Source organism: Bubalus bubalis, chromosome 11 (assembly GCF_019923935.1).
Source record: "Bubalus bubalis isolate 160015118507 breed Murrah chromosome 11, NDDB_SH_1, whole genome shotgun sequence".
Lineage (NCBI taxonomy): Eukaryota > Metazoa > Chordata > Mammalia > Artiodactyla > Bovidae > Bubalus > Bubalus bubalis.
Genome location: NC_059167.1, coordinates 85,695,667 through 85,839,397, shown reverse-complemented (window position 1 = coordinate 85,839,397; position 143,731 = coordinate 85,695,667). Strand labels below are relative to the sequence as shown.

The window sequence follows — 143,731 nt, the reverse complement described above, 5'->3', positions numbered from 1 at the left end:
AATGGTCTTTCCCTAAAATGGAAACTAGGAAAATAAAGAGGCTATTATGAATTATCTTCAATGAATTGACAAGCTTCATGCGTATAATGTTTTGTTTGAATTAATAAAATAACATGAAACATCATTCATTCCACAAAAGAGGAACTCTTGTTTCCATTTACAAATAAGAAAACAGGCTCAGAGGGGTTATAGGATTTGCCTAAAGTCACACAGCAGAAAGAATAGCCAAGATCCACCTCCAAGTCTTCCGGACTCCAAAACCTTTGCTTTCTGTATGTCGGGTGAGAGCCATGACTTCCCATGTCCTGAGGAAAGGGCTACAACATAGCCGGTTGCTGGAATCTTCTCATCCAGGGGTGGAGGCAGTCCTTCTCCCCATCCTCCCTGTCCTGTCTGCCCTTCTCTCGCCTGCAATGGTGCAGGACCCAGATTTGTGGGCAATATCACTTCGCTGAGATCACCGTGAACCGCAGCCTCCCCGCAGCACCCGCTCCCCTCCTCACATCAGAGCTCTGGGGGTAGGCAGAGGGCTCTGCTCGCTCAAAATAGCTCTGTGTTATTAGCTGCATTTAATTGAAGGTGTTTCGAGGGCAGCCTCCACCAGGCCCAAACCAAATGGAAAATGACACACTGTCAAATTAATGTCCCCAGACCATGATAAATGGCCGGGGTGGTGAGTAATGCTTCCATTCCTTGTTTTAAAGGAGAAGGATGCAGCCGGGCTCCGTGCGTCTGTCCCTGTTGCGCAGGGAAAGGTCAGGGCCATCCTCGGGATAAATAGCCCTTCTCGGCTAGCCCGCCCATCGGGATGGGCTGCTCCGGCTTCTGCTGAGCTGTGATTCCCTCCCTTCCTGTCTCTGGAGGCTGGCGAGGTTGCCGAACAGCTTGCAAGTCTCCAGGCCAATGTCCAGGGAGGAAGGAGCAGGAGATAAGACTAATCCTTCACCATCCGCCTGTACTTTATACCTTCCAGAAAGCAGCCACCTCAGTTATCTCATTTGATTAGTTGGCATTCAAAGCGTGCTCCTGACCTCCGGCTGTATGCTCCCCGCTCTGTCCTTGGTTTCAGCCATGCTAAGTCCTCAAACCTGCCCTGCTGTGCGCCTAACCTCTCGTAGGATCAGGACACAATTCCTGGGTGCCAGGCACTGGGCTCGGTGCTGGAGAGGCAGGAAAGGAAAGGGCAAGAGACGGGCCCTTCCCTGGAGGAGGCAGATAGCCCCTGAGAGCCAGAGCTGCCTGGCACCCCAGCCCGACTGCCCTTCTCCCCTGCAGAACATAAACAATTTCCCAGAATATAAACATCAGACAAGGCCATGAGCAAGACAAAAACAAGACCACTCCATAATCGTGTCTGAACACAGACAAAAACAAGAACATTTTCCAAACCACAAAAATCACTAAGCATTCCCCTACTCTGGCTAATATCAAGGACTACTGCTTTTTAAGCAATTACAGCCTTTGCTGTGCTCTCTTCTTCCCTCCAAGATAAGATTCATTAAGTTACTCAGGCATAGAATTACTGCCTGCCCCCCTGCTCACTTCCTGACGGCATTCAAACCAGAACAGGACTCTGCTTCCTCAAATTCCTCCAAATTGTACATCATCAGCCCCAGTTGTAGAACTCATTTCTTGTACCCTCTCATTGATAACCCGCCATACCCCACGGTTCAGCCTGTTGCAACAGGTAACACATCCACTTTTGTTCAAATACAGGTGTGTTCTTTGTGATCTTTGGCTGGATAGCGATAGCACCATTGACCTTGGACACAGGGCAGGTAGAATTGTGGAAGGGCTAAAATGTCCTGTAAATAATTTGTCACAGGAACGAGGGTGCTGGGACCATTCATTCTGGATGAGGAGGCTTCTTGGAGGAAGTGGCATAGCTGGTTATTAGAGGAGGAGAAACGTGAGCAAGTGGGGCGCAGGACAAAGGGTCACAAGGTCCTGAGCAGAGGCCCAGAGGTGGGAACTAGCCCAGGGCAGCGCAGCAATTCCTTCCCGCTCCTGTTGCCTGTCCACATGGGAAATTCTGCACATCCTCCAAGGGCACATGTCACCTCCTCCAAGGAGCCTGCCTAGGAGTCCCTTCACCACTCTGGGCTTCACTTTCCCTGCTAGTAGAATGAGAGGATTGGACTAAACCTGTGCTTTTCAGTTTTCTTTTTAAAGGAATGCAGCCTTTTGCTCAAAGGTGATCTTAAACAGAAGACCAACAACAAAGAAAAGGCATGAGGAGATATAAGTGGAGCTGTAAAGGAGTGGGAGCCAGAGGCCTGGTCCTCACTTTGGCAACTCGCGGGCAAAGGGGCGCTCCTGGAGACTCTAGGGCAGGCATGAGAGGGGAGGGCATCTGTGGTCCCCTCTGACCTCTTCACTTGGCCTCCCCCACTCTTTTGGGGCTCCCCAAGGCCTAGAGCCATGTCTTAGTTGGCTCCCTTTCTGCACGTGGAGGAGAACGAGTCCTTGTGGGCCTCGCATCAGCCCTGCCAGGTTCACGCTCTCCCATTCTTCCGAAGTGGCTGGTGAGGCCCCAAGGACCCCACGTGAGGCAGGGGCAGTGCCTCGGGCAGTGTGGCTTCTGAATGGTCTGCCTGAGATGCCCTGATCACTCTCCTGCATCCGGCACATCCCTCGCTGTGTAGAATCCAAGGCTCCAGGCACGCCTTGTCTGTCCATCTGTCCATCTGCCTCTGTGGGCCCAGGCTCCTTTCCTTCCCCATGACAGCCTGAGACAATATTGAGAGCACAGCATGGCTCTCTCGGCTCCATTATCGCCAACTCCCCTGCTGCGCGAATGGACCATCAGTCCCTGATGATACATCGCAGAAAATTGGTTGTCAGGCCAATAAATGTATCCGATTGGATTTTTGACATCCGGGTGAACCCATTCGTAAGGCATTTGATTAAAGTGCTAAAAGGCAGTGCAGCAATAGCTGGGCAGAGCTGCCCTCCGTCTGGCCTAAATAGGGTGCTGTCTTCCCCCTGGGCACGATGCTCCCTCCTTCCCTGGCTGCTCCTTCTCCTCCTTCCCCATTTTCATCCTTCACTGCTCTGAAAGTGCCACGCTCAATCAGCGCTTCCTGGGGGTGGGAGGGACAGCCTGGCTGAGCGGGAGAGGGATTGCCTTCTCTTGGCTGCCCGTTCACGAGGCTCGGGCCTCCGGGAGCTGGCTGACATCCCGGCTGGAGCCCCACGGGCGCCTGCCCTTCCTCTGGGGCTGTCAGCAGGTATCAGTCATTGAGTCATCCTAGCCGCTCCTCTTCCTGGGAGTTGGGGAGTCTGTAAAATGGGGACGATGAACACAGATGCAGTTTCACGGGCACATTCCAATAGCTTGAGGTGGAAGCGGCACAGCCCTTCCATTAGGGGACATGATGCTTGTTACTGGACTTGCTATCAGTTGCACCTCCCACACAGGACACATGCTGTTCCTTACTTTTGGCTCGCAATCACAGCCTGCAGGTTTGGCTATAGGACATTGTAATTATTGGAATCACTGCAGAGAAAATGACTTTGTGAGTCCCTTTTGTTCATCCTGCAATCTCTCCTTTCCTATCGACCCACATGATGTTTCTTAGGAAGCTGGTTGTCCCATGGTGTCGGCAGTTGAGAAGATGAGACGAGATGTAGAATGAGACTTAGTAGGTCCAGTGTTCAGCCCAGGATGGATGTTCAAAGAGTCCTTTTCCCCATCCACCCCTCCCTCTTACATCCTTTTCTTTCCAGCCTCAGAACCACCACTCTTGTTCAAGCTCTCATTACCCTTCTAGGGTACGCACAACAGCCTCCCAACTAGTCACTTTGCCCTGTTTTCTCTTGCCCCCAAATCTATGTTACAAGTGGTCCCTAAATTAATCTTCCTGGAATCCAGCCCAATATTGTCATCCCCAAGTTCCAAGACTGGGGGGGTTCCCGGGACCCTAGAATACATGATTCCAGCCTTATCTTCTGAAGCCAGTCTCTCTACATAAACCTCCTTCCAGTTGTCCCCATGCCCCCAGAATGCTTTCTTGCCCACGTCATTGTCCCCTGATCTCCGCCCTCCAGGCCAAACTTTCTACGTCTCACAGTTTCTACTCAGTCTATAGCCCCCGACCACTGAAGCAATGTCCCAGGCCTGTCTTTCCCCACACCGTCCCTTTCAGAGCCAGGCCAAAGCACTCAGTAAACTAGCTGACTAGCCAAGGCCTCACCGCCAATGGTCTGGAGTGAGAACGGTCTTATGTATTCACTGAGGTATTCCCAAGACCCCAGATCTGAAGGCATGCTTGGCAAGAACTCTGATGATATAACATGTCCTGAAGTGGGGCAGATCTGCCAAACCTGGACTCTGGGGCCCGTGCTCGGGCTGGGAAGGAAAGATGGTGATCCTGGACTGTGTTTGAGCTGCACTGGGAGGTTCTGCCATGTCTCCTGATGCTGCTTCTGAATCCTGATTCACTCTGCCCTTCTTTCTCTGTCCTTAGGTGCAGAAGAAATTGGTTTGATTGTCCTCAATTCCTTTCAGACATGGCCATTCCAACTAATGGAGTTGTATTGTTGTTCAGTTGCCCAGTCGTCTGCAGCACACCAGGCCTCCCTGTTCCTCACCATCTCCTGGAGTTTGTCCAAGTTCATGTTTGTTGCACTGGTGATTCTGTCCAGCCATTTCATCCTCTGACTCCCTCTTTTCCTTCTGTCCTCAGTCTTTCCCAACATCAGGGACTTTTCCAATGAGTCATCTGTTTGCATCAGATGACCAAAATACTGGAGCTTCAGCTTTAGCATCAGTCCTTCCAGTGAATATTCAGGGTTGATCTCCCTTAAGCTTGACTGGTTTGATCTCCTTGCTGTCCAAGGGACTTTCAGGAGTCTTCTCCAGGACCACAGTTTGAAGGCATCAGTTCCTTGGCATTCTGCCTTCTTTATGGTCCAGCTCTCACAACTATACATAGCCACTGGGAAGACCATAGCCTTGACTGTACAGACCTTTGTTGGTAGAGTAATGTCTCTGCTTTTCAGCACACTGTTTGGGTTTGTCGTTGCTTTACTGCCAAGAAGCATTTATCTTCTGATTTCTGGCTGCAGTCACAGTCTGCAGTGATTTTGAAGCCCAAGAAGAGGAAGTCTGTAACTACTTTCACATTTTCCTCTTCCATCTGACATGAAGTGATGGGATTGGATGCCATGATCTTAGTTTTTTTAATATTGAGTTTTAAACTGGCTTTTTCAAGCTCTTCTTTCACCCTCATCAAGAGGCTCTTTAGTTCCTCTTCACTTTCTGCCATTAAAGTGGTATCATCCATATATCTGAGGTTGCTGTATTTCTCCCAGCAATCTTGATTCCAGCTTGTAATTCATCCAGTCTGGAATTTTGCATAATGAACTCTGCATATAAGTTAAATAAACAGGATGACAATAAACAGCCTTGTCATACTCCTTTGTCAATCTTGAACCAGTCAGTTGTTCCATACAAGGTTCTACCTGTTGCTTCTTGCCCTGCATACAGGCTTCTCAGGAGGCAGGTGAGAGGGTCTGGTACTCCCGTCTCTCTAAGAGCTCCCCACGGTTTGTCATGATCCATGCAAAGGCTTCAGCATAGTTGATGAAACAGAAATAGATGCTTTTCTGAAATTTCCTTGCTTTCTCTACATTCCAGCAGATGTTGGCAATTTGATCTCTAGTTCCTCTTCCTTTTCTAAACCTAACTTGGACATCTGGAAGTTTTTGATTCACATAATGCTGAAGCCTAGCATGCAAGATTTTAAGCATGACCTTACTAGCATGGGAGATGAGTGCAATTGTCTGAGAGTTCATTCTTTGGTACTACCCTTCTTGAGAATTGGGATGAGGAGTTACCTTTTCCCATCCTGTGGGCATGGCTGGGTCTTCCAGATTTGCTGACATAATGAATGCAAAACCTTGATGGCATCATCCTTTAGGGATTTAGGGAATAGTTCTGCTGGAATTTCATCTCATCCACTAGCTTTATTAACAACAATGCTTCTTAAGGCCCACTTGACTCCAGAATGTCTGGCTCTGGGTGACTAACCACACTATTGAAGTAATCTGGTTCATTAAGATCTTTTTTATACAGTTCTTCCATGTATTCTTTCCATCTCTTTTTGATCTCTTCAGCATCTACTAGGTCTCTACCATTTTCCTTCTTTATTGTTCCCATCTTTGGGTGGAATGCTCCTTTGATGTTTCCAAGTTGTATTAGCCTGCTCATTTGTCTCTGAGCTGGAAGACAGGCTTGCAGGAGCTACTGTCTCCCAGAGCTGGAGCCACCTTTGCAGAAAAACCTCCCTCCCTCCTGGGAGTATCTCTGCCCTCAGCCTTCTGCCTCAGGGTGGGCCAAGCAGGCAGGCAGGAAGCAGGTTGCCCCTCACTTAGGACTCCACATCCAGCTGAGCTGAGCTGCCAGAGCCTCTTAGATGCCTAGAGCCAGTGATTATGGAGCCAAGATCCTGCTAGAGTGGGTTGGATGGTGCCCCTTGCCCCCAAAGAGATATTTACAGCCTAATTTCCAGAAACTGGGGATTTCCTTATATGGTAAAAAAAGGTCTTTGCAAATGTTATAAAGGATTTTGAGATGAAGAGGTTAATTGGGTGGGCCCTAAATTCACTGACTAGTATCCTTACAAGAGAGGAGAAAGCCACTGAAGCCTAGAGGCAGGGATCAGAGTGAGGACAAAATACTTTGGCCAACTGATGCAAAGAGCCAACTCACTGGAAAAGACCCTGATGCTGGGAAAGATCGAAGGCAGGAAGAGAAGGGAACAACAGAAGATGAAATGGTTGGATGGCATTATCAACTCAATGCCCATGAATCTGAGAAAACTCTGGGAGTTAGTGAAGGACAGGGAAGTCTGGAGTACTGAGGTCCTTGGGGTTGGAAAGAGTTGGACATGACTGAATGACTGAACAATAACAAAGAAACACAAGGGATCCCCCTGGTCATGGGAAGGAGGCCCGGAGCGATCAAGAACCCCAGCCCCTGGCACCAGGCCCTATAGGGATTCAGAGGGTCAGGGCCTGGTCGCCAGGGGGCCAGTCCCTGTTCTTTTGCACCTCATTCTCTATCCTAGTCCCTGCAGGGCCTTCCATTGACCTCGCTTCCTGAAGAAATGTCTAAGTTCTGTGCATTCCAAAACATACATCCCTTCCTGATGCTGGAGTTTCTTCCCCTATTCCTGAGCTGGAACACTGCTCAGGGTCTCTGGTTTCCTGTGAGACCAAGTGCACAGAGCTATGAGGATACTCCCACCTTGTGACTATGGCCTGGACTACTCAGACTCGGGGGAGGAGGGGGCGGGGAGGGGGCCTCTGTCTAAAGCCAAAGGCAGACAGGGAGTAGGTGCAGGTAGGCACCGTCCTCTCTTTGTCACTGTGCGACATGTAGGAAGTTCCACACCCTCTCTGGGCTTTGCCTTTCCCATCTGCAAAAGGGGCAGGGGTTAAATTGTTACCTGCCTCAATTGAAAGATTGAAAGTGAAAGTCTCTCAGACGTGTCCACCTCCTTGCAACCCCGTGGACTGTAGCTTGCCAGGCTCCTCTCTCTGCCCATGGAATTCTCCAGGCCAGAATACTGGAGTGGGTAGCCTATCCCTTCTCCAGGGATCTTCCCAGCCCAGGGATTGAACCTAGGTCTCCTGCATTGCAGGTAGATTCTTTACCAGCTGAGCTGCCAGGGAAACCCAACCTGCCTCAAGGTCAGTAAGAAATGAGGAATTAGGGGCTTGAACCAGAGCAGGTCTCTAAGGTCCCTCAGGCCCTCAGCATTCCATGTGATTAGGAGTCACTTGATAACAGCAATGCATGCCTGCACCCTCAGTCATGTCTGACTCTTTGCAACCCCATGGACTGTAGCCCTCCAGGCTCCTTTGTCCATGGGATTCTCCAGGTAAGAATACTGGAGTGGGTTGCCATTTCCTGCACCAGGGGGTCTTCCCAATCCAGGGACTGAAACCTCCCCCCTTCTGTCTCCTACATTGGCAGGTGGATTCTTCACAACTGAGCCATCAGGGGAGCCCCAGGCGGGAAAGGCAGGAAATGTTTAAATAGCTAATGCATGTGTAATAGGGCCCCTAAACCATGTGATCTCAAAGCCCTGGGCGAATGAGAGTTAATCTCTCCAGCCCTTATTTTCCTTATCTGCAAAATGGAGATACTAGCATTGCAGCCCAGGGTCACCGTGAGGACTGAATAGAAGAATAGAAGTGAAGCTCAGAGCACAGAGGTCTGAGTGGATTAAGTGCCTCAAGGATTAATCCCAAGGGGATTCACAGAGCCTAGCTCCTGGTATATAGTAGTAACAAACGCTTAAATCCCCTAGTGAGAGCCGTAGGCTAGGGCTGACTCATCCTGAAGTCTCCAGCGTTTAGTGGAAGGTCAGGCCTGAAGGTCACACAAAGGAATGAAGGAGGACATGTAGCCAGAGGATCATCCAGAAATTGGGAAGAGGGTATGTTTCTAACAGCCACCGTGGAGTGGAAAGGGTTTGGAATCATGCAGACCTGGGTTTAAATCCTAGCTTTGCCAGGCACGAGCTGTGTGACCCCAAGGAAGTTACTTAGCCTCTCTGAGAGTCAATTTTTCCTCTGTATGGAATGAGTAATGCCTACCCCTCAGGAGGTCTGAGAGAAATCAGATGTGCTGAAGGCACCTGCCACAGAGACCTTTCAACATGCAAGAGTAACATCGTGTCCTCTTCTGCTTTCCTGTCTACAAAACCGAGACTGAAGGGCCACTGGCAGATTGCAAGAACCAGGGAAATCTCCCTGGAGGAGGTGGGCTTGCTCAGGCTCTGACGAGGCCAGGAGAAGCTGAGTGTTGGATGGCAAAACTCCTGTCCTTCTCCAGAGGGCATCTCCGTGTCATCGTGCACGGGGACAGACGGCTGCCCCATCAGGGTGCCTCTAAAAATAACCTCCCATCTTGCTCCCAGCGTTGGCACAGGCTCAGGGCTTCCTCCTGGCACTGGCCGTGCCCTGGCTGGGTTCTGCTTATGGCTCAGTCTCCATGCAGGGCTTCTGCACACCAGGACCAGCAGGACGAGAGGCCTTGGGGGAGAAGGAGTGCTTCTCAGAGCAGTGAGCCCCTGGGCATTGAGGGCACAGTGGGATCTGGACCAAGCCCAAGGGTCTTCTGCTGATTGAATTCCAACCTTAGACCTGAGTATCAGGGAGGACTATAGGGGAAGACTCCTTAGTGGTCTCACGAGGGGTCTGCCAGCAACCTCTCTGGCCTCTCTGCCCACCCAGGCCTCTCTGTCTGGCTGAGCAGAGGCAGGTCTGCGGGAGGAGAGATTAGCATTTACTGGTGCTTCCCACCCTCCATCTCCCATGGCCCTTGACACCTGCCCAGTCACCTGGGAGAGGGGGGCTGTGCCTTAAAGTGTCTTTCTAAGGTGCTGACACACGACAGGTACTCAGGGAAGACACGTGCTGAGTGAGGGGATGAACACAGGTTTCATTTTAGGGAGGGCTAGTTCAAATTCAGACCCAAACGCTTACCAGCCTTGGGACATTTAGGTAAGTGACTTCATCTCTCTGAAATCTATTTTCCTCATTAAAAAATGGACACAGTCCAAGTCCCCACTTCTAGGTGAAACCCTTTCTACCCCTACCTCTATTTAGGCTCATTTGGGAGGCTCAAGTTGGCAGGAAAAGGCAGAGCAACCCCTAAGGAGTCCCAGGCACAGACTGAAAAAGTAAAAGTGTTAGTTGATTAGTCATATCAGACTCTTTGTAACCCTGTGGGCTGTAGCTCGCCAGGCTCCTCTGTCCATGGGATTCTCTAGGTGAGAGTACTAGAATGGGTTGCCATTCCCTTCTCCAGAGGATCTTCCTGACCCAGGGATTGAACCTGGGTCCTCTGCACTGGAGGCAGATTCTTTACTGTCTGAGCCATCAGGGAAGCCCAGCACAGACTGGGCACCCCCAAATATTTGCTGGCCCCTTCCTCCTGCAGCTCCAAGGCCCTACCTGGCTTGTTAGCTTTGTTTTGAAGACAAGTAAATTGTCCAAGGTCACTCAGCCACAGGTGAGTGGAAATTGACATTGGACCTTGAACCTCTAGAACTGGGCTGTGCCCTCTCCCTTTCTGGGTGAGGAGGAGGAAAGCTGAGAAAGAGGGGAAGGGAGTGTCGTGGTGAGGGAAGAAGGTGAAGGTGGGAAGAGGTGAGGGAGGGGGGGTGAGAGAGCGAGTCTGCTGCGCAGGCTCCGGCTGGGGCTTGACCAGAGACACATGCATTTCACAGACAGCGCTCAATGGTCAAGATGTAACTGGACTCTCAGCAGCATGCCACAAGGCTCAGATGGGCAATGAGTGGCCAGGAAGTAGGGAGAGCTAGATGGGCCAGGCTGGTGTGTTGGAAGCTTTGGGGAGAGTGGGTCGGGAGGTGGGAAGGAACAGCTGCCTGAATGGGTTGCATTTGAAGGGGCATTAACACCAGTGGGGTCCTGGCCAGGTGAGAGCCACACTCAGAAACAGAAGCAGCTCCAGGCAGCCAACTCTTGTCTCTGACACGTGTGAGATGTCACATCCACCTCTGAATCTTCGTATTCTCTACATGACCTAGAGCATCATGCTTAAGAGCATCAACTCAGGGGCCAAAGGAACCTGGGCATGGCTCCTGGCACAACCACCTATCATCTGGGTTGTTGTTGTCATTTAGTTGCTAAGTCGTGTTCAACTGTTTGTGACCCCATGGGCTGTAGCCCACCAGACTCCTCTGTCCATGGGATTCTCCAGGCAAGAATAATGGAGTGGGTTGTCAGTTCCTTCTCTGAGGTGTCTTCCCAATCCAGGGTTCGAACCTGCATCTCCTGCAGTGACAGGTAGATTCTTTACCACTGAGCCACCAGGGAAGAGGTCACTTAACTCCAGGGGGCACCTGTTGCTGTGTGAAGTTGGGACAACACGGTGGGAGTGGGGGACTCCAGAGGGCTGTCTCAGGGGGTCATGAGAACAGGAAGTGAGACCACACTCCGAGAGCATTCGGCACAGTCGGGGCACATAGTGATGATGCTGCCTCTGTGAATGCAGCAGGGATGCTGTGAGCTACAGATGTGAACATCCGAGCGCAGAAACCAGCACCTAGGTGTGCTCGATTTATTAGTCCAACAGATTTGTATTGAGAAGCACTGATTGAGCCACACGGGAAGCCCTTGCCCTCCTGGAGGGGGCCGTGAGTGGGCCCTGCAGGCCTGTTCTCCGCAGCCCCTCCTCCCTCACCAGCTCTGAGGCGCAGCCCTGCTCTGCAGGCTGAGTCTGGAGCACTTGATGAGGGCATCGGAAACATCTAAGGAGGGAAAGGAAAAAGTGAAGCCAGTAATTAGCTGCTGAGAAGGCTGGGAACATCTCTTCCCTAGCTCCTCCAGGGGCTCAAGCTGATGCGGAACCAGCCCTGGGGGCCCAGCCTGGCTCACTCTCTCCTTTCATTAATGCAGTTTCCACTTGGTGTTTCCACCCCGGGGTTTCTGTGCTGGGCCGCCAGCTTCCCCTGAGGGAGACCAGGTGGTGCGATGGAAATGGCGTGACTTGGAGGGCAGAGGGTCTGGATTCAAATTCCACTTCTAACATCGACCAAAGGTGTCTTCTTGGGCAAGTCACTTAGCCCCTTGGGGCCCTTGCTACCTCATTTGTGACAGGGGAGTAGCCACACATCCTTTGTGGGGTTGTTGTGTCAATCAAAAGGGGAATGTTTACATCTTTAAACGTTAAAGTCCATGAAATTCTCCAGGCCAGAATACTGGAGTGGATAGCCATTCTCTTCTCCAGGGGATCTTCCTAATCCAGGGATCGAACCCTGGTCTCCCACACTGCAGGCAGATTCTTTACCAGCTGAACCACAGGGTAGCTCAGTTGGTAAAGAATCTGCCTGCAATGCAGGAGACCCCTGTTCGATTCCTGGGTTAGAAAGATCCGAAGGGATAGGCTACCCACTCCAGTATTCTTGGGCTTCCCTTGTGGCTCAGCTGGTAAAGAATCCTCCTGCAATGCGGGAGCCCTGGGTTCGATCCCTGGGTTGGGAAGATCCCCTGGAGAAGGGAGTGGTTACCCACTCCGGTATTCTGGCCTGGAGAATTCCATGGACTGTATAGTCCATGGGGTCACAGAGTCAGACACAACTGAGCGACTTTCACTTCACTTTATATTGTACCAGGCACCTGTTGGAAAATCTCAGGTTTGTTTCCTGTCTGCCTGGTGCTCAGCCTATTGGGAAAGGAAAGAAGGAGGGTTATCCTTGAGGAGATGGAAAGAGAGGGGATGCTGGCCAAAGAGGAACAAAGGACCAAGGAAAGAGAAAGATGAAAGAGAGAGAAACTAGAAGATGGCGGAAGAGCTCCGTTATAAGATGAGCCTTGGGACTCCGCCATTGCTGGCATCTGGCCCACCCTCCTTCCTGTGTGTTTCTGGTTGCAGGAGACCTCAGAGAGGGGCTGGCCTTGCCACCATCATCCCTCCCACCTTATCCCAAAGAAGGCTGGCTAACTGAACCCTGGGGTCTGCTCTGCCCCACTGTTGAGGCTGGGGAATGGCTCCAAGGAGGACAGCCATTGCTGCATCAGCACCAGGACAGAAAGATCAGGCGGGCTTGAGGGACAGGCCTGGACTAGGAATTGGGAGACTGGATAAGGGCTAGTTCTTTCTCTAGGTCTTGCTTTCTTCATCTGGTAAAAGTAGATCCAATGGCATCTATTTCCAGGGCCGCCATGTAAGCATACACATTATACAATTCTGAGGGGTCCTCCCCCTGGATGTTCTTTCTGGGGCATGTGTTTCAGCTCTTTCCTCTGAGCGACTGAGGATGTGAGAGGCAGAAGATGGGCAGATTTCTGCCACAGTCCTCAGGAGCCCTGACTGGGTGAGTGACCATGAGCCTGGGAATTTCCTTTCTTTAGGGAGAACAGAAGCAAACCCTCTGTGCCAGACACTACTCTAGGCACTGTACATGTATTTCTAGTAACTCAAGTGTCATAGAATCAAACAAGGAAATTATGTTATTACTATCACCCCCATTTCACAGAGGGAGAAACTGAGGCACAAAGAGCTGAAGTGACTTGTCTGAGGTCACATAGCTAGGAAAGGGTAGAGCTGGGATTTGAAGCCAGGCTGTCTGCCTCCAGAGACCACACTCTTATCCACTGCTCTGGATTGCCTCTTGTGAGGTACACCAAGAATACTCAGAGTGTAGCTCTGGAGTAAGATTGTGTATCAGTCAGCTATTACTGCATAACAAGCGCCTCTAAAAATGAAGTGGCTTTTTTCTCCCACTTCTTCTGGGCTTATACACTCAGTTTCATTTTGCTGGAGCATCGGCTGAAGGATCTGCAGTTCCAGAAGGTTCACCACAGCCTTCTTCACATGTCTGATGCAGGCTGTTTGCTGGAGTGCCTTGGTTCTCCTTCACATGTCCTTCATCCTCCAGTAGGATAATTCAGCAGTCTCTGAGCAGCATTCCAAAGGGCAAGAGTAGAAGCCATAAGGTCTTCTGAAGCCCAGGCTACAGAACTTGTATAGTATCTCTTCTGCCACATTCTTTTTTTTTTTTTTTGAGTACGTATTACCTTTATTTTAATTAATTTCTTTGCCTATATATTATAAATAAATTTAATTTTAATAATGGATATGTTTAATAACGTACTCAATCGGCAAAATTCCTGAAAATTTATCAGTTGCCTTCTGCCACATTCTACTGGTCACACCGAGTCCAGATTCGAGATCCCATCACTTATTTATTTATTTGTGAGTGTGCTGGGTCTTCACTGATGCCTGCGGGCTTTCTAGAGTGAGCAGTGAGCAGTGTGCAGGGGCGCAATTTCTGCAGTGAGCAGGGGCTATTCTTAGTGAGTGTGGTTCTCTTTATGGTGACTTCTCCTGTTGTGGAGCACAGGCTCTAGGCACTTGTGAAGGGGTTCAGTTCTTGTGGGTCTCGAGCTCTAGAGCGTGGGCTCTGTAGTTGTGGTGCATGGGCTTAGTTGCCACGCAGCATATGGGAGCTTCCCAGATCAGGATCAAACCCATGTCCCCGGCATTGGCAGGTGGATTCTTAACCACTGGACCACCAGGGAAGTCTCAAGACCCCATCTCTTGATGGGAAGAGCCTCAAAGACTTTATGGACATTTAATCTGTCAGACTATACCTGGGTTCTACCATTTGGACACTTACTAGTTATAAAGATGGGTTTTGTTTTTTTTTTTTAACATTTGTCTGAATCTTCATTTCCTTCCCCATAAAATGGGACAGTGGTAATCCCTTCTTGTCAAGTATTATGATAACTATGTGAGAAAATGCCCTGGAGGGTTTGTGCAGTGCCTAATATAAAAGATTGTGCTCTTCCTTGAACTTGGAGCAGGAAAGGACTTTGAGGAAACTCTGGGAGCCCTGGTGTCCTGCCCAAGGGAACTGATGACAGAGCCATGACATTCATCTGGGTCTCCTGACTCCCAGTCCAGTGCTCTTTCCATCACACAAGCTGCAGCTCTTAGACTAAAGCAGAGAAGATACAGATTCCAGTCCAAGGACGGCAAATTGCTTTTCTCACACTTCCTGGGTAGGGTTGATTGGTAGCGGCTGCCTTGAGTCCTGCACCAAGAAAGCCTGTTAAGGCTGGGCCCTGCTCAGTGGCCAGGAAAGCCAGAATCACCAGTGCCGATGGCCCCAGGCGAGGGATGGGGAGTAGCTGCCCATGTCAATTACTTGTCACCCCTCTCTGGCCTTAGGTTTGGCTTCATCGTCCCGGACACTGAGAACAAAGTGAATCATGTGCTCTGGGTCTTTCATTTCACAGAGGTGGACACAAGGTCCAGAGTGGTCAAGAAACTAACCCGAGGTCACACAGCAGGACCATTCTCTCCTTAGTGACTCGCCTGCGTTTCCCTTCTTCCCACATCCTTGGGAAGTCTGGACAGGTTTGTGTCTGGCTCTTTCTGCCTGAGTTTTCAATCTCCAACCCAGAGAGGATGTGATCCAGGGCTTCCTGCTCAGACCTCAGGGGTCCCGCCAGATGCAAGGCAGGCTGCGTCAGGCAGAAGGCTTCTCGGCTCTTTGTTTGGATTCAGATAAGGGCATTTTCAAGTTTCTTGAGATCACCTCGGAGGCCAGCCAATTCTATTTTCGCCCTAGGATCCATCATCTCTTTCTCTGGTCTTGTGCACACGTCAGCTGGCGTGGACTCAGACGGAGCAGGCACACAATTAGGAGTGGTGGAGGGGGGGCATTGGTGATTTAGGCGCTGAGGGCCAGCAGGTTTAGAACTCCCTTTCTGAGGCAAAGACGTGACACAAATCTTCCCACCGCTGGGCCAACTCCTTCTCGTGGATCTGCCGGGGGTGATACTCAGACAACGTCTGCACGCGGGGCCCAGCCATTAAGGAATTCATTAATCAGGATCCTGTTTACAGCTCTCTGGCAAGCGATCATAATTTACTGGCTCACGCCAGACCCTGGGCCTTCCTGCAAACTGCTGTGACATTTGGTGAAAATATCAGCCAGGGACGGGGCAGGCCGGGAGGTGTGTGTGCAATTCAGGCTGACTTGTGAAATGCAGGCATGATGTGGGTCACAGGCACTGGGGAGGGCTAGAAGACAGCCTGTCACTGGCTCGAGGTGTCACCGTGGACCAGTCACTTCTCTGTCATCTCACAGCTGCTTCCTGAGAGGTTTGGAGTCATCAAATGGCAAAATCTGTCGGCCCACACACATGTCCGTGTGGCCTGCACAGAATGAGCCCGCATTGTATTAAAAAAAAAAAAAAAAAATCCCTTGCCAACATTTACAAACTACAGATTCTCAAAACCAGATTTCTAGTATGACAGTGGGCAAGCACCCCTCCCCGGCGATGATGACCTGGGAGAGCTGAGTAGTCCCTGATATCTCCACATGGGTCTGAGGTTTGTGGTTTGCCAAGGTTAACACCAATCCCTGATACTGCGCATGGGCCCAGGACCTCCAAGCAAAGCTGTACAGGTTGTCTACCGCACAAAGCACCCTGCTGTGAGGCTAGATGGGGACCGCATTTCTAGAATAGGCTTGCCGTGCCACGGGTGCTGGTGTGGGGCTCTGTTTGGCTGGAGGAAAGGATACTTTTATATAATTCTCACCAAGAATTGTATTCTATTGTTTGGGCCAGTATTTGCATTCTATAAAGATTGAGGGTGGGGCTTCCTCAGCGGCGGGGTCAGGGCATAGGCTGTCAGGCAGGATAACTGCTTGTGACCTGAAGGAAGTCGCTTCCTGTCTCCGCGCCACAGTTTCCTCTTTTGAAAAATGAAAGGATTAACTAGGTGATCTTGAAGGCTCTTTGGCTATGGCAGAATGTGGCACACAGAAGCGAAAGAAGCCGCAGATGCAGCCAGGGGAAGGGTGGACTGGGTTGAGCACCTTAGCACCGGGGAAGAGGCTGGGGAGGCCAGGAGGGGTGGGGGAAGGGAGGGCTGAGGACGCAGCACAGATTTGGCGCAGATCTGTCTCCAGCTTCATCTTATGATACTCCACGAGGCGAACTCTGGCTTATGGGGAGGCCCTGGGGCTACAGCTACCTCTGCATCCCCAGACTTATATAAGGTCACATATCAAGGTCTCAGCAGAGGTGGACCTAGAACCGAGTCCCCTGTAGGCTCTAGGATTGTGCTTCTACCACACACTTCCCATCCAGGCACCCTGAAAGTGGGTGTGTTTCCCTTTGTGAAAGTGTTAGTCCCTCAGTCGTGTCTGACTCTTTGCGACCCCATGGACTGTAGCCTGCCAGGCTCCTCTGTCCATGGAATTCTCCAGGCAAGAATCCTGGAGTGGGTTTCCATGTCTTCCTTCAAGGGATCTTCCTGACCCAGAGATCGAACCCAGGTCTCCTTCATTGCAGGTGGATTCTTTACTGTCTGAGCCACTAGGGAAGCCAGGCACCCTAACCTGAGCCCTATACTTGTCAAGGCTGTGGATGGAATGGGAGAGACCCTAGGAGTTGAAATGTGGAAACCAGGCTGGAAGAAAGGGGAGGCGTTCTAGGCTGAGAGATGACTGGAGCTCAGTCACCAGCATTGTGGAGGGGGAGCCCACTGGTTCTTTTCGCCTCCTCCATCATCTTTCCCTGGGCACAGAACCTTTTCCATTATCCCCCCTCTGTTGGCCTGTTTCTGTCTGTTCTCACTACCACTTCCCTTGTTCTGGCTCTGACATTCTCTAGATCAGGAGTTGGCAATCTAGAGCTCCCAGGCCGATGACTGCTTATTTTTGTAAAGTTTTATTAGAAAACAGTCACACTTGTCTGAGTACATGTTGGCCATGGCTGTTTTTGTGCTACAAGAGCAGAATCAAGTGGGCCCAACAGAGATTATAAGTATGGCCCCCAATATTGAAAAAATTTACTATCTAGCCTTTCACAGAAAAAGTTTGCCAATCCCTACCCTAGATCTATCAGTGCCTGTAAAACTGGAGTCCTGATAAAATGATCAGCTTATTTTCCTTATTTTATAAATGAGGCACAGAGAGATTAAGCAACTGGCCCAACATCACACAGCTAAATGAGAAACAGAGCCAGCCTTTGAACACAGAGGGGCTGACTCAAGAGTCAGTGCGCCCTTCCTGAGGAAGGTCACTCTGCCAAGGCGACAAACAAACCAATGCCTGGCATACGGATCAGAAGGTGGACATTTTATGGCCTCTGCATTGACCATTTTCTTCCAAGCCACTTCTTTTCCCAGAATATAATGGACTACATATTTTGGGTTGAACTGTTGGAAAAAGGCTTGTATAGGAGTGCCTATATAATTAATTTCTTTTTCTAAACCTTAGAAGTAGAACCATGAGATAGTACTTGTCTGCTCGGCTTATCTAGAATGTGGTCAGTTGCACATGGTGGAACCAATGTTTGCAGTTGCTCTAACCAAGGATAGAAAGGCTTGCTAAGTGACTGTCCGGGGTGTGAGATCGCAGGAGGAGTATTTAGCCATCTTGGGAGACTGAATGGGATACGAGCATTTCTGAAACAATCGCCCCACAGTGCAGGTCCTTATAGAGTAGCCTTTGTTTTGTGTTGACAGATGAACCGATTTCATTTCCTTAAAACCCCAAATCTATTCTTTGAGACGAGTGCATAAGGAATACCTTAAAAATTTGTATATACTGGGTTTCCCAGTGGTTAAAGAATCCACCTGCCAATGCAAGGCACATGAATTCGATCCCTGATCTAGGAAGATGCCACACGCCTTGGAGCAGTTAAGCCTGGGCAGCACAACTACAAAAGGCTGCACACGCTAGAGCCCGTGCTCCCCAACAAGAGAGGCCACTGTAGTGAGAAGCCCTTGCATCACGACCAGAGAGTAGACCCACGCTCTGCAATTAGAGAAAGCTCTGGAGCAGCAACGAAGACCCAGCACAGCCAAAAATAAATAATAAATCTTAAAAATATGCACATACCTAATGATTTTTTAATTTTTATGTAATATAAATTTTTTACTTAATACTATGTAACCTTCTTACCATCAGGTTTTTTTCAGAATACTTTCATTGTTCATGTAAAACAGGTTGATGTACTGGATTGTTCTAAGCCTGTTTTATATATAATGAATGTATTACTCCTCTTGAATGCTAGGGCTCCCTCATCCTGAACAATATAGAAACATGTCTGAAGAAAGAAAATACCCTGAAGAGCAGTTAATACCACACACCCAGCTGACCTTTAAAATCAGCACCAGATACCTGAGTAAATGCCGCACCTTTTCCAGGAAGTTGCTCTTTTTGACTGTGATGACTAAAGGCATGCCCATAAATCAGTGGCACCAACAGGGAAAACCCAGCACTGTCTGGAACAATCACTTTTGTTTTCTTACTGAACCAAACAGGTTCATGTCATTGACAATAGATTTAATTACTGTCAAATAGCAAGATGAATATCAGTCAAGGCATAGACTGGAAATATAAAAGCAAACTTGTAATTTGATAATCTTTGGGTGTTCTGGAATCATCCTGAAAAATCTGGCTCTCTGCACAATTGTTTGTTTCTGGTTTACCCAGAACTTACTCATATGTTATGGCACAAAATGCACTAACCAAGTGTGGTGGCCACAACCATCCCCACTTCACAGCTGAAGAAACTGAGGTCTGGGGAGTTAGGTGACTTCACACTGCTGTGCTGTGCACAAGTGGCTCATTTAGCTCCTCAAGTCTGCTCTTTAGATTGTGCCATCTCTTTGCCTGAACTTAATAATTGTGCTTTTTAAATTTTTTGGAGTATAGTTGCTTTAAAATGGTGTGTTAGTTTCTAGTGTACAGCGAAGTGAATCAGTTATATATATATATATATATATACACACACACACACACACACACACATAAACATATATCCCCTCTTTTTCAGATCGCCCTCCCATTTAGGTCACCACAGAGCACTGAGGAGCTCCCTGTGCTCTACAGCAGGTTCTCATTAGTTATCTATTCTATATATAGTAGTACACATTTGTGCCTATATGTCAATCCCAATCTCCCAATTCATCCCACCACCCCGCTTCCCCTCTTGGTATCCATACATTTTTTTCTCTACCTCTGTGTCTCTACTTCTGCTTTGCAAATCGGTTCATCTGTACTTCTTTTTGTTTTGTCTCCAGTTGTCATTCCCTCCAATAGAGTCGAATGAATACACAGCCCATGGACAGTATGCCACATGGGCCCTTTTCAGGGGGTGGGCTGGTGGCGGGGGGTGCAGGGAGGGCCCTCCTCAGGAAGGCATCAGAGAGGATGAAGAACGATGAGGGGGTTGGGAGCCAGAATGAGAATCTTAATCCAAATCCTAGCTCTGCCCCTGGCTAACCAGGTAATCTTGTGCGTTATAGACTTTCTCTGTGCATATAGTACGGATATACCCATCCCATCACTAAACTGGGGACTATAGCTCTTGGAAAGTTGAAATGACAAAATATACATAAGGCTCCTGCCACTTAAGCCACTTAAGGACAGTGATTACTATGATCTAGGCCGGTTCATTTGCTCCTTTGCCCCCCAGAACAGAATCACACACCCGGTCCTTCACTTAATGACTAGAATTTGTTCCTGAAAACTCTGCTGCTAAATGAAAAGCCGTTAAATGAAAAACCCATTCCATAAATTTTAATGGGAAAAATTATGATGCCTTCTATCCCAAAGCACTGTTTCAAGGCTGCCCCTTGGAGCAGCCTCTCCAAGGAAATGATCAGGGACTTTATGCCTCTCCAGGGCTCCACAGGTGATACTAATGCAGATCCAGGCCTGAGAACTCCTTCTCACCCCTTCTTTTCACTGCAGAAGAGCCCGAATCTCCCTCTCTGTCCCCACCCCCCACCACCATTGCTGGGAATGGGCTCTAGTCAGAGGGTTACACTGAATTAGAGCTTTACCATCACGCACACTAGCTTTCTGAGCCCCATTTTACAGACGGAGAAATTCAGCAGGAGACCCACTCAAGGCCCCCCAGGGAGTGAATGGCAACACTTTCTGCTAAATTCCAGGCCCATCCTTCCTGAGGCTCTGAGCTCTCCGGCCTGACATGGAGGAGCGTGGCCTCGCTAGCACAGACTTTCCTGGAGTTAGACCCTGGGGTCTCAGATAACCATCTGCCAAGGATTAGAGGCTCCTAGCAGGGCCTGACCTTGCTGCTTCTCCCACTTACACAGCCCAGCTCCCCAAGCATGTTGACATGGGGTCCATCCCGCATGTGGGATCTCCTGGTTAGTAAGTCCCAGGCTTTCTTGGTGTAAATGGGGAGACAGTGGGTGCCCCAGGAGCACTGGTTTGGTGGGGGGGGGGGTGATTCAGGGCAGCTGGGTAGAAGCAGGGGTCTCTCCTCCCCAGACAGCAGGCACCTGCCAGGACATCAGAGGCAATGGGAGCTTATAACTTTGCTCCTGCTCAGAGGAGCTGTGCTGGTCTTGTGTATCAAAGAAGTGAGGGAGACCTCTGTCCCCAAAGGGCCTTCGGTCTCCCTGGGGAGACTAGAACATGAGCTGGAAATGGGATGGAGGAGGGTTGTGTGTATGGGTGCAGAAAGTGCCTGTGTGAGCCCAGCTGTGAGACAGGAGGGGAAAGACTAGGGAGAAAGAGATGGAGGGGGAAGGGGAGAGGAGGCAAAACATGCAGGGAGCCGGAGCTGGCGGCATCTCCTGTCTTTATTCTCTGGTTTCCCCGGTGGCTAGATGCAGGGTCAGGAATATTCATCCAGGCCAGCGGTCATAGAGGCAGCAGAGCCCAGAGGGGCCCAGCAGGTGTGCCAGAGCCAGGTGTGCCAGCTGCCAAGTCAGAGAGGAATCTGGTTCCCTAGAGAGGTTTTTTCCCAAGGTCTGGGCTTCCACGTAGCTCCAGCTAATCACTGCCAAGTGGAATGAGGGCTCCATGAGGCCAGATTTCCCAATTTTCCAGTCCAGAGCTGGATTTCTGTAAATATTTCCATTTTTTAAAGCCTCACTCAGGCCAAATGACGTGTACCCCTGGGCCACATTCAGCTCGGTCAGTGTCTGACCTGCTCAGTTTGCTCCGAAAAGAGTATGACCTTTGGGGTCAGGTGAACTGAGTTTGCATCTCAGCTGCCTGGAGGGTCCAGGACAAGTGATTTAATCTCTGAGCCTGTTTTCTTATCTTCAAGATGTGGATCAGAATGGTGGTGGTGGGATTAAAGATAGCCCTTGCTAGAATCTTCCTCCAGGGAACCAGCACACAGCAAGTGATCAACCATTATCAGGCCCTTTTATCTGCCGCCTGCTCTCTCCAGGCCAGATTTCTTAGACTCACCCTCTTTGACATCTTTCTTCTTAGAAACCGTCGCCTGGGTTTGGGATGAAGACGTGGATAGTCTATTGACTCTGGGATTGACTGGATTGGAGCTTACTGGCCTGCTGGGCTTGAGGACAAGGCTTTCTTCCCCAAAGGGAAGGAAAAAAGTATGAGACACATCATGCAAGTATCCTACCTCCCCACTCAGTCTGAAACTGATGCTCAGAGAAAGGAAGGGGCTTGCCAAGGCCACCTGGCAAGTTAGTGGCAGAACTAAGTTTAGATGAGCAGTTTCACAGCTTCCAGCCCCATGTGCTCAGTACCCCTTCTCTCAGCTGTGGAGGTGTCTCCAGAATTAGGGGGAGTTCAGGGAGGGTCCAGTTTCTCTCCCAGAGGAGGCTGTTAGGTGGCACCTTGGTGAGCTGGAGCGTGGGAAGCTAACTCCTTTCATGTGGATTTGGGAGACTCTCAGGCAAGCCGGGGGCTTTCCTGGTGGCTCAGTGGTAAAGAATCTGCTGCAATGCAGGAGTCCTGGGTTCAATCCCTGGGTTGGGAAGATCCCCTGGAGAAGGGAATGGCAATCCACTCCAGTATGTTTGCCTGGAGAATTCCATGGACAGAGGAGCCTGATGGGTCCTCTGGGTCCATGGGGTCACAAAGAGTCTGACACGACTGAACGACTTACACACACAGGCAAGCCGGAGCTGGGCAGGACAGCGCATGGGCAGAGTCCAGCCTGAGTCACTGCTGGCCTCTGCCCTCCCCGCCTTGCCTGTTTCCATCCTGACATTTTGCATCATCACCTCTCCAGGCACATTCTTTCCCTCCATCTCCTCAGCTGGAGTGTACACTAGTTCAGAGCGAGGACCTTGCCTTAATTAGCCAGCTCAGTTCTTCCTGGGACAAACCAAGCACCTGAGACTTAGTGGATATGCCTTGAAAGCCGGCTGAGGAACTTCCCTGGTGGTCCGGTGGATAAGAATACACCTGTCAATGTAGGGGACACAGATTCCATCCTTGCTTCGGGAAGATTTCTACATGCCAGGGGCAACTAAAGCTGTGAGCTGAAATTACTGAAACCCATGCACCCTAGGGCTTGTGCTCTGCAACAGAGAAGCCGGGGCAGCCCTACTACAGAGTAGACCCTGCTTGCTGCAATAGAGAAGGCCTGTACATAGCAATGAAGACGCAGCACAGCCACAAATAAATTAATGAATTAAATAAGTTAAAAAAAAAAAAAAAAAGAGAGCTGGCTGAATGGAATCAAGTTGGAGAAAGAGGAACTGACCTTCTCTCTACCAAACTAGCTAAAACAATTTTAAAACAATACCACTAAGTGCTGGAAAGACAGCGGTGAGAATGATACACTCAACCATGGTGGGTAGCATCACTATTTCTTATTTTTAGGAAGCAATTGCACAATACGTAAGATATACTTTACAAGTGCTTATGCCTCTTGACCTAGTAATTCTGCTTCTGGGAACATGCAGATGACTTCTGTTTCCTTTTCTCTCTCTGGCTCCACTTTTTGAAGAACCTTTTCCTTTGTTTCTCCCTCTGTGAATAAGAAGAGAGAATTCTTGAAGCACTTTTGCTGTTCTTGTCCAAGCTTCTTTTAAAGGAACATAACTTATGAGCAAGTCGGCGACTTTTAAGCCCGTTAACATTGGAAACACATGACCGCAGCTCTGTGGTCCTAGAAGCCACGCTGGGCCAGCAGGGCTGTTGTTGCTGTTCTGGGCCTGCCCTTGTGCTCATGGAGGGGTCAGCCACGTTTGCCTATGTCACCCCCCTGCCACCCCCTCTCTCTACCCTCCCTTCTGTCTTCTGAAATCTCCTAGCCGATGAGAGCCTTGAAGGCATCAGCGGAAAGTGGCTCAAGATGGATTCACTCCTTAGGGAACTGGTCTCCAGGGATGGTTGTCTGGGGATGTAGAGAGGTAGACTGTGTAAGTATCAGGGACCCTGCAGGAGGCAGGTATAGCTAGAAGGACCTGAAGTATATTTGCAAATGGTTCCAAAGGGATCCGGAATAAAGCCTGCCCTGAAACAGAGTTGCCGAGCCAGATAAGAACCCAGTGTGAGATCCAGAGAGTAGTTTAAAAGATTTCTGTCTGGCATCATATTGTCATCTGAGATCCTCTCGTGGAGCCCAGGACAGCTTCTGATCAGACTGTGTCTTGCAAACAAACAAACAAACATGCTTCTTAAACCCAAAGGAATGTTTTTGTGGTGCCAGATTTTACACTGAGGCAGTCTGGGGTCTCTCCAGTTTCACATCTTATGCATGATGGAAGCCTATCTCCTCTCTCCACAAGGACACTGCTCAGATGCATTTACATACAGGGGTACTTATTTCTTTCTGCTTCTTACTTATCATAAAATGGTATTTCTTTTTCTAAGTACATCTAGTGCTTGCTTCTGATTGCTACAGTCTTCTAAAATATACACCGATCACATTCTCCTTAATTTTCTCAAAGGTTAAGGTGACCTACGCATCCCATACTAGAGACATTGCTGTGAATGGATGTCCTTGGATGTGTACCTTTATGGATTCCTTGTTCAGCTACCACAGAGACCCAGAATCTCTGCCCTCCCTGAGAAATTTACCCATTTGCATGTTGGTACTGGACAGAACCTCACAGATGGCTTCCAGGTGAGAAGTCTAGGGTGTGAGAATGGAAGTGACTTGCCTCTAGTTATCTACCCAATTGATAGCAGAACCAGAGTTACAGCCTTGGTGTACCTGCTCTTCCTTTCAAGTTTGGAAAATTATAGAAGTGGCAACCAGGTGAACGGGGAAGGCAGGGTATGCACGGATTCCAGGGCAAGACAGGATCTCAGCTGGATGGCAGGAGGGGGCACACGTGAAAGTCATTTTCCATCCAGCTTCCACTGTCTTATGAAGAAAACGGGAATCTGGCTGATGTTGCCTGTTTGTTGAAGGTAAGGAAGGGTGTATATGGTTTCTGTCTTTCTTTCTGAAAAGACAGTAGTGGCAGCAGCAATGTTGTCTCTACAGAAAAGAGCAAAAAGCATGGAGCAGGGGCAGAAGGAAGACAGCGAGGAACAGTCAAGCAAAGCTAGCTGTCCTCCAAGCAGGGAACATGGTTTCCGATCCATGTGCTGCAGCCCCACCTTGAAGCCAGAATTGATCACTGTGAGCGAGGCTCAGAAGGGTGTCTCCTAGACTCTTGTGTCACCAGGAGAGTTATAGTGAAAATAATCACACAAACCATAGAGGACTCTGGGCTTGTCCAAGGGCCTTATCTCTTATCACTTGCTTTCAGGCCAGGGTGTAATCCTACATGCTTTAAAAAAATCATAAAGAGATTATGTGCTTATAGTTAAAAATCTGAAAAACAGGCACAATGATAAATATAATAATCCACAGTCCTTAAAGTATTTGTTTTGCACTAAATATTAGAATATTTGAATCCTGCTGCTGCTGCTGCTACGTCGCTTAAGTCGTGTCCGACTCTGTGTGACCCCATAGACGCCAGCCCACCAGGCTCCCTCGTCCCTGGGATTCTCCAGGCAAGAACACTGGAGTGGGTTGCCATTTCCTTCTCCAACAACAAATGTATTTTTTCACCTAATGCTTCATTGTCACATTTCCTTTTTACAACTTTGTGGCTCTCCTTTTTATGTTTTATGTTTGAAGCCTTTACAAGTGAAGATCTGAATTTATTTAATTTTCTAAGTAGTTAATCAATTGCCCAGCACCAATGAGTAATTTTTCCTTTCTCTATTGATAGGACTTATCACTGGATCATCTACTGACTATTTATGTACCTAGCATATTTATTGGAGAAGGCAATGGCACCCCACTCCAGTATTCTTGCCTGGAAAATCCCATGGACAGAGGAGCCTGGTAGGCTGCAGTCCATGGGGTCGCTAAGAGTTGGACACGACTGAGCGACTTCACTTTCACTTTTCGCTTTCATGCACTGGAGAAGGAAATGGCAACCCACTCCAGTGTTCTTGCCTGGAGAATCCCAGGGACGGGGGAGCCTTGTGGGCCGCTGTCTATGGGGTCACAGAGTCAGACACGACTGAAGTGACTTAGCAGCAGCCGCAGCAGCAGCATATTTATGTACCTAGCATGTTTATATCCTGAGGTCTGCTTTTAAGGATCCACTGGCCTATTTGGTGCTATTCTGAGATGATGACCATACCATTTTATAGTGATTACAAATTTGAATTATATTACAATTTTTATAGGGAAAGTTTCCCTTCTTTATACTTAATTCTCAAAATCTTCTGGACTAAACTTACCTTTTCATTTTCTCAGATGAAACTGAAAATAGTTAGAAATTTAGAATAACTTGATTAAGGCCTAGATTCCATAGTTGTTTTCTTTTTTAATTGCATTAAACATACATCATTTGGGGGAAGAATGAGCATCATTACAGCGGTTGTCTTCTTCTCTGGAAACACGCTGTGTGAGAGCATTTAGTCAAGTTTTTATATCTCTGACATGTTTTCTCTATTTCTTCATGTTGTCCTGCACTTTTATGGCTTCCCTGGTAGCACAGCTGGTAAAGAATCTGCCCGCAGTGCTGGGGACCTAGGTTCAATCCCTAGATTGGGAAGATTCCCCTGGGGAAGGGAACGGCTGCCCACTCCAGCATTCTGGCCTGGAGCATTCCGTGGACTGTATAGTTCATGGGGTCGCAATGAGCGGCTTTCACTTGCAATTCACATTTACAATATTTTCAGCTGTTGTGAATGGGATCTTGCTTTCCAAATGTAATAAATAGTCCTGCTAGTTCTTGTTGGTACATATAGGATGTGACTTTATATATGCATCTATATTTATTTTGCGTTTAGTTGTTTATTCCTAGTTCTGATAGATTTTACATTTGTTTATTTGTTTTGGTTGCCCTGGGTCTTTGCTGCTCTCGGGCTTTATCTAGTTGCACTGCGCTGTAGCTCTTCTTCGCTGCAGTGTTCTGGCTTCTCACTGCGATGCTTCTCTTGCTGCAGAGCACGGGGTCTAGGCAGGCAGGCTTCAGCAGTTGCGGTGTGTGGGATCAGTAGTTGTGGCTCGTGGGCTTAGTTGCTCATCTGCCTGTGGGATCTTCCTGAACCAGGGATTGAATCAGTGTCCCCTCGCTCAGCAGGCAGATTCTCATCCAGCGCACCACCAGGGAAGTCCCTAACAGGATTCTAGTTTTTTTTCTTGGAGGAGTTTTTTAGGGAGGCAATTGTGTCATCTAATAATTGCATCTGCTCCTTTCCAATAGCTACACCTCATATCTTTTCCTGTCTTACCGTATCTGTGAAGTCTCACCGACAGTGTTAGCAATGGGAGTGTTTCAGGAATAATTGTCTTTATCCTATTTTTTTCTTTGCTGTGCATGTGACATGCAGGGGTGGGGGGTGGGGTGCTTCCCAAGTGGCACTAGTGATAAAGAACCTGCTGCCGATGCAGGAGATGTGAGAGATGTGAGATCGATCCCTGGGTTGAGAAGATCCCCTGGAGGAGGGCATGGCAACTCATTCCAGGATCCTTGCCTGGAGAATCCCCACGGACAGAGGAGCCTGGACCAGTCCATGGGATTGCAAGGTTGGACACGATTTAGCAACTGAACCACCATATCTTCGTTTAACAGAATAGGAAACTGAGATTCAGAAAAGCTAAATCACTTGCTCAGAGTCACACAGTTGGTAAATTGCTAAAGGTGTTCAGATGCTCAGTCGTATCTGACTCTTTGCGATTCCATGGACCGTAGCCCTCCAGGCTCCTCTGTCCATGGGATCTCCCAGGCAAGAATACTAGACTGGGTGGCCATTTCCTTCTCCAGGGGATCTTTCCAACCCAGGGATCAGACCTGTGTTTCCTGCATTGGCAGGTGGGAAGCCCAAATTGCTAAGGAGATACACTTTTACCTCTTTAAATTATAGGATAGTGTGGTCCTATCTCTCATAATTGAGATCCATTCACAGTTCCTCAAGTGGCCAAGCTGTTTGATATCTCCCTGCCATTTATATGCAATTCCTTTTGTTCTGAAGAATCTTTTTTTTTTTTTTTTTATGAAAAACTTCGTGTTTTCCAAAACCCAGAGCAAATATCTGCTCCCCTGTGAGGCCTTACAGTACTTCCTCCTTTACGTTATTGTCACACCTAATATTTATATTACTGTATTCTCATTTCATTTTGCAGTGGCGTCATTTCCCCATGTCCCAGCTGCTTCCCAGTGAGGCTTCACCCCAGTCTGTTTGTGAACCCCAAGTAAGAAGCAGTGTGGCCTGGCAGAAAGGGCCACACTTTGGAGATGACTGGAGCCTAAATCTTAGCTCTGCCAAAACTGGCAACTTGTCTTTCTTCCGTGAGCCTCTCTTTCCTTTACTGTAAATCGGAATAACATCCCCACCCTCACAAATCTGTTGGGAAAATTACATGAGGGTGCAGCCGTTTACCCAGGACTCAACACATAGTAAGTGCTCAATAAACATTGCTTTCCCTTCTCTGCTCCTCTCCTCTGATGCCCTCTTACCTGAGCATGGACAGGCCAGGGGGATTTCTCATACCTGTCTCTCCCCACTAGCACCAAGCACCAGCCAGACTAGCCTGAGTCTCCCTACAACCCTGTAGGCGAGGCAGGGATTTGTGTGTACTCACTTTATAGACGGAGAAACTAAGACCCTGGGGAGGAAATGGCCTGCCAAAGATCAGAGAGCTCAGTAGCTACAGAACTAGCCCCAGAACCCAAATTCCTTGATCTGATTTCAATTCTATGATGTGGTTTCTCTGGTCTCACAGCGGAGGAATGCCAAAACGGCATTCCTCAACCTGCTCCCTCTTGGAACCATGTCAATATGGAGAATTTGAAAGGAAGTTCTGAGGTTAAAAACTCTTCCTTCATTTTGGTGTTTAATTATGTTACCCTTACATAGCATGAGGGGTTCAGTAGCAGGGGTCTCATGTTAGCCAGTTGCGGGATTGAACCTGGTTCTGCCACTAGCTAGGGGATGAATATACAGTAATAAGTGAAGAGTCAGGAGTTTTCCAAACTTAGAAATATAATCAGTAAGAACAAGAACAGCCACAGCAATACCAATAGCAGTACTGGTCTAAGATCTTAACAAGAAGTATTAGGTTCAAAAGTTCCTTTGAGCTTTTCTGTAGCATCTTACACCCAAAAGGACCCAAATTTTATTTTTTTATTTCTGGCTGTGCTGGGTCTTTGTTGCTGCACGTGAAATTTCTCTAGTTACAGAGAGCAGGGGCTACTCTCCAGTTGCGGTGTGCAGGCTTCGCACTGCAATGTCTTCTCTTATTGCAGAGCCTGGGCTCTCGGGCGTGTGGGCTTCAGTAGTTGTGGTGCATGGGCTTAGCTGCTCCTCAGCAGGCAGGATCTTCCCTGAGCAGGGATCGAACCCGCATCCCCTGCATTGGCAGGCAGTTTCTTAACCACTGGACCACCAAATGAACTTTTTGGCCAACCCAATGTTTTTATGCCCATTTTACAGGCGAGGAAACCAAAGTACAAAGACAACAGGTAAGCTGCCCCGATTTACAGCTATGGAAAATGCAGGCTGCCGGATGCAGAAGCTGCTTTGGTTTTTTTGAAGGGAGGGCTAGAGTTCAGAGGAAGAGTCAAACCAGTGCCATTCCCAGCCCAGGAGGTCAGTCTCCCCACTCTGGCCTGTACTTCTGTGAGAACAGAAGAGGTACCGCATGAGTATTTCTGTACACACATGCGTGAACCATCTCAGCTTCCCCGAAGCAGAGACAAGGGCTCCAACGGCAGTGCTTCATTTGGGCAATGGGAGTAGAGAAGTCAGACGGGGAGGGGAGGTGCCCCACACAGGCAGGGTCTGTTACCTCAGGGACCCCATGACCGTGAGCATGCGGAATGGAGTGTGAAACCCCATCTCAGCCACACATCTGAGGCTTTAGGGGGCTGGGACGCAGCACCAGTTCCTGTCAGCCATTGAGTGACTGCTGCTTCCCTGGGACACTAATTGTTGACAGTCCCAGTTTTTTCGTGCTTAGGCAGGGCTGGTTTCAGTGGCCATAAGAAGCCCATCTCAGAGGATGGTGGCGGACGGGAGCTGGCAGGGTTGGGAGCTGACAGTACCTGCTACATCAGTGGGTCTCCCACTGGAGAGGGTGTCAGCATCCCCAGGAGGGCTTGATAAAACCCAGATTCCTGCCCAAGCCCCCCAAGAGTTTCTCCTTCAGAAGGCCTGGCGTGCAGCCTGCAAATGCGCATGTCTAACAAATTCCCACGCCTGGGCACCAAATGAAGTCCAAATGCCTCTGCCTGGTGTCCAAGGCACTCTGCCACCTCCCCAGACACACTTACAGTGTTCTCTCCCAAGGACCCCTGCACATATCCATGGTGTTCTGTACTGTTTCTGCAAACTGCTCTAGCGTTTCTAGCCTCTACAGCTTTGCTCTCTCTGTCCCCTGCTGGGCTAGACCTTCTCTGCCGTTTTTGTCCGTCGGGATTCTATTCATTCTTCAAACTCAGTGCTTTTTCTCTTCCTCGTCATCCCAGACAGTCCCCTCTCTCTCGCCTTGCCTTTTTCTCATAACCCCTTATCTGTACCTCTCAAACTACACTAATGACTGTCTACTTTGTATCTCAAGGAATTAAGTCCTTATCTTCTTAATAACAACCTCCAACCCCCTTTGTCAAAGAAAGTCTCTTGATTCTCAAAACCATCCTAGGAGATAGGGAAGTGGAAGCGTATTATTAGCTCTGTTTAGAAAATGAGGTTCAGAGAGGCCAGGGGTCCAGCCCAAGGCCAGCTGCGCTCTATTTCAGGTCTTCCAGGTGGAAAGTCTGCATTCTGCTCTCCCTGCTGTCTCCTCCTTCCTCCGGAGGACAAAGATGGGGAGTACCTTCAAACAGCATTTGTTGCATGAATGCATGGGATGGGTTGGAATGGACCGGAATCCTCCTTGAGCTGTTTCAGAGTAGGGTCTTACAGGAAAGCTCAGCCCCTGGCTGACAAAATACCCTAGGTCCTTGGTGTCAGAGAACAATCACTCCTCTTTCCCTTTGGAGATTAGAAAATGCCAAGAATCTAAACTCGTCTTTGAGCCTAGACCACCCTTACCCAGACTATGCTTGATCTTAGACCGACATCTTCAATTCTGACACCAATTCTGATGTGTGGAATTTTCCCCCACAACAAGCAATTCTAATACCAGGTAAATGCTTTACAAGTCAACTCAATTCTGACGCTATCTGCCTGGAGTTAGAGTTGAATCCTATGGGTTAAATTCTCAGTCCTATGAATTTGCCTCCCTACCCAACTTTGGGTACCAATCACAAGTACAGGCTGTCACCTGGACCACTGACCAAGTAGCTATAAATCAGAGGTTTCTGTGACCCTGCTCCTTGGGTTCAATTAATTTGCTAGAGTAGCTCACAGAATTCAAGGTAACACTTTGCTTTCCAGCTAAGTTGCTTCAGTCATGTCCAACTCTGCAAACCTATGGACTGTGGCCCACCAGGCCCTCTGTCCATGGGATTCTCCAGTCAAGAATACTGTAGTGGGTTGCCATGCCCTCTCTGAGTAACACTTTACTTACTAGATTTTGTTGTTTAGTCACCACGTCATGTTCAACTCTTTTGCCACCCCATGGACTGTAACATGCCAGGCTCCACTGTCCATGGGATTTCTCAGGAGTGGGTTGCCATTTCCTTCTTCAGGGGATCTTTCTGACCCAGGAATTGAACCTACATATCTTGCATTGGCAGGAGGATTCTTTACCACTGAGCCACCTGGGAAGCCCACTTACTAGACTGAAATGGTTGGAACTCAGAATGAAAGGTTAGAGCTCAGGAACAGTCAGAGGGAAGTGATACACCAGGCAAGCTAAGGGGAATCGGTGTGGAGCTCACTCCAGATCTCCATGTGTTCACCAACCCAGAAGCTCTCTGAAACCCTTCCTGTTGTGTTTTTATTGCATAAAATATTTTAATGCAATTTTTAATGGAATTCTCCAGGCAAGTATACTGGAGTGGGTAGCCATTCCCTTTTGCAGGGGATCTTCCTGACCCAGGGATCGAACTTGGATTGCCCACATTGCAGGCAAGTTCTTTACCATCTGAGTGACCAGGGAAGCCCCTCCTATAAACTACCATATTGTAAAGGTCCAGTGTGGGTTGGGTAGCCTTCTCACCTTGTTGTACACCAATCAAAATACATATCATCTTACTAACTCATCTGTAAAATGGAGTCAATGTCTAGGTAATACAGGTTGTCAGGAGAATTAAGTTGGTTAATGCAGATAAAGTATCTATTATGATACCTGATACTTAGCAATCGCATAATAAAAGACAGCAAATATTATTATTATAGTTATCACTACCCTCACTGAAATGCAAAGAGAAATTAAAATTAAGCAATTAAAAAAAAAAAAAAAACCTATCACCAGGGCAAGGGAAGAGAGAGATGGAGAAAGGATGTTTCTTTCTCCATCCTTGACCTGGAAGCCACAGTCCATGGGTCAGAAGTAGTCACATGGCCCCAACCCTTTCACAAGGGAGGCTGGGACAAGGAGGGGAACATAGAGATCATCAGTGAGTGTCTAACAACCCCTACTAAAGGTACTGATCTCCAAATGCCCAGGGAGACCAAAACCATTTGGAGACAGTACTCTCTTCCCAAGAAGGTCAACACATGCAGGCCAGCCCAGATCTGCTCTGGGGTCTGATTAAGAAAGGAATCATCCCAGGGCAGTGGTGGGGGGGCTTCTGAGGGAACCCTTTCTAAGAAACTCAGGGTCACAGATGGTGGTCATTTCCATGAAGAGCCCACTGCAGAGGTAGCAGTGGAGCTGGATAAGATGAGAGAGCAGGAGGCAGAGATGAGAAGCAGGGGGAGGTGATGGGGAGGAGTGGAGAAAGAAAGAGAGCCACGTGGTGCCCTATACTCCTATCTCAGTGGGCTGGGCTGGGGTGGGGTGGGGGGTGGTGCTGGAAGGCAGGCCCTCCCCGCCTCCCTGGAGCTCTGCAGAAGATCTCTGCGCTCTGTGGTATCTCAAGGGCCAGGCCTGGGAGGCAGAACCTGACGGGGCCTGTTAGATGCATTACAGACCCAGTGCGGGAAGCTGTTTTGATTAAATTTGGGAGCATAATTGCAGGGTTTGTACTGTGGTCTCATTATGGCTTTTTTAATCTTGTTAACCTCTCCTCCCCATCTCCCAACCCCCCTCCACTTCCTCCCACAACCACAGGCTGTGACCTTAGAACAATACCAGGAATATTTTCCATCTCTCTGTCGTGGCTTTCTCCTGCTCCCCCGATGGGATCTTGGAGGCAGGACGGAGTAGGGAAGGAAGGGAAGCCTGGATCGAGGATGTTATGTGGCGGAGACGCCTGCAGGGCCTCTCAGTTCAGTTCCCACACGTTCAGCACAGCATTTGGTTTTCTGAGCAACACAAAGGCAGCTCGGGCCTGATTTTTGCTCTAAGAAGCCCACAGTTCAGATGGGGAGCTGGAAAGACCAGCTGATGTGACAATGTGAGGGAGTGTAGAGAGGGCTTCTGGAGTTCAGGGCAGTAGAGGATCGGGGAGCTTGGAAAGGTGAAGGTGGGGTGAGGCGGTGATGGTCCCCACTGTCCCGGCTGGGGGAAGTGGGAAATAAGTGGCTTGCTTGGCCTGGTGTCATTGCAGCACGGGGATTGTATTAGTCAGGACAGGCTGGTCGATGGTGCAGTAACAAATAAGCCCCAATGACCTAACACAGAATGGGGGTTTCTTGTTTGTGGAACGTCTGTCTTGGGTTGGACACAGAAGGATGGCTGTGGAGGGGGGAGATGTTTGTTTGTGCCCAGTGTGGGGGGCGTGGGGGGCATGCTGGTACAGGAGGCCATCAGGGTGGGGTGAGGGGGCTGCTGAATCTCCTGGCCTCAGCCTGCAATGGCTGCACCCGTGTGGCCAGGAACTTGGCTGTGAGCTCCCTGGCAGTTTTGAACACCAAACCCTACAGGCTGAGGGGGAAGGATTGTTGCCATGGGAACAGTGTGGGGGGTGGGGAATGATCATAAATAAGCAGACAGTTTCTGACAGGTAGAGTACTGATTTGCAGGGTTAGAGAGCAGGCGGGGGTGGGGCGTGGGGAAGGGAGAGTCCTCATATGCAGGTCCTGTCCCTTCTGCTGTCACTCCCAACTGGCACCTGTCTGGGTCCCTCATCTTCTCCTTGGCTTCCCTCCCACCTCATGACTCTCAGCCACCATCTCCAGGGTTGACCTCTTTCCTGAGCTCCCCAAACTTCTCTCCCTGCTGTCTCCTCCAGCATCACACACTTCCAGCCAGCCAGACACCCCAGCAAGAAAGGTGGGCCCCACAGCGCCCCTACCTTTGTAATCTTGCCCCTTCCTGCCCCCAACCTTGCCATCAGTCACCAATTCTGTCACTTCCACTGTCTACCTGTCTCTGGAGTTTGCTTCCTCTCTTGTACCCTTCTCAGCATCGCCTGGGCTCGCTCTCTCCCCTGGGCCATTGTAGTCCCCTCTGTGCTGGTCTCAGCAGCTGCCCTTTACCCTCCCCTACCCCTGCCTCCATCCCTCAATTGTTGACCCTGAGGCTGGAGTGATTTATTTTCAGAAATCTAGTCGTATGACTTCCCTGCTTCTTGCCCCTCTCCGGCTCCCTACCCTGCCACCCAAGGTCCTTCATCCCTGCTTCTTGCTTCTCTCATCTCTAGGCCCTTCAGTCAAATTCCTTGCACAGTTAAGATCTTCCTAATGCATCACGATGTATTAGGCATCACACGGTGCTGAGCCCCATGCATCTGTCTCTAGGGCACGTGCCACCTCTCTCAGGGAGCCGAGCTGGGTCTCACTTGGAGAGCCCTCTCCTCATCCCTTAGCACTTCGCAGGAGTACCTGCTTTCCAGCCTGCGTTGCGGTGAGTCACACCCATGTTTTCTCTGTTCCATCGACTGTTGGCTCCTCCCCAAAAGCAGGACCTGTCTCATTCCGAGTCAAAGTCCCGGCCCAGACCCCGCATGGCTTCCTGAGGGAGGGTGTGATGTAGGTGGACTGGCCTGGTTTCTCCGAGGTTGCTGGAGGGGAAGGGGTCAGGGCAGAGCCCGGGCAATGCAGCAGATGTGTGTTCTGTGGACACAGAGATCTTTCCATCAGAGGGTGGGGAAGACCCACACACAGGAGGAGGGCCAGGTGCTGCATGCACGTGGACACACACGCCGGCAGTCTAGCTCACAGAGTGGGAGGAGACTGAGCTCCCGAGGTGAGGTGAGGTGGGGTGAGGTGAGGTGAGGTTTGGGAAAGGTGCTTGCTGCCAGTGCCATCCTGGCAGCGCAGGGCAGGATTTCAACAGCCATCTTGGGAAATGCTGGCCTCGAGGGCCGCCAGCGTGCCAGGACATTCCCCCGGGGTGCAGGGACAAGGGGCAGCCAAGACTTCGTAGTCCCCACCCCATCACAGAGTATTAGGGCCGCCCCTGGGGTCCTCTCTGTCCTTTGAGGCCTCTGTCTCTACTCCTTGGCCTGTCACTCGGCTCAGCGGGGAAAGCCACCTTCCTTCCTGGCTTCAGCCCATGCACCTGGAGACCTGTGTGCTGAGCCGGGCCTGATCCACCTCACAGCCTTTCCTCCAGGAAAATTCACTGGAATTTTCAGTGTGCAGTCAAGCTGCTGTGTCCGGGGGCCGCGCGGCCCTCTGCACATTTGTGAAGCTGAGCTGGGACCGGCAGGATGAGCCCTGGAGCGGCGTCAGGGCACCTGGTCCAGGCCCTGCTCTGTTGAGGTCCTGCGTGAGCTCTCTCCCTCCTCTGCTTTCAGTTTCCCCATCGGTAGAGTGAAGGCATTGCACCTGCGGCATTGCTGAGCAGAGGAGCCCGCTGCAGCTGCAGCCAGTGGTACCTGGTTGGTGAGAGCCTGTGGACCTGGTTACCCCAGGCAGGGTCACAAGCCCCATGGGCCCCTGGCCTGGTGGTTGGCACAGCCTCTGTCCCCTCCAGTGTCCCACATACAGAGTGGCCTGAACCTCCCCAGGACTGAAGATTTCCAGCTCTAGCCCCTAGGGCCTGGCCAGGAAAGAAAGACCAAAGGCCATCGGGGCTCCAGAGGCCAACAGCAGAGCAAAGGGTTGAGCCAACTGGCTTGCATTTGCCAACCCAGGCCAGAGGGAGAGGGCAGAGAGCTCTGAGCAACTGGGCCAACCAGAGAGGCCTTGAACTCCACATGGAGATAGGCCTGGTGCAAGCTGGGCCCCACCATGTATGTAGCTGTATAAGCTTGGGTTGGTTGTTGAAGCTCCACCAGGCTCAGATCCCCACCGTAAAATGGGGAAGAACAAGACAAGGCTGTTGTGAGCACGAAATGGTTGTGCATACTTGGAAGACCTTAGGGCTAGCGTCTGTGCCCAGCACAGGGTGGCTGCTCGAGGCACCCACGTGCCCTCTCACCCCTATCTTCTCCAATCTTCATCAAACACATCTGCCGAGCTGGTGCCAGTGAGTTGGGTGAGGCTGTACATCAGGTCATCCGCTCAGGCCCCCAGATGCTGGCTGGGTGAGTTGTAGTCCCAGCACTGTGCTGCACTCAATCTTCTTGGGGTCTGGTATGGTCCTCGGGGGTCTGGAGTTGTCCCCTCCTTTAACGTGCTGATAGTATGCTAGAGAAACAGAACCACACTCACACCTACTCAGACCATCAGGAAATACACGTGGAGAATTCTGAACTTGGTGGTCTCATGTGAGCCATAAGCATCAGAAATGGGGTTTGCGGGGAACAGGGCTCAGTCTGGAGGGAAGTGATCAGAGCTGGGAAGAGGTGAGGCTGCTCTAAGCCAGTTGAAGTGAGGGTAGCGGGGCTGGAGGGGACTGGAATGGGACATACAGACCATGTAGGCAGACTGATGAAGCCTGAGGACCTTCAGGACATGGTGAGGTGGGTTGTGGGCTGTCAGGGTGAGCCTCTGTGGGTGAGCCCTGGGATGATGGGTTCCAGGAGTCTAGCTCTCAGAGCTGAGTTTCCCAAATTCAGGCCAGTGGAGGGTGATCTCTTTCTTCCAGTTAGTGGGTGGAAGCCTGATCTTTCAACTTCTGTAAGGATTGGCTGGGATAGACAAGGCTCCCGGGGGTGACCGTGGTGACTGTACTGGGAGAGGCTGGGAGGGTGGGCCAGGGACCCAAGCTGGGGGCTGCATGCATGTGCATGCTCAGTTGCTCAGTCGTGACCGACTCTTGCAACCCCACAGATTGTAGCCCACCAAGCGCCTCTGTCCATGGGTTTCCCAGGCAAGAATACTAGAGTGGTTGCCATTTCCTCCTCCAGAGGATCTTCCTGACCCAGGGATGGAACCCATGTCTCCTGCATCTTCTGCATTGGCAGGTTGATTCCTTACCACTGAGCCACCTGGGCTGTGTGCTGGACAAAAATCCAACTCCAGGTCCATCCAGCACAGATCTACCCCTTGGGGTCATAAAGGCAAAGAAAAATAAGATGGACGTTTATTGGGACGCCTACACTGCGCCCAGCCCATGCTCTGCACTTGGAGCCGGAGGCTTCTTTTCGCCTTGCTAGCCCCATTCTCATCATTTCCCAGATAAAGAAAGTGAGGCTCGAGCATCCAGGCCTAAAGTCTCCCAGGGATTGGTTGGTGGAGCCCTGTTCTCTTCCTTCTGCCCCCGCCGCCTCTCCAGGACTGGAGATTATATACTACGGCTTAGGATAGGCTCAGGCGCTCTGGCATTCACCTCCCACATTTGAACTCAGTCTGTCCAAGTTTCAAGACTAGATCTTGTTTCATCACCTGCTGCCTGGAGGGTCACACGAGGGAACACCTGTTACACAAAGAGGGCTTGGCTTCTCAGCCCCACGGTCACCTCCCTGAGGACAGCGGCTCAGTCTCACTCCTGGCCTCTCACAGACCTCGACACCATCAATTTTCAGAATGATGCCGGCAATTAGGATGAGTGGCGGGCAGCTGCCCGACCTGGCTGTGTCTCTGGGAGCCACTGATGAGGTGGGTGCTGACAAAGTGTGGAGGCAGGGGGGAGGGCCTTCTCTTCACTGCTGTCTGCCTCCCTGAACTGGAATTGCTCCTCATGGGCCCGGTTCTCAGCAGATGAGAGAGCTGTTCGACAGGAGCCTAACAAGAGAAGGCTCTACATGCAGCGCCGGGTGAGTAATTAGACGCTAATTAATTTGCATTTCACAAGAGAATCGGGGATGTTGAAGGAAAAAAAAAAGCTGCAAAGATTAAAGGCCTCATGGAGAAGGGAGATCTGGGGGCAGGGAGAGACCATGGTGCAGACAGAGCTGAGAAGAGAAAGCCTGAAGCTGTGAGCACTCGTGGAGCAGGTGCAGATGTGGCAGGACTGAAGACAGGAGGTTACCTGCCATGCCCACGACTGCTCCAAACAGCAGCCTGTGCTCACCACCCTAGGTGCAGGGTGAAGACGCTTTTGATCTGTAGTTGGAATGTGGGGAGGGACGCAGGGCGAAACGGACAGAGATGTGCAGACACAAAGCCTGTCTCAGACAGGAGTGAGAGAGAGCTTGAGACATGCACGCTCCAACAGAAAGAAAGCTCCAACAGAAAGAAACACACACACACACCCTGGAGACAGAAAAGCCAGGAGGCAGGAGGGGAGGAGCAAATCAAAGAAAGTGGGAGGAAGAGAAGGGAAAGAGGTGGGTAAAGAAGGAAAGAAGTCAGGATGTGGGAGGAAGGGGCAGAGGGCTGGCCTCAAACACCAGGAGGGCTCCAGGGAGTGATCTCAGCACCCCACATCTTCCCCTGCTGGTGGTCCCTCTGGAGCAGAGGTTGGGGAGAGTTTTCTGCAAAAGGCTATGTCATAACTGAATAGGCTTTGGGGATCATACAGTTTCTGTTACATGTTCTTTTTCGTAAAAGAGGCAAAAATCATCTTTAGCGCAAAGGACCTATGAAGTCAGGTGCTTACTGGATTTGGTGCCTGGAGTTGTCCTACCCCTGGGATAGAGCATGCTTCTCAGATGGACCGTGGGGTCCAAAACAGTCTGCATTTCTCACAGCTTCCCAGATGGAATCTGGGCTACCTGTGCACATATCCCATTTTGAGTGGGGAGGGTCTTGGCCACTGGGGAGGGTGGGGCTGCAGTTCTGCAAGCCATCCAGGCCCCGTTGGGGTACAGCCCTTGCTTGCAGGATGCCTGGGAGTACTGGGCTGTGGTCTGCACGTGCCGGCCCTCCGTTAGGGAAGGCTTTTCTGCCCAGCTGCAGGGAGGGCAGTTAGCAGGTGGCCCCCCGTGGATTTCACTGCAGAGACCCACCCAGGTGGAGGTCATGCCCTGCTCAGGGCAGCCGGCACCGGGTGACCGAGCCAGATGCGAGTGTTGGGTCCGGGCTGCTCCAGCTGGACAACTCCCTGCGGGGCTGGCGGAGGCTTTGTCAGTTCTGCACTGCAATTCGATTCTCCTTCCCAATCCTACTTCCTCCCCGATTCCTTCCCTGGTGTAGATCCTTAATAAAGATCCAGCATCCCAAACTCCGAGTCTTCTCCCAAAGAACCCAACCTGTGACACAGTGGACATCTGGGCAGGGGGCATTGGTGACCACAGGGACAGCATTTGGTACTAGCTCATCTCACCCAGGGGCAGCAGTAAGTAAAGATAAAATCACTATGGCAACCAAGGATGTCCAGGGCAGGGGTCTAAGGCCTCCTAGGGGGAGGAAGCTGGGCAAGGGAAGAGGAAGCACAGCGGGGCAGGGATTGCGTAACTTGGTCTGGCCCTGGCCTTGAGGCTAATGCTGTGTGGCTTTGGGTGAGTTGCTACTGTTCTCTGAGTCTAGGTTCCCCGTGAGTAAAATAGGCTAGAATCTATGACCCTGGGTGTATTAGTTTCCTAGGGCTGCTGTAGCAAATCACCACAAACTTGGGGGCTTAAAACAACAGAAAGCTTTTCTCTCCTAGCTCTGGAGGCTAGAAATCCCAAATCAGTACCACTGGGCCAAGACGAAGGAGTCAGCAGGGCCTCACTCCCTCTGCAGGCTCCAGGGGAGAATCTGTTCCTTGCTTCTTATAGCTTCGGGTGGCTGCCAACATCCCTTGGCTTACGGCTCCATCACTCTGGTCTTCAATGCCAGCACTTTCAATTCTCTCTCTTCTGTCTTCATATTACCTTCTCCTCTGTGTTTGTGTATCAAGTCTCCCCCTGTCTCTCTTTTTAAAAATTTTTAATTTATTTTTGGCTGCACTTGGTCTCTGTTGCCGTGTGAGAACTTTCTCTAGTTGCAGTGAGTGGGAGCTGCTCTTTAGTTGCATCTCATTGCAGTGGTTTCTCCTGTTGCAGAGCATGGACTTCAGGGCGCTGAGACTCAGTAGCAGGCGGTGCACTGGCTTGGTTGCCTTATGGCACGTGGGATCTTCCCGAATCAGGGATCGAACCTGTGTCCCTGCTTTGGCAAGTGGATTCTTAATCACTGGACCACCAGGGAAGTCCTGCCTGTTCCTTAAAAACACAGTTGTGATTGCATTGAAGACTCATTGGACAATCCATGGTAATCTCCCCACCTCAAAGTCTTTAATCATACCTCCACCCATCCTTTTTATTCAAATAAGGTCACTTTTATACAGACTTTAGGGGTTAGGACTTGATCTCTTTGGGGTCCATATTCAGCCCTTTGCATCTGCCACTTGTCCTTGTGTAGGCTTTGACTCAAGGTCTCCCTTTCTGAGTTGCAGTTCTTTTTTTTTTTTTTTTAATTATTTTTTTGTTTATTTAGGCTATAAATAAATGAGGGTCTTTGTTGCCGTGTGTGGGCTTCCGCTAGTTCCAGCGAGTGGGCACTCCTCTTCATTGCAAAGCACGGGCTTATCATTGCCGTGGCTTCTCTTGTCGCAGAGCGCAGGCTATAGGCACGAGGGCTCTCGTAGTTGCGGCGTGAAGGTCGCCCTTGGGCATGTGGGATCTTCTTGGACCAGGGACTGAACCTGTGTCCCCTGCACTGGTGGGTGGATTCTTACCCACTGGGCCACCAGGGGAGTCCTGAACTGCCGTTCTAGGTGACTGGTCTATACCGTTTGTCGTCACAGTGATGGCCTCGTTCTGCCAATAATTATCTTCAACAAGTATGGATAAGCTGTTCTGCTCACTTTAGCAGTTTCATTGGCAATCACCCCCTCCACAAATACTATTTACTGAGCACAGACTATATGCTTATTTGCATATTATCACTGACTACCACCCAAGGAAGTGAGTTCATTACGGTCTCCACCATGCAGATAAGGACACACCAGGGATGGAGAAATTCAGCAATTTGCCGTGGTCCGCAGAGTGGCTCTGGGATTCCCCCTTAGCTTGTCTAACTTGAAGGCTGTCTCATCTCCTACCATATATCTCCTCCCAGGCATAAGTAGTGCTTCTCTTTGAAACTATTTACAAAGTGTGGTCCCTTTTGAACTTTGAATCCAGTCTCTTATCAGATCCTACAAACTGCAGACATAACACAGGGAGCGTTGTTCGAGAAAGCTGCAAGTCCAGTTATGAGAGCCCAGGAATGAAGATCGTTTGGGCTGTGCTTTTGTGAGGTCTGCCATGAAGCAGAGCCTGGGTGGGGGCTGGGGAGGGGGGTGTCCCAGACTCCCATCTCAGCTGCGCTTTTATTATTCTTCCAACTGAACTGTCTGGGACTTTGAATATCAGCCCTTGTTCCTGATGAATCCATGGGTTGAACTTCTTGATTACGTTATTTATTCATCAGCCAATGGGTCACTGCACACTGCTAGACATTGATGCTCATAATGACCCTTTCTCATGACTTTCATTTCAAGCCCCAGAAAAACTCTCGACATAAAAAAAGTTGTGTGAGCCTATGGAAGGAAACCACCATGGAAGGATGTTTACAAATGATTCTCTTGTGTGTGAGGGTTTCCCAAAATCAGAATAGAAAGGAGGACTTGAGAACGTTTCTGTCGAAAGGGAACTGGATTTAAAAACCAAGTACAAAAGCCAAGCTTAAGGTAAAAGTGTATTCAGCTGGCCCACGCACATCTCATTCCTCTGGACAGAAAGATGGGTGGAAACGAATTATCTAGAAGCAAGGAGCCTTTGCCCAGCTACTGCCGAGATGCAGTGGGCATGAAGCAGGTGGGGGCAATTCTGGGCAGATGGGACTGGCCACGAGTGTCCCTGTAGACCATATAGACAGCATGAACTTAATTTTCAAGGCCACTGGGTAGCTCTGCAAGATTTTAAGCAGAAAAGCCACCTGTTTATGTGCTTTAGAAATATTTTATTAGCTGTGGTAAAAGCCCTAGCAGCGGGGTGAGGAGGGCGTGGACTCTTGTTGATAAAGGGATAAGATTGGATTGGAATGAGTCAAATCCAGCCAGCGGTGGCCATGGAGAGTGCTGTGGGGGGAGGATGCCTGTGTATAACCTGGGTGGATGCTGGGACCTGCCATGGAGCCATGGAGATACAGCTGACCAGCAGGACTGCGCATGGGGGACCAGAGAGAGAAGGTTTTACTAAGAGAGGAGTCTTGGGGAGGGAGCAGGTTTTTCCTTGAAAGTGCAAGCTCCCTTCCATCATGTGACAGAACCCTGAAGACTGCATCTGCACAGGAACACGTATTGAGAACGCGACAGCAGCCAGGTGCCCATGAGAGAACCTGTAGAAGCCAGCAGTCTCAGTCCAATTCTGCCTTGACTCATGCGGACCTCTGGCAAGGCCCATTTCCCCCCAATTTCCTTACCTGTAGAATACAGGAGTTGGATCATCGTGGGGCTTCCTTGATGGCAGGGGAGGGGGACCACCTCTGAGTCTCTGAAATCAGTGTGCACACCTGGGTACATGGGTCTGCTCGTCCAGGGGTCCGCAGAGTCACCCGAGAAAGAAGTGATATCTGATCTCTCAGGCCACGCCCATAGCTGGAGCCCAGCTGGTTAGCACTGCTCTTGAAATATGCCAGGGGTGAGCCTCGTCTCACCCAACCAGTTCCTGAAGGTTGAGGCTGGGTCAGAGGTTTCACACATGTCCCTCCTCGGTGGGTGTGTCTTGATGTCCCCCAGGGGCCTCCCCATACCTGCAGAGTCACCTGTGAGGAGCACCGAGGCTCCTCCCTGCGCCCGAAGGTTCTGGAAGAGCCTCCCAGGCCCCTGGTTGGCCAGGGCATGGGGCCTCCATGCCCTTTCTCTCACTTTACCCTGCAAACTCTTGCTCATCCTTCAGAGTCCTCGGGCCCTCCTCCAGGATGCTCCACTCAGCACTGATTTCTCACTGAAACAGAATCCTGTAGGCAAGGTGGCCACACCTCTCTTTGGCCTGTTTTACACTTGTCTGCGATGTAGGCACCCTCCTCCACCTCTGCCCCATGAGACTTTCTGGCAGAACTTCTGCATCTCGGTGCCACCAAGTGCCACCCCCAGTGGCTGGCACTTACTTAGGGCTCAACAAAGTTATCTTCTGTAGCCATCCTAATTTGGGGAATGATCTTCCTGTTTGTGACCTCTGGCTCCTCGCTGGATCAAGCATGTGTGTCGAGGTGGGAGGTCTGGGCGATGGGTGAGGTCTACCCACTCCCTCGCGGGTTGCTGGGAGGACAGGAGCACAAACGCGCGGCACAAAGATCTCGGCACCGTTTGCGAAGTGCCTTGTAGGTCCCTTCCCACAGGCTCCCAGAATGACGAACGCGAAATGAGAGCCATCGAAGATTACACAAAGCCTGTTGGACTCGTGCACGGAATGGAAAGAAATAATCGTGTCTGGAGCACTTTGGAGCAGGCCTCCTGCCAGCCAGCCCCTTTAGAGAGAAAGTTGTGTGTGTTGTGTTGTATAACCCTGGCTAGCAGGAGCAGTTGTGCCCATTTTACAGATGTGGGGAGAGGATGTGAAAGCTGCCACCCTCACTCAAGGTCACAGCCTTGCTCAAGGTCGCAGTGCAGCTCTCTCCGGCTGGCCGCCTCCTAGGGTGAGAGCTGCAGCGTGGGGCGCTGTGTTTCTCTTGGACGGAGCAGATGGTCTTGCGCCCTACCTGCACTGGCTAACCGTATCTCGCCCTCCCACACATCCCGTTTGAAAGTCCAGCCAATATCCACTTCCCTCTCTGGCTTCCATGCCCCCGTTGGGCCTGAGCCCTCTCTTTACACAGGACTTGCTCTAAACCATTGGGGGCGGGGGCCCAGAGCCTGGCAAGCAAGCTGTTTACTTTGGGAGATGAACTCTTCTTGGGGGCAGGACGGGGGCTCTGGGGCTGGAGCCAAGGAAATCACCACAGCCTGGCCAAGGGGAGGCTTGAGGTGGCCAGAGGAATTTAGAAGTGGCCTCTGATCTCAGGGGAGAGGGCAGCGGGCTGAGAAAGAGGGCAAGCACCGTGATTGAGCTGTGGGGAGGCTGGCCCGAGCCCCAGGGCTGTGCTGATGGGTTCGGGGGGCGGGCTGCTGGCTGCCGAGGTACCCCAAGACAAGCCAACAAAGCCAAGCTGAGTCCGGGGGAGGGCGCTCACCCTCCCAGATTGTGGGAATCAGGCTGTTGAGTCACCCGGCCAGCTGGACACCACCACCACCACCACGGAGGAGCTGTAAGCGGGAGCATGTTCCCTGCCAGGGCTGCAGGATGCCCGGAGTTAACTGGGCTCGTCAGACCCCCTGATCTAGACTTGGCCGCCTCTTGAATCACTGAGCTGAGGCATACTTGTCAAATATTTGTCATATTTGAGGCTGTCAGCTCTTGAGGGAGTTCGGGCCAGGCACGCGCCCCTGTGGATGGGACGTTGGACCCAAGGTTGGGGCCCCGGACTTTGGCAAAAGACGGGCATGGTTGTAATTCAGAGCAAGTTATTTCATTTTCCTTTTCCTCTCAGTTGTATGGTAGGGATAAAAGGGAGTGTGGGAAAACTTCACATACTGCCCAGCACACAGTAGGGCCTCACGTAGGGGCTGCCTGTTCTAGGCCTTTCCCTGGGGACGGGACCGGCAGTCTGATCTGGGTCTGCATCATCCACGGCCAGGGCTCCCCTGCAGAGGGTTGGAACAGGGGCTCCGGGTCACCTCACGACCCCCTGGGGCCCACCACCAGGAATCCTGCCTGCACCTTGGGTGGTGGGCAGGGGGCAGGGGGAGGCCTGGCTCTGCTGGTACGAGGCACCCCTCCCCATGAGCACCAGGACTCCTGCGGAGCCAACCTGCCCAGGTGTTGTACAACTTGAGACCAGAAGCCTGGACCCTCTCTCCAGGACAAGTGTCAACAGGAAATCTCCCGACTTACCTTGTTCACATTCCAGAGGTGCAGTGGCTAGCTCAGAGACTCGGTAACAAGACACCACTCTGGCTGCGCCTGCCAGAGAAGCCAGCAGGGCTTTCATCTGCCATCTCCGCCTCCCAGCCTGCACCCTAGGGATGTACCTTCTGCCCACGGGGGCTCTACAAGCCATCTAAGGAGGACGATCCCCCTGAGCTCTTCGCACACTTGGCTAATCCTTGTTAAGCATTGGCCAATCAGGGAACTCAGCAGAGGACCCAACCCCCAGCAGGCACTGGGAGAAGACTCGAAGTAGTTCATTGAGCAGGTCACATTCTGGGGATGGAAGCAAAGAACATGAAGCAAAATGTGGTTAGGTGGGCCCCCCATGTTCTTGGGGGAATCACACACATGTACACACAACCCTCCAAGTTGTTTCCTATGATTAGAGGAGAGTGCTGCAGCCATAGAAAACCCAAGCCTTCTTTTATCTGACAGGCCCAGATTGGGCAAGGGGCTCACACAAAGTCACACAGCAGCTTAATGGCAGGGCATGATTTTTGTTATCTTTTATTTTCCCATACCATTTCACTGGACAGTTGTCCTCCATACTCCATCCCACTCTGGACCACCTGCCCCCAGCCCCCTCACCCACTCCCCACCCCCGCCATCCCAGCCCCTAGCTCCGGGTGATGTGCTTGAAATGCTTCAGGCGGTGGGTGGGGGGGTGGGGGGAAGGGGGAACAGCAGAGGGAAGAGCACGTGGGAGACCCCTGAGGCACAGGGAGCTGATGATGTGAGTACCACCTGGGTGAATGGGGAGAGGGAAGTGGAGGAGGTGTGGGGGTTGGGGTGGCATTCCAGCTTTATTACTTTCTTTTTCAGGATGTGGAACTGGCCAACCACGGGGGCAACTTGCTCACCCTCAGGCAGGTAAGTCTCAATCCCACATGACTCTGAGGTCCTGAGGCACCAAGAATAGGAGCTTGCTGGGGTGTGGGGAGGGGGCACGTGAGAAAACCCACCTCTCCTGCCTCCTGGGTCAGGGCACCAAGGAGGACTTCCTGGAGGAGGTGAAACTATTTGGGACCTGGAGGAGACCAGGCTTGCTAGGGCACTGCAGGCCCCCTTCCCCAAACTGCTTGGTCACTTCTCAGAGAGGGGAGGAGCCCTTCCCCTCCCCTAGGGAACTGGCTCATGAGCCCTCGATGAGCTCTCCAGATCTGGGTCAGGACCAGTGTAGGATGTCACCCAGGCATCTTTCTAGGCTGAGCTAAGCTGCCATCAGGTATGACTAATATGTCCAAGCCTGACATGTCTCAACTGGGTAGTCTCAGCCAGGCGTAGGTGGGCACTAGGGGAAACAGGGAAGGAAAGGTGAGCTCCCTGCTGTGACCTGAGAGATTCTTGTGGGGCCAGCCCGCAGAACCCCAGCTGCTGCTGCTGCTGCTAAGTCACTTCAGTTGTGTCTGACTCCAGGAAAAATGATAATAGAGCCTTGCTGGCTGTAAAATGATGAAGAGTCTCCCCTAGAGTCCAGAACAACAACAGAGTCAGCCACAGAGCCTGTTTCTTGGGGACCCAGTGCTCAGTGCCATTAATGCACACCCACACACGCTCTGCACACCTGCCGTGCGCCAGGCATTCCAGGGAGATGTGGAGCCCGAAGATGAGGCAGCGGCTCAGGATCCAGTGGGGCAGATGACAGAACAGAAAGCAGCATGTTGAGCACTTGAGGAACATTATTCTTAAGACGCTACAGAAGACGTGTGGTGGGAGAAAGTCATCCTGTTGAGGATGGTGAGGGAAAGCGCTGGCTCGCTGTGAATGCGTGAGATGGGCCTGAACCATCACAGGGAGAACGGACTCAGGACTCTCCATCTGGGAAGGATCTCCAGGCATCAGCTGATCAGGACCCACCATCCTCAAACTCACACTGAAACACGAAAGGACCTGCTGAAACAGGCCCCCAACACACACACACACACACACACTGCCCTTCCAACTGGCTCCCGGATGCTGCTGCTGCGGTCTGCAGACCATACTCTGAGAGCAGTGATCCATTCACTCCCTCACCATTTCCTGGGCAGGGGCCGGCTCAGGGGTCGGCCCACTCAGCCCAGTTGTTCCCGGGACTGTCTTTGGTGCTCAGAGACCTAGTGCAGGGGAAGTGAAGGAGTACAAAGTCCTCATCTCCACCTGCTGGGCCAGGCTCTGACGCCCAGAGATAGAGGGCAAGCTCATGGTGGGTCACCCACGGGTCAGAGGCCATGACAGAGCCACTTGAAAACAAAGTTTTCTTTTTTAAAAAATTTCTTTTCATTAGTTCTTTCTTTCTAGTTGCACTGGGTCTGCATTGCTTCCCAGGGGTATTTTGTAGTTTTGGCGAGTGGGGGCTACTCTTCATTGCGGTGCTCTGCTTCTCATTTCAGTGGCTTCTCTTCTGCAGCACGGGCCTTAGAGCACAGGCTCAATAGTTGTGGCCATGGGCCTAGTTGCTCCACAGCATGTGGAATCCTCCTCGACCAGGGATTGAACCCATGTCCCCTGCGTTGGTAGGCAGATTCTCATCCACTGCACCACCAGGGAAGTCCCCAAAACTAAGCTTTCTGACTCCTTGGGGGCCTGGGGACACTCTAAGGACAGGGCTGGGAGGGGGGAAACTCTGGGCTCCGACTTCTTGCCTAAAATGCTGGCTAAAGTGCTTCAGAATGGGGTAAAGGAGCTTGGAGACCCAGTTAACAAATGGAGAGATGGAGTGTAGGGGGATATGTGTGTGTGTGTGTGTGTGTGTGTGTGTGTGTGAGGGCACACACACACGCATGTAGCTCAACAACCATCACAAAAAGAACTAGGGATGTACTTACACTTTGAGTTTCTACCCCTTTCTGAGTGTCAGTTTCCTCATCTGGAAAAATTAAATGGGTTGAATTAGACAGTTCCTTTTGAGAGAAACAGGGCTGGGGGAAAGAGGGAGGGAGGCCCTAAGGAGCGTCCTGGTAACAAGGCCATCATTTGATTAGCGCCCAATTTAAAGCCGCTAATAGACATCTGAAATTTTGCAAAGCTGCGCAATTACCAGGCACAGCCTGAGTGGCGCTCTGTCTGTGGGGAACAGTCCATCTATCAGGGTGTCATCAGCCTCCTCATCTTACTCCAAAGACCTTGAGTTTGAATAACATTGACCAGAGGAAGCTCCTGAGACAAAACAAAAGAAGCCCTTGGCCCAGCAGCTCTGTGGGGGGCTTCAGAGGCAGTTTCCTTGGGCCCCTGCCAGGCTTGAGAGAGAGAGTTGTCCCCAGGGGTTCTGGGGTGCTGGAAGAAGGCCGGCTGCTCTTCTCTCTCCACCTGTCCCCAGGGCTCTGCCTGCTGACATCAAGCCAATTACAGCATCCTTCTGAGAGGCCGGCAAAGAAAACAAAGTCTCTGCAAGAGGAAAGAGAGACCCCCAGTCAGCACTTGGGCTGTGGAAGCTTTAGGAATAACACTTAAAAGTGTGGGAGCCAGCCTAGACTGGAATCCCGGTTCTACTTCACAAGCTGTGTGACCCTGGACAGTGTACTTAACCTCTCAGTTCTGTTATCTATAAAAACCTCTTTGGTTGGTCCTGGGGATTAGCTAAAATGACAGAAATGAAAGCACTTTGGAGGAACAAAAAATGGAATCCACTGAAGCCTTCAGCTGTGCTGTGTTGTAAATGAAAGCTGCTTAACCGAGAGTGGCATATGGAATCTCAGACATGCATCTGAGTCTCAGCTGTTTACTGTGTGACCCTCAGATACTCACTCAACCTCTCGGAGCCTTGGTGTCATCTGTAAGAGGCAAGTGTTTATGGTATTTTCCCTAAAAGGTTAATGGAAGGAAAATCAGAAAAGAGCCTGTGCAAAGTGCCAGCCTCTCAATAGGCCTCAAAAAGTTACGCTTCTCCTGTTCCCCCGGCATCCTCATTCCAGAGCCAGGGTGGCACTACCATTATCCGCAGGTGTGTATGTCACTATGCCACCCTGGTGGCCGGGCCAGGCTGCGGGGCACGGCCAAGCCCTGGATGACCCGCAGCAGCCTACCCACCCAGTGGTTAGCTCAGGAAAGCCTCAAATTATACAATTTATGAAACCCAATCCAGTTTTCCGACTGGAACGTGTGATTAGAGAGATTACACATTCACTGTTGCAATTATGGTAATGTTGATGTGTGGACAGATAACTGGCAGCGGGGCTGTTCTGAACCGTCTATTTATAGGTTGAAGATTCTTGCTATCTCAAGGCAGACATATGGGCCATAAAGGCAGGCGACAAAAACAGGAGGGGAGAGCAAAGCTCCCTCGAAATGAAAAGACACGAAAGGAAGCGGTAATTAGGGCTGGGACCGGCTTATGTAAATCAGGTAATACTTTCAAAACAGAGATGAGATCTGGTTTTAATAAAGCGCATTGGAACAAATGGTGGAATAATGACTTAATAAATCTAAATACAAATATTTTGTTCCGTCTCCAAAATGAACAGCCCTGGCATCTGCCGAGCCCGGGCCGGGCGAGGGGGCGATGCGGTAGTGTTACTGTATTCTTTCTCTCCCTCAGCAGGCTCGAAGATTTTAATTTTTAGCCTTCTGCTAAATTACACGGGCTGTCAGTCAACTGTGGGAGATATTTTGAGTAGGGAGATTTATACAAACACACAGAGCACACTCGGAAGGCTCAGCACAATATCTTTTACACCGGCTGGGATGTAAATCATAGGTTGTTCAGAGCCCGAATTACAGCTCTTTCAGAAATAGACTGCGGAGAAATTATTCACCAGGAGGAACTCAGTGGCTTTTTTTCGAGGAGTGCCCCTCCTCGACCCTCATCTTAATCAGAGAAGCTCTCTAGTGGTCCTTTTTGGTGCTTTTTCCATCTCCGCCCATCCCAACTCTGGTATCTAGAGCAGTAATTGCAAACCCATGACCCATGGACCAAACTGGATCCACAGGTGTGTGTGTGTGTTTATTAATTGGACCAAGGATGATAGCCCGGAGACAAATCCAGTTTAAAAAATTAGTTGCAAATACTTGTATTTCTTTATTTGGTTGTGCTGGGTCTTTGTTGCTGTGTGTGGACTTTCTCTAGTCACAGCGGATGGGGGCTACTCTCTAGTTGAGGTGCGTGGGCCTCTCATTGCCGTGGCTTCTCTTGTGAGCTCAGGCTGTAGAACACAGGCTCAGTAGCTGTGACTCGCCTAGGCCTTCCTGTCCTGTGGCATGTGGGATCCTAGTTCCTGGGCCAGGGATCGAAACCCATGTCCCCTGCATTGGCAGGCAAATTCTTAACCACTGGGCCACCAGGGAATTCCTGGCAAATATTTTTCAATCATGCGGTTCATCAAAAAAGTCATACGTCCAACTTCTCTCAATATAGGTCAGAATATCTAGCCAGCCACCTTGGGTTTGCCTTGTGTGGTGACAGTCGGCTGGGGCTGAGGCTGCCCTGCTGTCTCTAGGGAAGTGTGGACTCTCAGGTTTTCACTGTCCCTTCGTTCCCCAGTCCACACCACACCCGCCTCAACTATGGTACCTGCCTGGACTCAAAGGCAATGAGTGTTTTACCCCTGGTATAAATTCATTCCCTTTTAGTTATTAGAGTCTGTGGCTCAGGAGATGTTATTGAAAACAACACACGTTATTGCTCATTCTCAAACCTGCACCAATTAAATAAGAAAAATGTGGACAATATCTAAAAATACTAACATAAAATGAATGTCAAAGAGACAGAGGAAGAGAGAGATTATTAATGATCCCTGCTTGGGAATGACTGCTCTTTATTTCATTCTGATCTGTTTCATCTGTTCCAACACGTGGTAGTTATTTATACTGATGTTCTTAACGACAAAATGAGAAGCTGGTAACTTTATGTCAATGCCCTAGATTTTAATGATCTGTGAAATCCTGAAGACTAGGTAATCCTTGCCCAAATTACCATGTAATTGTAGAACCTTGGAAGCCATCCATCTATCACCCATATATCTTTATATATACACCCATTTGTATGTCCTTCCCTCTATCCATCCATTCAGATGTATTTATCCATCCCACGACACCTTTGTTGAACTCTCCATATATACATACATACATCTGCCAGTCCATCCATCCATCATCCGTTCATCTATCCAACTACCCCAGCCACAGAGCCCTCACTTCGGCTAGTCCACAGTCTCCAAGTGGATGTCCAGCAAGACATCCTGTTCTTTTGCCAGGTCTGGCTGACCCAGAATTCTTCCTGTAAAAAATCCGTGTCTTCACAAAAGCGCATGTCCCTGTGAGTTCCACACATCAGCATGTATGAGGCTCTGCAGATATCTGAACCTCACTTTCTTGTCAACTCATTTACAAAACTCTCTCCTCCCTCCCCAAAGACCAGCAGTCTTGTCTTCTGGAAAAATTCCTTCCATGAATCCTCCTGAAGTAAGAATGGCAGACCTTCTTTTTGGTCAGACTCCCTGTTTTCCCTCAATACGGTGATTCACTGTGGGCCTTGAGCAGCTCAGAGCTGGGTGGGGCTCTCACTCATTGTGGATACTGTTCCTACGGGTTCATCTGGGGTCTGATGGCCTTTTCTCACTGATGATATATAGTGGGTGGCCAGGTCCCCCAAACCACCATGTTATCTTCACACTTTCCATTAATTCCCCATGTGAACCTCAAGAGTGACTGTGGATCCAGCTGGAAAAGTGCTTTGTGAGGCTGTCTTTTCCTTCTAGAAAAGATTTAAAATGTCTCCTTCTGCTAATCATTACTTCCAATCACTCACCAGAGCGAAGTGGTTGACTTTCCTACATGGAGGGCGTTTTAGGTCTAAGCAGGCCTCTCTCCATCCTCTCTTGTCTGGAGGATAATGCCTGATACTTCCCCACTGGTGCTTTATTGATTTTATAGGACTTTAATCCTGCTTAGAATATCCATGCCCTTAGAAATAGGGAAGAGAGGATGTCACACTATTCCTGGTCATTTATGCCTCATTCAGGGAAATTGAGGTTTTTAAGAACAAGGTTCAATAAAAGTAAACGGGGAAGTTCCAGTCCTGAATTGGGACGGGGAAATGGACAAAGGAGGGCACAATGTCAGCTTCACTCTTTGTCTTAAATAAGCTCCAGCATGAAAATCTCATGCTTTTCAGTTCCTACTCTACAACCCAAAGGCTTTCTGCATGTTCTGCCTTCCTTGTTGTACTCGAAGCTTCTTAGCTTCTTTTGCATTCCTCTCTAAGCCTCAGCCAGGCCTGGATACACGTAGGTATTTCTCTCTCCAGTATTCCTTGTCTGGGACCAGATGCTCCATGGAGCTTGTAAAACAGAAGTAGCCCTTGTCCCACTAGAGGAAGCACTCTGCGATGGGATGGCACGATGGCAATGATGGTGAGGGGGCCTTCTGTGTGATGGGAGAGGCAAGTGGGAGACAGCAGATGGGCAAGGCGGTGTGCTGGGGCCAGAAACCCTTCCTGGGAGATGGGAAATGTTGCAGGAGGAGCCAGGGCGGCACTGAGGAGGGAGCAACAGTGGGTGTACCAGGCGAAGGCGTGATGGGAGTGAGGGGGATGGTCAGATGGGACAGGGAGATGGGAAAGAGGGCTTTGTGGTGGCAATGGGGGAATAGGTCTGCGTGAAAATGCAGGCTTGAAAAAAGTAAAAGTGTTAGTCACTCAGTTGTGTAGAACTCTTTGTGACTCTGTGGACTGTAACCCACCAGGCTCCTATATCCGTGGAATTCTCCAGGCAAGAATACTGGAGTGGGTAGCCATTCCTTTCTCTAGGGGATTTTCCTGACCGAGGCTTTGAACCCAAGTCTCCTGCATTGCAGGCAGATGCTTTACCATCTGAGCCACCAGGGAAACACAACGACAATAATGGCTCTCACATATTCAGCACTTTCTACATATCAGACTCTGAAAGTGTGAAGTCAAAGTGTTAGTCGCTCAGTCGTGTCCGACTCTTTGCAACCCCATGGACTGTAGCCCGCCAGGCTCCTCTGTCCATAGGATTTTCCAGGCAAGAATATTGGAGTGGGTTGCCATTTTCTTCTCCAGGGGATCTTCCCAACCCAGGGATCGAACGCAGGTCTCCTGCATTGCAGGCAAATTCTTTACTGTCTGAGCCACAACTGACTACTTACTACAAATAATCTAATATAAGTTTCCCCATAGCCACTTACAAGTGACAGGACAAAGCTTATTTATTTCCTTGGAAATATTCACAGCCCCCACTGACCCGACTTGTTCCTGGTGAATAGAACTCTGTTGTGCACTCTGAGTTTTCTTCCTCCAACCCTCTCCTAAAAAGGATGAATTCTTTTTGGAGGGAAGATAGGGTGGGGAAGAGGAGGAGGAAAGTCCTGTGTAGCTGAGGCTTGTGGGACTATTTCGTGGCTGCATGTGTGAGATGCTCCAGAGCAACTGGGAAGATGGCAAGAGGACTGAGGAGTTTTCCACAGGAGGGGTGATTTGAAAAATATTACTTTGAATTATTTGAGAGAAGGCAGTGGCAACCCACTCCAGTACTCTTGCCTGGAAAATCCCATGGATGGAGGAGCCTGGTAGGCTGCAGTCCATGGGGTCGCTAAGAGTCAGACACAACTGAGCGACTTCACTTTCACTTTTCACTTTCATGCATTGGAGGAGGAAATGGCAACCCACTCCAGTGTTCTTGCCTGGAGAATCCCAGGGATGGCGGGGCCTGGTAGGCTGCCATCTATGGGGTCGCACAGAGTCGGACACGACTGAAGCAACTTAGCAGCAGCAGCAGTACAAATGGAACTCTTTGTAAATTCTTTTTGAGTGCTAAATAAAACTGGATCACATGGGCCCTTGGATTTATAAAGTTTATGTAAGTATTTTCGTTTGCAGATGAAGTGAGTAGAGCTAGGAGCAGTTAAATAATCTGCTCAAGGCCACAATGCTGGAAGTGTTGGTACCAGGGTTTGCTGCCTGCCTCTGATGGTGCTCTCGTTTGCCATACCGTGTGTTCCCCAGGCCTGACTCATAGACGTGTAAAAGTGGAAGGGACAAGGGACCATCTCAGTCAGTTGTTGGCTGAGTATCGAGACTGAGGACTAGAGAAGGGGGGTGGTCACCCGAAGTGAGACAAGGAGGACTCGTCAGATGAGAACCTCAGCTTCCTGCCTCCAGCGAGCCTTATCCTCTCTCTTTACTGAGTGCTTAATACTAGGAATACTGTGCTGAGAGCTTTATGACCGACGTCTCTTTAAAACCTGACAATCCCCAGAGGCAGGCATTATTACCTCCATTTTACATAGGAAGAAACAGAGTGGCTTGTTGGTATTCATACACTTTAGGAAGATCAAGACTGGAATTCGAAACCAGGCCTGTTTGGCTCAAACTTATGCCCTCAACAGCTCTTTCCTCACTACTTGCTTTCATGCTTCCGTTACTGAGACACTAGAAAGCTTTGGTTCTTTAATTCTGATTTCTTAAACAAAACTGTGTTCTATTTATAGTTGGGTCAAACATCTAGGTACAAGAGAAGCGTTTTTCATGCAAAATCTGACATTGTTTACAATTGATGTTGGAGACAAAGATGAGGGGGAGGTTGGGGTGTAGACATGACAGGGAATCACCTGTTGGGTGAGGTTTCTGAATCAACAGTGCAAAACTGAACAGAGAGAGGCCTCTGGGGATTTATTTGTTCCCTCTTCTTCCACTGGAATCAAACTGACAAAAATATTCCACCACTGAGGTAGGGTTATTGTTAGCTGCTTTACTCTGGGGACACTGGACACCAATCCTTGCCCACCTGTGCACACACGCACACATTTAATTTACTGAAGAGTATTATGCACAAAATACCCCGTAGGCATGCACCTATTGCACATAAACAATTCATTGCCTCATCTCCGAAAGATGTCACAATCCAGCAGAGCAAATGGCATGAGCTCACCAGGAACTTCCAGGTAAGGTGGGAATGGTATGTGCCTCTGGAGAGGGGTAGATGGGCGGGGGTGGGGGAAGAGTTCAGAAGACCAAGTCATCCTGTCTGGCCAGAAATCTAGAGAGCTTCCTGGAGGAGGTGAGGTTTCAGAAGGACAGGAATTTCTTGTCTGTCAGAGATGGAAGGAAATAGATAGTTCGATCTAGGGATTCTACGTTTATGTGTATATTTCTCCCTACAAAACATTCCCTTTTCTATCTTCTAGTTAAAAAACCTATCAACCAAATTCCTTCAAGTGTGTTTGTTATCCTAATTTCTCTGATTTCCTCCCCTCCTTCGCCTAAGTTTATTGTTGACTCCCTGTGAAATAAATCATAATTGCCTACTGTCACAACATGAGAACCACTTGACAGGCAGTTATCCTGAGATACTGTCACCGCCCGTCAGCCAGCTGGCTCTGGGGTTGGGGGAGGGGAGGGAAAGAGCCCAGCAGCCAGACTCAGGGTCCCAAGGCCCCAGATCAACTCCCATAATCAGGCAGGATGGCCCCTTCCCACGCATGCCCAGCAGCAGGAGAAGATACATGTGCTATAAGATGGGGGGGACATTTAAGAACTCCCACTCCTTTAAAAAAAAAAGATATTTCAACAGCCCAGTTTTCATCCTGCTTCTGGCCAATTGGCAGTTTGTAAGTCACCACCACCAGATGACAAATTATTACAGGGAATGATCAATATATTTTTCAGTAGAGCTGGCATTTGGGAAAAACAGACTGACATACAAAGAGACAGTCTTGGAAGCATTCATGTTCAGAGGCTACCGATTAATCAATAAGTAAATATTTCTTGAGTGCTTATATGGATAAGAGGCAGCATAGTGCAGCGATTAATAGGGCCAACTGTGGAGTCTGATGGGTCTGGGTTTGAATCTTTGATCCACTGCTCGCAACCTGTGATATTGGGCAGGTTCCCTAACTACTATGCACCTCTGTTTTCTGTGACGTGTGGGCTGCCTGCCAGGATTAAACAAGATAATATGCTTAGCACTTAACATGCTTCTGACAGTTCCTAGTATGTGATGTGTGCTCAGGAAGTGCTGTTGCTGAGGTTGATGTCATTGTGCTTAGGCTCCGAGGGGAGATCAAGAGATGACAGGACTCCTCGTTTGCAGAAGTCTAAAACTGAGCTGAAGTGACCAAACACTAACATAACAGAAAATGGCAAAAACTTCAGGTCGGAGGTGGCTGATTCTGATTGTGGGAGCAACAGAAGGTTTGAAGGCAATCGCTTACTCCATGTGGCTGGATTGATCAGGGAAGCTTCCAGAGAAAATGGAGACTCAACAAATGGGCCATAAAAGAAAACACCATCTGAGCCTCTACTACAGGTTGGGTGCTTCCAGAATACTTTCAAGAGAGGTATGACTTATTCCCATATTACCCACAAGGGATCTAGACTTAGAAAAGTCAAGCTAGAGAGTTAAAAGAAATAGTAGGGGTACTGTTTATGGGGTTTGCTGGATACCTGAGGCTTTGTATGCAGCGTGAGGCTGCAAGGCGCACTGGAAGGCACGCCGATCAGGGGTGTTTGTGTCATCTTTGAGTCCCCTTTCTCTGTTGCCACCACCTGAGGCAAGTCATTGTCTCCCCAGTCTGAGTTCTTGCAGCAGTTCCCAGCCCTCCCTTTAGCCTTCCATTCTTAGCAGAGCAGTCAGAGTGAGTCTGCTATTGGGTCCTGGTGCACCCAGAAGGACAGTTGGCTGAAGGTGCCAATTGCAAAGAAACCAACAAGGAATGGGCAAACTCCTGGAGCAACTGGGACCCAACAGAGCTGGGATTATTGAGGGGGGAGGTGGTCTGTGGTAGGAGCTGCATTCTCAGGGGAAGGACAGGGCTACCACATGGAAGTAACGCACCCTGGCTTTTCTCTCCTTCTCCCCTCTGATCTCCTGTCACAGTTGCTATTGACTGAACTCTACTGGGAGCCAGAGGGCAAAGGAGCACCTGTGATGCAGTTAAAGGCAAGCTTAGGACGATGCTAAGGAAGCCTGGGCCCCTAGTCTCTCACTGGCCCAAGTCCCTTCCCAGGTTATGTGTTTATAACTTTGTGTCATTTTTCTTGAGCAAGACTCCCCAGTTGTTTAAGCTTGAGGCCCGACAAAGTCTGGATCTGTCCTTACATTAATTATCAGCCTTCTTCTGCTGCTGCTAAGTCACTTCAGTTGTGTCTGACTCTGTGCGACTTCATAGACGCCAACCCACCAGGCTCCCCCGTCCCTGGGATTCTCCAGGCAAGAACACTGGAGTGAGTTGCCATTTCCTTCTCCAATTCATGAAAGTGAAAAGTGAAAGTGAAGTCACTCAGTCGTGTCTGACCCTCAGCGACCCCATGGACTGCAGCCTTCCAGTTTCCTCCATCCATGGGATTTTCCAGGCAAGAGTACTGGAGTTGGGTGATTTTCAGCCTAGTAGGACTCAAAGCAAGGTGGAAGGGTCTAAGTGGTTGCTGGAGAATTTCTAGCACAGACATTCACTGATAAGACCCAGTCATAGCTCATTAGTTCTCTGCCCGAGACCTTCAGATCTTTCCTCAGCAAGGCCGAGGACCTGCTGTTCCTCCCAGGCCCTACCTCGTGGCTGCACTGTCTACTTCTCCTGCTGCCCCCCTGCTCACATGGCCCCAGCCACAGTGGCCTCCTTGATGGTCCCTGCATGACCCTGACACACTTCTTGGCCCTTGCTCTCCTTGTGCCTGGAACTCCTGTCCCCACAGGTGCCCATGGCTCCTTCAAGTCCTGGTCCCAATGTCATCTCTCCCCAGGTGACACTTCCCTGACCTTTGTATTTCAGTTACTCTTTGCCTGCTTTATTTGTCGACAGAGCACTACTCTTCTAACTATTCTCTAGTTTACTTATCTACTTGGTTTTGCATCTCTCTTGCTTCATTGAGCTGTCAGCTCTGTGAGGGCAAGGGTTTGTTCATTTGACTTCACAGCTGCATCCCTGGTGCCTGGAAAAATACCTGGCACATAGCAGGTGCCCAGTAAGTAGTAGAGGAACTAGCAGATGTTCCGTAAGTGCTGGAGCAGATTGTTGGATGAAGGAAGGGCAATCCAACCAAGCCCTGAGTGTGATGGGGAAGGCAGACGTGCAGAAGTCAGATTCCGAGGTAGGAAGGTCCACACCACGTGAGAGAGAGCACCGCAGCGCAGTCGGATTCCGAGGTAGGAAGGTCCACACCGCGTGAGAGAGAGCACCGCAGCGCAGGCAGTGGGGGAATCAGTGCTCAAGCCCAGGAGTTTCGATACCAAAGTCCAGGTCTGTCTATCACACCCATGTTTTCCAGCTTCCCTCACTTTTCAGGGGTAGTACTTCAGGGATAAAGAGCATGTCCACTTGCTCCAGGCAGAGTGGGTCTGCTGGATTTGTTTTACACATAAGGTGTCTGAGAATTGTTTTATTTAAAGAATGAGCTCTGGGTTTGAAAGAGATTGAGCCTTCCTTAACACCTCTCCGTGTCTTGAAGAGAACACCCCCATGGTGGGAACTTGGCATGAGCAAAAGCCTGAGGATCAGGAAGGAGAGGCAAGTAAAGCAGGCAGTTGTGGAAAGGTCCTGGGAAAACCCACTGGGATGGGGATGCAGGCTGTGTAAGGATGTTGGGTGCCGAGCAGTCTGGACCATGTGCAGAAGACACCAAGGAAGCGGGGCATCTCAAGGAGAGACAGGTGATGAGAGCAGCTGTTGGAGAATGTGGCTTGGCCTGGATATCCAGGAGGGACTAGAGCAGAGAGGGCAGGGAGCAGAGCCTGGAGGCAGTGAGGATTGTGGAGGGGCTCCAGGAAATAGAGAAGAAAGGGAACGGGCCAACATTTCCCAGGATGACTGTAGGTGGACTTCAAGCCTGTAGTGCAAGCCTTGCTGGGACCGTATCTGGCATCTGCTCTCCCCTTAGCTCTCACCTAGTTTCTCCAGCTCCTGGGTCTCAAGCCAAACAGGTAAGAGCAGAGCTGGTACCTGGGCAAGAGGAGTCAGGCACTCACCTCAGTGCAACACTGAAAGGGCACCCCAAACTCAGTTTATTTATCCAGATAAATAAAACTTTAATGTAATATATTTTTTTAAAAAAAGCAAAATTAATGCAAAAAAATCTTTAATAAAAAGAATACTGAAATTTCAAATGAAGACAGGGATTGGAGGCAACCGCAGTGCCCATTATTAGGTGAATAGATAAAGAAACTGTGGTACATCCAGGCAATGCAATACTGTTGCTGTTGTTTAGTTGCTAAGTCATGTCTGACTCTTTACGACCCCATGGAGCATGCCAGGCTCCCCTATCCTTCAGTGTCTCCCGGAGTTTGCTCAAAGTCATGTCCATTGAGTTGGTTGGTGACGCCATCCAATCACCTCATCCTCTGTCGCCCCCTTCTCCTCCTGCCCTCAATCTTTCCCGGCATCAGGGGCTTTTTCAATGAGTCAGCTCTTCACATCAGGCGGCCAGAGTATTCAGGGCTAAAAAGAAGTGGCTCTCAAGCCAAGAAACGACATGGAAGTACCTTAAATGCATTACACCAAGTGAAAAAGTGAGCCTGAAAAGGCTATGTATTATATGATTCAAATATATGACTTCTAGAAAAGGCAAAACTATGGAGACAGTGAAAAAAATCAGTTTTGCCAGGATGGGGGTGGGGTGTGTGTGTGGGAGAATGAAGGACTGAATGGGTGGAACACAGGATTTTTAGGGCAGTGAAACTGCTGTATATGATGCTAATGGTGGAATCCATGTCATTATTCATTAGTCAAAACCAGTAGAATGTTAAACATCAAGAGTAAACCGTATGGTAAACTAGGGACTTAAATGCTAAAGTTTCAATACTGATTCATGAATTATAACATACACACCACATTAATGTAACATTAATGTAAGTAATTGGGGAACTGGACATGAAACAAGAGACTGGTTCCAAATCAGGAAAGGAGTACACCAAGGTTGTATATTGTCACCCTGCTTATTTAACTTATATGCAAAGTACATCATGAGAAATGCTGGGCTGGATGAAGCACAAGCTGGAATCAAGATTGCTGGGAGAAATATCAATAACCTCAGGTATGCAGATGACACCACCCTTATGGCAGAAAGTGAAGAACTAAAGAGCCTCTTGATGAAAGTGAAAGAGGAGAGTGAAAAAGTTGGCTTAAAACTCAACATTCAGAAAACTAAGATCATGGCAACTGGTCTCATCACTTCACGGCAAATAGATGGGGAAACAATGGAAACAGTGTCAGACTTTATATTTTTGGGCTCCAAAATCACTGCAGATGGTGACTATAGACATGAAATTAAAAGACGCTTGCTCCTTGGAAGAAAAGTTATGACCAACCTAGACAGCATATTAAAAAGCAGAGACATTACTTTGCCAACAAAGATTCATCTTGTCAAAGCTATGGTTTTTCCAGTAGTCATGTATGGACGTGAGAGTTGGACTATAAAGAAAGCTGAGCGCCAAAGAATTGATGCTTTTGAATTGTGGTGTTGGAGAAGACTCTTGAGAGTCCCTTGGACAGCAAGGAGATCTAATCAGTCCATCCTAAAGGAAATAAGTCCTGAATATTCATTGGAAGGACTGATGCTGAAGCTGAAACTCCAGTACTTTGACCACCTGATGTGACGAACTGACTCATTGGAAAAGACACTGATGCTGGGAAAGATTGAAGATGGGAAGAGGTCAGACAGAGGATGAGATGGTTGGATGGCATCACTGACTCAATGGACATGAGTTTGAGTAAACTCCAGGAGTTGGTAATGTACAGGGATGCCTGGCATGCTGCAGTCCATGGGGTCACAAAGAGTCGGATATGACTGAGCCATTGAACTGAACTCAACTGGGGAAACCACAGAGGGAGAGGAGAGTATGTGGGAATTCTATACTTTCCTCTCAGTTTTTCTATACATCTAGAAGTGTTGAAAGAGCGAAGACTATTAATTGAAAAAAAATCAAAATGGAAGCAAACAAATCTATAATAAACAAAGTATCAAATTTCCAAATAAAGGCAGGACCTTTAGGCATGGCTGAGGGTGAGACGACGGAGGCATCATTTTCAGGGCTGGGCAAGTCCAGTATTCCGTACTCTGAGCTGGAAGAGTCTTTAGAAGTCACCTTTTATTTTTAAAAGTTATTATGCATTTATTTATTGTTTTTGGCTGTGCTGGGTCTTCATTGCTGCTTGTGGACTTTCTCTGGTTGCCGTGCTCGGGTTTAGTTGCCCCGCAGCCTGTGGAATCTTCCCGGACCAGGGACCGAACCTGTGACCCTGCATTGGCAGGCAGATTCTTAACCACCGGACCACCAAGGAAGTCCTATCCTTGTATTTTTCTGAGGAAGAAACTAAGGGTGACTGGGTGAGGTTGCGCTTGGCAGCAGGCTGGGTCTGGAGCAGAACTCTGGGCATGCTCTCAGCCCAGCGTCCGGGAACTGGGGTCCCTGTTGCAGGCGGGGTGATTCACTGTCCCACGCGTGCTGTGTGGCGGGGAAAAGGAAGAGGGGGCTGGAGCCTAAAGGACTCCCAGGTCACAAGTGAGCTGCCCTTGGGATCTCACCGAGGGTTGGGAGTTTGGTTTATGAGAAGGCCTTCTTTACGTCTCTCTTGGATTATCACATCATTAATGAAGATGTGGGACCAGTCCCACAGAAAGCACATGTGGTAGGTGGTTCTTGACATCTTCCTGGGCTCTGCCTGAGCCAGACGCTCCTAGGAAAAGCACCAAGCCTGCTCAGAGATCCCTGCCTCACCCCGCCGGGAGCCCTCCTGCTCTAGATGGGCCAGATGAGCAGTGGACACGCTCCCTCCTTGAAGCTCACTTAGAGCACTCTTACAGCAGACACCTTGCCTCAAGTGGACTTTGGATTTTCCCTGGACTCGTGTGGGTTTTCTCTCCCCTCTGACCCCCAGGCCTGTCCCAGCCGGACTCCAATACCTGGACATTCTCCACCCTGCGCGTGCAGCCTCGGAAGCGGGTGGGACTAGGAGAGGGGGGCAGTGGGGCCTGAACTTGACCTCTGAGGGTCAGAAAGCCGAGACAGGAGGGCACACCTGAGTGGAGTCACATCAGAGTCCCTGGGAGCTGGTGAGGTGGGGCCTGGGGTTGAGGACTCATTCTGCAGGACCATGTGCAGGCATTCAGGCCTCTGCTCCCTCCAACTGAGGTGAATGTGAGCTCAGAGGGCATCATGTGGCAGGCTCAGGCAATGCCTAGAGGAGGACAGGAGGGTCAGAAAGCGCAGGGACAGTGCTACAGCTGGACTCTGATAGCATACCGTCCTAAGAAGCCAAATTTGGAAGATCCCACATCTGCAAAGCCAGTATGGATTCACAGGGATGTCAGAAGAGGGGAGGGCACAGGACCAGGGGGAGGGGGAGGGGTGGATCCAGGGCCTCCCCTTGAGACGATGATGGATGCTTTCTGGCTCTGGAGACAACAGATAGTTCTAGAGGTAAAGGACCAAATATGAAAATGAGCGTAAGACAAGAGGTGGGAGGGGCCGCGGAGGAAGGGTGTCTGAAGGCCTCTGGGAGGGAAGGTGCAGTAGGCGCTGATGTGTGGAGCAGGATTCTCTCCTGAGACCAGGCTCTGCCCAACCCGGCTTCCCAGCTGTGAGGCATCTGCTGCTCCGGACGGCTGACTCCCTGAAGCCCCTTCTCTAATATTTGCTCAATTCTGCCTTCTTGCTGACTCAGGGGGTAGGGGGTGGCTCAGCCTTCAGAAGTGTGATTCCAACACCATTTATTCAGTAGCTCCTAGTGTGGGTACCACTGTAATGGCCATTGGGTGTCATAGCTCAGAATCTGTAGGATGCGTGATCATCCCCATCGTTAGGACAGAGACGTGATGGCAATGGGGTGTGCTGAGAGGGTGGGCTTGAGGTCTGGGTCGAGTGCTAGCTTATCCCTGTGTGATCTAAGTCCCTATCCCAAACCTGTCTTGGTTTCTGTGAAGCGGTTCAAGCAGATTTTATTTTATAATATACAATCTATGGAGAATGATATTACTGAGAACACCGCAAACAGCTAAGCCCTACCACATTGGCCCATGTCTGCGCCAGCATTTCTCCTTTCTCCTTCCCTTTTAGAGGGGGTTGAGGGTCCCTGGGCAAACACCACCCCCCAGCCACCACTCCCCACCTCAGTTAAAGTCCCCACCTTGCAGATGGCTATTAGGTTGACGTTGTGTGAACACTTCTTGGCTCCAACAGCCAAAGTTTCTCTAGAGGTTGCCATCTTTTCAACACCCTTTTAGAGGCTGGGGGAGCTCCCATAGAAAACCTCCAGCCCAGAAGTTCTTCCATCATTCCTGGGCTGCCCTCTGAGGACAGAGACCACACCCCCTGGGTCTTTTATTTCTTTATTTTTAACTACACTGGGTCTTCATTGCTGCGTGTGGGCTTCCCCTAGCTGTGGAGAGCAAGGGCTACTCTCTAGCTGCGGTGCACGAGCTTCTCATTGCGGTGGCTTCTCGTTGCAGGGCACGGGCTCTAGAGCACGCGGGCTTCAGTAATTGCTGTGTGTGGGCTCCAGAGCGCAGGGTCAGTAGTTGAGGGTCCCAGGCTCTAGAGCATGGACTCACTAGTTGTGGTACACGGGCTTAGTGGCCCCACAGCATGCGGAATCTTCTTGGACCAACGATCAAATCTGTGTCCCCTGCAATGGCAGACAGATTCTTAACCACTGGACCACCGGAGAAGTCTGTTCCCTGGGTCTTACATCCCCAACCCTGTCCACTGGGGCTAGTGAGTGCGTAATCTGTGCCTCTTGACTTGTGGCTGAATGATTTGGGCTGATGGCCCCTTCTCTAGGCCCCCTCCTCCCTCAAACCCCCTAGATCCTGGCCCTGGGCTGCCGATAGAGGGGAAAACAGCTAATAAATCAGCCTCAATTCCAATGCCATCAGGTAGCAGCTCCTAAATGCCAGCAGCTCCTCCCAGACCTACCTCAGGACTCCCGGGTAGCTGATGTCACAGGGGCCACCCTCCTGGTTTACCCCCTCTCCCTTCCTAGAGGGGGTGTGGCTTTAGTCCTCCAGAGCTCTCAGATGTCTTAATACAGCGTGTAATGTAAAAGTCACACAACCAGTGATCTCACACACCTGGAACCTGGCTCTCAACCCAGCTGTGATCCAGGGCTGAAGGGCCCACGGTGTGGTCTGTTAGGGCACGTGGGTTGGGAGAGCCTGAGTGGGCTGGGAGAGCCTGAGCGGACCAGAGGTAGGGCAACCAGAAGGGACCCAGAGTCACTGTCGAGAGCTTGAGGGCACCAGAGGCAGGGCAACTGGGAAGGACCCAGGGTCATTGTCATTGTCATGGACCCAGACTAAGATCTCCAGTACTCCTGGATACCTCCATAGGGGCACACTGCTCCATCTCACGACGGGAAAAGTGAGGTTCAGAGAGGCTGCACTGTCTGCTCATGGCTTTGCTTAGATACTAAGTCATAGACTGGTTATTCCCCCTAAAACCATCTACCTCCAGGTCACCTTTCTCCCTTCCCATTCCTTCTTCTTGGGTCACGAGGACAAGAGTCACTGAGGCAGTAAGACTGGGTCTGGGGCCTGGTTGTCCTGGCTGGTTATGACACGGAAGGTGATATTCCAGCCTCCCTTTGCTCTCTGGTTCAAGGGAACACTGAGCCCTGCCCTGCTTTGTCCCACTGGGGTGGTCAGGAGGCTCACAGGAGGTGACGTGTGGCACTCCAGAGATGCTGCTTAGGCTGGCAGGAAGAAGCCTGGGCAAGAATGATGTGAGCCTGAAGGGCACAGAAGGGAGACCAGCCTGGCCAGAGCAGTGATACCTAGGAGCTGTGCTGGATAGCAGCCTCCTGGGTTCTGCCCGGGGAAGGCCTGCGGGCTGGGACCTGAGCATGCTCTATATTGCGTGGGTTTCCAGGGATGGGTCAGAAGCTGTGATGGACCACACTGGGAGGACTTGGCCTGTCCCAGCAGCCAACCTAGACCAGCCTCAGAGGGCTGGAACCTCTGGGCTGGAACCTCTGGTGAGAGCTTGTTCATGGAATGTTAGGGCTCCATCTGGGGCGACTGGTTGCTCTGGCTTGCCTGGGATGTGGGACTTTTAGTGCTGAAACTGACAGTCCTGGGCAAATTGGGATGGTTGGTCTTTCTAGGACTAGTGTTGTCTGGCCATTGTTTCCTTGGAGAGGGAGCACGTGCCGAATTGGGGAGCTGGAGAGTTTGGAAGGGAAATGTTCTTCCCCAGCCGGCCCCTTCCGGCCCTGGCCTCCAGCCCAGCCTCCTGCAGGGAGGGGCCTGTGATCTGATCTCCTTGACTGTGCCGGAGCTGTCTCTGCAGGGGGCACAGGGGCTGAAGCTGTTTAGGGGTTCATTCAGAAGGAATTATTAGGAAACATTGCAGCCACCCCTCTAAGCCACAGCCAGCTTTGTTATTTTGGACATTTTATTTTTCATCACCTGCCTCCTGCACCCTGTTTTATGAACTTTAGACCTGGGAGGGGATGAGGGATGTTATTGATTGGCCTCCTTAACTCTCCAAATGAACACTGAGTGGTATGGATACAGAAAAAAGCGCCAGGCCTTAAAAGTGCTGAGTGACCCTGGACACAGGCAACAGTGACGAGTCACACTTGAGAGGCTCGCCGCGCAGCCGGGGCCAGGCACACAATAGAGACGTGCGAGTCATCGTTACTGTTCTTGCTTTGCAATTAGACTCCGCGACTTTTAACTTTATTATTTCGTTCCTTCTGCTGCCTTTAAGTTTTGTTTGTTCTTTTAGGAGGTAGGTTAGGTTGTTTAGACCCCATGGCTTTTATTTATTTAATTTATTTGGCTGTGCTGGGTCTTAGTTGAGGCGTGTGGAATCTTTAATATTCATTGTGGCATGCCGGATCTTTATGCAGCATGGGAAATCTTAGTTGCATCATGTGAGATCTAGTTCTGTGACCAGGAATCGAACCTGAGTCCCTGCATTGGGAGTGCAGAGTCTTAGCCACCGGACCACCAGGGAAGTCCCTTAATTTTTTTTTAAGACCCCATGCCCACTATCTCATGGCTGTCAGACAAACCCCAGAGTGTAGCTGGGATGGGGTTGCCCCATTTAGCAGGTGAAGAAACAGGCTCAGAGAGGGTGGAATAGTGCTTGGAGGGCATGTGAAGAGTTAGTGGTGGCCCTGGGTGCCAGCTTGGGTCTCCTGACTCCCGGGGTAGGACACCCTGCACTCTGTCTGGTTCTCACTGGGTGGATATGTCAGCGTGGTGTGTGCGTGTGTGCCTGTGCTGGGAGGAGAAGGGAGACAGGAGGGAGGGAGCAGTTCTTTGAATCCGCAATTAGTATCATATTAGGAAGAAGCCACACCTGGCTCAGAAGGGGCATGGCTAATATCAGAGCTGTCTAGGCATCAGGAGGAGGCTGTGTATTGATCTGTGCAGGCAGTAGCCTCCCTGCCTGCATGGGCTTTGGTGTCAGAGGGACCTGGGTTAGAATCCTAGATTCTGTCACTGAGTAGCTCTGTGACCTTGGGGAAGTGACCGCAGCCTGGGGGGGGGCCTCGGTTTCCTCACCTGTAAAGTAGGGTTCATCACGTCTCTCTCAGAGCTGTTGTGAATATTAAAGTATCCAGCACACAGTAGTTTCTCAACACAATAACTCTCTTACTTCCGCCTCAGTGTTCCCTCATGGGCTGAAGTGAACCCTGCTGGTTCTGGGGAAAGAACGGGATCCTGGCCCTGTGTGGTGGAAGGCAGGCAGTTTATGGCAAGCATTCACCCCTCCATTGGGCTTTAACCCTCAGGAAAGTCCCCGTGAATGTTCCGGTCTATCAGCTTAGCCAAGGAGAATTGAGGGAGGGGATATGGATGCTCTTTGATTTGGAACCTCAGAAATAAAAACTGGACTTCCCTGGTGGTGCAGTGGACAAGCCAACGCGAGGGACAGGGGTTTGATCCCTGGTCTGGGAAGATTCCCCACGTGGTGGAACAACTAAAGCCTGTGTGCCACAATTACCGAAGCCCCATGCCTGGAGCCTGTGCTCTGCAACAAGAGAAGCCACAGCAGTGAGAGGCCTGCCCACCGCAACGAAGAGTAGCCCCAGCTCTCACAGCTAGAGAACGTCTGTGCGAGCAACGAAGACCCAGTGCAGCCAAAAATAAACAAGTAAAAAAAAATAAATCTCATTAAAAAGTTGCCATAGCCTCTCTCAGGGTGTCCTCAGCAAGAAGATAGTATCATTGGTCCAGATTCCCTCCTTCCTGCAAAGCTCTGGATTTATCTGCTGAAGGGATGTAGAGTCTCCCTTTCCATTGCCTGCTCCCCCTACATGACACACGGCCCCTCTGCCCAAAGGGGGAGAATCCTGGACTCTGAAGTAGCGAAGTCCAGCTGCAGTAACGATCCATTAGGCAGATGAAAAGACATTTTTCTTCACTGCCGTTACACTGCCCGCCCCAGACAACACACTCATTACAGTTCTATCTCATTCAGCTCACCTAGAGAATAAAATTAGAAATCAAGTCAACTCCCTCGAGTCTTGTTATATCAATCTGACTTACACAAAACAGGCCAGACAGAGTGTGAGGTTTCCATAAAATTAGGCTGTGTCCCCAGGGGCTCCATTGAAGCTACCCAACGTTTCAGAAAACTGCCAGGCGCCCTTTTGCATAATTTATCAATTACATACAATTCAATTCATTGCAGGCAGAGGCAGGAGACGGTGACTTGGGCAGAAGGGGACCCTGAAAGTAGCGTGTGCTGGGAAGAGGAAACCCCATTTCTAATCTCCGCTCCCATGCTGACTAGATAAATGAGCTCAGACAAATCCTTCACTCTCAGGGGACCCCACTTTCCCCAAGCATTTAGACTGGGACAACTAACTCTCCTTTAGGCAATTCTTGAATTTGTTTGAAATTTGTTTGCTGAAATTCTCTGTTGGTGGTATCCGAACACTGTGGTGGGTGGAGAAAGACAGGTTCAGAGCTTGGGACCTGCTCGGTGGTGCTGGGTCATTGAGAGGCTAAGGTTGGCACAAGGGCTGTGGATGACCAGATGGCCAGACAGAGGTCTGCTTCTCAGATTTGCCTGGTGCTTCTCTCACTTGTAATGTCTCCCTTTACATCAGGCTGCCATGTTAACTACACCTCTGTTCTATTTCAGTAGATGATCGCAACTCCCTAGGGGAGGAGGTGGGGCTTCCACGAGCAACGGTGCTTTACAGATGGGTGCCCAGGGAGTGGGAGTGATGCTGGCCAGGGCCACTGAGATCAAGGGGCATTGGTCCAGTGCCCTCTCCCCACCCCCACTACCTAATCCCTCCCTCTATCCCTTCTGCTCCCAATCCCCCTCTGCCCCAGAGCATACTTTTTTTTATGGTATTACTTAATGATATTTGTTATACTCGCCTACCTGCTTCCCCAAAGACAGAGAACGGGCTGATGCCCTTATTTCGGTCAAAGGCCTGCCCCCATCAATGGATGCTCAGATCACATTGTTGGAGGAAGGACTAAATAAGTATTGAAGAGCAGAAGTGACAGTTCAGTAATGCAGTTTACTGATCCTGACCAGAGGTCCTTGCTCTGGGTTCTGACAAGCCATTTGCTTGCCACCGATGTCTGTGCCATGACTGAATTCCCCTCTGCAGGGTCAGATGGACCCTGCTTCTGAGTCATTGCAGAGGGACACGATGTCTTTTGCCAGGCTCAGCACCCTCTCAGTATCTCAGAGCCTGCACTTGGCCATGATGAATGTAGCAACAGGACTGTCACCTGTGAGGGGCATCCTGCCTTGAAGGAACTGATTGAAACCCCCTGATGGGGCCGGTGTGCCCACCCTAAGTTCAAGGAGAGATTCCTGAGGCTCAGGTAGGCCATGTGCCTAGTCTAAAGTTTCCAGCTGGGGTGAGGGAGCCCTGGAATTTGAACCTATTCCTAGCTGATCCCACAGTCTACACTCATACTATGAAGCCACGATTTCATGAACACGGTGAAACATTTTTAGAGTGCTGTCTTACCTGCAATCTCTCTTTCATTCTTCCAGAACCATAGGTATAAAGGTAGGAAGGGCAGGGATTGTCAGCCCACTTTAAGGAGAAGACTGATGCTCAGAGAGCAGGGTGACTCACAGGAGGCCACGCAGGTTGTGGCAGAGTTGGGTCCAACCGCACTCCAGACAAGGGATAGAGGTTCAGACAGACTCAGGGACCTGGCTGCAACTCAGAACTAGCAAGCTACTGGCTTTTTTGGTTTGTTTGTTTGTTTTGTTTTTGTAAAAGGGCTGAAAAGAATAGGCAAGTATCATCCCTTAGAGAGGCGTTCCATATGGCAGGGGCAATCGCCCGAAGGAGACTTCCTAACTGACCTAAAGGCAGGTTGGTCCTGCTGAAATAGAAATTATCTGCCTGGTGAACATTGCCTCAAATAATGAAGCCCCACACTCCTTGGACTGGGGGGTCCACAGGGCGGGGAAAAGGATGAGGTCACAGGGCTCTGTATGTTGTCCCCAAACAGGAATGTCAGAAAGGTCAGGAGTGGCTCTGGGAGGAGAGGAGCTGGGGCAGCCCCCAGCCTTTTGCTGAGATGATGCCTGCCTGAGAAGGCTCTGGAAGCACCCGCAGAACTGCTTTTGTTCCCGGGGGCTCTGAGCATGCTGATGGGTTTCCAGGGCAGTGCGTGGAGACTTCACTCAGCCAGGCCCCTTAGGCCTGTGTGTGCAGCAGCCGTAGGGCGGACCACGTGGGGCAGTGCCAGCCCCGCTTCGAGATGTCTGCAGGGTAAATGTCTGCCGCTTTTGTCTGGAAGCAAAACCCTCAGCCACTGTTTCTCCAGCCTCTATGGAAATTAAAGCCAGGAAGCTAAGCGGTGGGTGATTATGGGGTTCAACTTGCTTATTAACAGCCCACAAAGGATTATCATGGGGCTTCTAGGCGAAGCCCACAGAGGCTTGGAAAAGGGCTGCTTCCTGGCTCCAGGCACTGCTCTTTGAAAGCACAATCTTCAGGCAGAAGAGCTCCGCCTCGCTGGCTGGGGGCACCCCCTCAACCCACAGGACGTTCATAGGAGCCAACCATAGAGGGTGGGGCAGTGTGGGGTGGCACAGCCTTTTGTGATCTGCACCTGCAGAGGCTTGTGGGATGAGTAGGGTGAGAAAAACGCCTACCCCTTTATAGTACAGAGTTGGAGTATTTACAGTTGTCTCCTTGGAGACGGAGACCATTTAGGTAAGTTGTTAGAACAGGATAGGGCAGGGGTCAGCAAACCCACCTGTTGCCTGTTTTTATAAATAAAGTTTTATTGGACACCATCGCACTCATTCCTTTCTAGATTACCTGGGGCTACGACAGCAGATTTTTGTAGTTGAGGAAAGACTGGCCCACAAAACCATTAAATATTTTCTATCTGGCCCTTTACAAAGTTTGTCCACTCATAGGCAGGGGAAAGAGTATGGGTTTCAGAGTTGACTGGATATGGATTGGAGCGCTACTTTTACTTTTGTTCCATCTAATTTTGGACATGTTACTTCCCCTCTGAACCTCAGGCTTTCCATTTGACAAAGAGGGATGAGCATCCATTTAACACACGCTTACAATACTGGGTTTGCTCAGCATCAGGCCCTGTTCTAAGTGTTTTGTGAGCACTAACTCATTTAATGTTCACAACAGCTTTGTGAGATGGGTTCTCCTATGACCATACCACTCTACAGAGAGGGATGCAGAGATCTGGAGGGGTTAAGTAACTACCCAGGACCTCACAATACTGGGCTTTTGAACACATACGACATGGCTGTGTTCTTAACCAGCCATTGCTAAGATTAAGGAGTAATGGATGAGCAGAACTAAGCCACAGGGGCTGGGGTGCAATAGAGACTCAATATCCACTAGTTCACTCCTCCCCTCATCCTCTTTGCCAAATTGTTTGGCTTCCCACCTCTGTCTGGAATTAGGGTCTCAGCCTCATTGGATCACAGTTTCTGAGGTCATCCCATCCCCTCCTGCCTTTGCCAAAGTCCAATATCATGAAAGCTGCCTTGGCTTCCTCAGCACGCTGCCCCCTTTCCCTTCTTGCTACCATCTCCCTCCCACTGTTTAGTTAATAATAACATATCATGTTCTGTCTGAGATGCATATAAGTTGTGTGTAATTATTGATGGAGAAATAGACAGATGATTCTCTGCTTGGACCGTTTTCACAGGCACCCATACCTATCACTTAGCATCTTTCTCTTCCCTCCGCTAATAACACTGTCCACTTTAGATCCTGGGGCCTTGATTTATTAGGTAATTTGTTTCTTCTCTGTGGCTTGGGCCTGCCTGTCATCAATATAATAGGATGATGGAAGCACAAGCTATAGACACCAGACATTAAAAACTAGGCAAATATTACCCATTTCAGCTCCTTGTCCAGCCACAGCCAATCCTCTGCTTATTGGAGGAGAGGAAAAAGATTACAGACGGACACCTGGAGCCTGATTCTCACAAAATAACTCTTTGAAAATGGGGCTGGTTGCCCTGCTGTTTTGCGCTTTTGGGAAAATGAGCCAGAAAAACACATGCATGTGAATGAACACACATGTGTGTGCATGCACACACACACAGTTAAGGAGTCAAAGGTCCCTTCCAAAGAGATTGAGTATACTGTAGAGGGAAAAAGACTGAACTGGATGCCAGGAGCCTTGGCTTCCCACTCTGGCTTTGCCACACTCTTCAAACGGGAGAGTGGAGGGCATCTCATCTCTCTGGGCCTGAATTGCCTCATTTGTCAGACAAGGAGGTGGATTAGATGGGCTCCAAGTGGCCTTCTAGCCTTAACCTGCTGAAATGCAGCCAAGGTTACACAGACTGTCATAGGCAGAGTGGGAAACTGAACCTTTGCTGTTTAAGTGGGTGCTTTGAGCACTCCACCATGCCGTTCCCATTGATCATAATTGTCATCAAAAATGATCAGTCTCTTCACCATCAATAGCCTTATCACAATCATTGAAATAATATCACCAATAAATACTCTTTAATTGCACCATCATGAGAATCATCAATGCCATTATCTCCAGGAACATCTCACCCCATCACCATCATCATCGCACTCATTTCACTGCCTGTTTTCTCTATGCTAGGCGTCACATGCAGGATGTGATTTCATCCTGACAGCAATCCTAGAGAATAGGCACCCTTAAAATTATTCTTATTGAATAGAGGAGGCAACTGAGGCTCCAAGCGACACACGGTAGTAAATGCCAGACTTTGGGTTTGAACTAGGGTCTCTTTGGCTGCAAAATAAGCTTTCAGCCCCCACGCTACGTATCATCAGCATTGTTATCGCAAGTATTCTCATCAGCGTCAGCAAAACCATTATCCTCTACATCGGCATCACCGAATCACCCAGCATCATCTTTTGAATTGTTCCCAGTGTCATCGCCAGAATCAACACTGTTGCTAATGTTAACATCACCAGTATCAGAATCAATCTCGCCCATCTCGTTATTGCTAATTTTGTTTTAAAATAAATGCCATCATTATTATTAGCAATATGGTTCTCGTCACTATCGTCAATGTAGTCCATACTGATGTCATAAATGACATGTATCCGTATCACCAACACTGTTTTTGGAGTTGTTTCTAATACAGATGTCACTGTTAACATCGCTATGGTCATAGCAATGTTACAGTCCCTGTCATCAACCCAGTCCACACCAATATCATAAAAGCAGAATCGTCTGAGCCACCACTAACCTTACAAAGGATTACTGATACTGCCAACAATATGACCAACATCTTCAGCAGCATCAGTACCAATATCATCATTCCCAGTTCACCGTTATTATCCTAATACAACTAAAATAAAAAGTACACGTCTTCAGTTCAGTGGACATCACAGATGTCAATCTACTTGCTATTGTAATTTTCCACCATCTACTGAGTTCCTGCTTATGAGTTGAACTGTATTTGGTCTTTTGTCCCCTGGAACTCTTCTGCCATCCTGCGAGAGATGTGGAAGGCATAAATATTTGTCTCGCTGTCACATAACCCAGACAGATGCTGCCAGGGTCATCGGGAATCTGAGACTTCTACATCTCCAGCGTGAGGTGATTCCTGGCTCAGCAGTTTTAGGCCATTAGATATCCTTAAATTCCACCCATCCTTCCCAGCCGAGTTACCTCCCAGTTCCCCAGCAGTATTCCATCTCTTACTTCCTTGTGCTTCTACTGACTATTGTTTTAATCCAGTTACAACATTTATAGCCTATCTTTTGTTCTGGTATGTGTGTGTCTGTCTCCTTCCTAGCATGTAAGTTCCTGGAGGTGGGACCAGGTTTTTTTCCATACCCCTTACAGGTTTTACACCAAATGTTCTCAATATACATGTCTTGGAGGATTAAAGGAGAATGTTGGCCGGTCCACAAAAATCATGTGATGAAGCGTAAAGAACATCAGACTGCAAACCAAGACATCTGGAATTTAGTCTGAATTGTCCCTAACTGTGCACCTTGGATCATCCATTTCCCCCTCTCCCCTTCTTTCCTCTGTCTCCAAACTAAAAGGTTCTGGGCTCTATCTTCCAAATATACTCTCAGACCACCCTATCCTCACCCTTTTCCTGCCGTTGCCTACTTCAAACCCCACATCTCTGGCTCGAACCACTACGGATATTTGTTAATTTGTCTTTCTGCTTCTACTCTACCCCTGTGTGGGGGCCAGAGCACGCTCTTTTTAAAAATTCGTATTTATTTACTTAGTTTATTTTTTGGCCACACTGGGTCTTTGTTGCTGCATGTGGGCTTTCTCTAGTTCCAGCAAGTGGGGGCTACTCTCTAGCTGCAGTGTGAGTGCTTCTTGTTGCGGGGACTTCTCTTGATGCAGAGCACAAGCTCAGCAGTGGTAGCTCCTGGGCTTAGCTGCTCTGCGGCGTGTGGGATCTTCCCAGACCAGGAATGGAATTTGTGTCCTCTGCATTGGCAGATGGATTCTTAACCACTGGACCACCAGGGAAGTCCCAGAATGTTCTTTTAAAATCCGTTTCCATTAGTCCCTTACTCCTACACACGGCTTCATCCTTCACTTACAGTAACATGCAGCTGCTTCTGTGGTCTGCAGTGGACACTTTCCCTGGCTGCCCTCTCCTCTCTCACCTCATGCATCATTACCTCACCTCCCTGTTCCCAGACACATCGTTCTTCTCGCAGCATCTTGAAAATCCTGACCTTGTTTCTGATGCGAGGCCTTCACTCTGGCTGGCTCCTCTGCCTGCAAAGTGCTTTCCCTGGAGCCTCACATGGCTGGCCCCAGAACATCATTCAGTTCTCCAACCAAGTGTTCCCAGCTCAGAGAGGCTTCCCATGAGCACCCTCTGTGAAACAGCCCCTCCAGCAGGCCTCCTCTTCCTGCTGATCCTCCCACTCCGCAAACATGCATTGACTGACTGCTACAGGGTTTCTCAACTTCAGCACTCCTTGTGCTTTGGACTGGGTTTTTCTGTTCTGTGGAGTGGGAGGGGCTGTCCTGTGCATTGTGAGATGCTGAGCAGCATCACAGGCCTATATTCACTGGCTGCCAGAAGCACCCCTTCCCAACCGTGACAACTAAAAATGACTGCAGAGGACTTCCCCAGTGGGCCAGGGGTGAAGACTCTGTGCTTCCACTTCAGGGGGCACAGGTTTGATCACTGGTCAGGGAACTAAGGGGCTTCCCAAGTGGCACTAGCAGTAAAGAACCTGCCTGCCAATGCAGGAGACATAAAAGATATGGGTTCGATCTGTGGGTTGGAAAGATCCCCTGGAGGGCATGGCAACGAACTCCAGTGTCCTTGCATGGAGAATCCCATGGTCAGAGGAGCCTCGTGGGCTACAGTCCTTAGGGTCACAAAGAGTTGGACATGACTGAGTGATTTAGCAGATACACATGCAGGGAACTAAGATCTTATATGCTGCGTGGCATGGCCCAAAAAATAAATATGTAAATGAAATAAAATAAATAAGCTACAGGGCAGGGGTATAAGAGAAATAAAAATAAATGCCTGCCAACATTTCAAGTGTGCTCTGGGGATCAGCCCTGGTTGGGAACCACATTCTTCAGAAAGCTTGGGACACATCAGTGAATAAAACAGATCCCATCATCAGCATCTCTCTGTCCCAATCCCCTGGCCTTCATGGGAGGAGACAGACAATGAATGTAATGAAGTCAATTGTGTCTACTCTAGAAAATGACAAGTGCTATGGAAATAACACAGCAGGTCAATGGTGCTGGAGCAGGTATGGTTTTAGAGGGCTGTTAGGGCAAGCTTTGTCCAAAAGGTTCTTTCCAGTGACTGTTATTTTCTGTTTAATCATTGCGTGTATCATGACATAAAATTATATCAGAATCTTGTTTACTTGTTTGTTGTCTAGCTTCTCCCCTAGAAAGTAAGCTCTATGAGGGCTGAAAATGTTTCTATTCTGTTCAACATTTTACAGCCAATACCTAGGACACAGTGCTGGGCCCAGAATCATAGTTATAAATATGTAGGTCAATTTTAGGGACTGGGAACATGAGGCAAATAAGAGCTAAGCAGACAGCGTTTAGTCCCGGCCCTGGTGTTGACAGATATCTCTTACCTCCATGTTCCACGCACAGGCAATACTGAGGCTTTCCCCGTGCTAATTGATTCCACTGGTAATGAAGGAGTTCAATCATTTATTTAGTTTGTACTCAGAGATATTTTTAAATACCTAATTCTTTGGCTAGAATATTAGCCTTCTTCTGATCAGGGCTAACCTGACCACAAAGCCTCTTGCCAGGGAAAGTGCCCTTCATCCTGACAAATCACTTTCCACCCTGACATCCTCTTTCTTTGAAGAGAAGGCCAAGGCTCCCTGCTGTTGAAAGTGTTCAGGGAGGTCCCCACCACTCCCCTACGACTACTGTACCCTGTAGAAGGGACTCGAGCCCTGGCTGGTGGTGACAGAGGATGAATGATTCAAAGCTTTAGTGATCATCAGAATCACCCAGAGGGGCCCACCCTGAGATTCTGACTTAGTAGCCTGGAGAGGCGTGCCAGTCCAGATGGTGCCCTGTGTGGCTCTTCCAGGGACCAATGTGAGCAGTGCTGCTCTAAAGGACCCACAGCTTCTCTCACGCCCGAGGGTCTGCCGATCCTTCCTTTCAGGCCCAAGATACAGCTCTCTAGGTCCTGCCCATTCCTTGTCTTCTGTTAACTTTGAATTTGTCTTCTCCTGACATCTTCCATGGCCTTGCCTGGGGTCTTAACCATCTCATTTTCCCCTGGTATCCTCTCCTCCTTAAAAAAAAATAATTCCAGTCTTAGTCACAAAGTAAGGGATTCTTTTCAAAGCCAAATGTCTATACTGACCTCTGCTGTGAAGGATGTGAGGCCAGGAGACCCTCTGCTCCCAAGGAGGTACCATTTACATGGAGAGACTGGCATATGGATTTGGAACCCTAGAGAAGGATCAGAGATATCCTGAAAGGAATTGACAAGCACAGAAGGAAAAGCTGGCCTCCTTCCAGGGAAGGAGCGCACTTTGTGATGTGGCTAATCTCAGAGGGTTCCAGGGGAAGGTGTGATGTGAGCTGAGCTCTGTACAATTAAAAAAAAAAGCAACTATGGGGTTGAGCCATATGAAACTGCTGCTATGCAAGACCTGTTGGCCCACAAAACCTGAAATTTCATATGGCTCAATCTAAGAGGATTATTTTCATGTCTTCTATGTATCAGTTATATTATCCTCATTTTGTATATGAAAAATTGGAGCCCAGAGTGATTAAATAACCTGTCCAATGACAGAGAGAGAGAGAAACAGGGACCCACTGATAAAACTCCACACCCTTGCTATAAGGTTGCTCTAGCTCAGTGGGTCTCACGCTTTGGAGAAAACATCCAAATCCCTCCGATCACTTGGTCCCCTCCCACAGAGGCCCAGTGCCTTCAGGTGGTGGTGCTGAGAATCTGCATTTCGATCAAGCTACCGGGGAAGACTTGTGTGGCTTGATCTATGGCTTATACTTGGTGCATTACTGGTTTAAGTAGACAAGATAGAAGAGGACACCCTTGAAGGGGTGAGTGAAGGTGGAAGGATGGGCAGAGCCCCAGAAGTGGGAGTGGGCATGGTTTGTGCCAGCGAGAGCAGGGACAGCAAACCTGAGTGGGGGTGGAGGGAGCAGGTTGGAACCCTGGCTATGGAGGGTTTCAAGCATGGGCTATCTCCTTCCTTCTGGTCCCCACGTCTCTACCTCCCACCTTGCCCCATCCGAGGAGGTAGCATCCAACAGCATCAGCCCACAGGAACTCAGAAAAGGTTGTTAGCCTAGATAATTTCCCCAGAGCCACTGATCCCTTCTGCGGAGCATGATAGACCCTATTTCATAAAGAAGACATGAATGGCTGTAATCAGATACAATGTTTGCGACGCTGAACAAAATGAGCAAAGGAAAAAAATATGCAGCCAGGCTATAATTATGGGTGTAATATTTCAGCCCATTAGCAAAAAATATCTCAGAAACCTGCTGCCCCGCCTTCTCAGCTAAAAAATTGGATGCTAAGCTGGTGAAGGCAAACAGAGAGAGCAGAGCACTGAAGCAGAGGCCTAATTAATTGCATATACGGTGTTTTTTTTTTTTTGGCTGGCAGTGGCTTCTGACAATTCTGGGCCTTTTGCTGCATCAAGTAAAAAGAGATTGTTTTTCCTAGCAAGGCTGCTCTGAGGACTTCTAGACACTGGTCCCTCTTCCTCAACCCAGCCCAGTACTAGTCAAGGACATGTGTGTGTGTGTGTGTGTGTGTGTGTGTGTGTGTGTTAAGTCGCTTCAGTCACGTCCAACTGTGACTAAGGGCTGTGGCCTGCCAGGCTCCTCTATCCATGAGAATTCTCCAGGCAAGAGCACTGGAGTGGATTGCATGCCTTCCTCCAGGGGATCTTCCTGACCCAGGAATCAAACCTGCGTCTCTTATGTCTCTGCAGGGGCAGGCAGGTTCTTTACCACTAGCACCACCTGGGAAGCCCCGTCAAGGACATGCCACTTACTAAACACTTGGCAAATTTAGGAGTTTTGGTATAATAATAACTATACTTTGTTGCTTGCTATGTACCAGGTACAGTGATAAAGCTTTACAAAATCTCATTTTTCCCTTTGGGAGCAAGGTAAAGTGATGCAATGGATATTGTTGATGAACTTCAGGTCCCTTGTCACCAGCACCTGTGACTATCTTTGGGTGCCTACTTGTGAGCTACTGAAGTCATCTTGGCCCAGTACAGAGAGCTCCTAAACCCTGGGGGCCAGGTGTTGGATTGTGGCCCAGTCCCCTCAGCTTGCATATCCTCTATGGAACTTTGCAGGAACTCTCCACTCTGCCTGCCTCCACATCCTGATCCCCTACTCCCTGGGGTCTTCCCTGGAGTTGTTTCTTGATAAATCACTTGCACATTATTCCTTAGTTCCCACTATGCTTCTGGGGAGTCAGCCTCAGACAGGGAGGATTAATTACCACTCTTTTTCCAGAAAGGAAACTGCAGTTCAGAGGGGATTGTAACCCAACTCAGGGAACTCAGTAAGAAATGGGGGATCAGGGTTTGACTCCATGTTTTCTGATCCAATTTGGCCTCCACGTGTAAATGTGGCACATGCCTCTATACCCTAGTCCCTTGTCACTAGGATCTGTATGCGATTGGGGCAGGTTGATGGTTCAGCAGCCATCATTCTAGGTTCTGGAACTGGACAATGTCTGGGTAAATCTGATAATTAGATCCATGCTTTTGTTCCTGGGCCTCTCTAATTACCTGCCTTTTACCTCAGGCTCACCAAACTCTGCAGGAGTCCTGTGCATGCATGTATTCATTTAGTCATTTATTTACTCTTGCAGTCACCTACCCATCTAACCTCTTCCATTCGACTAACCCCACCCATTCATCTACCATCTATCCATCCATCTGTCATCCCATCTGTCCATTCATCCATCTACTCTCTCATCCATCCATGTATTCACCTATCCATTCACAGCCCCCAGTAACATTCTAGCAGGGGACATGGATTTATTCAGAAGCCAAGTGCCATACCTTGGGATCTGTGCCCCATGGGAGAATGTACAGGCTACTAGGGGCTCATAGGAGGGATATCTGATCCAGTCAAACTTCCCAAGGCACCTGAACTGGGATCTTGCAGGTAAATAGTGAAGAGAAGAGAGGAATAGGTAGATTGTCCCAGACAGAGAGAAGAACAGGTATGATACAATCCAATGGCCAGAGGTGCATGAGCGTGTGGAAGGTTCTAAGGAATGAAGCACATTCACCTGGCTGATCTTCTGTGAGGGAAGGAAGTAAGAGATGAGACTAGAGTAGCTGGCTGGGGCCAGTTGTGCAGGACATGGCTTTTGAGTAAAGGAGAGGATTGGGAGTGAAGAGCAGTGGGTGCCTCCAAAGAGTCTGTGGTGGTGTTGGTTTAGTTGCTCAGTCTTGTCCAACTCTTGAGACCCCATGGACTGTAGCCTGCCAGGCTCCTCTGTCCATGGGATTCTCCAGCCAAGAATACTGGAGTGGGTTGCCATTTCCTTCTCCAGGGGATCTTCCCAACCCAGGAATGGAACCTGGGTCTACTGCATTGCAGGCAGATTCTTTACCACCTGAGCTACCAGGGAAGCAGTAGGGGAATATCAGGAGCACGTTTGTATGTTTTAGAAGGTCACTCTGAGAAGAAGGAATGGGAGGAAGGGAGCCAGCAGTGGGACTGTGGTTGGGGAGGGGATACCATTTGCCAGGGTGGCAGTGCCGCCTGATGCTGATGGAGACAGGGGCTGCTGCTGTTGCAGGGGGAAGGAGAGAAGTGGGGTTTTGTGCCAAGAGGAGAGAGAATTAGAAGTGGGTGGGATTTGGTGGTTGATTGGGCATGGGAGGCAGGTAGAGAGAAAAGTGAAGGGTGATCGCCTGTTTCCGGACTGTGTGGTGGGTGGGCTGAAGTGGAACTGACCAAGTCCCAGAGGGAAAGCAGGTGGGTAATGCAGGAGACCTGGGTTTGTTTGCTGGGTCAGGAAGATCCCCTGGAGAAGAGAATGGCTACTCACTCCAGTATTCTTGCCTGGAGAATCCCATGGACAGGGGAGCCTGGCAGGGTACAGTCCATGGGGTCATAAAGAGTCAGACATGACTGAGTGATTAAGCACAGGGCATGAGGCTGGAGGTTTGGTGCTTAGTTTGGGGCAGGTTGAGTCTGAGAAGCCCCTGGGGCTTTCGAGTCAGGCTGTTCAGAAGATAATTTGATATCTAGGCCTGAAGCCCCAGACAGAGACAGGCACTGAGAGTAGAGATGTAGGTAAGGGACTTCCCTGGTGGCCCAGTGGCTAAGACCCAGGCAGGTGGCAGGGGTATGATCTTTGGTCAGTTCCATATGCCCCATGGTGAGAAAAAAGATGTAAGTATGACCACCACCCCTCGGAGTAGATGGGAAGGGCTGGGGGGTATGTGGACTGAGAAGGAGTGAGCCTGCTGTCTTCTGACAGATACCTCAACGCTGACTGCCTCCCTGAGCAGTGGGCATCTCCCTCTGGACTCCACTCCACACATGGACCACATTCCTAGGCTCGCTCCACTCTCCGGCAAGCACTGGGTGCGCGGTCTACCTGCATCAGGCCTTCCTCCCATTGGCCCCTTCCCCCAGAGCCTGCTGGGCAGCAGTTATGCGGGTCAAGTCTGGATGTGTTTCTCTGCTTACTGTGGGACAGCCTCTCCTTCGGGAGGGTTCTTTTGCATGGAGGAAGAAAGAGAGATTGTTCTTCCCTGTGTGGCTGCTCACCAGAGCTGCAGGGGAGTAAGCATGCTTGTATACTTGGAAGCTCAGGGGTCGACCTCCCTCCACCACTGCTTTTTAGAAATGTCTTTAATTGTTAAATGACTATGGGCACACTGTGAAAAAGATATATAGCTCAGAACAGAAACAAATAAATATGATAGACTCCCTGCCCCTCATCCTGCTAGTGTCTTTACACCCTAGTGAAATTATCTTTCCAGATTTCACACACACACACACACACACACACACTATGTCATGCTCATCAATTGGTTTTTTGGGTTTATAAAAATGTACTAGACATATTTTTACATCAAAATGTATATAGCTCAACTTCCCATTTTTCCTTTTTCCTATAAAAATCTTACAAGTTTATGGTAGAAGATGTGGAAATTCAGAAAAAAAAAAAGAAAACCCAAATCTGCCAGTATCCTAAAATCTCATTACCCAAAGATAATGATTAACATTGAGGAAAACACATAAAATTTACTTTCACTGGACAATATTAGAAGAAGAAACTAAAGTTCAAAAGCACTATGGAACTTCAAGTAGATTTTTCTTCAAAATAAGAGACATTCATCCTTACACATTTCTTAACTTTAAGTTAAATCGAGAAGTTTAAGCTGTAATGTTTTATTTTAATGATATGATTTCTAGTTTCTTAATGATCGCTAGTTTAGGAAGAAAATAAACATTTCTCTGGTAAAAATCAAAAGGTACAACTGATTTCTAAACAAACAGACTAAACTCATCTACCTATGCATATATTTTTAAATTAAAAATAATTTTTTAAAAAAGTAGGCCTACTGTTAGGATAACTTGTCAAGATAAATTATTGACATATTCAATCACTTTCAAAAAGAACAAACACATCAGGAGGAAATAATTATCACTCACTCCTGATACAAAACCGCACAGATGATGTGTGAGCCCCAAGCACTCAACAGTTACCAGCTTCTTCCCACACTACCTGACCAATGGCAGCCTGGCTCTGTGGAATGAGAAAGCACCATTTCCTACACGCCTTTAATGGCTGAGAATCATGCCACAGTTTAGACCACATTTTATCTGGGGTGTGACTTTCATGTCAGTTCATTGCCTTTCCCAGGGTCACTAATTACCTTTCTTACCCTTGTTGCTCAGAAGTGCTGCATGCCTTAATTCCATGACGGTGCTTAGCATGCTAGCGTATTCCTCATAGGATTGACTAGCACTGTTTTCTTTGAGGTTGTTCTTCACAGACTCTTCTGATGTCTTGTTCTGATTGGAGCTAATTGCTCATTAGGCCAGCTTCACAGCTGTCCTACTGGTATTTCTGTTCATTGTTCTCCTGGAGTAGTTCTATGACTTTTGGAGCCTGTTGTCTTCTTTCTTGGATTCTGTTTTCATTTTTCTGGGGTACATCCTCAAGGAATTTTTTCAGAAAATGTGGAGTCCCACTCCAGAGCCTAGGAGCAGCAGCGCCGTATGGGGGTGGGGAAGATAGATGTGAGTGGAGAGGCCACTTCCTGTTTCTCTGCAGTTTTCCCCAGCTTCGGGGGGTGGCCGTTGTTGGGCTCCAGCTTTCGGTTGGTGAAGGGAAGACGAGGCGGTGTGGACCGTGGCCCCAGGCACCCTGTCCTCCACCACCCTCAGCCTCACGGTGAGCTCGCTGCTTCTTGCCTCAGTGTGTCTGCCGCTGGGCTCAGTGAGCGGTCCAGGGGCAGGCCATCAAGGGCGTGGTGGTGGGAGACCTAGCTACAGGGAAAACCTGCCTACTGATCAGTTATTCAAACAATGCATTTCTTGAAGACCATATCCCCACTGTCATTCTGCTAATGTCATGATAGATGGAAAATCAGTGAATCTGGGCATATGGGCTATAGTTGGTCAAGAAGATTTTGACAGATTATATCCCCTGTCCTATCTACAAACAGGTGTTCTCTCCGTTTGCTTTTTCCTTGTGACATCCGCATCACTGGAAAATGTTCGTGTGAAGTGTTGCCTTGAAGTGTGATATCATTGTCCCTCACTGCTATCATCCTATGGGGCTAAACTTGATTGTAGGAATGATAAAGCCAATGACTGAGAAACAGAGGAGAACAAGCTGATGATGGTCACCTACCTGAAGGGTTTAGCTACCACAAAAGAGATCCAGGCTGTGTAATACCTGGAGTGCTCGGCACTCGAGACAGTGTTTTTGCTTGTTAGTTTATAATAGTGTTTAAAATTTAATTAATTTATTTTAATTGGAGGATGATTGCTTTACAATATTGTTTTGATTTCTGCCATACATCAACATGACTCAGCCAAGGTATACATGTGTTCCCTCCCTCTTGAACCTCCCTCCCACTTCCCATCCCTTCTTACCCCGCTAGGTTGTCACAGAGCACCGAATTTGAGCTCCCTGCATCATACAGCAAATTTCACTGGCTATCTGTTTTACATATGGTAATGTCTATGTTTCAACGCTGTTCTCTCAATTTGTCCCACTTTCTCCTCCCCCTGCCCTGTGTCCACAAGTCGGTTCTCTCTGTCTGCATCTCCACTGCTGCCCTGCAGATAGGTTCATCAGTCCTCAACATCTTTCTGTATTCCATACATATGTGTTAATATATGCCATTTGTGTTTCTCTTTCTGACTTACTTCATTTTGCATAATAGGCTCTAGGTTATTCCACCTCATTAGAATTGATTCAAATGCATTCCTTTTTTTATGGCTGAGTAATATTCCATTGTGTATATATACCACAACTTCTTTATCCATTCATCTGTCAACAGACATCTGGGTTGCTTCCATGCCCTAGCTATTGTAAATAGTGCTGTGATGAACAGTGGGGTACATGTGTCTTTTCAGTTATGGTTTTTCTCAGAATATATGCCCAATAATGGGATTCCTGGGTCATATGGTAGTTTTATTCCTAATTTTTTAAGGAATCTCTATACTGTTCTCCCAGAGAAGGCAATGGCACCCCACTCCAGTACTCTTGCTTGGAAAATCCCATGGACGGAGGAGCCTGGTAGGCTGCAGTCCGTGGGGTCGCTAAGAGTCAGACACGACTGAGCGACTTCACTTTGACTTTTCACTTTCTTGCATTGAAGAAGGAAATAGCAACCCACTCCAGTGTTCTTGCCTGGAGAATCCCAGGGACGGGGAGCCTGGTGGGCTGCCATCTATGGGGTCTCAGAGAGTCGGACACGACTGAAGTGACTTAGCAGCAGCAGCAGCATACTGTTCTCCATAGTAGCTGTATCAATTTGTATTCCCACCAACAGAACAAGAGGGTTTCCTTTTCTGGCATTTATTGTTTATAGATTTTCTGATTATGGCCATTCTGACAGGTGTGAGGTGATACCTTGTTTTAGTTTTGATTTGCATTTTTCTAATAGTGATATTGAGCATCTTTTCATGTGTTTATTAGCCATCTGTATGGTCAGGGAAGCCTGGTGTGCTATAGTCCATGGGGTCACAAAAAGTCAGACATGGCTTGGCTACTGAACAACAACAAGACATTGTTTGATGAAGTTATCTGAGACATCTTCTGCCCACCTCCCATTAAGAAGAGGAAGAGAAAATGACCGCTGTAAATGTCCAGACCCTCTCCTGTTCTGTCCCAGCCCCTGGGAACCTTTATAAACTTCGCTCAAACCATGGAGCCTTCACATTGAATGTCAAATTTTTGTTACAGATTAGTTTTTCCATAAAACCATCTTGAACCAATCAGTAACTTTTAGGTTTTGCTTGTTTAAAGTGTAAGGGTTCAAGCTTTCACATTCTATTAAAGTTCAGCCCTAAAATGGCAAACTATCTTAAAGCCTTATTTTTCAAAAACACTTATTCTTGCTCAGATTAAAAGTTGCCAAAATATCTTGTGAACTAAGTTGCATTGTTGGGCTAAGAACACTGAGCACTGAACCTTTGTCCTTAAGAAAACCGCAGCTTCCAAGGTTAGGAAAGGCAGACACTTGCTAACTTAGTTTCAGATATGAAGAGCAGTTCAGCCTCCTTCATGAAACATTGCCACTTAATGCATCATAAATTTACTAACTCATGTTCATGACCTAATATTGCCCTGCATGTCATAATGCACGAGTGTAACATCTCAGCTCTTTGGATCAAGCTTTCTGATTTCATAGTGAGATTTTGCCCATTCCTGCAGAAAGTGGCCCAGGTTCCTACAGGTCCTTGGAACAATCAAGGAGGGACTTCTACACCTCTAGGGTAGGCTAGGGTCAAATGGCTCCTGTCCAGTAGGAAGAAGTTGTAGGAGAGACTTTCAGCTCCTTACTCCTTAAGCGTGAGAGTGTAGATTCTCTCAGGGGGGAGTGAGACAGGCTGGGACCTGGGAGCTTTCTCTGCAGCGCTGCAATGCCGGCACCTTGACACACCTTTTCTCCAGCAACGAAATACAAAGAAACTATAGGGGCTAAAAATAACTGGATGCATGTACATTTGGGGCCAATTCTGGACAAAAGATACAAAGATACCAAAAACCTAACGGCCACTTTCGAAGAGCTGGGAGCAAAAGCAGGGAAAAGGGCAGGCGCCACCCCCTCACCCCGCCCCCCCCACCATCCACACCACAATACCACGGAAAGTGTGGGCAAACCCCCTAAGGCACACCTCCAAACTGACCCCTGGACAACCCTCACCGTATGTAAGGAACAAGTTTGTCTCTCCTCAAAGAGGTGTGCCAGCAAAGGAAACTGTTGCTTATTCTAGCTCTTTCTTGCTGCAGCTGCTGCTGCTGCTAAGTCGCTTCAGTCGTGTTCGACTCTGTGCGACCCCAGAGACGGCAGCCCACCAGGGTCCCCCGTCCCCGGGATTCTCCAGGCAAGAACACCCGAGTGGGTTGCCATTTCCTTCTCCAATGCATGAAAGTGAAAAGTCAAAGTGAAGTCGCTCAGTTGTGTCCAACTCCTAGCGACCCCATGGACTGCAGCCTACCAGGCTCCTTCGTCCATGGGATTCGCCAGGCAAGAATACTGGAGTGGGGTGCCATCGCCTTCTCCACTCACTGCAGCAGGGGCCCCAGTAAAGCCTTGCTTGGAAAAAAAATCAGTGTATTAGCTTTGGTGAGATTTTGAAAAGAATTTTTACATGTCCCCTCTGGCAAAGTATCCTCTGGTTGAGGGCACTGGAGTGGAGTGTGTGGAACACTTGTTATCATTAAAAGGTGAAAACACTATTTTGACAAAATATGGAGATACATTTATACTAATTAAATTATTGAAAGTATCATGGGTAAAACTTTGAAAAGGTTAATTTCTGTCAAATACACTAGATGATGAAGAAATGTCCATATTAACAGTAAGTGTTTTCTTAATCTTTTCTTTTTTTAAACCTTCCCATCCCTTCTGAAGTTGGGCATTTAATTCATCTCTGACCTGGTCCTTCTCAGAGTTGCTAACTTAGTAAGTGCTTTTCTTGTAGAACCCCTTCTTAATGAGCAATATGCCTCCTTATATTATAAAATCTTTATGGATATGCCTTAGAAAAAAATTTTTTGTAGATTAGTAAAAGTGTATTCCAAGAATGCTCAAACTACCGCACAATTGCACTCATCTCACATGCTCAAAATTCTCCAAGCCAGGCTTCAGCAATATGTGAACCATGAACTTCCAGATGTTCAAGCTGGTTTTAGAAAAGGCAGAAGAACCAGAGATCAAATTGCCAACATCCGCTGGGTCATCAAAAAAGCAAGAGAGTTCCAGAAAAACATCTATTTCTGCTCTATTGACTATGCCAAAGCCTTTGACTGTGTGGATCACAATAAACTGTGGAAAATTCTGAAAGAGATGAGAATACCAGACCACCTGACCTGCCTCTTGAGAAATCTGTATGCAGGTCAGGAAGCAACAGTTAGAACTGGACATGGAACAACAGACTGGTTCCAAATAGGAAAAGGAGTACATCAAGGCTGTATATTGTCACCCTGCTTATTTAACTTCTATGCAGAGTACATCATGTGAAACTCTGGGCTGGAAGAAGCACAAGCTGAAATCAAGATTGCCGGGAGAAATATCAATAACCTCAGATATGCAGATGATACCACCTTTATGGCAGAAAGTGAAGAGGAACTCAAAAGCCTCTTGATGTAAGTGAAAGTGGAGAGTGAAAAAGTTGGCTTAAAGCTCAACATTCAGAAAACAAAGATCATGGCATCTGGTCCCATCACTTCATTGGAAATAGATGGGGAAACAGTGGAAACAGTGTCAGGCTTTATTTTGGGGGGCTCCAAAATCACTGCAGATGGTGACTGCAGCCATGAAATTAAAAGACGCTTACTCCTTGGAAGGAAAGTTATGACCAACCTAGATAGCATATTCAAAAGCAGAGACATTACTTTGCCAACAAAGGTCTGTCTAGTCAAGGCTATGGTTTTTCCAGTGGTCATGTATGGATGTGAGAGTTGGACTGTGAAGAAAGCTGAGCGCCGAGGAATTGATGCTTTTGAACTGTGGTGTTGGAGAAGACTCTTGAGAGTCCCTTGGACTGCAAGGAGATCCAACCAGTCCATTCTAAAGGAGATCAGTCCTGGGATTTCTTTGGAAGGAATGATACTAAAGCTGAAACTCCAGTACTTTGGTCACCTCATGTGAAGAGTTGACTCATTGGAAAAGACTCTGATGCTGGGAGGAATTGGGGGCAAGAGGAGAAGGGGATGACAGAGGATGAGATGGCTGGATGGTATCACTGACTCGATGGACATGAATCTGAGTGAACTCCGGGAGTTGGTGATGGACAGGGAGGCCTGGCGTGCTGCGATTCATGGGGTCGCAAAGACTTGGACACGACTGAGAAACTGAACTGAACTGATTTTCATGTTAAAAAAAGAAAATGTGTATAACATAGGTGGAGTTACAAAGCTAGTAAATTTGAGTCCTTGAATATTTTGAAATGTCGTCACTGTGACCTTGCACTTAAATAAGAGATTCCAACTCACTTTCCTTTCTGATTGCTGTAGTTACTGTTCAGTTGCCTTCTAGAAAGTTCTATTGTGTAAGAAAAAATCTAATGCAGTTTGATTGCTATTTATTTTTAGATGTCTTCCATTTTTTCCCTTAAGAATGTTTACGATTTCTTCTTGATCATTGGGCTTCAGAAACTTTCCCAATTTGTTACAAACTCTGTATCTTTTTTCCCTGCACCGGCTCTGTACTTGGTGAGAATAGTAGAAGGCTCCTGCTTCTCCGATTGGCCTGCTTCCCTTTCCCTTGGGAACTACCACTGTCTCACTCTCTTCACCTCACTTCTGTTAATGAAGAGGATCCAGTCTGAGGGTTCTTTTTCTCCAGCCAGGAGATTGGTTGAGGTATGGACATGTGATCCAGGTCAGGGCAATCAGAGTACTTTTTAGAGATGATTTAGATGCTGAGAAAGAGGATTATGCTTTTTTTTATCTAGGTTTGGTGGAAGGAAGAAGTAAGACTTGAGCTTCTGGAGGACTTCTTGGCCACAACAACTAAAGATCCTGCCTGGGCATGAACCCAACCCAGGGAGTCAGAGGGGAAGATGAGAGTGAAGGAGAGAAAGGGAGAGAGAGAATGAATGAATGTCAAATCATGAAACTCTGGAGGCAGGGGAGACAGGAGTCATATCAGACAATACATTCATTTTGTCTTTACAAGATTTGATTTGGTTTCCCTCAAGATAAACAAAGAATCTTGATAATGGAATGACAACTTTTAACCAAAAAAAAATTTTTGTCTTTCAACAGCCAAGGAGAATTTCCTTTTATTACTTGATTAATCCTTGGCTCTTGGACTGCAAGGAGATCCAACCAGTCCATTCTAAAGGAGATAAGTCCTGGGTGTTCTTTGGAAGGAATGATGCTAACGCTGAAACTCCAGTACTTTGGCACCTCATGCGAAGAGTTGACTCATTGGAAAAGACTCTGATGCTGGGAGGGATTGGGGGCAGGAGGAGAAGGGGACAACAGAGGATAACATGGCTAGATGGCATCACCGACTCGATGGACAGGAGTTTGAGTGAACTCCGGGAGTTGGTGATGGACAGGGAGGCCTGGCGTGCTGCGATTCATGGGGTCACAAAGAGTCGGACATGACTGAGTGACTGAACTGAACTGAACAGCTGATAAAGAATCTTTCTGCTATGCAGGAGACCCAGGTTCAGTTCCTGGGTTGAGAAGATCCCCTGGGGAAGGGAATGGCAACCCATTCCAGTATTCTTACCTGGACAATTCCTTGGACAGAGGAGCCTGGCAGGCTATAGTCACAAAGAGTTGGACATGACTGAATGACTAACATTTCCTCCCTTTCATGACTTCAGTTCTCGTCTAAAATTCCTATTGAGTACTGGCTCTCTGGGATCTAGCCTCCATCTCCTTTTGTCTTTCCTCATCTTAAAAACCACTTTGACATTTTAATCTATATTCTGATACAGTTCCTAGACTTTATTGTGTGATTTGGTCTTTCTGCTCTTCAGCCCTCATATTACGTTCTTCATTTCAGCCAGTGTGTTTCTAATTCTAAGAACTTTTAAATTTTGTTTGCTCCTGTTTCCCCCCACGCCACCCCCACCATGGCAAGTTGCTTTTGTTTTATGCATGTAACCGTCAATGAAATAGCACTTGTTTTCTGTTTGCTGTGTCATCTCTGTTTTTCCTTCTCAGTTGCTCTGTTCTCTTTGATCCTTCTCTTTTCTGTGGTTGTTTTCCTCAGAACTTAGTCATTCTCAGGCATCCATTGGTGTGTGTGAATGACAAGCTAGAGTGATAATTACTGGCTCAGATGGGACTTTCCTCTGTGTGGGTCTATGTTTATGTAGATCTTCTGGGGTAGGCCTCTGTCCTAGATGGGTCTGGGGTCCTGGAACTGTCTGAGTGAGGTTTGCTGACAGGGAGCAGAAACGTAGGCTCCTGACCTGCCACCATTGCTGAAGTAAGATGACTTTCCTCTGAGTGTGGAACACCTCAGTTACAGAGATTTTGATTTATGAGATGCCAAAAATCCTTAAATTCTTCAAATTGCACATCAAAAAGAAGAGGACTAATGGGAAAAACAGGGGTAGGGATAAGTTACTCAAAAGTCAAGCCACATTATCATCAGACCATTCACGAAAGTAATAGCAACCCAAGTTGTTGAAATGCTGGGGTTTAAAAAAGTACATGATAAATTGCTAACAAAAAAAAATTACAGTAAATATAAGGCTTAACTCTTTTTTTTTTTTTAAAGCAAGAGTATCATGATAGAAGGAGATATAAGGTAGACTGCAGGCTTTTTTTTTGGTTTTGGCTGGCCCTTATGACATTTGGGATCTTACCCTAACTAGGGATCAAACCCACACCCTCTGACTTGGAAGCACAGAATCTTAACCACTGGACAACCAGCAAAGTCTGGTTGTAGGTTTCTGAGTTATAAAAATGAGAGCAAAATACACAGAGAACACAGAGCACCATGTAATAAACCCTCCCAAGACAATGCTGTGACCGTGAGCAGGAGTGTGGTTGCACGTCCTGTGCTCTGCGCTCTGGGGTTCAGCTTGTGTTGCATTCAGCTCCCATTACTTGGTGGCACATATCACAGTATGCGGGGAAGAGTGCTGTATAAACCAATGCAACCCCGACACAGTACTGACATCATGATCCCATGTATCAGTCATGGATATGCTAATACAGATATGGAGACACATTGTTAGAACAGACCACATTTTTTTCCCCACCCTGGACTCTCTCTCCTTCGATTTTACCCCCTGAGTCTGTGGAGGAGGTCAGGAAGGGCAAGACTACAGAAATCCCTGCAGAACCCCCCATTTTGACAGTGTTCTTGACTTTTTCCTGGGGTTGAATGCCAAGACCAGTGGTTCTGTACTTTTAAGAAGGGCCTGGAACGATTGCCCAGCTAGGAATCCAGCAGTTTCATTTGCCCCAAAGCATCCTTGTTTTTGTAGCTGTTTCTCTGAGGCTCCAGCTTCAGTGACAAGTCCCTGCTGGGCCTGCAAGGAGTGACATGTTCCTTGCTCTGGTTCTCAATCTATTGGATCCCATATTCCTTTTGAACTGTGGTGTTGGAGAAGACTCTTGAGAGTCCCTTGAACTGCAAGGAGCTCCAACCAGTCCATTCTAAAGGAAATCGGTCCTGAATATTCATTGGAAGGACTGATGCTGAAGCTGAAACTCAAGTACTTTGGCCACATGATGTGAAGAAAAGTCCCTGATGCTGGGAGAGATTGAAGGCAGGAGGAAAGGGGATGACAGAGGATGAGATGGTTGGATGGCATTACTGACTCGATGGACATGAGTTTGAGCAAGCTCTGGGAGCTGGTGATGGACAGGGAAGCCTGGCGTGCTGTAGTGCATGGGATCACAAAGAGTTGGACATGACTGAGTGACTAAACTGAACTGAACTGATGATTCCTGCAAACTTTCAGAAATTCTTCCATATTTTGGTTCACTAATAGCATCCTTTCTTATTGTCTAATATGAATTTACTCTTTCTCTGAGTATCTTTTCTGCCTTTTTTTCCAGTTGGACTTTGGTAAGGAGAGAATTTAAAGTCTGTGCACTGTCTACACACAGGTTGAATTGGGAAATCTCTCCACCACTTTTTGTCCTTTTGACTTTGGCCAAGGCTTTTCATAATTTTGAACTTCAGGTTATTTTTTGGAAAAAGGGAATGATAGTAATATCCGTCCTGCCTGCCTCCCAGGGGGTGGGACAGGATGAAGGGACATGGAAGTCATCTATGAACAAAAAGAGTGGCATAAATTTAAGTTGTTATTAGCTCATGGAAAAGAACCCCCTAATTTGGCAGATGAGAAAATGAAGCCAAGAAATGGGAAGCAATTTTGGCCCAAGGTTACCCAGAAACCTCCAGCCTCTTGGCTACTGGGCCCCATTTTCTTTCCAGGCCCCGTTACCCTGCAGTCTGCAAACGGCCAGGGATGCATTGCTGGGGGCAGAGCAATTGAGGATTCAGAAGAGGCAGAGATGGCATAAATAATTCAGTGATTGCCGACCACGGGCCATTAAATTTTCCATGATCTGTTTTATTGTATCTGTTCTGCAGTGATACTCTCTTCCAGTTCAGATGCAAAGTAGGCATTTCACTGTGCCTACAGGAGCTGGCCACTGCTCCATCTCAGGGATCCAAGACCACAGAAGCCTTGGCCTTGGGCCCAGCTGGGCCCCTGTCTTAAAAGGTGGCCAAACAGGTTCACATCACTAAGGCCTGAGAGTCAAGCCTCTTTCCTCCTGCTCCTGATACTCACTGAGCCACAGCAGAAGGTGACTCTCACCTTCAAGTTCAGGATCCACTTACAAATGACCTCCCCTTAAGAGTCTTACTGTTGTCACTGATGATTAGTAGAAATGTAGTGGGTTGGGTGGGGTGAGAAGTTCAAAGGATTAATTTGTTCATTGTAAGAATTAAAGCGCACCCTGATTTTTGTAACTCTGTTTTGGCATTTTTGGCATTTCTTTATATACAGGGAGCCTCAAAACCTGGCAGTGGCTTGAGCCCCAAAGATCATGCTATGCAGAATCCTAAAGGTAGTGGGGACTCCCATACAGATGAAGAAACAGGCTCAGAGAAGAAGATGGCCTTGCTCAGAGACTCAGCCAGCTGGTGGTAGGGTGAGCCCAGGGTCAGATGTCAGGACTCTCAAAACAGAGCCCGTCCCTTGGGTACGGGTCTTGGGTGGGAGAACTTCCCCTACACTGATCATCTCTGTCTCTGGTCATCATCTCTGCTCCTCAGGGTTACTGTGGCTTCTCAGATTTGTTTGTAGAATAGCTCACCGTCCCCAGTGTCCTGAGGACCACACAGTTTCCTGAGATGGCATTTCCAAGCATGCCTTCCACCCACGGTGAGGCAGAGGGCAAGGAAGAAGAACTGGGAGCTGCGGGTGAGCTTCTCCTCATTGTCTGTGGTTCAGGAGGCTTGGCCAACGGGCATGGCCTCGATGTCTCCCTTCTACTCACTGACATGATAACGGGGCAGGATGGTGCATGGAGTCAGCCAAGGGCTAGAAGCCAGACATTTGCCTAAGAATCCTCAGCATTCAGTGAAGTGTGGTAGAAAGAACATAGGCTGTGTATTCTGTAGACTGGCTCCAAATTCCAAATTTATGGCTTAATGGTTATGGGCATAAGAGAAACCACATCCCCTCTTAGTGTCCTGCCACATGAAGTGGAGATGCCAAATCTGAATCCATGGAGCTTTTGAGAGGCTCTCTGGTAATGACCATTTTGAGCTGCCAAAGTCCTTTTGGCATTGCCATCAATTAACCACTGCTATCTAACCAAGCACTCCAAACAAAACCTGATGGCTTAAAGCAATCATTCATTATCATCCACAACTATCCAGGTTCACAGGCACTCATCTCATCTCACCTGTGGTCAGCTGGGTAGCTCTGCTGATACAGGCTGGACACCCTCGCATGTGTGGGGCCACTTGGTTATGAGCTGGTCTAGGGTGGGATGCCTCAGCTCTCTCACCCTCCAGCAGCCTAGCTCGGGCTAGTTCACGTGGCAGGTACCTGGTTCTAAGAGAAAGCACAGGAGCGCATAAGCCTACTGAAGGTTGTACTTGAAACTGACACATTGTCACTTCCATCACATCCTACTGGCCAAAGATAGTCACAAGGCCAGCTCAGATTCAAGGTAGGAGTTGAGGCTGTATCCCCTTCTTGATGGGAGGAGATACACAGTCACATTATAAAGAAAGTGGATGCAGGAAAGAGTGCAGGATTGTGTTCAATTATACAATCAAATCTGGGGCTTCCCAGGTGGTGCTAGTGGTAAAGAACCCACCTGCCAATGCAGGAGAGATAAGAGACATGGGTTCTATCCCTGGGTTGGGAAGATCCACTGGAGGAGGGCATGGCAACCCACTTCAGTATTCTTGCCTGGAGAATCCCATGGACAGAGGACCCTGGTGGGTACAGTCCATAGAGTTGCAAAGAGTCGGACATGACTGGAGGGACTTAGCATGCATGCACATACAATCAAATCTTCACAATCCTCAGGACCACAATCTCCCTCAGTGAGTTTGAGATGGACTGAGACAGGCACAGAACAACAGCACCGGGTGTGATTTTCAAGATGGGGAAATGGCTCATCCAAGGCCACGCAGTTGGTGAGTGGGTATGAGAACCTCAGGCTTTTAGAGTCAAGTACCATATGTCAAAACCAGTCTCAGGGTCATTTCTTCTACTGAATTTGTTCTTCAGAAAACCCAGTAGATAGTGATTTGGGGGTGTCTACATGTGTGTTCCTCTTTTTTCATGCTGCAATTTTAAAAGGTCAAGGAGGATCTGAGATTATATTTTCTGGCTCTTCCTTCTGGAAGGAAACCCTGAGGAAGAAGGACAAGCCCCATCATGAGACCTAGATTCAGATTCCAAGGCTTGAAGAATGTTACCCCTGCAACTTTTTTCTTCTTTTAGAGATGCATACAGAGAATTTTTATCTCTTGTCCCTGGACTTCTCAAGACTGTGATCTCACCCTAGTGAAGAAAGATCCTCATGACTTGTCATCAAGACAATTGCTACCATCTCCTAATTGGCCTTCTCTTCCCACTCTGCTGTCCCAAATTCATCTTGCTTGTGGTGCCAGAGTAATCTTTCAGATACTTGGCTCTGATTGTGATATCCACCGGGGAGAATATCTTCTAGGAGAGTGTGTTCTTTTAATTTTTTAAATATTTATTTTTTTGGCTGCCTGGGGTCCCGGTTGCAGCATGTGGGATTTTTAGCTGTGGCATGTGGGATCTAGTTCCTTGCCGTGCTATGCTGTGCTTAGTCGCTCAGTCATGTCTGACTCTTTGCGACTCCACAGACTGTCGCCTGCCAAGCTCCTCTGTCCAAGCCTGGAGCCCTGAAATTGAGAGCATGGAGTCTTAGCCATCACACTACCAGGGAAACTCTGGAGAGTGTGTTTGTAAGCATGAGCTTAAGAGTTGGGCAGATCCAGATTTTTTGTTTTTGGTTTGTTTTTTTGGCCTTGTCATGCAGCATATAGGATCTTAGTTCCCCAAACAGAGATTGAACCCATGTCCTCTGCATTGGAGTATAGAGTCTTAACTAGACCTCCAGGGAATGCCCCTGGGCCCCTTTTTTGACCTTCGGAAGTTATAAAGTCACTTCTGCTGTTATTCTATCAGTCGAACCCATCACAAAAGCCTGCCCAGTTTCAAAGGAGAGGGAACATAGACTCTACTGCTTAATGGAAGGAATATCCAAGTCCTGTTATAAGCAGAACATGTAGGTCAGGAGATTTGGCTTTGGAGATCCAACCAGTCCATTCCAAAGGAGATCAGTCCTGGGTGTTCTTTGGAAGGACTGATGCTAAAGCTGAAACTCCAATACTTTGGCCACCTCATGCAAAGAGTTGACTCACTGGAAAAGACTCTGATGCTTGGAGGGATTGAGGGCAGGAGAAGAAGGGGACAACAGAGGATGACATGGCTGGATGGCATCACCGACTCGATGGATGTGAGTTTGAGTGAACTCCGGGAGTTGGTGATGGACAGGGAGGCCTGGCATGCTGCAATTCATGGGGTCGTAAAGAGTCGGACACAACTGAGTGACTGAACTGAACTGAGCTGATCTTGGAAAAGCATAGTCTGCCACACCAACCTTGTGAAGGGCTCTGAGGCCAAGAGAGGTGGGAAAGGATGTTTTATAAGCCTAGACTCTAGGACCAGGCTGCCTGGCATCCCACCCCGGGCCTTCTACTGCCTGGCTGTGTAACTGGGCAAGTTCATGTGCTGTAGTGTGTCTCAGTTTCCTTCTCTGTAAAATGAGGACCACAGCAATCTCTACCTCCTGGGGTAGCTGTGAGGATTAAGTGAGTTAATAATGTAGGAAAATGACCTAGGACGACACATAGTAAGTTCCATGTTGGTGTCTGCTGTTACCATGACTGATGTAATTACCATCAATATTTACTGATTGATTAGACAAAGCTTTCAAGGCGAGGAAGAGGAAAACATCACCACTTATATAGGCCTGAATAGCTGTGGCATGGTTCAGTGTTCTATGGAGCCCAGGGGGAGCCTGACTTTCTACTCACAGATCCAATTCCTCCATTACAGCCCAAGCTGCTGACTCTGGAGATCCAAAGTCAGAAAAGCATCTAAGGAGCTTGGGACTTAGAGCAAATGAGACACCAGCACGTCTCACCACCACCACCACCACCACCACCAGCATATCATCAAACCTGCAGGGTCTGGTCCCATTACGTATTTTTATTGCCTGCCAACGCCAGGTGGATTTTCAATATCCTAGACAGAAGTGTGTCACATACAGCCCCACACTGCACTTCAGAAACAACCCTGGAGTTCTGAGAACTCAGCTTTCAGGAGCAGAGCTTGCAGTCTATGAAAACAGGCCAAAGCTTCCTTTTCCTCATCGCAGGGCGCTGTGGACATGCTATAGAACAGCAAGCTGCTGAGGCTTCACTGGGATCCCTCTCATTCCTTTTTCCACCTCTGGCAAGCCTTTGCTTTCATCTGCCAGCAGCTCTTTTTTCAGAGGTTAGCAGAGAGCCAGAAGTGCCTGGGAATTTAAGCCCCCCACTGGTGGCTCTTGACTGATAATGGATGGTAGGGACGTATGGAAGCTGAGCTCTCTTGTCTGAATTGAAATGACTTTCAGGAGCGACTCACACGGCAGAGTTCCCTGCAGGATCAGGCTAAGGTTACCCTCTGTGGGGCTCTGCCAAGGTCACGTCCCACTCCAAGCTTGGCTTGCTCTCCACCCCATCCGGCTTCCCCCAATCCTTGACTGATTTCTCCTGTGAGGGAGAAATCAATTACCTAATCAATTACCTTCCCATGAATCCTCTTCTCATGGGCTGCTTCTGGAGAACGTGAACTGAGAGAGACAGGATGCACAGGTCCTGAGGGAGGGAGACAGTCATGAGCTGCACCCGATGTGGGAGGCTGCTGGCCCCAGCCCTAGTGTTTCTGTAGGGTCTTAACTCCTGCAGCCTTTTTGTTCTCCAGCGATGATGCCTCCCCAGGTATTGAGGGGTGACCTGTTTTCACATTAGCTCTGCTTCCCAGGTGGCATAGTGGTAAAGAATCAGCCTGTCAATACAGGAGATGAAAGAGACGTGGGCTACAGTTCACGGGGTCACAAAATGTTGGACACGACTGAGCAACTGAGCATGCACAAGCATGTACATTACTTTCTGTTCTTCTCAGAGCTGCTTAGTCTTGCTGTTCCTCCCGGCCTTGGCACTTGCTCAGTGGAAAATCCCAGCCTCTCACTCTTCAGCCCACCTGCTGCCTCAGCCTCCTCTGCGGGGAGGGCCTGGCTTTGGCATGGACTCCATCATGTTCACTGCGGTCGGAGCTACGGCGGCTCTGGTGCCCACTGAGTGGACCCATAGGGGTCTTCCCATCACTCTGTGCTCAGATGCAGTGCTGAGCCATGGGGTACAGGAACCTGGCTTTCCCAGAAACTGTTTGGAAAGTTCCAATGCAGCCCAAATTTTCAGGGGAGTATTAATTTCCTGGGGCTTCCCAGGTGGCACTAGTGGTAAAGAACCTGTTTTCCAATGCAAGAGACATGAGATGTGGATTCGATCTCTGGGTCAGAAAGATCCCCTGGAGGAGGGCATGGCAACCCACTCCAGTATTCTTGCCTGGAGAATCATGTGGACATAGGAGTCTGGCAGGCTACTAGTCCACCGGGTCGCAAAGAGTTGGACATGACTAAAGCGACTCAGCACGCACACACGCATGTTAATTTCCTGTAGCGCTAACCTTAGACTTCGAGAGACAGAAGCCAGAAGATAGATCCCTCCCATCCATCTCCCCTGCAATGGCTTGTTCCCAGGCTCAGCAATTCCATGCGCCGAAGATACACCATGTGGCTGGGACTCACTGGGCCACCCCACCTTGTACTGCTTTTCCTCCTTCCCGGCCTCATTTCCATGTTTCTTTCACTCTTGCTATCCTGGGATTGGGCCTCTTAAGGAAGACTGAGTTCACTCCCATGGGTGCCATTTGATGTGGTTCTTGGCTGAGAGCTCGGCTGGAGCTGTCCTCCCAAATGGTCACATGTAGCCCCCCGCCAAGTGCTTGGGCTTCTCACAAAATGGGATGCTGAGAGGGTGTACCCTGAAACCAAGAAACCCCTGCAGAAGCTGCAAGGCATCTCATGGCTTAGCTGCAGAAGTCCTGACATGTCACTTCCACTGCATTCTAGAGATCTGTTATTTGGTCAAGTAAGTCACTAAGACCAGCCTAGATGTAAGGATTACATTTCACCTTTTGATGGAAGAATAAGCAAAAAAGTGTAGCTATTTTTAATCCAGCACAATGAGGTCCTGCATGGACAGCACAGTATCTGGCATGTGATGTGTGCTCAGTAAATGTTAGTTCAGGGTGTGCCCTCTTCCTGCATTCATTCAATGTGTGTCCAGCTCAGGAGAGGCCAGTTCCAACTCTCTACCAGCTTCTCCTTGGCCTTCCCAGGTAGCCATCAGTGTGCAGAAATGACAGGCAGGCAGGGTGACAGTTCTGAGCCATCCAAATTTGAAAGTAGTCTGATGTGGCAGAAAAATTTGGGGACTGGGTTTCTGCCTCTAATTACAACACTAAGTTTTTAGTTGTCTCGAGCAAGTCCATTGCCCTTTCTAGACTCAGTTTCTCTGCTTATCAAATGGAGGATTGGACTAGATGAATTCTAAGATCCTTACTGGCACTGCTGTTTGAAGATTTTGCTGATGCTCTGGAATGTTCCTCAGCACTCATAAACTGATGGCCAGGATGTGGGGCTTGATGTTTTCTCTACCCTCATGGCAGGGACTGTCCCGATTCTCATGTTTGGTGTCACACCTGGGCCCCAAACCTTGCCTAAGCTCTCAGAGGCCTCAAAGGTGTCTGACTTCTAAGCCAGTCCCAGCCTGACTTCCCGTCATAAGCTCAGCCTCTGAAAGTCCCTTCTGTACATGAGATGTTGGCATCATTAAGGCGGTGGCGTGTCCACGCCTCCCCTGCTCCTCCAGGGAACGTCCAAGGCCTTACTTAACTCAGATCACAATGTATAGCCTCCCCTGCCCCGAGCCGGAGCCCAGCCTCCTGGTTCGTGCTCAGCAAGTTTTCCAGTTCATTTCCTGGGAGCTTTCTGGTGAAGCGAGATGTGATTCTCAGCAGGGCTGACAGCATTTGGAGATTTCTTAGACCTCACCCCCACTGTGAGTGGGAAAGTTTCTGCCTCTGGAAATATGACCAGAGCATATGCTTTTATCACTCAGCTTCTTGTCTAGCAGGGACCACAAGGCTGTGGGGAATTGAGTCAATTTTCAATATGGGGTAGAAAAATGTTTCAATGCACAATATCCCCTGCCAGCCATCCTCCTGGTGATGGTCTCGTGATTGTTTCTTGGAATGTAACATGAACCGAGACTTGGGTGAATTTAACCAGGTACTAGGAAGATGGGTATGTGCCAGGTGGCGCAGTGGTAAAGAATTCACCTGCCAAAGTAGGAGTTGTGTGTTCGATCCCTGGGTCAAGAAGATCCCCCAGAGAAGGAAACGGCTTCCAGTGTTCTCTCCTGGAGAATTCCATGGACAGAGGAGCCTGGTGGGCTGCAGTGCATGCGGTTACAGAAAGTTGAACATGAATGAGCATGCAGACATGCACCCATGCATGTATTTTTCCAAACAAGGGATGTCTCAGGTTGCCAAGATGGAGATGAGTAGGGGGATCCAAGAGATTTCTATATGGTAAAATAACCGGTTTGGAGGTGGTTTGGCTCTGGAACATGAAGAAGGAGATGTCTGGCTTTCTGTGGCTTGGGTGCCTTGGTGGACGCTGTTGCTGGTTACAAGCAAGATGTTGTTGATGGGGAGGGCTGGAGAAGAAATTACCCAGGGGATTCACTAGAGGAAATTTTAACCTTGAGCGGGGCTGCGAGGTACCCAGAGGAGTGGCTCTCTGGGTTCCAGTCTTGGTGTGACTGTGAAACCTGCCAAGAGCCCCCTCTGAGTCGTCTGGTCTGGGTGGTCACTGAGCTATTGCCTCAGAGGCAGTTGATTAGGAGCCTGTCCCTCCTCCACAAGGCTGAAGTGGATAGAATGCACTCAGGTGAAGTAGGGGTGGGCATCTACCACTCAGGAGGAGGCCTGGCCTGCAAAGGACACCGAGGAGGAAACACAGACCCAGCACTCAGTGGTTTACCAGGAGGAAGTGGTCACCGCTGCTGGGTCCTGCAAAGTCAAGGAAGTGGACATCAAAACTTTTCACCTGGTGTCACGGCAGCCTCTCAGCCCGCACACTCGTCATTCACTCACAGGATGCCGGAAACCTTCTCCTTGCCCATCACACCCAAATGTCCTTCTACAGGTCCCAATTTTTCCTGAGCCAGAGCTTAGCCATTGGGTGCTGCGGGTACTCATGGGTGCCACCTACAATCAGAACAAAGGAAGGACCTGCACATGGCTTCTATTTAGCTTCTGGGCATGAGCCTTTCCGGCATCTTTCAGCTCAAATTGAGAGTATGTGGGAGGGTATTGCTGGAAGGTGGTATTTCCCAAAGGAAGCCAGCACTGAACCCCACTCCTGTCCCCCACCTCCCTGCTGCCCCTTCACTTCCTCTCAAGAAGGAAATGGAAACAAGGGGCCAAAACTGGAGCCTTTGTATCTATGGATTTATTTATTTTTAAAAAATTTATTTATTTATGTGGGTGCACTGGGTCTTAGTCGTGGCATGCGGGATCTTTAGTTGGAGCATGCAAACTATTAGCTCTAGTATGTGGATCTAGTTCCATGACCAGGGATCAAACCCTGGCCCCCTGCATTGGGAGCACAGAGTCCTAGCCACTGCTCCACCAGGGAAGTCCCTGGACCAGCATTTAGAAAAACCAAATTTCTACGGGTTTTGATGAAGCCTGTAATCTGGCATCAAAGTCAATTCACTTCAGTTAGATTCAAGACGAATCAACTCAACTCCTCTGTCAGTTCAAATTAATCCAAGAAATTGACAAGAGTTTACCTGTGCTGGAGAAGATGGGAGAGATGAAGACCTTAAGGGTTTGGGGCTAAAGTGATCTCAGAGAAGCCCGCTGGTCTGTGGGTAACAGACTGGGTCCGTGGGACAGAGGGGTCTCCTCTTCTGGGAAGAGAGAGGACCAGGGCCAGCCTTTCACAGAACCAGCTTCCTGAGAAGAGGTCAGACATCCACTCATGAGTTGGATATTCATGAGCTGCAAGAGATGATGCAGCCTAGCCCACCATCTGCCTCTTTCTCAACAAACTCGTCTACTGCTCACATTTCCAAGGGAGGAAAATGGGTCAGTTTTCACACAAAAAAGGCTATTCTGAGAAATGGGAACATGGCACACACTTCTATGGGATGGATGAGGGAAGCAGCCTGCAGGGCCACCCTGTGAGACTGCTCCCCCTCAAAATTGGACTGTCCAGACCGAAGACCCCCTCCTGCTCCCACTTGATCTGCAGCCATCAAACCTAGGACCCTGAGGCCAGAACACCCACCTGGAAGACCAGAGGCAGTGGGCCCATTGTGCAGATTGACAACTGAGGCCCAGGGAAGCTAAGGGATCTGCTAAACCATGAGAGCAGAACTGTTTTCTATTCGTTTTCCTGGCCCCCACTCCACTCTGCTCTAAGTCAGCATTACTCAGATATTTTTTGAATTATTGAGGAATGGATCTACTCATGGACCCACAACCAAATGGGGGAGAACCAGGGTCTAAACCTACTCTCCTTCCTTCTCCTCCCCTGGAGGGACATGTCCATGCACCCTGGGGGACACAGACGAGGCAGCCGGAGGTGAAGTGCCCACACCACAGACTGAAGCATGAGATGGCAGTGAGGCCATTTCACAGATCAACAAATTGAGACCCAGTGACTCGTCCACAGTCACACAGGGAGTTTAGGGGCAGGAGAACAACAGCTTCACAGAGAAGGCCTAATCCTTCCAGATGGGTCTGCTCACCTCTGCCTTTTCAGTGCTGTGTGACTTTGAGCAAATGATTCAGCCAGTCATTCTGATCTGGGAAACATAATAATCCTATCTCATGCAGTGGGGAGGAGGATTCTGTGAGGCAGGGAGGGGAAATGCCTTGCCTAGGCCCTGTCATAGGTGGGCACTAGATCCATGGGATGGCAGAAGGTATCAGAGAAGGCCAAGACTCATACAAATAGCTCATGTTGAGAGTTTCACAGGTATTCGCTCATCTATGGAATGGAAACTGTTATGTTATCTCCATTTCACACGAAGAGACTAAGCCACATAGGGTAAGTCATGTGCCCAAGGCTGCTCGGCCTGGAAAGAGTGGAGCTGGGACTCCCCACAGTGCTGTTTGGCTCCACAGGCCGGATTTCCAGGCCAGTGCCTTCTGCTGTCTGCCTCTGGCTGCTGCTTCGCCTGTGACCGTTATCTGCTTCTAGTCTTCCTTCCCCAGCAGCCACGAGATGAAGGAAAGCTACCAGAAAGGCCTGCCAGCCGTGGTGGACTCTGAGAAGCCAGGACCAGACGTGGGAATGGTCCCTTGCCTTCTCCCTCATCCCCTGTCCCCTGCTGCAACAAGGCCAGCTCTGACCCCTTAGCCTCTTCCCGTGAGCAATCTGCAGAGCACTAAAGCAGATGAGGGCTTTGGCCCTGTGGAGGAATCTGGCGGACAAAGGCAAGGAGCTGCTGGCTTTGCAGAAATGGAACACCTGCTCAGGCACAGAGGCTAGGGGGCTGGGGAGGGAGATGCCCTGGGAGCTCTTCAGCTGCTAAGACTGTCCCTCTGCCTGCTTCCACCTACTCCCATCCACTCCTTGCCCTCTACCAAGCCTGGCCTCCTCTCTGGGGCATGAAATGTAAATGCTCCTGCTCAGGGAGGAATTTGAGGTGAGCTTGAAGCAGGGAGGCTTTTGCTCTGGGGAAGGGCTCTGGCTAACATGATCTCATTCCCTACTGGCCCTTCAGATGTGTCCTATGGCAAAGCAGTCAAGTTCAACTTCCTTGCTCAGCAGTCCTTCCCTCTCTAGTCCCTCTGGTTCCCTCAAAGAGGGAACAACCTATACACCCCCATTACCTGTTACCAAAAAGGCATGGGTCAGGGACTTCCCTGGTGGTCCAGTGACTAAGATTCTGCGCTCCCAATGCAGGGGACCACAGTTCGATCCCTGGCTAGGGGACTAGATGTCATACGCTACAACTTAAAGATCCCACATGGACTTCCCTGGTGCCAATGCAGGGACACAGGTTTGATACCTGGTCTGGGATGTTCCCACGAACCGTGGAACAGTTAAGCCTGTGCACCACAGTTACTGAAGGCTGCGTGCCATTGAGCCTGCGTTCTGAAATAAGAGACGGCACCGCAACGAGACGCCCTGGAACTGTAACAAAGAGTAGCCCCCACTCGCGGCCAACTAGAGAAAGCCCAAGCACAGCAACAAAGACTCAAGGCAGCCATAAATAAGTAAATAAATTATATAAGGGAGTGGGTGGCCTTTCCCTTCTCCAGGGGATCTTTCCAACCCAGGGATCAAACCCAGGTCTCCCGCATTTCAGGCAGTTTCTTTACCAGCTGAGCCACATGGGAAGCCCAAGACCATTGGAGTGGGTAGCCTATCCCTTCTCCAGTGGATCTTCTCGACCCAGGAATTGAACTGGGGTCTCCTGCTTTGCAGGTGGATTCTTTACCAAGTGAGCTATCAGGGAAGTCCGTACATACATTCATATATATATATATATATATATATATATAAATCCCACATGCTGCAACTGAAACTGGCGCAGCCAAATAAATAAACTAATTCGTTAAAAAAAGGGCACTGAATCACAGTGAGTAATTTCAGAGTGGGATCCTTTCTTAGGCAGCCCAGGCCAGAGGAGGAGATTATCCAAGGGGCCTCCTCCAGTCCCCAGCCAGAGTCCTGCCCCTGCGTGCTGTGCTGTGCCCCCTCTCTATGATTCCTGGGCCCGGAAACTCTTCTGGTTCACGTGACAAAGGTAACAGAGCAGTAGCCGGGGCCAGGTCCTGGGCTGGGTGCAGTGTTGTGGAAGACAACGCTGTTCTCAGGATTTATTCAAGGACACGTCGGGGACCAGCCTGGGAAGGAAGGCCCGGCCCCTGTGCTCAGCCTCCATGGCGGTGGTGGTAGTCGGGGGGCGGGGGAATGGAGCTCAGACGGGCATTCTCTGTTGAGCAGTGGCTGCTGCTTCCTCTCGCCCTGCTTCCCTGGGTGTGTCTGTGTAGACGGGCCCTGGCTTCTTCATGTGTCGGGAGGCAGCACAGCGGAGCCCCCAGGGACCTGCTGGAGAGTGAGCTGGGGTTGCGATGGGTGAGGGTCAAGTGTACACATGGAGCTGGACACAAGCAAGGGCTCTGTGGATAGGAAGGAATCCTATCATTTCAAGGCCTCGACCCAGGTGTGGAACAGGACGATGACAACGGGGACCCCGGGTTCATGTGGTGTGGCTGCCCACGGGTGGGGGCCCCCAGCTTCTCCCTCGAGTGGCTGGGCCTCAGCCTTCTTCTCACAGGATGATGCCGGGGCCTGGATCTCTGGAGCCCAGCCAGGCCGGAGTAGGGTTTCCCAGGCCACCTTCCAGGGCCAGCAGCTCACCTGTGCCCTCCTAGCAGGACTCTCAAGCCCAGGGCTGGCAGAGGCCTCCATGGTTACAGCCCTGAGATTCCAGGCCCCTTTGGACTTTGGCTGGCACTCCAGGCCCCTTGCTCCCTATGCACTGGGGGGAGGGGGTGTCACGAGCCCGCCCGAGGCAGCACTGAGGTCGGCTACCCATCTTGTCCACCCGCTTCCTCTTTCCAGCCCTGTCCTGCTCCAGCCCATTCCCATCACCCTCTTGGCGCTCAGAGCCCCTTCGCCCCGGGTCTGATCGTTCAGAGCTTAGACCTCCATCTCAGACCAGTGGGACTGGGAGGGATTTCAGAGACCACTGATGCTCCCACCCATTTTATAGATGAGAACATGATCCCAGGGAAGCCCCCGGCCCACAGCCACAGTGGGGATTAGGAACTAAACTCATTCCTCCTCCCAAAGACCTTTCAACTTTAAAGGAGGCCACAGAGGATAAGCATGGGGTGACCCCAGACATAAAGACAAGCAATCAATGGAGAAACAAAACTGCAGCTCCTATTGCAAAGATATGACTAATGTCTTTAAAGGGCCAGGAGTTCCCACCCAGCAAGGAGAAAACACTAATGCCCCAGTTCTAGAAACGGGCCCAGGATAGGAAGACAGTTTTTGAAAAAATATATAGATGGCTCTTAAACACATGAAAAGTTCGTCTTCCTCATAAGAGAAATGCAAATGAAAACTTCAAGGAGAGACCCTCTTTCAACCGTCAGATGGGAAAGATCAAAGTGCGGCAGCTCCGTGCGTGGATGGAAAGAGAGGGTGTGGGGGGAGGCAGTGAGGGGATGTGTGGGCAGGAACAAGAGGCAGGGCCGCCTTGGGGGAGGGCAAGTGGCAACCCATCACAGCTGCACATGCTCCTCCCCTTGACCCAGCAAACCCAGCTCCAAGCCAGCATCCCTCAGATAAATGTATGAAGTGTGGACTCTGCATTCATCCTGGCATTATTTATAAAAGGAAAACATTGACAGTCAGCTGAATGGGACTGCCCTGGTGGTCCAGTGGCTCTCTGCTTCCATTGCAGGGGGCTTGGGTTCAATTCCTGGTTGGGAAACTAAGATCCCACATGCTAAGTGGTGTGGCCAAAAAAATAAAAATAAAAGGAATAAGACTGGTGTGTGTTGCCATTTTCTTCTCCAGGGGATCTTCTTGACCCGGGGATCAAACCCACATCTCTTATGTCTCTTGCATTGGCAGGTGATTCTTTACCCCTAGTACCACCTGGGAAGCCCAAATGATCAATGGAGGGGGGTATTAAAAAAACGGTGGTGTCCACACAACAGAATTCTACACCCAACCAGCACAGGGGACCCTGAGCCACATCACATGAAACAGGCACCCTCCCAACCATACGCGATCGACACGCAGAGGGACACAAAAGAATTACTATTCTCTGAAACTGCTAAAAAAAAGGGTGTGGCTTCTGTGTTCTGATAACCAAAGGCTCCAAGATCCGCTACCGTTTGGGTGAAAAGGGAGGAGAAGGATATGCACATGCACGCACACACGTGCACACGCACAGGTAGTGTGCACAACTGTGTTGGCAAATGCACACATAATAGTATCCGGAAGGCTTTAGAGAAACTAGTCAAGGTGGAGGCCTGTGCGGAGGGGAGTTGATGAGAGGACCTGGGGAAGAAAAGAACTTGGCTTGCATGGCATATCCTTGTGTGTCTTTTGACGCTTTACAGCGGGTCTGCACCATCGATCCTAAGGATGTGCCACATACTTGCACCAATAAATGGACCAAAGCGGGGCACAGCACAACTGCTGGGGCTTAGGCAGAGACACCCTGGGTGTGAACTCTGGGCCGCAGCCCACCCTTTGTGGAGTCGAAGGGTCAAGGGGTATGGCCTGGGGTCTGAGGTTCCCACCCAGCCCCGGAGGTTCCCACCCAGCCTCCCAGGCTCTACTCACACAGGGTGGCGTTTCGCTTCCTGTGGTCTTTGTGAAGTCATCTATCCTCCTCCCTTGGGGATCCCCAACTCCGCTGGCTGCTGAAATCTCAGCTCCCCACCAGGCCTGCTCCGTCATCATCTGGGTGTCTCGAGATCCTTCCTCAGACCTCACCAGCAGGACTCAGACCCCTGGAATGCCATAGCAGAGGGCCTCCAGCCCTCTCAAATGCTGTCGTCTGTCTGCAGTGTATAACCCACCGCAGCCCTGGGCTCCTGACACAGATAAGGGGTGCTTTGATAACTGCTCAGAATAGTCCCTTCCAGGCTTGGAGTTGATACCAGAACCAAGGGCTGAGTGAGAAGCCTGGGTAAGCCATTTCCTGTTTTCCTGGCGGTTCTGGGAAGGGGCAGTTGGTTGTGTGGCCCAGCTTTGGGCTAGAACCCCTGCCCTCCTCCACCTCCTTTGCCTAGCACAGGTTGGATGCTGTAAGCCCATTCTATAAATGAGGCAACTGAGCCCAGAGCTGTTCAGCCTCAGCTGTGGTGGCAGGTGTCTGTCTGAGGAGACCTGCTCTCCTAGGCTACTTCTCGACTGAGTGACCGTGGGCAAGTCACATCCCCATTCTGAGCTTTGGTTGTCTCAGAATCACTGGCCCTCAAAGGCCTTGGCTGGCAGGTACCACTGTGAAAGGCCCTGTGTGGATTATTGCCACATGCTGCCTCTTCCCTAACTTTGATGTGCCTGCTTACTGGGGAGTGTGAGCTTCCAGAGCATCCCACTCCTGATCAAGAAGGCACCAGTATGGACAGGGGCCAGTCAGACCTACTGAAGAAGCTGGTGAGCAGGTTAGTTTCTTCATCGGCACCAGGATGCCAGCCCTAGGAGAGCACAAAACCACTTCCTGGCCCAGCCATTTCCTCTTTAAATGATATTAATTGGGGCCCAATCCTTGGCCACCACTGAATAAGAATCGCCCACTTGACTACACCAACAGGTCCCCTTTGGGTACCGACTGGCTGCTTTACATGGATTAGCTGATTTTCTCTTTGCGGCCACCCTAAAGGAGAAAGGCTCAGCAGACCCATTTCATAGAGGAGGAAGCTGAGGCACAGAGAGGTGTGAAATTTGAAAGCAGGTGACCTAGGTCAGAGAGGAAGGAAGCTGGAGGTGTGGTCAGCAGGGGATGGAGGCTCTAGAGCCTGGGAGAAGCCCGGCATTCTCTCTGCTCGCTCCAGGGAAAGATGTCCTATCTGCCCAGGGCTTTCTCCTTCTCAAAGCCACCAGATTTCCTTCAGAACCTCCCAAGCGAGGAAGCAGGGGCTTCTGCCGGCGGCCTTGGGCTGGTACGTGCCGGCACTGTCTGCTTGGCCCACATGAGCCTCTAGAGTCGGAGGAACCAGGCTCAGTTAGGCTCGATCTGCCTATCAGGTGTCCTCACGCCCACTATGTCACCTGCTGGGACCCGTGGGCGTGTGACTTCATGACCCCCATGGGAATGTAGCGTCTCCTGGGTTGAAGCAGAAAGAAAGTCCATCCAGTGCATCAGTAGGACCACCACACCTACCCTCCTCTCTCTACTGGTTTTGAGGAAGCGGGGGTCCAGAAAGAGGTAACTTGCCCAGGAGGCCTGGTGTGTGGGAGGCAGGCCCAGAACTGAGATCCCGGCCCCGAACACAGAGCCTTTGCATCTCTGGGTGCCTGACGTGAACCGGCTGAGCTCACCATGTTCAAACTAACCCCTGGCCTCTACTGGCTTCCCACCGCCTACCTGCCCACCAGGGCCTGAGAAAGGAAGCCTTGCTCCCAGGTGCCCTTGTCACTTCTTCCATGCTCGTTTGCATGAGCTCGGGGTCGCCGTGGGGGTGACCTCAGGCGGAGCTGCCTGTGGTTGGCTCTGTTGTCTGCTGAAAGGCTGACCACGAAAGCCACACCAGGTGGGGGGAGTGTGTATGGAAGGGCTGTCACACAGCCACTTCCGTGGCCTGCAGCATCTGGTGGTTGTGGGGGAGGACGGGCCCCGGGGACCCTCTGCCTCCCTTCCAGGTCCCCCTTATGCCACAATAACAGCGGTCTCAGAGGCAGGATGGACAGGTCCCCTTCTTTCGCTCCTCACCTGCCCAAGAGCCCGCAGGGGGCTCCTCACTTCCTCCTGCTGACAACCTTAAGTTCAGCCTCGGTTTCTGGGTCCTTTGAGATCTGTCATTGCCATGTAACCCTTTAGGCCAGGCTTGCTCCTCCATCCTCCTGCTCCAGCCCCACATCTCCACCTTTGCGTTAGCCACTGTTTCTGCTTGGGCCTTCAGTCCCTGCTCCCCCCTCCATCTGCTCAAGTCAACACTTGCGGGATTCCTTTAAGCTGAGCAGAAGCTCCCCTTCTCCCCGGGGCTGGCTGCAGCGGCAGCAGACCCCTCTTCCACCGCCACGTGCCGCTTTTCCAGTCTCCGCCCACACCCAGCGCCTTTGTACACTCCCTGCAGGGCGACGGCTGCTGGAAGCAGGAATCAGAAAGGCTTCAGGAAAGCTCTGAGTGAGAAGCCACTCCGACTGAAACAGCTTTGGCCTGTCAAGGCCACCCACAAACTCCCAGTGAGAGTGGAAGCAGGTCACAGGCACAGCATGGGGAGAGGGTAGGCTCCTGACCATAAAGGTTGTGAGACCCATGCTCGCCAGAGGCCTGTCTGAGATCTTGGAGTGTTGTCTGATAGTCCCAGTGCTCTGGCTGGCCCAGGTGTAGCCCTCCCCGGGCAGAGGAGTCATTGTAACCATCTCTAAATGACTTCAGCAGCCAGGTTATTATTCTAACAATTAGGATTACCATGCGCAGCCTCAGGCTTCCCTGGTGGCTCAAACGGTAAAGAATCTGCCTGTAAGACGGGAGACCCAAGTTTGATCCCTGGGTTGGGAAGATCCCCTGGAGAAGGGAATGGCAGCCCACTCCAGTATTCTTGCCTGGAGAATTCCATGGACAGAGGAGCCTGACAAGCTACAGTCCATGGGGGTCGCAGAGTTGGACACGACTGAGCGATTATCACACATGCACAGCTTCAGATTCTAGTTTAAGACATTAAGTACATCCTTACAACAGCCCATGGGGCAGAGCAGATGTCAAAACCACTCTTCCCTCCTGAGTCATCTGTTGGGCAGCTCCCTAAGGCTGGTCTCCAGGCTGGATCCTTACCTCCCAAATCCCATTCTCTGTCTGTTACATGGGCTTCCCAGGTGGCGCTAGTGATAAAGAACCTTCCTGCTAATGCAGGAGATATAAGAGACATAGGTTCGATCCCTGGCATGGCAACTCACTCCAGTATTCTTGCTTGGAGAATCCCGTGGACAGAGGAGCCTGGTGGGCTACAGTCCATAGAGTAACAATTAGTCAAACTTGACTGAAGCAACTTAGCACGGATGCACGCAGAGACTTAACATCACATAGGGTGGTGGCCTGAGAAGCTGAAGGGTCTCAGTTAAAGTTTCTACACCTGCAGGAACTTAGCTACCAGCTTGGTGATCATCAGCAAGTCTTGTTACCTCTCTGGACCCCTGATGGTTCATCTGAAAAGGGGTGTAAGGAAAGCCAACTTGAAGGGTCAAAGTGAGTTCCCAGAGTGAAGTGGCCCTTTGGTACACTCTGCATCTGGCAGTGTTTGGTCCTTGCTGACTGTTAGTGTATTAGTGAAAGTGTTAATCGCTCAGTTCAGGCGTGTCCAGCTCCTTGCAACCCCACGGATTGTAGCTATCCAGGCTCCTCTGTCCATGAAATTCTCCGGGCAAGAAAACTGGAGAGAGTTGCCATCCCCTTTTCCACGGGATCTTCTCAACGCAGGGATCAAACCCAGGTCTCCTGCATTGCAGGCAGATTCTTTACCGTCTGAGCCACTAAGGAGGCGCTTCTGTTAGTATGGCCTCTGGTTAGAACACCTTTTATTGTGGGGACAAATCCTGGTCCCTTCTCTGAGGCTGGACTCGTCCTGCCTCATGTCTGTATGAGGAACAACAGCCTCTTCTGTTTGTGGGGCTTCTAACTGATTGTTTTTGTGTGCTGGAGCTTCCATCAGCCCCTTGGGAATTTGAGGCAGTAGGATTATTTTCTGTACTTGACAGATAAAGGAGACAGAAAAGCTTGGCAAGGGCGTCAAGTCACCCAGCAACAGCAGGCCAGCCAGGACCCAAACCAGAGTGTCCAGTGCCAGTTCAATGGGGATTTTCCTGCAATATTTCCCCGGTTGCCTGTTCATGCTTCACTTGAGCTCTTTTCAAAACCGAAATCAAATTCCCGAGACTTCTCAAAAACCACACCAAATGGACATTTCCCCCCTCTGCCTGGGGCTAAGGCTGTTGGCCCCAGATGCCAGCGCTGGGTGTTTATTTAAGGCAACCACACCTCCCGCGCTGGCCCATCTTTCTCACTCTGCATTTGTGGTCTATGCAGCTCTCACTCCCCGACCCAGCTGGTTCTCTCTGTAATCTAATGCTCAGCCTTTCCTCTCTGGGCCTCACGATCCCCGTGTTCTAGAAGGTCTCTGCGGTCTCATGGGTTTTGTTTCTCCACGGTACCCTTGGGTACAAGGTAGCCAAGCTGTCACGAGGGAGCAGCTTCATCATTTCCATAGCCTGCGGGACTCCCCCGAGGTGGGTACTGAAGCGAAGCTGGCTTGCTCTGAGGCCCTGAGGAAGCCACTTTCCTTTCAGTGGGGGCCAGTTGGCTAGAACCAGCCTCTAATAACAGAACCCCGCCCCCCCACCCCCGCCAGGACCTCCTCCTCAAGGGGCAGGAAAGAGGGAGCAGGAGGGGGAGCCAGGTGGAGCAGAAGCAGAGAAGCGTGAAGCATAGCAGTGTCTGACTCTCTGTGACCCCATGGACTGTAGCCGACCAGGCTCCTCTGTCCATCGGATTATCCAGGCAAGAATACTGGAGTGGCTTGTCATTTCCTTCTCCAGTGGATCTTCCCAATCCAGGGATCGAACCCACGACTCTTGAGTCTCTTGCATTGGCAGGTGGATTCTTTACCACTGGGCCACCTGGGAAGCCTCAGGAGCAGAGAAATGCCCCTCCAAACTCCAGAGCTGCTCTCTTTGCCAGGACAGTTTCTTTGAGAGGCAAGAGACTCAGGCCCAACTGGGGCCTGACCCACCGCCCTGTCTCCTTTAGAAGTGGGGCTGTGGACACCTGCTCCTCTCTGAACTGTCCCAGGAGAGGAGATGGAAACGGCCACCCACGTCTTTCTCAGGGGGCCTCCCACAGCCTCCTGCTCTGCTAGGAAAGTAAGTCAGCCTGATCAAGTCCCAGGAGTCCCAGACAGGCTGGGGTGTTGTGGCAGAGCCCTCTGGGCCTACTTCCTGGCTCCTGGCCTTTGACCCCCTTGACTTCTCTTCCTCAGGGAATCCAAGGCAGCTTAGACCCCTGGCTGTGGGCCAGGAAGACCTGAGTTCTAGAAGACCCAACTCCGCAAGTTGCTGTGTGACGCTGGGCAAGTTACTCAGCCATGCTGAGCCTGTGTCATCTTGCCTGAAAAAGAAGGTTTGAGGCTAGAATAAGACAAGAAAGCCTACGGCTTGGCTTAGGGTGAGTCCCTGTAACCAGTAGCTACTATGTCACCTCCATTTCACAGGTGGGGCACACGGGGCCAGATCTGTGGCCTAATAAGTTTCATTTCCTGGCTTGTTTATAGAAGGCTTCCACCCACTATAACGGGTGAGCTCATGACCACCCAAAGCGGGTGGGCCAACCGTCCGGCCAGGATGCTGACAGGTAGATTTCAGTGAGAGGCTGGTCAAGACCTGGAAAAAAAGGAAACAGCTACTCAGAGAGAAACTGCAGGCTCTGATGAAGTGCCTACACAGTTAGAGAGAGGAGGAGCCAGCGTGAGCCCAAGGACCGGTAGGCAGCTCCCTGGAGGCTACAAGCCTGGTTTGGGGTCAGGAGGTCATTTAAGGACCAGAGTGGGGAGGGTGCTTCAGCAGGGTGGGAACAGCATGAGCCAAGATTTGTTTGGAATACATGGTACAGAAGAGAGGAGACCTAAGTGACAGCCAGGACCCCACGGTCCTTGTCTTGAATTCTTGCCCTCCCTGGGCCTCAGAGGAAAGAGACCTAGCTGGTCATGGCTTACATTCACTGAGTTCTTCTTTTGTGTGGGCACAGAGATGACTTTACTTAATCCTCAGCACATCCCTATGAGGACCCACACTTTGTGGACAGGGATCTGAGATGTGGAAGGGGATGGGCAGCTTGCCCAAGCTCACAGAGTGTTCAAGGACGCAGGAGGCTGGGGCAGCCTGATGCACTGCTCTGCTGCTCACACCTCTTGGGGTATGGAGGGCAGAGACCTAGCCCAAAGGAGTAGACCGCTGGTGCAGGCACTCCGGGGCCTTGTAATCTGTGCTGCTGACTGCACAGAGCAGCCATTAGCTCTGTTAATAATGGCATCTCCGTGGCAACCTGCTGGGCCTGCCCTTGAGACCATGCTGGCAGGCAGCTCCCGTCAGTCTGCACAGCTGCCTGGTTCTCCACATGGACAGGCAGGAGAGAGCCTGGGATCGGAGAAGGCTGGGGGCTTCTGTCCAGGGTCTGAGGGAACCAGTGCCACTTAGGCCTCAACTGTCTCCATCTGCAAAGGGACATCTCATGCCCTCTTGACCCATGATGCAGGCTGGGCAATGCTGGGGTTGACGGAAGGGCTGATGGATAGTTGGACTGACTCCCAGAACACTGCTCTTTCCCACCACCTCCCAGGAGGAGGAACAGTCCTCAGCTTCAATCTTCAAAAGCCATGCTGGGCTTCCAGCGTGGATCCTGCTTTCCAGGGCATGTGGGGCTCGAGGTGTTCCAGAATGGCACCCTCATGGGCTTGGGCTGCAGAGAGGGGAGGGAGATGCATGAGGGACTGGGGAGTCGGAGGTGACCCCAGCCAGCGCTAGGGTGTCAGGGGCTGAGGGGGGCCTGCAAGGGTAGGGTCCCAGATTACAAGGCTCTGCTAATTAGTTCATCTCATTTTCAAAGTGGAAAACAACCTTACAGCTGGCCCTGGCATTCCTCTAGGGAAGAGAACAAGCTCTGTTGAGAGAACTGTGTGGATGAACCTCTGGGGTAGGAGGGGAGCCCTTCAGAGGAGGAGAAGGGCTCCTGGTAGAGGAGAGAGGGGATCCTGGGCTCCCAAGCCAGCAGTGAGGGTGGGATGTACGGGACAATGCCCAGACATTGCATCATTTCCTGCCAGGTCTGCTGCACAGCCTGAGGAGTGAGCTGTGGCCATGGAGAGCCTGAGACAGAGGGGCTGGACCCTGGGCCCCCAGCGAGCACCCAGGAGCTGGCCAGGCTTTGGAGGAGAGCTCTGAGCCCCTTCTGATCATTGTATTGGGCACTAAGACCAGATCTCACAGGACAGGAGGGCAGGTTATGCTTAACCCTATTCTGCAGGTGGGACCCAGCCCGAGACCACCTCACAGCTGTTAAGTGGTGATCAGGGGTTCCCTGCCTCTAAATTCACTGACCAGTGTGGTTTGGTCAATGGCAAACGGTGGCAGCTGTCCACATTCATCTTCAAATCCGCCTTCTCTCTCCTTTCCTTCTTCCAGCCCCTCAATAACTCCCTCTCTTCCCCACTTTCCTTCCCCATCCTCCAAGTCAGAAAGGAAAGGATGCTACAGATGTTCCCAGTGAGGCCTTGGTGACATCCCCCTTCAGCCCTGGGGTGGGGGAGCTACTTTAAAACTGGCCCCTGAAGAGGGCAATGCTGATCCCCAAGGCAGAACTCTCTCCGGGGCATCGCAGCTCTGGGGATGGGGAAGAAGAGGCCAGAGGGTGGGGGCAGACATTCTGATGCTGAGAAGCAAAGCACAGGCATGCCAGGATGCCATAAAGCTCAGTCTAGCACAGCAAAGTGGCAAAAAGGAAGAATAAAACACCCGTCTATTTAAAAGAGTAACGACAGGGAAAAATACATTTTCATCAGCTCGTCTTCTTGCGGCTGAGTCCCCGCAGCAAGTTCCAAATTCCGACGTTAGGAAATAAATCAAAATAACTTTGCTGTGTTTAGCCTCATTTTGCCGCATCGCTCAGCTCTGAGTTAAAAAGCAACAGGTACCGTGGTGTCTCTCCCAGAAACACAGGAACAGTTTTAAAATGCAATTATGGGGGCTGGTGGAAGGGAAGGGGAAAAATGTTTTTCTTCGATTGATGTATGATTGCCCCCATGCTGTTTGGAATCGTATTTTCGCTGAGCTCTGCTAAGAAGTGCTATTTGCAGGGAGCCTGACAGACGGAAGCGATTGGGTTTGGCAGGTCTAAATGTATTATTTTAGCAGGTCTCCAAGGAAAGATTCTGGGAGGGGCGCTGGCCTTTTAAAGTGCAGAGGACAAGGGGCTGCTCAGCCTCCATCCTGCTTGTCAAGACCAATCAGCCAGCCTGGAAACAGCCCCTGAGCCTTCTGGAGAGGCCTGCCTCCCCTCTCCCCCTGCCTCAGCCTCCCCCCTCCCTTCCCTGCAGCCATCAGCTCCCACTTGACAAATCCCATCAGTCATTCACTTAGCCAGCAAGGACTTCCCCAGTGAATGGAAGAGGGCTGGCTCTCTGCTAGGCACCGGGGGGCTGATGGGAGGGGGCTTGGGTCAGAGGGGGGCTGGGGGGCTGGGCCTGGGGGAGCCCAAGGAGAGAGAAGAGGGGCAGCACAGCCTGGAAGTCTGGCACATTTGGCACATTTGAATGTTAGGGAAGACATCCGTGACAGGAACTAGATGGCAGCCACAGTGAAAGGCAGTCATGCTTTCGAGATAGAAATGTTCGGGAGGAAAAGGGACAACCAGAGCGCACGCAAAGCAGAGCTATGGTGTGGCGTGAGTAGGGTAGTCATCTAATGATCAGTGTTCACTCTGCGTGAGCCCCTGTGATTTAACAGGCGCTGCTCTAAACACTTTGCATGTATTAACTGACTTCATCATGAGAACCATTGGTAGGTTTGGCTGTCATCCTCATTTTACAGAGGGACCTGAGACACAGATGAAGCATCCTGCCCAAGGTCACTCAACCTGTGAGGAGCAGAGTTGGACTTGAGCCCACTCTCCTACCAGCTCTACTGTAGGAAATCCAACAGGGACCCACCCTGGGGCTCACACCCAGGCAAGACTGGACCAGTCTCCTTTACTGGGCTCTTACAGTGTGCCAGGCACTGGGCTCCTCTGGGAATAAGGAAATGAATAAAACCCAGTCCCTGCTTTCAAGAAGTAGATGGTCACAGGAAGAAACTGCTCATTTAAGCAGTTAAAACAAATACAATGGAAGGCCAAGGTAGGACAGTAAAGAGTTTGCAAGACACAGAAACAGCACAAAGGGGTAGCTGATTTACATCAGTCTCCCTGAAGGTTGAGGCAGGGAAGGCTTCCTGGAGGAGGTAATGTCTAATCTGAGTTTTTAAGGATGAATAGAGGTGGCTATACGAACAGGAAAAAGTTGGCTTAAAACTCAACATTCAGAAAACGAAGATCATGACATTTGGTCCCATCACTTCATGGGAAATAGATGGGGAAACAGTGGAAACAGTCAGACTTTATTATTGGGGGCTCCAAAATCACTGCAGATGGTGTCTGCAGCCATGAAATTAAAAGATGCTTACTCCTTGGAAGAAAAGTTATGACCAACCTAGATAGCATATTCAAAAGCAGAGACATTACTTTGCCAACAAAGGTCCGTCTAGTCAAGGCTATGGTTTTTCCAGTGGTCATGTATGGACGTGAGAGTTGGACTGTGAAGAAGGCTGAGCGCCGAAGAATTGATGCTTTTGAACTGTGGTGTTGGGAAAGACTCTTGAGAGTCCCTTGGACTGCAAGGAGATCCAACCAGTCCATTCTGAAGGAGATCAGCCCTGGGATTTCTTTGGAAGGAATGATGCTAAAGCTGAAACTCCAGTACTTTGGCCACCTCATGCGAAGAGTTGATTCATTGGAAAAGACTCTGATGCTGGGAGGGATTGGGGGCAGGAGGAGAAGGGGACAACAGAGGATGAGATGGCTGGATGGCATCACTGACTCAATGGATGTGAGTCTGAGTGAACTCCGGGAGTTGGTGATGGACAGGGAGGCCTGGCGTGCTGCGATTCATGGGGTCGCAAAGAGTCAGACACGACTGAGCCACTGAACTGAACTGATATGAACAGGAGGGGGAAGTGTAGGGAATAGCAAGTGAAAACACTTGGGTGAGAGATGAGCCAGGGTGGAGGGAGATACTGAAGGATTTGTGAGCCATGCCAGAAGGGTAAAGTGAGTTCAGTGATGGAGAGGTTGTGAACAGGAGGGAGCAGTTAATTCAAGCTTGGAAGTTTAGAAACGCTGGGGTAGAAGCCCAACAGATCAATCAAACTCAGTCGTGTCCGACTCTTTGCAACCCCATGGACTATAGCCTACCAGGCTCCTCTGTCCATGGGATTTTCCAGGCAATAGTCCTGGAGTGGATTGCCATTTCCTTCTCCAGGGGATCTTCCCAACCCAGGGATCGAACCTGGGTCTCCCACATTGTAGACAGACGCTTTACCGTCTGAGCCACCAAGCGAATTCAGATCAATCCCAAGGGGCAAGAAAGCCGTGTGTTCTCTAGACCTTATTTCTCAGGCACTATGAACAGTTTGGACAGATAATTCTTTGTTTGGGGGGCCTGGTCTGTATGTTGTTGAGTGCCTAACAGCATCCCTGGACCCCACCCACCTCATGCCAGTAGCAGCCACTCTCTCCTCTCTCTCCCCACCTTCTTGCATTTTGACAACCAGAAGTGTCTCCTGACCTGGCTGGATGTCTCCTGGGTGGCAAACTACCCCAACTGAGAACCACTGCTTTCAACCCTCATCATCTGGGAGAAAAGGAGGAATGAATGAGAAATAGAACAACCATCCTATGGTTGGAGGCCAGGGAGAGTTCTGTTGAAACAGTGTCTTCCCTGACAGATCCCTTTTTCTAGGGAACTTTCAAGGAAAGGAGACCAACGGGGGACAGGGGAGGGAAGTGAGTAGGTCTGGACCTCTTGAGCATGCATTCAGATCCAGAATGGCAATACAGGCTATGTGTGTATTTCGCCCACACCCAAGGCAGACATCACTAATCAATCCCAGCGTTCCTTCCCACTAAACCAGGGACTATTTTAGAATTCTCAACACGGTTCCAGGCAGACACCATAGCTCAGCACAGTAACCCACACCCAAAATTGACCGCCCTCCCAGAGAAAGAATCTTCTCTGAGAAGAATGATTTTTTTTCTGACTCAAGGGGACCTCCCTGTTCAAAGCACTGCCCTTCCCCTGTAAACATCCTTGATTCCAACAGGAGAGAGGCCTTTTCCTGGTGAGGCTAAGCTTTGCCTACTTCCATCTTCCTCTCTTCAAAGAAAACACTGGTCCTAGGACCACAGGGCCCAGAGTGGGGAGGGCACATGACTGCTTCCTCGGGGCAGGAAGGACCTGGGTGATGAGGGCACAGCAGGGCACATAGGAACAGAGGCAGGAGGTGGTCTCAGTGGGGCCCAGAGAGGGGTGAAATGTGTAATGCCCACTAAGGACAGCTCTGTGGAAGAGGAGGTTAGACTCTGGCATCGCCCAACCCTCTGGGTATCCAAGATTCTCTGAGCCTGCTGAGCTTGCTTATCCCAGTGGCCATCTGAGGGGGACAGGCCCGAGTGCCCTTGGTCCTACATTGCCTGAGCCCCTGGCATGCCCCAGCACCTACCGCTTATTGCTTCCACAGACTCCCTATAGAGAGTCCTCCTTGTCCTATATTGTAGGGGAGGAAGCTAAAGTTCAGAAACGTTAAGTAGCTGCCCAAGGTCACACAGCCAAGAGAAAGCAGTGTGTGTGAGTTAATGGCTCAGTCATGTCTGACTCTTTGTGACCCCATGGACTGTAGCCCTCCAGGCTCCTCTGCCCATAGAATTCTCCAGGCAAGAATACTGGAATAGGTTGCCGTTCCCTTCTCCAGGGCATCTTCCCAACCCAGGGATCAAACCCAGGTCTCTTGCATGGCAGGTGGATTCTTTAGCACCTGAGCTACCAGGGAAGCCCAGAGAAAGCAGAGCAGGTGTCAAATCCTAACATCACCAACTGTGAACAGTTTCTTCCACCACCCCACAACTGTTGACCCCTATGGCTGCCATCTTTTAGAGGAAAAAGTAAGAGGGACAGAGGATAAGCAGCCCCAGAGGCCACACGACAGTGTCCAAGAGTCACCAGAAAGGCACAGCTTGTGGTTTACTGCCCACTCCCACCCCCTTCCTGCAAGCCCTAGAGACCTGCCCCAAGGTAGGGGGACCCCTGAGGCAGGTCACATGGGGCTGAGAATAACTGGGAGGGAGGGGTGGAGTCGGGGACAGGACTAGGCTTGGGTGGCTGGAGTGTTGGGCTGTCTGTCAACCTTGGGTTAGCAGCAACTCCCCTCTAGGAATCCTGGTTCTTGGGTCCCTGCCTCCGCAGGGCAGCACACTAGTTTTGCAGCCTCCTCTGCAGCCAGGGTGCAGCCATGGACCTGGCTCAGCCCAACAGATGCTTCCACACGAGACACGGATCTAAAGTTAGGTGTGCACAGAAGCATGTGAGGCAATGACCTGTTTTGGCAGAGATGCCAGTGGATCAGTCTTTTTTCTAAGATGGTGCTGTGGGCAGGGCTTAGGGTTGGCATTAATCATGCAGGCTAAGAGAACTGTGGGGTCTCCATGGCCAGTCCTGGAGGATGGCCTTCAGCTTGAGTTTCCTGGCTGTGAAGCTTCCATGTTTGGGTCTCTGGTCCCCCCAATAAATGATTTTGCGATCTAGATAAAATCCTATAATAAATTCCTTTTCTTCTTAAGCAGACTGTTGTTTCCTCTGCTCTATGTGCCCTGACCCCAGCCTCTAACAACTAATAGATGTTTTTTATTGGAGTATAATTACTTTACAATGTTGTGTTCATTTCTGCTGTACAATGAAGCGGATAAGTCATATGTATACATATATCCCCTCCCTCTTGGACCTCCTGCACATCCTCCCCCATCCTAATGGATTTTCTGTAAGGGAATCCAAACAGGATTCTAAAGAATAGCTCCAAGCTCTGCTTTTTCTGCCTGACATTTATACAGATGAGGTCAAGTTGAAATCATCGCCGAGGGAGGTCTTGGCGTGTGTGTGTGTGTGTGTGCCAAATGAGGATGGGCAGCCTCAGAATGAGGTCTGGGGAGATGGGGGCGGTCCCACTGCCTGGCCTTGGGGGCAGATGGCTTTGGGGCTGAGTATGTGAATCCGTGTCCTTCCTGCCCACCTGCTCCCTCCCTACTTTGCATCCTGGCACGGGATCTCAGATGTGTACCTCCCTGTTGCCTGCCTGGGCTTGAGCAGTACAACCATGAGAGGGCAGGCAGAGGACAGACAGACCAGGGGTTCAGAGGCTCAGGCTCTGGCCATCTCTAGCCCCCCTGTGGCTGACCCACTCCTTTGTGCCAGGCCTGTATCAGGCACAGCGGGACAACAAGGAAGGATTCATCCCACTACAGGATTCTGGGAAGGGAGGGCGCCTCTGTGGTCACACGCTGTTTCAGCCACAGTGCTCTGTAAAATCGAATGCTGCCCACCCAAACCGAAGTTCTGGGGGTGCCACCCCAGACCTCCCCAGGGCACTGCACACCGGGACCAGATGCTGCTGAAAAGGAAACTGCAGCACGTGCACACTCACACACACGCGCGTGCGCGTACACACACGTATCCTCAGATGCCGACTGTGCAAAGGGCCTTCACCCTTCATCAGCTACAGAGTGTGCTGTCGCCACTCTCAGCCTGGGCGCAGATCCACTCATCTTGCTGCCGAAGTTCAGAGACCTTGAAGGCTTTCTCAGGCAGGCTCCCGTATCAGCAAAGGAAAGAATGTTCTGGAAGTCTTGTGTGGCCATCCTTGGGTGGGAGTTCCATGTGGGTTGGAATGTCTGGTTCTAGCACAGGAAGAGAAGGGGCCAGAGTCTGTGTGGGAGGACACGAGAGAAGGAGGAACCGAAGTGGAAATGGGAGGAGCCCTGGGCCGGCAGAGGTAAGGAGTGAGCAGGATGGGTGCTGTGAGGTGGGAGGCAAGGGAAGATGGCCAGGAGACCTCAGGGGCGAGGCTGGGCATGCCACGTGAAGTATGGGGGTCATGCTCCTCCCCAAAGACAGCCCAACATTCACAATCCCAGCCAGCCTGAAGCCCTGCCCACCCCGCGTGTCAGTCGTTCAGTCGTGTCCAACTCTTTGCAACCCCATGGACTGTAGCCTGCCAGGCTCCTCTGTCCATGGAATTCTCCAGGTAAGAATACCAGAGTGGGCAGCCATTCCGTTCTCCAGGGGATCTTCTTGACCCAGGGATCGAAGCCTGATCTCCTGCATTTCAGGCAGATTCTTTACCATCTGAGCCACTGGGGAATATCCCTTCCACACCAAGGTATGGGAACAAAACGGACCCAGTAACCACTAGGTTCTGAATGCAGTCCTTCAGGGGGTCTCCAAGCTCTGAACCTTGAGCCGACTGAGTCCTTCTTGACTCTTACAGGTGCTGCTGATGACCTTTACTCGCTGCACAGAGTGGACACCTCTAAGCTCCTATATCCGTAGCCCCGGAACCACTAGGAATAGCTGCCCTAAGCATTCTGTGTGTTTGTGTGTGTGTGTGTGAGTATGTCCAAGTGTGACTGTGTAACCCTGTATGTGGTTGTATGTTTGGGTGTGAATGCATATGAGTGTGAGCGCGGTCACCCTGCTAATCTGCATTATCTCTCTGAAAGCTTGTGTGGCTGTAAAACTGAACTGGAGTCCTAGGTTGGGTTTGAGACTGGGGAACGTGGGATTGGAGGGGCAGGGGAAATGCCCGGGCCTCTCCTCCTCCCAGACCATGGAGCATCCACAGGATAGGAGGTTGGGAAACACCTGCGCAGAGCTGAGGGCACAGGTGGAGACAGAGGTAGAGGCTTTAGTCCCAGACTTCCGATGGCCCACTGAACACCTCCTCCTGGTGGCTCACCTGCACCCAAGCTGAAGATGTCCGAATCCAAACACAGGGCCTGCCCATTCCTTTCAGCTCCTCATCTGTCCTCTCCATGTCAGTGCCTGGCACCACCCGCCTGGTTCTCAGACTGGGAGGAAGGCAGTGTCTCCAGAGCCCTTACCAGCCTCGCCCCACTCCTCTAGAGTCTGTGCTGTGCTTGTGGCTATTGACCTTTTACCCTAAAGTTGAATAAAATGAAAAGGCAGTTCCTCAGTTGCGCTGGCCACATCTCAAGTCCTCGTCCACCACACGTGGCTGATGGCTACCGCATGGATGGTGCAGATGCAGAAAATGTCCATCATGGCAGAATGCGCTATTGGACAGCACTGTCTCTAGCCGCTCACAGGTCTCAGACTCGGGCTCTCACACCCCAGGAACCTCCACTCGTGGGCCCCTGTCTCCCTTTGTCCTCGCCCAGCTCAGCTTCCCCTGGAAGCCCTGCAGGTGCGGCCAGCCTATGTTGCCCTTTCCTCCATTTCCCTGCCATGCCTGGGTCTCATCCTCACATCCTGGCCATCAGCTCTTCTCGGACAGGGGTCTTGGCTTACTGATTAATTTTTCTTAGCACACACCCCTTTCCTCTTGCCAACCATCTTCTCCTTGTCCACCTACTCTCTTCTCTTTCTTCCCCATGGCCCAGGCTTCTCTGCCACCACTTCTGGTCTTCCTTGCCTGCCCTTGCATTTCCTCTCTCTGATCCCCCTCTCCCTCCATCTCCTCTCCCTCTACTTTGCTAGCGAGATGCTAATTGCACCTGCCATTACCTAATTGCCATGGCAATTAGCCAGTTGCACTCTATTTGGAAGGTGCAAATGGCAAATTGCAGGCATAAGGAGATAATTTTAGGCACACTACTGTGCCGGGAGAATTTGGCCTCAGCCCCAGGGGTTGAGCTGTGGCAAGTGCGTCTGGTGGTCTGGTGCGTGAAGGTCTCTCCCAGCCCCAGGAAGATCCCAAGGTGGTGGACTGGGGAGGGGTGGGGCCAGAGGGTAGGGAATTTCCTCTGAGGCAGTCACAGAAGCTGCAGCACAGAGGAAGACCAATCTGCCATTTTTTTTTAATTAATTAATTAATTTTGGCTGCTCTTTGTCTTTGTTGCTGCGTGGGCCTTTAGTCACGGTGAGCGGGGGCTGCTCTCTAGCTGGAGCGCATGGGCTTCTCATTGCGGTGGCTTCTTTTGTGGAGCAGGGGCTCTAGGGTGTGCAGACTTCAGCAGTTGCAGCTCCCCGGCTCTAGAGCACAGGCTCAGTAATTGTGGCACACAGGCTTGGTTGCTCTGAGGCATGTGGGATCTTCCTGGATCAGGGATCAAATCCGTGTCCCCCTCATTGGCAGGCAGATTCTACCAGGGACTACCAGGGAAGCCTCCCAACCCGCCATCTTTAACTGTAGTGATTTTCATAATATCACAATGCTGATGAATCCTAATTATAGATGTTCATCAAGGTCGTTCAAGGTGCTGAGAGTGGGCAGACACCTGACCCCATTCCCAGACTGGCACAGAGGGCTGGACCTCAAGCCTGCTCTGGGAGGTCATTCATGGGATGCAAGGTGGAGCCCTGGGGCAGAATGGGAGCTGACCTCTATCCTGAGCAGGGGCACAGTGTGGCTTGACGAGTAGATGATGCTGGAATCCTGGGGTGGGATCCGGGACTATCCCCTTCCAACCCCCTTCCTCTAGGAGTCAGCCTTGCTGAGGGGAGAAAGAAGCATGTTGTGGCCCTCCCACAAGAGCCGTGTCCTGAGAGCAACCTCTCCCGGGGAACCCATGCCAGGATCAACCACCTGCTTTGAAAGCAAGTGATTGTAAAACTGGACACTGGGTGTCTGGGACCTCAGGCTCCCAAGGGGCTTGTGGGAGGTGATGGGAGCTCACCCCTGTATGTGTCCTGGTCCAGATGCCTTCCCTGGGGTCTCTAGACCCTGGGTGTTTGGGGATGGGGGGTACTCTGGGACACAGGAGAATCCATCTAGGGGAATGGGGCTGGGAGCATGTGGAGGACGCTTGTCGATGCTGCACCGACAAGGCCACGGTGCTCTTCCTACATAATCTGTGCATGTTTAGAGGGGCCTCGGGCATGCTGACGGGGCAATAGGAAGATGGTTGTGGCACCGGTTGTAGCGTGGTCCCCAGGAGTAACCTTGGACAAAGAAGTCCTTGAACGATAACTCACCCCTACAATGTGCCAGACCTGGGACAGGGGTAGCTCGGTGGACACTGCACACCAGCTCCTAGTGAGACACGAGGCAAAGGCGGCATTGTGGGCATTATGAGGACAAAACAGGGTGGCCTTCATCTACAGCTGGGGACTTCATAAATAAGTGTTGACGGAAGGAATGGCTGGCTGGCTGAATGAATTAGTCAAATGCTGTCTCTCTCTGGCCCTCAGTCTCCCCATCTGTGAAATAGGAGGCTGGGCTTGAGAATTCCATCCTACAGGGTCCCTCATGCTCCCCTGTGCAACTCTTCTCCCCATCTTTGCTCACAGGGGCCCTGTGGGGGTGCCCTGCCTTCTCTGTACCACCCATCAGAATCTGCCCCCCCACCAGCCTCCCCCTCCCACGCACCCCTGCTTGTGCGATTTAGCACCCACCCACATGCTGCTCTAGGACCAGGGAATTTTAAAGTCTTGTAGCTTGGGCCCTTGCTTCCCTGCTGAGGGAAGGGGATGTATTGCGGACTTTTTGCCCTCAGCCTATTCTCAAATTCTGCAAATGGGGACAGACTGACTGGGGCCAGGGATGTTCTGGGGAAGGGCTCAGAGCTGCAGTGGGAGAGGTTGGGCTGGGGGTTGCAGCCAGCAGCCCCACCTTCCCGCCCATTCCGGTCTCTCTACACGCTGGCCTCAAAGGGACACCAACTAAACACAAGAGCGAGTGTCCGAGGCCCTGAGCACAAGTTAATTAATTCACCAGAGGGAAGGAAGACTATAAATAAGTGGTGGGAGTGGTGGGACGGGAGGGGGCAGGTTTGTTCACCCGCCGGCTTTGCAGTCTCCGCTCTAGCAGTACAGGTTAATGAGCACAGGCCTCCTTGCCAAGATAATAGCGACTAAAAATAAAAAAAGAGAAACGAGTCACCCTCCCGGGTGAATCAGACGCCTCCAATTGTAATTTCCACGCTGATACTGTAATTTTCCTGTTCCTCTTGCTCCCTGGGGGCTGATGGAAACGGAACCCCTCCCCCCGAAGGAGAGACAGGTCCCATTCTGGTTTATTCCCCCCTCCCCCCCAGGAAGGAGAGGCAGGCGGGAGGGGGAGAGGAAGGGCAATGGGAACCCAAACCTAGGCCTGGGTGACCAGCCAAGAGGCTGAGGCTGAGCGGCCTTCTGTTGAGAAGTGAAGTTTGGATGCATCGGATGACCTGACTGAAGTCGCAGAGCCGGTGGGTGGATGGCAGAGCCTGTCTCTCATGCTTCCACATCCAATCATCCCTCTGGTTCCACCTTCTCCCTCCCTTTGGGTTTGTCAGACAGGGAAACTGAGGCATGGGGATGGAGAATGATGTGCTAAGAGCCTCCCCGGAGAGCGTGGCAGACCTGGGCTGGCAGCCGGTGAGCCCTGCTCACCCTCCTTCCTGGAAGCATGAACCTGTCCTCCTGGACCTTCCCCAAGCTCCCGCCTGCCTCCCCCTGACGCCACACGCCCCCGCCCACCCCTGCCCTTTCAAGGAGCCTGCAAGATGAAAACCCTCCGATTCCCAGGTCTCCTCTGTGCCACTGGAGCAGCAGATCCAGATTGCCAGAAGGTTCTTGTCACACGCCTCTGTTGGTGGAGGTCACCCTGGCTGGGGACAGGGGTCTGAGAGCCTTTCTGGGGCGCTCAGGTGGCCGACACCGTGCCTTTGTGTGAACTGGAAAGCAGCGCCCTCTCTCGGCAGACACGGCCCGTGCAGGGCTTTAGGCCTGGCTGATGGACCTGGGGTGGGTTTCAGGTTCCACTTGCCCCCTAGCCGCACCCCTACTCCTGCCAGGGTGCCTTTGAGCAGTGTACCCCTGGCACAACCTTCTCCAATGGCCCCACCTCTGCCTTTCTGGAGGCCAACCAAGCCCCGATCCTGACCCAGAGTCTTCGACACAGTAGAACGTTCATGAAAACGAAATGAGGCTTTCCCTCCCTCCCCTCAACCTGGCAGATGCTGGGAAAGGAAAAACAGTTACATAAACAGGAATCACAGCTACGCTTTCCTAGAGAAGGCAACAGGACTTGGGGACCTGGCTCCTGAGTGGTAAAGAATCTGGCCTTGGGAGGTGAACACAGAAAACAATTACAGCCAGAAGGGCAGCTTTGTACCAGACCCGGCTGACCCTGGCCAAGCCCTGCCCCCTGCATAAGGGGATTTGTTTTGTCCCACTGGGGCCCATGTCTGGTGGCTTCTGTGGGAGGAGAGAGGCCTCATTCTGGACAATGGAGAAGGGAGGTGGGCAGGGGGAGGGTGCGATCGGCTGGCCCAGGACGATGCCCATCTGGGGATCCATTCCGCCACACAGTCATTCCGTGACATTTTGCATGGCAGATGTCAAGCACAGATTAAAAACCAGTCCGTCTTGCTATTATTATCCCTAATTACTCACTCACGAGCTGAAGGCTCCCTGCAGAGGAAACTGGCTCCATCTCAGGCCCTGGGCCTCATGGGCCTGCGAAGTATTCCTTTTTCTGGGCTTTTGTGCTTTTTTTTCCAACCCCCTGCAGTGAAACTCCTTCCCCTCAGCCTCCCCAAGCTTACATGCATGTGCAAGCACACACACACACACACACACGCATCCTTGCTGCTCCCTGGCCCCCAGCTCACTGACTCCCTGCTGGCTCTCAGGAATGGGGCTGATACGGGTCCTGGCACAAAGGGAACCAAGGAACAGGGCAGTGCCAATGGCACAGGAGCCCAGGACTCAGCTTCTGCACAGTGGGACCCACACGCCCTGTCTTCACTGCCAAACCTGCAGATGGGTGTGTCTCCATGCCCATCCCTCCTGCCTTCTCCCTGCCTCCACCGCAGAGGTTCCCCTGCCCAGCCCAGACCCACACCTCCGCAGACACCCGTTCAACCCATTAGCCCCTTATCTGCTGTGTCCTCAACCTGGCTCCTGGCGCCTGGACAACAGCCTCTTCTGTCTTGAAAACATCCCTTTCAGGGCCAGCTATTACCCCGCCCTGGCCTTCCCTTCACAGCCAAATCTCTTAACCAGGGGTGTCTGCACAAGCATTTCTCACTTCCTCACCTCCCACCTCTCTCAGTCTGGCTTCAGCCCCTCCAGGCCCCAGGGGCTGGCCTTTCACGGCCACCTCTGACCTTTTTGTTGCTAAATCTAGTGGACGCTTTTAACTCCACATCCCACATGGTCTGCGGACAGGAGCCTAGGCTGCAGACCACTTCCTCTTCCTGACACACTTTCTCGCCTTGGCTGCCGGACACCATTGTCTCCCTGCGTGCCCCACCCCCTGATGCTGGCAGCACCATCCGGATCACAGGCACAGCATCCTCTCTTCCTACACGTGGTGTTGCTTAGAGGCCTGCTCTTGGCGCCCACATCTTTACTTGCCATCTCTGAGCTGATATGACCCCCACACCTTTGCACGTGGGCCTCTCTCCTGCCCCTTAAGTCAGCATTCTGCTGCCCTCCAGACATCTCACCAGGTGCTTCGCGTTCAGTGGGTCCACAGCTGAGCACATCATCCCTCCTCCCAAAGGTCTTCTCCCATCTGGGCCAGGAATGGGTACCACTTCTTCCCATTTGCAAAGGCCAGAAACCAGAGCACCGTCCTGGATGCTGCTCACGTTTCACAGGCAGATCAGCAATTGCTTCTGATCCTTTCCTTGCCCGGCCTGCTTCCCTCATCCTTCCCAGTCCTTCTCTGGCTGGTGGCTTCCATTGCCTGGCCAGGCTCCTTCCTTCCCTAGGGCCCTGCAGAACAGCTGCAGTGAGCTTTCAAAATGCCTCCTGGATTCTAACAGTCTTCTGCCCAAACTTTCACTAGCTCCCTGTCACCCTGAGAAAGCAGTTCAATGTTCCCAACATGTCCTGCGCCTTGGACAGGTGTACTCCTCACTGTCCTTCCACACACAAACACTGTCTGCCCTGGGCGTTCTAATTCTCTCATGATCCATCTTCCCCATCTCATGGCCTAGCTGGTGAGTGCTCTGTTCACCCTCAGCTTCTAGCTCAGCCGTCCTTCGCCCCAGGGGATTTCCCAGAGCTCCCATCTTCCCTAGCTCTCTCTCGGGCCAGGCACCTGTCACAGCTCCATACTGGCTCGCTCCTAACCCTTTTTAGCCCAGAGGGTCCAACGCCCTCTTCCCATGGCCACCCTGTCCAGGGACCAGCCTGGAGTTCAGAGCCCAGGGTGCATCACTGTGTCCCAGGAACATGCCTCTAGGCTGCTGCCTTGCTGCTGGTGGACGGCCACAGTGGAGACCTAGGCGGAATCTCCACATCACCCTCATTTTACTTTCCCTTCTTACTTTGGTGAGACAATCGAGGAGCACTTATTCCAAAAGACCTGCCTGAGTGCTTGTAGTACTGGGGCCACTGTCTGGTCCTGAGGGCCACCACCCTGCCCTCAGGCAGCTTCCAGGCCACATGGCTAGATGGGTCTGCAGAGCCCCCACCCTAAGTCTGCAGTCCGGAAAGGGGCCAAGCCATCCTTGCCTAGAGAGTTCCATATGTCGCCACCGGGGCCTCGCCCACCACGTGAATCTGCATCCACAGTGTCCAGACCTTCTCTTCCTGAAGGGTTTCTGGGTGGTCCAGTTCCCAGCTGGGACCAAAGGCCCCCGGCGGGGTGGGTGGGGGAAGGGCAGAGGCTGTATTCTTGTTTGTCCTAGTTACTCAAAGGCATCAAGCCTTGTGTGGTTGGGAAAATAGAGCTCATGCAAATAAAAAACAACTCCAGTGAGGTACCGACCAGAGGCCCATAGTCCAACAGGGTAAGGGGCCCCTCTAACAGGCCATGACCCGCTGTCACCTCACTCTGGTCTGATACCCCATAGGGCTCACCATTCCGAATCATAATCATGATGGGATCCTCATCCTCAAAGCAAGAGTAAGACCACTGGCTCCTTCAGAAACTGGTGAAAAGGTTTGATGAGAAGGTGCACGAGGCCTCTGCCTGGCGCCTGGCATCCAGTAAGCATTCAACAGACAGCAACTCTCAGAGTCTTATTATTCATTACAGACATTCCCATTAAGAGGACAGGCAAGCTGAGGGTCTCAGAGGGTTTAGGCTTCCCTCCAAGGTCTATGGGGTCGCACAGAGTCGGACACGACAGAAGCGACTTAGCAGCAGCAGCAGCAGCCAAGGGAGAAGCACATTTTTTTCCCCTCCGGGCACTTCTTTTCCCTTCCAAACTCAGCAGGTCATGTACACCTGCAGAGATCCCAGCTCAGGTAATCAAACCTCAAATATGTAGTCTAGGGGCCAGAAATACCTCCCTTGCTCTCAGCCCAGAGACGCTGGCCTTCCTTCCCTGGCGTGTCTCTCTCCACCCAGACCTGAATGAACCAGAGGTGGCTGAACAGTGCCTGGTAAATATGTGCAAAGGAGGCAGCTGGGGCTCCCTCAGTCAGTGCCCTCCCCACCCTCAAGAGATCAATACAGCTAATGCAGCAATCCGGAGTGCTGTCAGCCTGGACAGTGTCGCCCGCGGGCCCGCTGTTTATTTTCCTCCGAATCTCTCTTCGAGCCTCCGGCCCTCACAGCTACCCACGCCTGCTGCCCCAGGTGGTAGCCAGTACGACTGCGGGCCTCCCTGGAGCCGTGACCCTGGAGGGCGAGCAGGAGGAGGGCGGGCTGGGGGGCCGTCAGCCTTCAGCCAGCTGATGTGGAGGTCTTAATGAATATGAATCGCCTCCCCCTCCACGGAGCCGGCCCCATCAGATTCCTTCACACCTCGCCGAGCCCAGAAAGGTTACTCAGAATTAAATGTAAATCACATATTTACTGGTATGAATCAGATCACAGTGTCACTTTCTCACAACACAGAGTTTAATCACGCCGCAGCCCTGAGGGTTTCTGCTTTCTGGCGGCTGCACCTGGGCTCACAGAAGACCAGCTCACAGCCCTTCTGATGTGGGGGTGGGTGGGTGTGGATGCCCCCGGAGCCTGGGAAAGGGCAGCGGGCACAGCAGGAGACCCGACACTGGTGTGTCCAGCCCTTTGGTGCCCAAGTCACGGCTGCCTTTTAATATCACGTCAGTCGGAGGTGGTCACCACCGGCTAGTCAGCACTTTACACGCTGTGGCTACTTAATAAATGTTGGAAAACCGCAGGAACATCACTGTAAAAGACTGCTGGCAGTGACCTCCTTGCCCAGGCTCGGGTGTGTTTCAGAAGCCAGGCCAGAAAGGAGACACGCATGAAAAGGTTTCAGTGATGTGCCTCTGTGCTGGAAGCAGCGGCAGGGAAGGCCCAGTGGCTCTGGAGCCAGGAGATCCAGCTGAGAGCCTGACTGGGCTACTTGTTTCTCAGAGGGACTGAGGCAATTCACTCTGGGGCAGGTTCTTTGTCTCTAAAGTGGAGATACAAGGCAGGTCCTGCGGCTTCATGGATGCACTGCATGGGGAGTCGTTTGTCCACCGTGAAGCACTCTGCAAATGTGAGGCGTGATGACCACAAGCTCAGTGCAAAAGCCACACGACAAGCAATAAGGGAACCAGGTTTCACCCTGGTTCTCCCACCTAATGGCTATACGGTCCTTAGAATAGCCTTCAGCTTCTTTCAGCTTCAAGCTCACATGAACAAAATGGAAATCACTATTCTCTCCTGATGGAGAGAGGCTCTAATGAATGCAAGACAGGCAGGTCTTTGTGCAAACTCTAAAGCGCTGAGCACAGAGAAGGGGCTCTGAGTGGGTCATTCCCCTCGGCCATGGCCACCCACTAGGGCGACCTGGTTTTATGTCATAGATTCCCCCACCCTAAGCTGCTCACTGGGAGTCTGGTCTTCAGGCTCACAGCTGAGCATTTGGAGAGTTCTTTATAGTTTGCAAAGCGCTGTGCAGAGTCAGAGTTTGCTGTGTTCTTAGGAGGACATGTCAGTGTTGGGGGCTCCTTGGTGGTTACAAATCCACATAAGGGTACTTGCTGGAGGAGCTGGCCCCTCTGCCAACCTTTGTGCCCAAGTGCCCTCCCCAGAGCTATATAAATGGCCAGAGTTCTCGACTGGAGAGTTTCCTAACTGGATAACTGTTTCCCGGAAAACTGAGCCCATGTTGTCTGCGCAGGAAACAGTATACATCGTGTGTGTGTGTGTGTGTGTGTGTGTGTGTGTGTGTGTATGTATTTAACCTGAGAAACAGATGTCACTTCTTCAGGTATCAGGAAACCTCTTTTCACCAATTTTAAGGAACAAAGCTCTCCTGGGCTTAAAGTCAAGGGACCTTCTTTATATAGCCAGTCCCAGTCTTGGAAAGGCCCTGCCTTTGTTATGGACTCAAGGAAATCTCTTCTGGGTTTAGAACTCATCTGTTAACCGCTAGCTGGACATGAATAGGAGGTGAAATCATGATTTAGGGAAAAGAAATTCTGTTCCAGTCATCTATTTTAGTTACCTTTTGTTTTATAAAAAAAGACACGCCAAAACCTAGTGGGGTGAAACAGAGCACAATTTATTAAGTTCAGAGCTTCTGGAGCTTAGGGACTCAGGCAGGACACAGTGGAGATGCTTGTTTCTGCTCTGCCACATCTGGGGTCTCAGCCTTTGGCTGGGAAGATTCAAATCCTGAATTTCTGGGGGCTGCATTCAGCTGGAAGCTTCTTCACCCACCTGTCCAGTACCTGGGCTGGGATATCTCAAAGCCTGGGCTTAGCTGAGCTGAACATCAGAACACTCCTATGTGGCCTCTCTGTGAGTCTGGGGCTTCTCATACCCTGAGGGCTAGATTCTGAGGGGGCTAGTCACTGTGAGAGTCAGTGTTCCAAGAGACCAAGCAAAAGCTTCAAGGTTTCCTATGACATAACCTTGGAAGTCATACAATATCATTTCTGCCATGTTCTGTGGATCCCAAGGGAGTTACTAAGATCAGCCCAAGTTTAAGGAAGATGGATTAGTGATAGGCGAGTGGCAAGGTTGCATTGCCCAAGAACATGTGGGGTGGGAGTTACTGTTGCTACCATCTTTGAAAAACACACTCTGCTAAGGTCTGTTATTGCTTTAAATTAAGCAACCGAGACATTAATCAACCAATCACGCTGCTGCCAAATACGAGTTATCTGTCATGTGCAAGGCAATGAGCCCACTGACATGGCAGGGAGAGGACTTGGACTCCATTTCTCAAAGCCTCAGATCCCACATGGTAAAATGGGAGCCAATCTGGGACTTTTGATGACAAGAAACAGAGACTCAGGGCAGGCAGCTCAAGTAAAGAAATGCTTATTGTCAGGTCACTCAGATGTCTCATGGAAATCTAAGGATGGGATCCTAAATTCATCTTCAGAAATCCTGAGGCTCAACTGGAAAGCTACCAGTAGTGGACACAGCTCTGGATCACATGCGGGAATCACTTCACTTGGGGAATCTGTCCAGTTTCCTTTGCTCATTCAGAACTTCCCTGGGCCTCCATCACAGCTCATAGCTGCTTTATGGCCCACAGTGGGCCACCATGGCTCAAATTCTACTTCTTGACCTTTCAGCTTTGCATCCCCTCCACTCAGAATCCCACTCCCCAGTCCTGACTGGCCCAGCCCAGCTTTTTCAGCTATTTCTCATGGGTCATGGGTTGCTGAGCAGTCTTTAAGTAAGGTAGCTTTGTATCAGGTACCTATCTCTTGGTCCAATCAGGCAAAGGACATGGGGAACTCCATAGGATGAAACACAGAAACACAGCCTTGTTCTTTCAGCAGGGTCTACAGGTGAGATGCTAGTGTATAGGTCTTTGTGCAGAGTAGGCTCTCATCATCTTCTCTAGCATCCCCTCACAAGACCTCAGTGAGGATGGAATTGCTAAAACAGAGAAAAGTACTCTTGTATCTATAAAACTGCTGGACAGGTGGGACCAGCACCACATTCGATCCGTCCATTCATTCATTCACTCAACAAATATTTATTGAGCATCAGTTGGTAAAGAATCCACCTGCAATGCAGGAGACCCTGGTTCTATTCCTGGTTTGGGAAGATCCGCTGGAGAAGGGATAGGCTACCCACTCTAGTATTCTTGGGCTTCCCTGTGGCTCAACTGGTAAAGAATCTGCCGGCAATGCAGGAGACCTGGATTCGATCCCTGGGTTGGGAAGATCCCCTGGAGAAGGGAACAGCTATCTATTCCAGTATTCTGGCCTCAAGAATTCCATGAACTGTATGGTCCATGGGGTTGCAAAGAGTTGGACTCGACTGAGTGGCTTTCACTTTCACTATGTGCCCCAGACCATGCTTGGAACCAGGGAGAGAGCCACAAAAGAGTTAGAGCTGGTTCTTGCTCTCCTCCTCGTTTCTCAGGTTATACATCAAGACATAAGATACAGAGTCCGTGGAAGCCCAACTAGCTTTAAATCTGACTAGTGACGCAAGGCACAAACCACCAGAATTTGATTAAATAGCCTACAAGCAAATTAAAGTACATTGGAATAATATTTTTTTTCCTAATCAAATTGGCAAAGATGAAAACACCCCTGAGAGTGGTGGTGCACAAAAATGAGCACACATCTGTGTTACTGGTGGGAGTGTGAAGTAATATGAACCTCAAGTGGAGTCATTTGAAAATCACACATGCACACCTCCTGGGAGGCTGGACTTCCATGTGGAGGGAGTTATGCAGTGTGGTCCTCTCTGTGATTCCAAATAACTAGAAACAACCTACATGTCCATCAACAGGAGAACGGTTAAACTGATGATGGAACATCCACTGAATGGACTCCCAGACAGTTCGGAATTCAGTGAGGAACCTCTCTATGTGCTGCTGTGTGCAGGGGTCTAGACTATACTGTTGAGTTAAACAAGTCAAGGATGGAACTGTTAAGTATCAGTTATGTTGATAAATGGTGGGCGATGGGAAGATACACATACACACTTGTGTGCACATGCTTCTATTTGCTTTCGTGTGCATAAAAGATCTCTGGAAGAATTCATAAGAAGCTAGACACAGTGGTTTTCTGCTGGAAAGGAAATTAATGGTAGAAGGGAGGCTGCTTACTATATATCTTTTTATATCCAAAGTTAAAAATCCAATGTTTTTAACTTTGAAACTACTTTAATGTCTTATTTATTAAAAAATTATATTAAAAAAATAAAATTAATATCCTGTTAGATCTGGTAAGTTGCACATGATTAAAGCAAAGTAACCTTCTGAGATGAAGACAAGGCTTTGCTTTGCTTTGCCATCCAGACTCTGGTTTGAGCTGCCTGTCACTGGGTCCATCTGACATAGAAGGTCCAATGTTGCTAGAAGGCAAGGCAAAGCTAGAAGGCATTCTCCATGGCAGAAAAGGATGCTGGGTGGAGTCTCTGGGGACCGAACCCTGGGATTCCAGAGCAAGGCCATTCCTCTTATTGCTGAGACGTCTTGCTCTGGGTACTGCTTGAAATTGACATGGGACTCTGAGTGACTGTGGGACTGGACCTTACCATCATAAGCTGGTATTGGATGCACCAGCTCATCAGGTTGGGTAGTGTGATTATGACAGAAATGGTACATTTGGGATCAAGCCCAGTCGTGTCCAGAAGACATGAGTAAAATACAAGAGCGTGTGACCCAGGCTGCTACACACAATGCATGTGCTTCAACATGTCTCACTGAACACCTATGACTTCAAAGGGGCAGGCACAGCTCTGATCATCTGATAGGGAAGGAGAGAACTTTGGCCTGGTTCACAGAGGGGTTAACATGATGTGTCATCATGAGTTGAGATGCTAATTTCAGACCACGCTACAGACCTAATCTGGATGGCCCGAGGGGACAGAAATGAAAGGAAACCCCCTGTGGGCAGAGCTGCAGGGAACCATGATCTGAGGAAAGTACTCACAAAGATGCAGCAGTAAATGGCTTGGCTCATTAGTCAAGGGCTAGGCAAAACGAACATTGGAAGACTAGGGGGGAAAATGTCTGAGAAAAAGGTACATGAAAAAACCCACAGGAACAGGCACACAATTGGAGGTGTTGGGGTCTTGCATTAATGCCAACTGTGAGGGAGATGCTTAACAACTGGGAGAGCAGGACAACTCAGCCTGTGGGTGTCAGCCACCCTTTCCCCAGCCACCTCATCAGCCACAATGGCAAGGATGGCAGCCATGAAAACCCCCGGCACTGGGGGTCCCTCTCTCTAAGGTGAAGCTCATGACTGCCACTGTGGGATGTCCAATCTGCCAACAGCAAGTGGTGTTCCTGAGCCCTTGGCGTGAAGCCATGTATACAGAAGTCTAGCCAACCAGTTATTGATGAGCTGGCATGCTGGAGCCTTTCTATCCCTGCTGCTGCTAAGTTGCTTCAGTCATGTCGGACTCTGTGCGACCCCATAGACGGCAGCCCACCAGGCTCCCCCGTCCCTGGGATTCTCCAGGCAAGAACACTGGAGTGGGTTGCCATTTCCTTCTCCAATGCATGAAAGTGAAAAGTGAAAGTGAAGTCGCTCAGTCGTGTCTGACTCAGCGACCTCATGGACTGCAGCCCACCAGGCTCCTCCGTCCATGGGATTTCCCAGGCAAGAGTGCTGAAGTGGGGTGCTATCGCCTTCTCCGTTCTATCCCTGAGACAACATCAATTCATCCTCACTGGATGTGGGGGAGAACTATGCTGTCTACCCTCAGCACTCCCACCAGCACTGCCACAGGAAGTCTGATGGAATGTCTAACCCACCCACAGAGTTTCCCATGTCAGTGACTCCCATCAAGGAAGTGACTGTATGACGAAAGAGGTGCGACAATGGGCACGTGGCCAAGGGATCCCCGGTGCTATCAGGTACCCATTACCCAGAAGCAGGGCCTGGTTATAAGTGAAGTGGCCTTTAAGGCTCAGCTAAGGAGGCAGCTTGGGGACAATGCCCTGTGGGGTTGGAATACTGCCCTTTAGGATGCGGTCTAAGCACCTAAGCAATAGGGAGTGAATGGTGCTGCTCCCCTTGCTGAAACTCGCGGTCTGGCTGTTCAAGAGCTGTAAGTTCATCTGCTGTTGCCATCGCTCCTGGTGACCCTCGGATAGAATTTACACTCCCTAGCTCAACAAAACCTAGGCTCTAAGAGTAGAGGGATCTTGGTCTCCAGGCAGTCGACATTTCTATTGTGGGGCTAATGCTTCTCAAGGTGACAGTGTAAGAGCCCACTGGACTTAAAAGCTGTGACTGCCAGCTGGCACTTTACGCGCTCATGGCAATGGACCAGCAAGCGAGGAGAGGAGTTCCCACACCCGCAGGGTGATCGACACTGATGGCTTTGAGGGGCAAGGGTTGTTTCTGCCAAAGGGGACAGGATTCTCTGGGGCTGTCTTGGTGCCCCCTTGCCTGATGAAGAGAGTTTATAACTGAGCAATTGCAGCAATAGCAGCTCAGACCCCTCAGGATGATGGTCTGGGTCATCCCTCCTCCACTTCCTGCCCCACTGAACAACACGGATCAGCCAAATTGCTGGTTGAGAATGAGGGACATGAAGATTGAACAGTGAAGGTAAGAGGCAATGAATATCCATTAGGGTTACAGCAGTCCAGACTGTGCCTCATTTCAATAACCCTTTTGCCTTAAAATTTCCGAGATTGGAAGGAGACTCTGTAACTAATCAGATTTATATCCTCTTCTTGGATGGGACTGAAGCAAGAACATCCCATCTTCACTGAAAAGGGAGGCCCCAGGCGTAGTATGGGAGCAGGACACAGAAAGGTGGAAGAAGATCGGGGGCCAAAAGGGTTGATGTACAGATACTAATGCACCAGTTCAGAGCTTCCAGACACACCCATCTCCAGGGTCTTGGACACTTGTTCCTACCACATTCCACCGTAGCTGCCAGCTCTGTGTGACTCTGATAAATTAACGTAGGCAAGACTCCAAAGCATGTCATCTCAAGTCTGTGCCATACACATACCACCAATGCTCTGGGACCTTCCTGTTGGTGCTGAGTCCTGAAATCAACAAGATCCACACAGCATCCATACTGGTTCCACCAGGAAACATGTAAGAATAAACACCTGCCAGGCAGTCCTTTGAACAATGGGATACAGGAGCTTCTGAGTACCTTCTTCTCCCTTCCTCCCCAGGATGGACCATTCTAAGATGCAGTCACCGTATAGCCTTTTGAAAGACCTTTTCATGGGATCAGCCAGTCAGTTGCATTTGACATCACTGATCCACAGTCCTTTGTACACCTGTTGTGTTGTTGTTTAGTCATTAAGTTGGGTCCAACTCTTGCCACCCCATGGACTGCAACTCGACAGACCCCTCTGTCCATGGAATTTCCCTGGCATTTATACTGGAGTGGGTTGCCATTTCCTTCCCAAGGGGATCGTCCTGACCCAGGGATCAAACCCCCATCTCCTACATAGGCAGGCGGATTCTTTACCATGGAGCCACCAGGGAAGCCCCTGTATACCTATAGTCTCTTGGTTTTTCCTGTCTCCAGCTTTGCTCATCACTGCCCTCACTCCTGAGTCCCTGGAGTTGCACTCCTTAAAAAAAAGCTTGTGGGACACAAAGCTTGGCTTCAGGGTTTGCCTCCAGCGGACTTAGGTTAAGGCAAAATTATCAGGTCCTTTTCATCTTTACCCCAGAGCTAGGCAGTCAGTGCCATGATTATCCCAGATATTGACCCAGAACCATAAAACAAGAAAGCAGCAAAGACAGAACTTGATTCTGGCTCTGATTTCAAGCCTGGGCTTATCCCAGGACACTGAGACCTCTGCGTCTGAGCAAGGCTTCATGTAGGGGCAGGACTGGAGTGTGTTGGGAAGGAGCAATGTTTGTCTGGAGGAGCCTGTTGGGCTAAGGGGAAGCAAAGTTTGGTTGGGCAGTGAGGCTGGGCGTGGTGAGCATTGGTGTGGTCAGCCCAGGTTTCCTAGTCAAGGAGTAGCAAAATCAAAGCCCTGAGATGGAAATTGAGTTCATAGGGCACTCCTAACAAGAGCATGGTGATGTGTAGGGGCAGTGAGTGGTCCAAATTTTCAAGCTAAGACGATGTCTTAAGAGTGTCTCTCAGAATCACAGAAGCCCCCAAGAGTAAGGGCAGAGTGAGACCTATCCATTCCAGGGTTTCCCACTCCATGCTCCTTGGAACTCTGGTGCTCCAAAAGACACTGACAAAGTGCCATAAAAAGATAGCCTCCTCTAAGGCGGTCACAGGTGCTGTGTTTACATTATACAGGCACATGGTGCCCATGTCCTTACGACAACAAGCAAACAAAAGCAACTTTATTAACCTGAATCCAGCATTATCCCAACTTACTAGGCCATGTAACCTTTCAAAATTTTTTTCTTCTGAATAATAAATATTTACAGCTTGTGGCATGCTCTGTTTTACAGAGTAGCTTATAGAATAGTGTTTGTAAAAACACTGAGATAAGCCAATCCCCTCATTTGACTATGGAGGAAAACCACAGACCAGAGAGGAGACTCAGCTTGTCCGGAGACACACAGCAAGAGCTAGCAGACACCCTGATTCCCTGGCCGAGGTTCTTTCTTCAACCTGGGAGAAATTTCCACTGCATGATTGTTGCCAAGCTATTAATGAAAAATGAGACCTAAATTAGCTTCAGAAAATGAGGTTTTAGCATTGGAAAGTTTTTGACTATTGAAATTGGGAATGCAAACAAGTGTATATGATAGAAATCAATTAGCAAGTAAGAAAGGTGCCTCACATATTCTAGTCACTGTAGTTCATGGCACCGTTTGGGTCCTCAGTACCCCCTTTTGTGAGGGGCCAGGCTAGCCAATCGGAGAAGGCAATGGCAACCCACTCCAGCACTCTTGCCTGGAAAATCCCATGGACGGAGGAGCCTGGTAGGCTGCAGTCCATGGGGTCGCTAAGAGTCGGACACGACTGAGCGACTTCACTTTCACTTTCATGCATTGGAGAAGGAACTGGCAACCCACTCCAGTGTTCTTGCCTGGAGAATCCCAGGGACGGGGGAGCCTAGTGGGCTGCCGTCTATGGGGTTGCACAGAGTCGGACACGACTGAAGCGACTTAGCAGCAGCAGCAGTAGCAGCAGGCTAGCCAATTGCCAAGCTTCTTCCCAGATGTGATGGCATTCTGTGATTTCAGAGACAAGTGTCAAATAGCAGAGAGGGTTGGAGATTCAGGTGGGGGAACCTGGAAGGGTGGGGGTGATCAGCTGGCCCAGCATACAGCCCCTGGCAGGTTTCTCAGCTGCCCACCAAGGAGGACCCTTGTCCCCAGATGCAAAGTGAGCATCTCATATTAGCTTGCAAGGCAGCACTGATTAGTAATTAAACTGCTTAAAAAAAAAAGAAAGCCATTAAAGCTAATGCCATCAAAATCAGAACCTCAGACGCTGGCTCATAATTACGAGTGTACCTCGAGACCCACAAGAGAGGACATTTCCATTTTAACACGCACACTGCACAGCCATTACGATCTCCCCCACCCGCCCCTGCTCCCACCATTAGGAAACCCGCTGCTGAATTCATTCGTTTTCCAGTTTTACTCCGATCCTAGAGAAAGCAGTTTATCCTGCAGGAAGGCAATGGAGAGGAGAGAAAAGAGGCTTGGCATTAGGTTGGCTTTAGCCCTGCCATGACTAGCCACATCACTTTGGGCAAGTTACTAATCACCTTGACAAATCTCCCTTAACTTATCTGTAAAATGTGGGATTAAATGAGTCAATGCATTTCTGAATAACACATGCTGATGCCAATGCTCAGTCGCTCAGTCGTGTCCAACCCTTTGTGACCCCATGGACAGTCTCCTCTGTCCATGGGATTTCCCAGGCAAGAATGCTAGAATGGGTTGCCATTTCATCCTCCAGGGGATCTTCCCACCCAAGGATGGAACTTGTGTCTCCTGTGTCTCCTGCATTAGCAGGCAGATTCTTTACCACTGAGCCACCTGAGAAGCCTGAATAACACATAGTCCCACTTGATGGCTGATAACCATCATTAGATCTAGTACCTAGCACTCATCAAGTACTTCCTCAAGGTATCCTGACTCTAACACGGACCTGTGGCCAGCACTATACTGTACACTGCTGGGGACCAGGGAGGAGGACGTGGAACTCAGGGAGGTTCATCCTCCCTGGGATATGAGATGAATGATCACAAAATTGTTAGGCTCATTCAAACCTGGGGCTCTTGGAGGCTGGTCTGAAGTGAAGGGCAGTCACAGCTCTAGCCCTGCAGGCTGGGAAGAAGAGCTGGCAGCCCTGGAAGGACAGATGGGATTCATAGCACTTCTTGCCTGGCTTCATCCTGGGTATCTTATACACATTATCTCACTTAATGCCCACGGCCATTGCCATTCCCATTTGACAGATGAGGACACTGAGGCTAAGAGAAGTCAGCCAGTTTATTCAGCATCACAAAGCTAGAAAGTGGAGGAGCCAATGACCACTGGGATCTGTGAGGTCTGACAGCCCATTGCTTTTCCACAACTCTGACTGTCTGCCAGGCAGGAGTGATGTGAATCTGCAGCAATCCCTGGCATCGGGCTGCAGAAACAGAAAGGAAGAGGGTCTGAGGCTCTAAATGACAGGCTGAGAGGCAGACATGGCCCAGAAGGTCTAAGCAATACAAGTCAGCTCCCAGTTCTTTCTGGACTTCACAGTCTTGCGTCTGAGCCAAGGCAACTCCACTCATCCAGAGCTTGGGCTGCCGCAGGAAGCAAAGCTCCTTGTCAATCATCCTGGCAGAGACTTCCCTGGTGGTCCAGTGACTGCAATCCACGCTCCCAGGGCAGGGGTCTGGGTTCAATCCCTGGTCCAGGAACTAGATCCCACATGCCATGGCTGGAGATTTCAAGTGTTGCAACTAGAAGGATTCCACGTGCTGTGATGAAGAGCCTGCCCACGTCAGCGGGGATTCTGTTTGCAGCAGCTGAGACCTGATGCAGCCAAATAAGTATTTTTTTAGAAACTTATAAAAACATCATCCTGGTAACTTTTGTGGACTCCAGAATAGGGAATCCTCAGGCTTTCCCTTCAGCCTCTTGGAAGAGAAAACCAGCTAACGGCCTGGTGAACCAGACAGGCCTGAATTCTAGACTTCTAGAATGTTCTTCATTGCTGTGTGACTTTGGGCCAGTCGCTTCACCTCTCTGGACCTCTACTTCTATTCTATAAAATGAGAAGAGAGGACGGGAGACGAGCCAAGCTCTGCTGCCCCTCCCAGACTTCGTTCTCTGATTCTGTGTGAGCTTTTGCATCCCCCCCCAAGCTTTTTAAAAATAAAATGCCTGCCTTTGGTACGTGGACTTACTGTGAGGTTCACTCTTAACGATTTCTCCCAGAGACTGAACTCTCTAAGGGCTTAGACACAAAAGTTTGGGAGTCTTTTTAAAAAAACATAAAATATCAGGACCAGACAGGCCATTTTCAGACGGTCCCTGGGGCCCAGTCAGCTATTAAGGATGGAAATTATATATTCATAACACAGGATATTGCTGCTTGCTTATTTATAACTTGCTCCATTTCAAGAATATTTATTCTAGACGAGGAGGCTTGATAATTTTCATCCAATCTACTCTTCATAGCTTAGGGCAAAAGAAAGAAACAGCTCAATTGAAGGAGAGGATTTCTATTATCGGCAGGTAAGAAAAGAACACCGCCCCCCTTCCTGCGGGCCAGGAGCACAGCCAGATTGGGGCCGGCAGCCAGGACCTCAGTCTACACCAGCCGGGACCTCACCGCCTCTGGGCAGAATCCTCTCTAATGAGGCAAAACAGAACACAAAACGGGGCAAAGTGTCTCGAATTCAGCTGTCTCCTTTGATTTGGCAAGAGGTTGAGGCCCAGAAAATGGGCCTGAGGTTACTCAAGTTCACAGGGATGGAAGGACACACACACACACACTCAGGCACAGAGCCGGGGTGTGATCCCACCGAAGTCTCAGCCCAGCACCGTTTCAAGGAGAGTAAGGGAACTATTGAGTACCTACTCTGTGCCAGTCTCTGGGCTGGATGTTTCACCAAGTCATCAAGATTTTATTAAGCACCAACTGTATGCCCCATCCTGTCAAGAGGAGGAGACAACGTCTAAAGCAAAATTGCTTTGAGAAGGTGAGAGCAAAGCGTACTGCAGCCCCAGCTGCTCTGTCCCTCCCCCTGGAGCCCAGCCCTAAGCCTGTAGGGTCATCGGCATTACTCCCATTGGGATGAGCGAGGAGGACAACAAGGAACTGGGCCAAGTTCACAGGGCTGCCAAGGAAAGGCAAGAGTGGAGTCTAGATTGAAACCCACTCCTGTCTGACTCAGATCCATGCTCTTTCTATCACCCCAAACCCTACTCTGGTCAAATCCCAGACAATTTAGTCTCTCTCTCTCTCCCCTTTCCTGTGGGCACTCACCTCTGAGCATGGCCAAACTCTGAAGCACCTGGAGGAGGGCTGTATTCCAGGGAGAAAAACCCAGATTCCCAGGTGCTGATGCATGACTTTTGGGGAAAACCGTGGATCCATCGAGTGCAGCCTCTGATTACCATACCCTGTGTGCAGGCACACACACATTCACAGGCATGGAAGCTACGGCTGCCATTCTGTACTTTCTCAGCATCTTCAATTACACGTTCCCTGCCTGCTCACTTGGTGAAGCTGGAAAACCTCTTTAGGGTAAGAATTGCCAGCACTGTGTGTTTATGCTGTGTCATCTATTCATTCTGAGAAGATTTATTAAACACCTATTACATGGCAGGCCCTGGGCAGACGTGTGGGTGCCAGATAGGGGGGGGTGAGCAGAGCCGACCCATCCCTGCCCTCCTGAAGCCTGTGCTTTGGTGCAGAACTTTGGGTTTGTGCCTGGGGCACTGAGACTTGAGAGGGGTAATTGACTGAGAGGGTAGCAGGGATTTGAGCTCAGCCAGGTGGGGAGATGGGCAAGAGTGAGCAGAGCAGAGAGAGCTGCCCCTACAGGGCCCTACAGTGTGGGAGAGCTTCTGGGTGAGCCCCTCAGGGGACCCAGCCCCACAAGTCTGTATATGCTACTTTAGGGATTAGGGTCTCAGCATCTGGGCCATTAAATGAAGGAAAGAACAAAATCAGATTGGCTTTCAAAGAATGTCTGAGATTTAAGCCGCCTAAATGTCCATCAAGGACTTCCCTGGTGTCTCAGTTGGTAAAGCATCTGCCTACAATGTGGGAGACCCGGGTTCAATCCCTGGGTTGGGAAGATCCCCTGGAGAAGGAAATGGCAACCCATTCCAGTACTCTTGCATGGAAAATCCTATGAATGGAGGATTCTGGTAGGCTACAGTCCATGGGGTTGCACAGAGTCGGACACGACTGAGCAACTTCACTTAGCTTCGCTTAAATGTCCATCAACAGAGGAATGGGTAGAGAAGATGGGTACATATACACAATGGAATATTAGCCTTAAAAGGGGGTGAAATGGGTCATTTGTAGAGATGTGGCTGTCATGCAGAGTGAAGTAAGTCAGAAAGAGAAAAACAGATATTGTAGATTAACGCACATATGTGGAATCTAGAAAAATTATATAGATGATCTTATTTGCAGAGCAGAAATAGATACACAGACATATAGAACAAATATGTGGATACCAAGGGGAAAAGGTAGGGGTGGGAGGAATTGGAAGATTGGGATTGACATATATACATTTTTGATACTATATATAAAATAGATAACTAATGAGAACTTACTGTATAGCAAACAGTGAGTGTGTGTCCGTTGCTCAGTCTTGTCTCAGTGTTTGCGACGAACTCTATTCAGTGCTCTGTGGTGGCCTCAATGGGAAGAAAATCCAAAAGGGAGGGAATGTATGTGTACATATAGCTGATACAATTGGCTGTACAGTAGGAACTAATAGAACGTCATAAAGCAACTATACTTCGATAAAAACTAGTTTAAATTAAAAAAAAAAACAAAAAACACCTACAGTTCCTGAGAGTTGAGGAGGAGAGGTGGGGGAAGCTAGGGTTTCCTAAGCAGATGTTTATTCTAACCCAGCCTATGGTGTGCATGTGAGCTGGATATCGTCCTGCCACTTAAGCCTCCATCGCTGGATCCCAGGACCAAGGACCACCTGTATCAGCACCAGGGAACTGGGAGCTGATTTAAGCGGCAATTTCCAGGTCTGGGCCAGACCACTGTAATCGGAAACTCTAGGGTGGTCCTGAAGTCTATTATGAGTGCAACAGGAAACTTGGAAGCAGAGTGATAGCCAAAGACCTCTAATTCAGCCTCCGTGAGACGTAGTCTGTAGTGCAGAGGTTTTCTGGCCACTAGGGCACCAGTTCTCAATCCACGCTGTACATTAGAGTGATGCAGGAACTGTGAAAATGCAGATGAACAGACCTTATGCTTGAGATTCTCGTTCCCTTGGTCTGGGGGGTCTGGACAGCTTTACTTGTAAACAATCTCCACATGATTTTGTGGTGTGGCCAAGGTGAGAGAGACGGACAGACAGAAGTGGGGCTCGGAGTCCTAAATCTGGGGAGCTTCTTCATGCACGTGTTTCCACAGCTCTGCTCCAAGCCAAGCCCCGGGCCTCTGCTGGGACCCTGACATGCTTGTCCCTGTCCTGGAGGACTGTCCTGTCTAGAAGGGAACATGGGCGGGTGTGACAGTTCCTCAACCATGTCCTGGCTCCCATCCA

General features: G+C 50.0%; 1 pseudogene; it reads left to right on the top strand.

Moving 5' to 3' along the window:
• Nucleotides 1-33,553: 33,553 nt before the first annotated feature.
• Nucleotides 33,554-84,130, top strand: LOC102416179 (annotated as a pseudogene).
• Nucleotides 84,131-143,731: the final 59,601 nt, after the last annotated feature.